The sequence below is a fragment of the Ictalurus furcatus genome, chromosome 10 (genome assembly GCF_023375685.1).
Source record: "Ictalurus furcatus strain D&B chromosome 10, Billie_1.0, whole genome shotgun sequence".
Lineage (NCBI taxonomy): Eukaryota > Metazoa > Chordata > Actinopteri > Siluriformes > Ictaluridae > Ictalurus > Ictalurus furcatus.
The window spans coordinates 792520-911300 of NC_071264.1; the positions used below are offsets into that span (position 1 = coordinate 792520).

The 118781-nt window shown below is 41.0% G+C and overlaps 5 protein-coding genes and 3 pseudogenes across 7 annotated transcripts; 3 read left to right on the top strand and 5 right to left on the bottom strand.

Annotated features, from left to right (window-relative positions):
• The first annotated feature begins 53300 nt into the window (after window positions 1–53300).
• Window positions 53301–63808, top strand: LOC128614061 (E3 ubiquitin-protein ligase UBR2-like). Of its 3 annotated transcripts, XR_008386980.1 has the most exons (11): window positions 56278–58211; window positions 58304–58443; window positions 59378–59458; window positions 59557–59729; window positions 60140–60345; window positions 60438–60531; window positions 61445–61536; window positions 62024–62126; window positions 62214–62283; window positions 62363–62511; window positions 62671–63808. XR_008386980.1 is itself a non-coding variant. In XM_053635348.1 (9 exons), the coding sequence occupies exons 2-9, from the start codon at window positions 55235–55237 to the stop codon at window positions 61620–61622; spliced, it is 942 nt and encodes a 313-aa protein (XP_053491323.1). In that variant the 5' UTR covers window positions 53301–53425; window positions 55101–55234; the 3' UTR covers window positions 61623–61756. The 3 variants fall into 3 exon arrangements, 2 of the variants coding, with proteins under 2 accessions (XP_053491323.1, XP_053491322.1); XM_053635348.1 differs by lacking the exons at window positions 62024–62126; window positions 62214–62283; window positions 62363–62511; window positions 62671–63808 and adding exons at window positions 53301–53425; window positions 55101–55255 and having other exon boundaries at window positions 58163–58211; window positions 61445–61756; XM_053635347.1 differs by lacking the exons at window positions 62024–62126; window positions 62214–62283; window positions 62363–62511; window positions 62671–63808 and having other exon boundaries at window positions 61445–61756.
• Window positions 62183–64531, top strand: LOC128613833 (general transcription factor II-I repeat domain-containing protein 2-like; annotated as a pseudogene).
• Window positions 64532–65956: 1425 nt separating this feature from the next.
• LOC128614085 (myotubularin-like) lies at window positions 65957–68087 on the bottom strand. Its single transcript, XM_053635380.1, has 2 exons — window positions 66362–68087; window positions 65957–66271 (listed from the first exon to the last, which is right to left on the bottom strand). The coding sequence occupies exons 1-2, from the start codon at window positions 66509–66511 to the stop codon at window positions 66167–66169; spliced, it is 255 nt and encodes an 84-aa protein (XP_053491355.1). The 5' UTR covers window positions 66512–68087; the 3' UTR covers window positions 65957–66166.
• A 26205-nt stretch (window positions 68088–94292) lies between these two features.
• On the top strand, window positions 94293–100507 carry LOC128614081 (general transcription factor II-I repeat domain-containing protein 2-like). The gene is made up of 3 exons (XM_053635372.1): window positions 94293–94344; window positions 99305–99596; window positions 100243–100507. The coding sequence occupies exons 2-3, from the start codon at window positions 99343–99345 to the stop codon at window positions 100313–100315; spliced, it is 327 nt and encodes a 108-aa protein (XP_053491347.1). The 5' UTR covers window positions 94293–94344; window positions 99305–99342; the 3' UTR covers window positions 100316–100507.
• On the bottom strand, window positions 95644–96168 carry LOC128614073 (histone H2A-like; annotated as a pseudogene).
• LOC128614067 (histone H1-like) lies at window positions 96462–97298 on the bottom strand (annotated as a pseudogene).
• Window positions 100508–100525: 18 nt separating the features above from the next.
• On the bottom strand, window positions 100526–100900 carry LOC128614079 (histone H2B-like). Its single transcript, XM_053635370.1, has one exon. It carries the CDS (start codon window positions 100898–100900, stop codon window positions 100526–100528), a length of 375 nt encoding a protein of 124 aa, XP_053491345.1.
• A 910-nt stretch (window positions 100901–101810) lies between these two features.
• LOC128614082 (histone H4) lies at window positions 101811–103048 on the bottom strand. The gene has a single exon (XM_053635375.1). It carries the CDS (start codon window positions 102252–102254, stop codon window positions 101943–101945), a length of 312 nt encoding a protein of 103 aa, XP_053491350.1. The 5' UTR covers window positions 102255–103048; the 3' UTR covers window positions 101811–101942.
• Between the last annotated feature and the right edge of the window lie 15733 nt (window positions 103049–118781).

Below are 118781 nucleotides of genomic sequence, written 5' to 3' on the forward strand. Positions count from 1 at the left end.
GGGAGGAAACCGGAGTACCCCGAGAAAACCCCTTGAAGCACGGGGAGAACATGCGAACTCCGCCCACACAGGGCGGAAGTGGGATTCGAACCCCCAACCCTGGAGGTGTGAGGCGAATGTCATGTGCAAGTGTTGCAAAATAATATCCTAAAATGGGCAAAACAACAGAACACAGAAAGATCTGACTTTAGCCGCTTGCTGCTTTTTAGAAGTCACATTTCCTTGCTGGAGTAGCTGCAGCACTTACGGTATTTTTATAAGAAATGGTTTAAAAATAGAGCAGCTCAGGGCGACGGTGCTGCCGACACGGCTGTGTTTCACCTCTGATCACACGTCAGTGTTAGTTAGCTGGACACCTGCCAATGCACACCTCATTTTCATTTCCATTCAATTACCTTCCTCTGCCATGTAGAGATGCACACACACACACACACATACACACAACACGAGGAGAGTCTTGAAGGGTGTGGGATTATGTAACCGCTGTCTTTTGATACTTTTTTGGTTTTTTTAACTTCAGCTGCGGCATAAAAAGGCTACAAATCTAAAAACGGCTTTATTTGTAGTGATTTTGTTTTACACTATTGTAAGTGGCAATTTATTACAATTTCATACATTCTTAATATGTATTATAATAAAATAAATGCCATGTACCGTGTATTTTGTGGACTACAAGATACAGTTTCTTGTACCTCTGCCAGGTAGTGTTGTGACGAAGCTACATAATTGCATAGTATAGTATAAATATATACACGTGTGTGGATATGAATCATATTACATAGATGCATATTTCTGACCTTCTATGTTTGTATTTTAAGCTATAAATACTATCCATGGCAAATAAATAAATAAATAAATAAAGACCCTAGCAGAAAATAGCATCATTATAGTAATTACATGGTTTTACAGTTAAACATTGGTGTGTAATGACTGCTTAGTAAGGATGGACAAATAGGATTTCTTGACAGAAAAATCTGCACCAGAACTTAATAATAATAGTAATAATAGTAAATAATAATAATACCTTCATGACAGTTTTATCTTGCCCTGCGTTTCAGATTCCTAGATATAAAGTTATATATAAATGGAGAGCTACAGCATGTGAAGGCTAAGCACTGGGTCTTCCACACGGTGTTGACCTGGTATTCTCATATGTGTTTTCTGAAGCGTACAGCTTAGCGCACGTTAGCCTGAGTGTTAGAGACAGATTTTACGAGGCATGCATGCAGGGCAGAGCTTGCTAAACCTACTGCTGTCACGCTTGGCCTGCATTTATTTCCATATCATAAGGATGAAGATAGCAAGCATTCCCTCCCTGGGTATTGCCTGTGTGTGTGTGTGTGTGTGTGTGTGTGTGTGTGTGTGACAGAGATAGTATGATAGTAATTCTGACAGTGACTTAAGCTGCCTGTCTCAGCTCTGCTGCTTCTGCTTATGAAATGATACACAATCCAGTGTGTAGGGAAGGGACACTTAAGGGCTAGACAGACAGAGAGAGTGAAAGAGAGAGAAAAGCTTTCCCTAGAACCTTTTTGCCAATTTCTTGTCTGTTCCACGCTTTGTGAATGACTACGAACCCTGGTGGTTATCCGGTTTCATAGACCCACGCGTAAATACCATTCTGTGTCTTCCATTCGCTTTGTTATTAGGACATGGTGAATACTCTACTCGATGGGGACGGTGATAAAGTCCATAGACACAAATGACGGGCCATTATCTGTAGTTATCATCATCTGCATCGCCCAGTGAGAGAGAAAAGGGAATCAGGAAGAGAGTTTGTGTCAATTCAAGTTGTGACAGAGCGCATCAAGTGCAAGTTGTAGGCCACAATGAGGAAACTCTGGTGATATGGGTGACACTGAAGGTCAGCATATATGTGTCTATTTGCACAGTAAAGGCTCTCAAGCTTTGGTTGGCCACTCTAGCAGTTGAAGTGGCGGGGGAGTACGTGGAGTCAGAGCAGGGGTTCAGTTAACCAATCTACATGTCATGAAAAGAATGAGGGGTCCATTGTGTGGAGGGAAAACCGACTCTAGCTCCAGAACAACAACATGGCATAGGCAGGGAAAACTACTCGACCACTCTAGCAGCATGTAACCAATGGCCTGATAAGTTGGCCGGATGGTGGGGGTTTGTGGAATACTCTGTGCAGCAACACTGAGGGAGAACCAGATCCAGCCCTGAGATGCACGTTAGCGGAACTGAGTTAATATAGCAGGTTCGGCAGTGAACAGAGATCACCAGAGCGAGTGAAAAACCACACAACCATGCTAACAGCTATCACAGAGCAAGTTTGTAGAGATAAGGGAACACAGTGTGACATTTTATTTACTTGGCTTGTGCTTGCAGTGTGTTGGGCAGATAGCAAAATGAATGAAACAAAGATCATGCCTTTGGAGCCTACTCAACACACACACACACACACACACACCCTGCTCATCATAAATTCTACAATTTGAAGCCGATCGATCGAGGTTTACATTAGTTAGTCTTCTTAGTTGTAAATTTATACATGCTCAGGAGCATGATTTTTTGAACTGATACCAAATTTCTTCTGTAAATGCTCAAATAAATCTGTCTGTATCCAGCATGACAAGTGAGGCCCATTGTCTGGTGACGTCTGAGAACCAGAAAGAAGTCTGATCTTACACCAGGGGGCCACACGTCCCCAGTACCCCTATAGCAAGACGCCGCTCTGTAGGCTTTAAGGGAGGTGTCCATTACTATCCAATGGGACATCGCTTAGTTAACGCTGGACTGTTAGGGCGGAACGGTATCCATCCCACTCGGGAAGGTGCTGATCTCATTTCTTGCAGCATAGTACATAGTCTAACAATCCAGAGCCAAGGCCAGGGAGCATACAAGTAGGCTACACCGACCGTCTGTTAGCTGCACTGAGTCGTCACCTAGGTTCCACAATCGAGACTGTGTCTGTTCCCAGAGCTAAACAATAATGTAGAAATATTCAGAAAGTTTGTTTCAGTGACCTAGTTAACATAAAATTTGATCATACTGAATGCACAGCCTTTGATCTGAAGATAGGATTGTTAAACAGAAAAATGGATTAAACCAAATGAATACACAGTACTAAATGATGCCTGTCTTCCTGGACAAAGTTATATACATCAGCCCTGTCTGACTGGGAGAAGAGATGTCGCACTCATCTATAATGATAATCTAGGCGTCACACACAAACCTAGTCATAAATTCAACTCTTTTGAAGTTCTTTATGACAGTGTAACATACATAGCCACAAAAAATAAGTCTACTGAGTTGATTCTGCTAATTATTATTTACAGAGCTCCAAGGGAAATTCCTTGGTGAATTTGCAGATTGAATCTCGAACCTGGTTGTTTCTCTAGACAAAGCATTAATTATTGGTGATATTAATAGTCATTTTGAGGACCCAGAAGACCCTCTGAGAACAACGGTTGGGTCCATTCTAGATTCAGTAGGGGTCAATCAGAATGTAATCGGACCCACTCATAATGTTGGTCACACTCTTGACCTGATACTAACATCCATCCATCCATCTTCTATACCACTTACTCCTTTTCAGGGTCACGGGGGAACCTGGAGCCTAACCCTGGGAGCATGGGGCACAAGGCGGGGTACACCCTGGACAGGGTGCCAATCCATCGCAGGCACAATCACATACACGGACACTTTATGTGTGACCATGACCATGCATGTCTTTGGACTGGGGGAGGAAACCAGAGTACCCGGAGAAAACCCCCGCAGCACGGGGAGACCATGCAAACTCCGCACACACATGGCCCTGGCAGGACTTGAACCCTGGAGGTGTGAGGCGAACATGCTAACCACTAAGCCACCGTGCACCCCTGATACTAACATACGGATTAAATAAAGAAAATATAGTCACACTTCCGCAGTCTGAAGCTATATCATCTTGTTTAAATTGCATATCGATCATAATATATGCACCTCACCATGCTACCGTGTAAAACGTACATTCTCGTCAGCTAGTGCACAGAGTTTTATCAATAACCTCCCAGAGATATCACTTATGATTGGATCACCGTCTGATCCCAAAGAACTTGATCAAGCGACTGAATGCTTAGAGTCAACATTCTGCTACATGCTAGATAAGGTAGCTCCAGTCAAATGAAAAATAATTCGAAAGAAAAAGCTAGCACCCTGGTATAACCATCACACACACCTTAAAACAGACCACTCGACAATTTAGAACGTAAATGGCGTCAAACCAAATAGTATTTCAAGGCAACAGTCCTCTCCTGGCTCAGGTCTTATTTGATTGATCGTTGTCAGTTTGTAGATGTAAATGGAAACTTCTCTATGCATACTGAGGTAAAGTTGGTGTTCCACAAGGTTCTGTTTTTCTTTATATATGCTACCTCCTAGTGAAATCTCGCATTGATTATAAAATACTATTATTAACTTATAAAGCACTAAACGGTCTCGCGCCACAATATCTAAGCGACCTTTTGGTTTTCTATGATCCGCCACACCTACTTAGATCAAAAGATGCAGGCTATTTGACGGTACCTCGAATAGCAAAGGCTACAGCAGGGGGAAGAGCTTTCGCTTATAGAGCCCCACAGTTATGGAACAGTCTTCCTATTAGTGTTCGGGGACTCAGACACAGTCTCAGTGTTTAAGTCAAGGCTTAAAACATATTTGTTTACTCAAGCCTACCCTGAATAGACTTTCTATTACGCTAATTCCGAGTCCCTAATAATCTTTTCTCCCCCTCTCTCCTTCTGCCGAGCCACACACGATTTTATGGAGATACTAGAGATCCTGATCCTTTCTGTTCTCCAGACCTGCCTGTTCCGTTTCGGATGTCCTGCCTCTGGATGGAGCTCTCATCTACTCCAATTCCAGATTGCTGGGACTACGGCTGCTTCTAAGGCCAAAACAGACTTCATATGAATCCATAATGAACTTTTTCACAATATATGTTGTTTACCCAGATGACGATGGGTTCCCATCTGAGTCTGGTTCCTCTCAAGGTTTTCTTCCTCTTAAAACATCCTTAGGGAGTTTTTCCTTGCCACCATCGCCACTCAGTGGCTTGCTCAGTTGGATAAATTCACACCTTTAATATCTGTATACCGTGTTGATATTTCTGTAAAGCTGCTTTGAGACAATGTCTATTGTAAAAAGCGCTATACAAATAAAACTGAATTGAAAAAAATTGAATTGAATTGAATGTCCCTGTACATTGCTGCATTCATCTTTCCCTCGATCCTGACTAGTCTCCCACTTCCTGCCGCTGAAAAACATCCCCACAGCATGATGCTGCCACCACCATGCTTCACTGTAGGGATGGTATTGGCCAGGTGATGACTGGTGCCTGGTTTCCTCCAGACATGACGCTTGCCATTCAGGCAGAAGAGTTCAATCTTTGTTTCTCATGGTCTGAGAGTCCTTCAGGTGCCTTTGGTAAACTCCAGGCGGGCTGTCATGTGCCTTTTACTGAGGAGTGGCTTCCGTCTGGCCACTCTACCATTCAGGCCTGATTGGTGGAGTGCTGCAGAGATGGTTGTTCTTTCTGGAAGGTTCTCCTCTCTCCACAGAGACACGCTGGAGCTCTGTCAGAGTGACCATCGGGTTTTTGGTTACCTCCCTGACTAAGGCCCTTCTCCCCCGATCGCTCAGTTTGGCCAGGCGGTCAGCTCTAGGAAGAGTCCTGCTGGTTCCAGACTTCTTCCATTTACGGATGATGCAGGCCACTGTGCTCACTGGGACCTTCAATGCTGCAGAAATGTTTCTGTACCCTTCCCCAGATCTGTGCCTCGATACAGTCCTGTCTCAGAGGTCTACAGACAATTCCTTGCACTTTATGGCTTGGTTTGTGCTCTGACATGCATTGTTAACTGTGGGACGTTATACAGACAGATGTGTGCCTTTCCAAATCATGTCCAATTCAACTGAATTTACCACAGGTGGACTCCAATCACGTTGTAGAAACATCTGAAGGATGATCAGTGGAAACAGGATGCACCTGAGCTCAATTTTGTCATGGCAAAGGCTGTGAATACTTATTGTACATGTGCTTTTTTTGTTTTTTATTTTTAATAAATTTGCAAAGATTTCAAACAAGTTCTTTCACGTTGTCATTATGGGGTTATTGTTTGTAGAATTTTGAGGAAAATAATGAATTGAATCCATTTTGGAATAAGACTGTAACATAACAAAATGTGGAAAAAGTGAAATGCTGTGAATACTTTCTGGATGCACTGTATATCACTACAATTACAATCACCACAGATGGAAACTGGATGGTGTGTGTGTGTGTGTGTGTGTGTGTGAGTATGTGAGTGTGGTGTGGTGTGTGTGGTGTGTGTGTACCTTAGTATCTCCAGTGTACAGTGGTGTGTGTGTGTGTGTGTGTGTGTGTGTGTGTGTGAGAGTGTGTGTGTGTACCTCCAGTATCTCCCAGTGTACAGTGTGAGTGGTGTGTGTGTGTGAGTGTGTGTGTGTGTGTACCTCAGTTTCTCCAGTGTACAGTGTGGATTCTCCAGTCCAGCAGAGAGCAGCTTCACTCCTGAATCCTGCAGGTTATTGTTACTCAGGTTCAGTTCTCTCAGTCTGGAGGAGTTTGATCTGAGAACTGAGGACAGAACTCTACAGCTTTCCTCTGTGAGAAAACACCAACTCAACCTGGGGGAGAAATGATGATATATCAGAACACTGATCACACACACACACACACATAGCCATAATACAGCTAAAGTTTCCCATGTAACAGAAATGTGAGTGCGTTTGTCTCACACACAGAAATCAGAGGATAGGACACCACATCCGCATTATTATTATTATTATTATTATTAATAATAATAATAATAATAATAATATAATAATAATAATAATAATATTATTATTATTATTATTATTATTATTATTATTATTATTATTATCAGTTACAATGATCCTTAAAGGACTGAAAACATTTTTGTTTGAAACAAATGCTTCATTATAATTGAAACATGAAGCCATTTTTAAATAAAAGTATTAAAAAGTCTCCTATTTGAAAATAAACAAAATAAATAAAATGAATAAGAAATACCCATTTGAACAAAAGATGAGATAAGAATAATACTTTTATTAATCCCAATGTGGAGAAATTTGGGAATTAGGAGGAAAAAGGAGCCAGGACCTGCTGTGGCTTTGTTTTGAAATATTTTGTTGGTGAAATAGAACAGAAAACAGACAATATTGATTGTAAAATGTACGTCAGGTAATATTATCTTATTGTTTACATGTTAGCATAGCATGTTAAATTAACTACTAATAAAAAATAACATCAGCTGTATGAGCTTTTAAATTAACATCCTATTATTATTATTAACATTTACTGTAGCTGCACAGCCAGACTGCTCCTGTACCTTTGAACACACACACTCACACAGTCACACACACACTCACTCACACACACACACACACACTCTCTCTCTCTCTCTCTCTCTCTCTCTCACACACACACACACACACACACACACCACCACACACATTCTTGTAATTATAACATTCTGGGGTCAGTAGTCCCACCCATGTATTGTGGGGACACCACTTTCCTGAGGTCCTACAGATGGTGAAAAAATCAGGCATGTATAATTTAAGCTGAGAACACATATCATCTCAAATTCTGGATTTAAAACACAAAATTTCTGTGCTTGGTTTTTTCACACCTAATGTGGACATAACAAGACCTCATCATTAATGGGGACCTAATTTTGCATACACAGCAAATTAGCTGGTTTTCATGTTGTAGTGGGGACATCACCTTATAGCTAATTTAATATACAGAAAATTAACTGGTTTCATGTTTGTTAGAGGGACATCACTAGATAGTTTAATCTGCATACACACATATCAGGTAGTTTATATTAACAACAATGGACTTGGTTTTAAAAAAAACAAAGTTGTCAGTTTAACTCTATAATATTTATTTATATACAAAATTACAAAATAAGTATGTCTAATTTAGAGGGCTGTCTGTAAAGCAGATATGATGTGTATTTTCTCTATTTGAAGGTTTAAGCTTCTCATGAAATTAAATTGAACAGTTGTTCTTAATTGTTTTATACTAAGGACTCTTAGCCTTATTTGTGAAATATGCAATCAGGAAAGTTTGGTTATCAAAAAGCTCTCTTACAAAAATTTCAATATCTGCACGTAATAAGATAACAGACTACATTTTTTTGGAGCTTTCTATTTCCGACAGAGGAACCCTTTGAGAAACCTAGGAACTTGTTAAGGAAGGTGTTACCAACGCTGTTATTAGTTTTGAGGCTATAATTCTAAGAAGCGTTTCATTTCAAAGTATACAATTTTTTGTGGGAATAGAAAGTAGAGGTGCTAGCTGTACTGAACCTCACTTATTTATCACAGGGCATGCATCACAAATTAACATTATCCCCAGTCATTTTGGCAAGTCAAAATGACAAAGAAAACTCATCCTTTTGATATTTTAGCTACATGAAGTATTGTTTATTTGGTCTGGATCTCTAATCAAGTGAAAAATTGTCAGTCAGTTGAAAAAACCTCTGTCTATTCAACATGTATAAAGACAACTTGAGTCTTGAGCTTCTTTACTGTAAAAGACAGTACAAATATTTGCCCATTAAAATGCACAACCACTAAGGCTCACATGTGCCATGAGGATGAACTTGGACTCATTTAAGTTTGACATAACACTTCTGCTTACTACATATAGCCAGCTCAAAGTTAAACATATTGAGAAAAATAAAGATACTAGCCAAACACAGACACACAACCAAATGTCATAAACAATTTTTTTCTTTATTCTATATCCACTTAACTGACTAAGCTAAAAAGTGACAGTAACATCTTAATAATATATGTTGAGTAGCTAATTTTGATTCCAGGCAGTCTAAAACATGTAAATGGGTAGCACACTGAAGCTTTTAATTGCCCAATAGGCTTACTCATGAACTTGACAGCCAACTGCATAAGGACCCACTGGAAGAAGGCGGCCAACCAATTTGATCTAATTCAATATAACGGTTGTAGGTAAAAGATTCTATGGATATTTTAAATGCCTGATTTGTTCCTGATTAGTTTATGATGAAGTAAATGCTGAGTGGTGTCATTACAAAGTAAAAATGCTAGAGGTGTAATGCTAACTTAATTATTAAAGCATTACTACAGATGTTATGATTGTACAGTATCTGTAATATAGATGTAAAGTGTTACTATCAAAAGTGTTATTTAATCTTTGTTTATATCTCTTTGTAAGCTACAGTGCAGTTATAGACATAGAATTGACACTTTGCCAGTCTCTATCTTTAAGATATAAAGACTCAAGATCTAATGCAGTTTTCACAGACCAACTTCCCTGGGACACGACATGACATGATGAAGGTCTTCATATGTCTCTCCACTGCATGGACCTCATTTCCTTCCCGAGCCTTCCTCTTTTTCAGAGTAGATGTTTTACCTAAATGTAAGAATAAACATTAGTTACATAGCAAACACACACCTTTACACCCAACAGAAATTATTGTCTGGCAACTTACAGACTGGAACTTACATTTCACGTCTCACGAATGAAAACTCTGACTGCAGTTTGTGCATATGTACCAAATAGTAACTAAGAGTACTCAGTTTTCTTGGAGAAGATGCAGTAGGGAACCTACTAAGTCCCAGGGGATGCTTATGTTGGAAATTATGGAGAGGTGTGATTGAAAGGCAGGATTAAAAGTGCCAGCAAACTAGCAAACTACACAATTCTGATATTTATGATCCAGAGAAGGTGTAGACTGTGATGGCTGCTGTTTCTCCTGGCCATTTCTCTCAGCAGTGTCCCCCTCCATAATCTGCATATTTAATAGACATTTGGAAAATCTAAAAGAGGAATATGCAACAGAAAGCAAATATGCTGTTCAATACAACAAAAACAATAATTATTTATTAATTAAGTTTATTATTTCAGGGTTAGAAATGGGATACTTTGGAAGACTTTGGGATAATTATGATGCATTCAGAACGAATTCACAGTAATAACACAGTTCAGGTTTAAATGACCTATGGGGACACTGTTCTAAATTCACATATCTATTCAGCTATCACAAGACTCCCTCACACACCTGAATAAAACATGCTTTGTGGGGACTCCGTATAGTAACTATTAACAGACAAGATTATGTAACAGAAAGCAAATATGCTGTTCAATACGACAGAAACAATAATTATTTTACTATAGGAATTAAGTTTATGATTTCAGGGTTAGATATGGGATACTTTGGAAGACTTTGGGATAATTACGGTGCATTCAGACACACACATGTTTTGTAGTTAATGCTTAAACGTGGCAGTAAAATACCTGAAGCAGATCAGATGAACAATAATGTCTAATTTTATTGTTAATGCACAAGCAAAAATTTGTTGTGCAACAAAAATGAATTGCAACACTGCCGGATAAGACAATGTTTATTTTTGAATAATTTTTAAATTGTGAAAACAGAGAGGGAGATACCCTGCATACCTTGCTACACCAAGGCCAGTCTCCTCCTCCGTAATTGTAGGTAATTTCATCACCTTCTTTAAAGTCTGTTAAAGCAAACAGACCAAGATGTGGGCTTCCATCCACTTCAGTCTTCTGCATTCTGCCATTTGGGTGTTTGTGGTCATCATTAACCAGCCTACCAAAAGATCCATCTTCTTTTTGCAGCATCAATACTTAATACACAACGAGAGAAAGAGAGAAGTATTCAGTGACCGAATATTCGACATCAAATTCTACAAATATGATAGCTCTGCACAGAATTTTTATTGTTAACGGTCAGATGTAAATGTTTAAGTGGACAAATACTTTACAACTGCAATTTTCAAGTACAATGAAAGTACACTTTGAAGAAAAACTATGCAGACATTGTCATTTTTTATGCAGGTTAATTCTATGGATCATTTAATTAGTGGTGCTTGAAAAGCACTACTATTGTTCTCTTGTTATTGTTCCCAATACTTATTATTATTATTATAATAAATTATTACTCTCCGGCCGGCGCTCAGAAGTATTGGGACCCCGCACGGCCAGCTCTCAAAAGTACTGGCGCCCTTGACAGTCGGCTCTAAAAAGTATTGGGGCACTACACGGCCGGCTCCAACAATGCTGGTGCCCCATCTGCCTGGCTCTCGAAAGTATTGGCGCCGTACGCTGTCGGCTCTCGAAAGTATTGGCACCTGTCCCTGTTTCGCCAACGCAAGCACCACTCACATTTTCTTCAGGAAATGTACCGTTCTAGTTATTATTCTTCTTCTTCTTCCACGTTTTTTTCGGCGCGTAACTAGTCCCGCGCCGTTTGTCGGAGATCGACGGTTGAGGTGTCAAATCGATCGGATTATTGAGCAGAGGTGTGCTATGACTTTTGGAAGCGATCGGAATGCCGGAAATCTCGCTACGGAAGCTCAAAATCAGAAAATTTCCCATAGACTTGCATTGAGTTTCGAAAGTATTGGCCCTCTAAGGAGAAAGCTCTAAAAAAATTCTCTCCGTACACGTTCGGCTCTAGAATGTATTGGCACACAATCTGTTAGGCTCTCAGAAGTATTGGCACACAATCTGGCTGGCTCTCAAAAGTATTGGCACCCCGCATGGCCAGCTCTAAAAAGTATTGGCGCACTACACGGCCGGCTCTAACAGTGCTGGTGCCATATCTGTCCGGCTCTCGAAAGTATTGGCACCCTACGCGGGCGGCTCTTGAATGTATTGGCGCCCTGTCCCGATTTCACCACGGCAAGCACCGCTCACATTTTCTTCAGGAAATGTACTGGTCTAGTTATAATTATTCTTCTTCCACCTTCGTGCCATTTTACCTCTAAAGAAAATGTTAATATATTGAGATTTTCAGTCCCTAGTGATGTTCTGAGTAAGAAAATAACCATATCCGTGCTTGCTAATAACTTTGCTGAGTGAGAACCTGTTCTACACACAGATCACAGCTCAGCTGCGGTGTTTAGAGACGTAGAATAAAAGGAACATGCTGTAGTTACAACATCGAAGCACATCACACCACCGCCCAGCGCTTTACAGATTAATAACAAACTAATAACTTGAACTAATGAGCTCGGCTCGGTCCAGACTACTGTCCACCCTGTCCTTTAATTACTATTAAGACTTATAATTATTTGGAAAACATGATAACTATCTGTCCTAACTTATTAATGTTTAGCTTATGCTAACAATCTAACCTTCTAACAGTCTCATTAGGCTTTTAACTTACCAGTCACTTTTTGTACACTTACATTTTCTGTTAATTTTAACTTGTAATCAAATATCAATATTAATGCCTAGTTGAACAAAACTTTAAAAATATTACCTCTTTGTTTTAAAGCTTTTTAATCCGCTAATAGGTAATAGAGCTAATGTGCATATGCAGATTAGCCACAGTCCTTTACTAAGTGGGTGGTACCATAATTTGCATAAATTAGACTTGCAGAGTGTGTGAAGTGGTTGGCCAAGCCCCTCCCCAATAAATACCGGTTCCAGACTAAAGGGGGCGACATAGACCAAACCGATCACACACACAGTTTGTCCAGATCATGCGTTATATGCCAAAGATAAAAATTTGTGAGGCATCTATTTACAGCCTCCTCAACACTTTTCAATGCATCACCCCTGTGAGGACGTGGATTTTTGTCCCCATAATGTTTTTGGTCCCCATGAGGTTGCTGTGTAAACATGATGATGTCCCCATGAAGTGACAATTACAAACTCTCTCTCACACACACAACACACACACACACTCTCACACACACACACACACTCTCTCACACATACACTCTCTCTCACACACACTCTCTCTCTCTCACACGCACACACACTCTCTCTCACACACACATACTCTCTCACTCTCTCACACTCACACACTCTCTCTCTCACATACACACCCCCTCTCACACACACATACTCTCTCACTCTCTCTCACACACACACACACACTCTCTCTCTCTTACACACACACACACACACATACACACACTGTCTCTCTCACACACACAGACACACTCTCTGTCTCACAGACACACTCTGTCTCTCACACAGACACACTCTCTCTCGCACAGACACTCTCTCACACAGACACACTATCTCTCTAACACACAGACATTCTCTCACACAGACACTCTCTCTGTCTCTCACACACAGACACTCTCTCTCTCTCGCACGGACACTCTCTCTCTCTCACAGACACATTCTCTCTCTCTCTCACTCGCACAGACACTCTCTCACACACACAGACACACTCTCTCTCACACACAGACACACTCTCTCTCACACACAAAGACACATTCTCTCTCTCTCTCACTCACAGACACACTCTCTCTCTCACACACACGTACACACTCACTCTCTCTCTCAAACACACACAGACACACTCACTCTCTCTCAAACACACAGACACACTCTCTCTCTCACACACACTCTCTCTCACAGACACACAGACACTCTCTCTCTCACACACAGACAGACACACTCTCACACAGACACACTCTCACTCTCTCACACAGACACTCTCTCACACAGACACTCTCTCTAACACACAGACATTCTCTCACACAGACACTCTCTCTGTCTCTCACACTCAGACACTCTCTCTCTCTCTCTCTCTCTGTCTCGTGTGCGCATGGACTGAGTCAGTGGGCGGAGTCGGAGCGGTAGTGAGTGAGTGTGTGCGGAGCGTGGCTGAGGCCGCTGCTCCAAAGTTCGCTTGTTCATTTTTCTATCTGTCTTTTCTTCAGAAATACGATTTCCTTTTAGGTCTTTGGTTTCTGAGGGAGTCTTAATTTATTCTTGTTTGTTGTGTGTGTGTGTGCGTGTGTGTGTGTGTATGTGTGTGTTGTGTGTGTGTGTTTCTCGTTGGCCTGGGGCGGCTGTTTCCGTGGTCGGGAGCATGGCTGCCCCAGGTACGGGGAAGTATGATTCCCTCACGCGGCGGCATGCTATAAAGTAGCCACTACCGCCAGCGTTGAGGAGGTTAGTCTGGCCGTGGGGAGAGTGTTGGACACGACAACATTCTGTCTGTGGCCCGGATGAATAGTGCCGTCGTGCTGTTTCTGAAAACGGTGGAGTTGGCAAACGAAATGGTGGACAGTGGAGTTGTGATTGATGGTGTGTTCCACTTAGTGCTTCCTTTATCAACCCCGTCTAAAAAAGTAATCCTGTCGAATGTTCCTCCTTTTATTAAGGACGAGGTTCTGTCACAAACTCTATCCCGCTATGGTAAACTGGTCTCTCAGATCAAGAAGATTGCGACTACAAGTAAATCCCCTTGTGTAAAACATGTCGTGTCTTTCAGACGGTTTGTGTACATGGTTCTGAAGGATAATAATGATCTGGATCTGACACTCAATGTAAAGGTGGAAGATTTTAATTATGTCATTTACGCTACTACTACTACAATGAAGTGTTTTGGGTGCGGTTTATCTGGTCATCTGGTGCGGGCCTGTCCGGAAAAAACGGGTAAATTCCGAAAATGATTGTAATGCTAACGAGGCCGCTGGTAACGAGGTTACTGCTGGAGAGGGTGTTGGGATGGATGGGGCCCACACACCGGGAGAGGGAGCAGCAGCACCTTCTCAGGTGGAGACACCTGAAGCTGGCCCCTCTCACCAGGGTGTCGGTGTTCAACCAGGTGAAGAAGAGAAGGCTGAGAGTGAGCCGGATTTAGGTGATAAGGATACACAGGACAGTACGGTGTCACTAGATAGTGTGGATTTGTCCCTTGTTGATGAAGTTGGGGATGAAAGCTCTCATATGGATACAGAAGAGAATGTGTTCAAGGTGCCCAGAGAAAGAGACGGAGAAATCGTCCTCATGCACAGGCTAAGAGGAAAGATGTCGCAGAGGAGCTGAATTCTGTGGAGGTAGAGAGCGAGAGCGAAGCCTCCGACTGTAGTATTACATGTAGTGTAAATCTAAGTGGCTTTTCGAGCCATGAATATAGCGTGGACGACATCAAGGCTTTTCTGAGAAAGACTAAACATGCTAGGAATGTGAGGATAGACGAGTTTTTTCCGGATGCGGAGCAGCTCATTAAAAAAACACGTGGGTTTATGGCAGAAGGGGGTTTCACTGATCAGGAGGGATACCGTTAAAGAAAATCCTTACAAAAGTCAATGTAACGTTGGACTATAATGATAGTGATAGTCAATCCTAGACATCATGTACGTAAATCTATTATTTTTCCTCATATTTATGAATGAGTTTCAAATCGCTTCGTTGAATTTAAATGGAGCAAGGGAAAGAAATAAAAGATTTTTGTTATTTGAAACGGTGAAGCAAAAGAAAATTGATGTAATCTTTGCTCAGGAAACCCACACAGACGCCAGTAATGCTGCTGACTGGGCCAGGGAGTTTAAAGGGTTATCCTTTTTAAGTCATAAGACATCTACCAGTGGGGGAGTAGCTATTTTATTTTCCCATAATTTTATCCCCTGTTCTTATCAAGTTGATGAGATCATAAAGGGTCGACTGTTAAAGGTTAGAGCTCAATATGAGAATAGGTGGGTTGTTTTTGTTTGTGTTTATGCCCCGACCACGGCCATTGAAAGAATGTTATTTTTCACGAAGCTTAGATGATGTCCTGAAGAATTGTGACTCTGAAGATTTTTTGATTCTAGGGGGGATTTCAATTGTACAGAGCTGGGTATAGACAGGAATCATGTAGAGCCCCATATGCCATCATGTAGAAGGTTAGTCGAGTTAATGAATTCCTGTGACCTTGAGGACATTTGGAGAAATTTTCACCACATGCAGAAACAGTATACCTGGGTGCACTCCTATAATAATATGCTCTCTATGGCCAGATTGGATAAATTTTATGGTTTTAAACAGCAGTTAAGTGCTTTTAGAAGTTGTGTAATTATACCAGTAGGATTTCAGACCATTGTATGGTTCTCTCCACTGTGTATTTAAGTAAACTCAAGCATAAGAGTGCGTATTGGCATTTTAACACCAGTCTATTGCAAGACAGTCATTTTAGGGATGTGTTTAAATACTTTTGGAGTGATTTTAGAACCACAAAGGTTTCTTTTAAATCAGTGCAGCAGTGATGGGATTTTGCCAAAACGCAAATTAAACAGCTGTGTCAACAGTATACCTCCAATGTCACGAGAGACACAACTCTACGCATGAAATCCTTGGAGGATGAAATAATGGCGCTTCAAGAGTTAATGAAAAACACAGGACGGCAGGTATGCATAGAAAATTTAAGAACAAAAAGAATTATTGACCAAATTGCTAGACGTTACCGCACAAGGAGCTCTGGTCAGGTCACGGTTTTCAGACTGTAGAGGTATGGATGCACCGTCAAAATTCTTTTTTAATTTGGAAAAAAAGAATGGTCAGAATAAGATGATACACGGCCTGTTTTCTGATGATGGGACACTTTTAGTGGACCATAGAGAAATTCGAAAGAGAGCAGTCGGTTTCTACAAGGAACTGTACAAGTGTGAAATCTCCGATGAGCAGGCCCATGATAACGTCTTCTTGAAGGATCTCCCTCAGGTGTCAGAGGAAACACATGCAGACCTCGGAGGGGCGTTGACCCTAGAGGAACTGCTACGAGCCCTCCAGGGTATGGAGAGTGGCAAGGCACCAGGGATCGATGGTCTACCGGCTGACTTTTATAAGTCTTTTTGGCCTGAAATGGGTGCAGACCTACTGGAGGTACTGGGTGACAGTTTAGTCACGGGGCGGCTGCCACTCAGTTGTTGCAGAGCAGTATTGACTCTGTTGCCCAAAAAAGGAGATCTACATGACATAAAATCATGAAGACCTGTTTCAGTTCTCTGTGTGGAATACCGACTGCTCTCTAAGGTTTTGGCAAACCGACTTAGTATAGTCATGGAAGAGGTGATCCATCCGGACCAGACCTACTGTGTGCTGGGTAGATTTATTCACGATAACGTTTCGTTCATCAGGGACGTCTAAGAGGTCGGAAGGATTTTTAATTTGGAATGTGGTTTGGTTTTAATTGACCAGGAAAAGGCTTTCGACAGGGTTGAGCATACCTACTTATGGAACGTTTTGACTGCTTTTGGTTTTAATTCGGATTTTATCGATAAAATAAGAGTTCTGTACCGTGACAGTGAAAGCATACTGAAGATTAATGGTGCCTTGTGTGCTCCTTTTAAAGTTCATAGGGGAATAAGACAAGGATGCCCGCTATCAGGCATGTTGTATTCCCTTGTGATTGAACCTCTTTTAGCAAAACTGAGAACAGAACTGCAAGGTATAAGAATTCCAAAGTGTGAGGGTGTTTTTAAACTATCAGCATATGCAGATGATGTGGCGATACTTGCTGGCAGCCAGAGGGATGTTGATATGATGTTGAAGATCACTGACGGTTTTAGAATTGTTTCTTCCGCCAAGGTAAACTGGGAGAAAAGCGTGGCGTTTTTAATCGGGAGATGGTTAAGTGGCGTCCCAAACCTCCCAGACCGCTTATTATGGTGTAGAGATGGTTTTAAGTATTTGGGGGTGTTTTTAGGAGATGAAGGGTTTATGGGGAAAAACTTCGAAGGGACTGTCGAGAAGGTAAAGGGTCGGTTGGAGAAGTGGAATTTTTTAGTTAAAAAAGTGTCCTTCAGGGGGCGTGTGCTTATAATTAACAACCTGGTAGCATCATCCCTCTGGCATAGGCTTGCATGCATCGATCCCCCAATACATGTTTTATCTAAAATCCAGTCAATTTTGGTTAATTTTTTTGGGACAATCTACACTGGGTTCCACAGAGTGTTCTGTTTCTACCCAAGGATGAGGGGGACATGGACTGGTGCACCTGCAGAGCAGGACTGCAGCCTTTCGGTTACAGTTTGTGCAAAGGCTGCTACGTGGACCTGTAAATGCAAACTGGAAGGCTGTAGCATGTGCCATTTTACGGACACTTGAAGGGCTGGATTTAAATAAACCTCTTTTCTGGATGGACCCGAAAAAGATGGACATCAGGAAACTTCCTGTTTTTTACCGTAATGTTTTTAAAGTGTGGGGACTTTTAACAGTGCAGAGAGTACAATGCTCAAGTTCTCTCCACTGGCTGCTGCAGGAGCCAATCATAAATGGTTCCATTTTAGATGTATCTCAGAGAAAGCCGTTTCCTGCGCTTACGGAGGGGTTCCGCAGGGCTGGAGTCGTCACTCTGGGTGACCTACTGACCTTAGCAGGACCAGAGTTTGGGAACGCGGTGGCAGTTGCTGGACACATAAAGATGAGGTCAGTCCGTGTAGTCACGCAGTTCCTTGTGGAATGGAGGTCCCTGTTGACTGAAGAGGTCTTGAAAATGCTGGAGGTATATTCCAGAGGGCTAATTAGTCCCAATGACCAAGTCTCGGCAAATGTACGTGAGTGATCAGGTGTTTTTTTTTAATCTGAAAAACTAAGTTTTGTGGGTCCCAAGTTACCTTCTGGGAAAGAACTGTACAGAATGTGTGTACTATCTCTAAATAAAAAGTTTCTGGACAAAAGAGTCGACACACCTTGGCGTTCTGCTCTACAAATAAAGGAACATGTAAAGCCACAATGGAGGGCTTTGTACAAGTCACCATTAACAAAAAAGTGTGGGGATTTGCAGTGGAGGATTTTACACGGTGCAGTGGCTGTTAATTCTTTTATTTGTGTTTTAAACCCTGATGTGAGTTATGAATGTCCTTTCTGTGCCGTGAGAGAATCTGTTTTTCAAATGTTTATGCACCGTGTAAGATTGAAGCCTCTTTTTACTGTTTTACAGAGACTGTTTGGCCATTTTAATGAGAGTTTTACAATCAAAACTTATTTTTGGTTTTAAATACTCTCAAAAAAAAAGGTTTAAGTGTCAGTTGATAAATTTTATCATAGGGCAGGCAAAGATGGCCATATATGTCAGCAGGAGAAACAAAATTGAGTCAAATTCAGGGGACAGTATTTTATTGGTTTTTGTGATTCTGTTAAAATCTAGGATATTAATCGATTTTAAGTTTTACCAAGAGATGAAAGACCTTGTATCATTTGAGAATATATGGTGTCTGGAAGGGGCATTATGTGTGGTTGCAGAAGAAAAAGTGAGATTTCATCAATTTTTAGAAGACTGTGTACATACTGGTTCAAACTTGTTTGCTTGTTTTATATTCTTTACTCCCTGTGGGTTTTAAAGGCAACTGGAAGGAGAATTATTTTAATTATCTATTTATTTATCTATTTATATATATATATGTGTGTATATATATTTATTTGACTTTTTGTCTTCTAGGGTCATTTGCAATGACTCTGTGGGACCGAAATAGGTCGGTGTAGCTTTTAAAAGCATGTAAAAAAAAGGCTTTTGAAATTCAAAATATTCTCTCAGACTCTCTCTCTCTCTCTCTGACACTCTCTCCCCCTCCCTCTCCCTCCCCCTCTCCTTCCCCCTCCCTCTCCTTCCCCCTCTCGTTCCCCCTCCCCCTCCCTCTCCCTCCCCCTCCCCCTCCCTCTCTCTGGTGTATGCTGGCAGTGGGTGTGGTTAGTGTGAGAGCTGCGTGTGTGAGAGCGTTTGTCTTTCCTTAGACTCTTTAATCTTTATTCCCATTTTCCCATTCTATTATTTCTCTCTTTTTGAGTGAGTGTTGCGAGTGAGCGTGGTGAAGTTTGTAAGTTTTCTGATCCTCTTTTTTTTCTTAAGGTGGGGGTTTATTTGTGTGTGTTTGGTGGAGTCGGCGGCTGCCGGCGTGGCCGGTCAGCATGGTGGCAGGTGAACAGTTTAACTTTCACAAACTGACTCGCCGACACGCCATTAAACTGTCTCCACCTGACGGAGCTCGGTGGAGGAGCGTTATTAAACTGTCTCCACCTGACGGAGCTCGGTGGAGGAGCGTTATTAAACTGTCTCCACCTGACAGAGCTCGGTGGAGGAGTGTTATTAAACTGTCTCCACCTGACGGAGCTCGGTGGAGGAGTGTTATTAAACTGTCTCCACCTGACGGGTGCTCAGTGGAGGAGTGTAGTTTAGCGGTCCGTGAGATTGTTGGTTATGAAAGTATTAAATCTGCGTCTAGAATGAACAGCGCTGTTGTGATTTTTCTAGACAATATGGATAAAGTAAATCAGCTACTTGTGAACGGAATAGTGATTAAAGGTTCTCATGTATCAGTTTTGTCCCTCGTAAATCCCGCTAAAAAGGTCATTATCTCGAACGTACCCCTGTTTCTAAAAAAAGAGCTTTTGGAAAAAGAGCTGGCGCGATACAGTAAACTAGTGTCTCTGATAAAGATGATTCCCATCAGTTGTAAATCTCCTCACCTCAAACACGTCGTGTCTTTCAGGAGACAGGTTCATATGATTCTTAAAAAGAGCGACGAAGAATTGAACTTGGTGTTTAAGTTTAAAATTGATGACTTTGACTATACCGTGCATGTAACGTCAGAAACGATGAAGTGTTTTGGGTGTGGCGCTGTAGGACACGTGATCCGCTCGTGCCCGGAGACAGCTGGTGAGAGCCGGCCAGCTGCTCACGCAGAGGAACCGCCACCCATTAGAGCCGAAAGCAGGGCCTCGGTACCGGACAAACCGCAGGGAAGCGTGCAGGCCTTGCAGGAGGAAACCCGAGACGATAGCGATCAGGAGAATGAGGTGACGTGGAACTTAGAGGGAGAACAGAAAGAACAGGGTGGTTTAGAAGTGGAGGTGAACGTTGGTCACACCGCAACTAGAGTAGCAGAGTCAGTGTTGGCTAATGAGGAGGATGTTTTCATGGACGCTGACCTCCCTAAATTCTCCACCAAGAGGAAAAACCCGGAAAATAAATCAAACACTGAAAAAATTGCAAAAGTGTCAAAGATTAAATCAATGGGCTGTTCATCTCAGTCAGAGGACGGTTTTACAAACACACAAGAGGGTGAAAGTGTAGAAAGTGATGTAGGTGGAGACTCACAGATGGAGGTGGAGGGTGCTTACCCTTCCACTGAAATTCAGTCGTTTTTAGACAGGACAAAAGGCATGCGTTTCGTTAAAGTTGAGGATTTTTTCCCAGATTTAAAATTGTTCCTTGATTCTGTTAAAATGTTATGAAAAACACGGAAAGCACCGACCAACCAACTTTTAGTGAACAAGACGGTTATCGTCTCAAAAAACTGATGACGAAAGTTAGAGAGAAAATAGTGAAAGATGGTTAAGTGTCTCACATTATGTTTCTCCCTATTTTGTATCAAGCTCACGTTTCTGTTTGAATGCAGCTTATCATTTGCTATGTGTGACATAAAGCTGGGATCCTTGAATATTAATGGTGCTAGAGAGGATGTGAAGAGAGTGTCCCTTTTCAGCCTGTTTAAGGCCAAGAAGCTAAATGTCATATTCTTACAAGAAACACATAGCACAGCTGATAATGAAACTGCATGGAAGAAGGAATGGGATGGGGAAATATTTCTCAGTCATAAGAGCAGTAACAGCGGTGGAGTTGGCATCGTGTTTTCTAGAGACTTTTTACCCATATCGTGTGTAACAGAGGAAATCATTGAGGGTCGTTTGTTAAGAATATAAGCTGTATTTGAAAAGTCAAATTGAATTTTATCAATGTATATGCTCCAACTGTAGGCACAGAAAGAGTGTTTTTTCTTAAACACTTTAAATACTGTAATTAGTAATTGTGGTGATGACGGATACATGTTCCTGGGTGGTGATTTTAACTGCACTGCAAACGCAGTGCTGGATAGAAACCACCCAGAGCCACATGGAGCCAGTAAGGGATGTCTGGTTAAATTAATCTATGCAAATGATCTATGTGATGTTTGGAGGCTCTTCCACAAAACTCAGCGTCAGTATACTTGGGCTCATGTAAAAGATAACTCTTTGTCTTTGGCAAGGCTTGATAGATTTTACTGCTTCGCACATCAAAGCAACATACTGAGAAGCTGTTCAATACACCCAGTTGGTATCTCAGACCATTCCCTTGTCCAAGTTTCCACCTTTGTTAAGGATGTGAAATGTAATAGCGCCTACTAGCATTTTAATGCGTCTCTGCAGTCTGATAATGTTTTGAAGGATTTTCTTGTGTATTTTGGTCTATGAAAGATTCGGAGAGTGAAATAGTGAAGCTGCAGGATTTGGCAGACTCCACTAGAAAAGGAGAACATTTCAAAATTCTCCAGAGGAAAAAATCAGCTCTATCTAACCTGTAGGGTTTCTCTGCCCAAGGTGCTCTGGTTCGCTCTCGTCATCAAAACGTCGTAAAAATGGATGCACCCTCTCACTTTTTCTTTGGCCTTGAACACAGGAATGGACAGAGGAAGCTCGTGCACACTCTGCGGTCCAGCACCGGGCAGCTGCTACAGGAGTCTGCGGAGATCCGTAAGTGCGAAGTTACTTTTTATGAAAAGCTTTTCAGGAAAGAGTTCCAAGAGAAACCAGAGGTGGCGCAGTCCTTTTATGAGGGATCAGGGTTAGGGTCTCCGAGGAGGTCAGTGCAGAGCTGGAAGCTCAAATCACTGCTGCTGAGCTACTTTCTGTGTCACAGAGCCTAGAAAGCGGTAAGGCACCTGGTATTGATGGTCTTCCTGTGGACTTTTATAAAGTGTTCTGGCCTGTGATCGGAAAAGATCTACTGCTTGTTCTCAGTGACAGTTTGAACAAGGGACAACTACCACTGAGCTGCAGGAGGGCAATCCTTACTCTTCTCCCTAAAAAAGGAGATTTACAGGAGATCAAAAACTGGCGACCAGTGGCTCTTCTCAGTACTGACTACAAACTTTTATCAAAGGTGTTGGCCATGAGGCTGAGAAACGTTATGGAGCATGTTGTTCATGTCGATCAGACTTATTGTATACCCAACAGGTTGATTTCTGATAACATCATCCTAATTCGCGATGTTTTGGACCTCTCCAAGTCATTGGGCTGTGAATTCTGCTTGATTTCTCTAGATCAGGAAAAGGCCTTTGACCGGGTTGAACATCAGTATTTGTGTTAAACGCTAGATGCGTTCGGGTTCAGCTCTGGTTTTATAAACATGGTGCGAGTCTTGTACAGTGACATTGAGAGTATTTTAAAGATCAACGGTGGTTTAAGCGCTCCATTTAAGGTTCAGAGAGGAGTCAGACAAGGCTGCTCATTATCTGGCATGCTGTACTCCTTGGCCATAGAGCCTCTCCTACACAGATTAAGACGGTCTCTTTCAGGTGTAAACCTTCCTGGATGTGAAACGGTTTTTAAATTATCTGCTTATGCCGATGATGTCGTTGTCATCAGCAAGAAACAAGAAGATATTGACACCCTTGTAGAAAACATTGAAGATTTTGGTGTAGTGTCCTCTGTAAAAATTAACTGGGAAAAAGTGAAGCCATAACAATCGGCAATGAGTTGAGCAAGAAACTGGTTTTACCTGCTGGGCTGAGTTGGAACAAATGTGGTTTTAAATATCTTGGTGTTTATCTTGGTGATGATACTTTTGTGAGAAAAAATTGGGACAATGTTTTAGAGAAGGTTGAAGGGCGTCTAAATAAATGGAAATGGATCTTACCACACATGTCTTTCAGGGGTCGCACACTTGTGATTAACAACTTGGTGTCATCTATGCGGTGGCACCGCTTAGCATGCGTAGACCCTCCAGCACAACTGCTGGCTAAAATACAAGCAGTATTGGTGGACTTTTTCTGGGACCGTTTGCATTGGGTCCTGCAGAGTGTACTTTTTCTACCCAAAGAGGAAGGAGGGCAGGGACTCCTTCATCTCGCCAGCAGGGGCGCTGCCTTCCGACTCCAGTTTATTCAGAGGCTCCTTGTTGGGCCCAGAGACCTTGTCTGGAGACCCTTGACCAGAACCATATTGACCCGAGGCCGGAATCTGGGTCTTGCTGAGTCTTTATGGCTGATGGACTTGAGTTCTCACAAACTTCACAATCTCCCAAAGTTCTACCAAGGACTGTTTACTGTGTGGGGGATGCTCCACAAACAATGAAGACCAGGCTGTGAGACCCTATCGTGGCTGCTGAAGGAACCAGTGGTGCATGGGACTCGTTTCAACGTGGAGCGTGTAGCAGGACCCTTTGTGATGCAGTTGTTCTGTTCAGCTGGGATTGTTACGCTAGGACATGTGGTCGAGCGATGTGGACCTGGTTTGATCAACGCTGCAGGCTTAGCCTCTCAAGTGAGAATTACTTCCACCAGGGTCTTAAGCCAACTGCTCAACACATGGAAGCGCAAACTCACAAAAACAAAACTGTCTCTGCTGAACAACTACTGTAACGGACACTGTCACCCAAATGCTGACGAACCCTTCCCTGAAGTGACTCTCCTTCCTGATTTTAAAGACTGTACAGGACAGCTGTTAGAGTCCAGAGAGACCTTCACAAACAGGTTGGAAGTCATGGGGGGAAAACTTATGTACTCTGTATATGTAAAAGTGTTGAACAAAAGCAAACTACGTGACAGGGTTGACACTCCTTGGAGAGCCCATTTAGGGCTCGACAGTGAAGTCAAACCTGCATGGAGAGTGCTATACAAACCACCGTTGACAAAAAGGGTTGGAGATTTACAGTGGAGAATTTTACACGGCATTGTTGCAGTGAATGCTTTTATTTCTGTGATTAACCCCAGTGTAAGAGATAACTGTCCTTTTTGTTTGCAGAGGGAAACGGTCTATCACTGAAAGATGATCCCTATCAGCTGTAAGTCTCCCCACCTCAAACACGTCGTGTCTTTCAGGAGACAGGTCCATATGATTCTTAAAAAGAGCGATGAAGAACTGAACTTGGTGTTTAAGTTTAAAATCAGTGACTTTGACTACACCGTGCATGTAACGTCAGAAACCATGAAGTGTTTTGGGTGTGGCGCTGTAGGACATGTGATCCGCTCGTGCCCGGAGAGAGCAGGTGAGAGCCGGCCAGCTGCTCACGCAGAGGACCCCCTGCCCGTTAGAGCCGAAAGCAGGGCCTCGGTACCGGACGAACCGCAGGGAAGCGTGCAGGCCTCGCAGGAGGAAACCCGAGACCATAGCGATCAGGAGAATGAGGTGACGGGGAACTCAGAGGGAGAACAGAACGAACAGGGTGGTTTAGACGTGGAGGTGAACGTTGGTCACACCGCAACCAGGGTGGCAGAGTCAGTGTTGGCTAGTGAGGAGGAGGTTCACATGAGCGCTGACCTCCCTAAATTATCCACCAAAAGGAAGAACCCAGAAAACAGATCAAACACTGAGAAAATTGCAAGAGTGTCAAAGATTAAATCAATGGGCTGTTCATCTCAGTCAGAGGATGGTTTTACAAACACACAGAAGGGTGGAAGTGTAGAAAGTGATGTAGGTGGAGACTCACAGATGGAGGTGGAGGGTGCTTACCCTTCCACTGAAATTCAGTTGTTTTTAGACAGTACAAAAGGCATGCGTTTCGTTAAAGTTGAGGATTTTTTCCCAGATTTAAAATTGTTCCTTGATTCTGTTAAAATGTTTATGAAGAACACGGAAAGCACCGATCAACCCACTTTTAGTGAACAAGACGGTTATCGTCTCAAAAAACTGATGACGAAAGTCAGAGAGAAAATGGTGAAAGATGGTTAAGTGTCTCACATTTCGTTTTCTCCCTATTTTGTCTCAGTCTCACGCTTCTGTTTGTTTGCAGCTTATCATTTGCCATGTGTGACATAAAGCTGGGATCCTTGAATATTAATGGTGCTAGAGAGGATGTGAAGAGAGTGTCCCTTTTCAGCTTGTTCAAGGCTAAGAAGCTAAATGTCATATTCTTACAAGAAACACATAGCACAGCTGATAACGAAACTGCATGGAAGAAGGAATGGGACGGGGAAACTTTCCTCAGTCATAAGAGCAGTAACAGCGGTGGGGTTGGGATCTTGTTTTCTGGAGATTTCTTACCCATCTCTTGTGTAACTGAGGAAATCATTGAGGGACGTTTGTTAAAGATACAAGCGGTATTCGAAAATGTCAAATTAAATTTTATCAATGTATATGCTCCAACCGTAGGCACAGAAAGGGTGGTCTTCTTAAACACTTTAAATACTGTTTTTAGTAATTGTGGTGACGACGGATACATGTTCCTGGGTGGTGATTTTAACTGCACTGCAAACGCAGTGCTGGATAGAAACCACCCAGAGCCACATGGAGCCAGTAAGGGATGTCTGGTTAAATTAATCGATGCGAATGATCTATGTGATGTTTGGAGGCTCTTCCACACCACTCAGCGTCAGTATACTTGGGCTCATGTGAAAGATAACTCTTTGTCTTTGGCAAGGCTTGATAGATTCTACTGCTTCGCACATCAGAGCAACATACTGAGAAGCTGCTCAATACACCCAGTCGGTGTCTCAGACCATTCCCTTGTCCAGGCTTACATCTCTATCAAGGATGTGAAATGTAATAGCGCCTACTGGCATTTTAACATGTCTCTGTTGTCTGACAATGCTTTTAAGGATATTTTTGTGTATTTTTGGAAAAGTTATACGAAAACTAAGTCTGAATACACTTCTCTACAACAGTGGTGGGACATAGGGAAGGGTAAGATCAAACAGCTGTGCATACAGTACACTCTCAATGTCACAAGAGATATGACGAGGGCCATGAAAAACTTGGAGAGTGAAATAGTGAGGCTGCAAGATCTGGCAAACCTCTCTAGAAAAGGAGAGCATTTAAAAATTCTCCAGAGGAAAAAATCAGCTCTATCTAACCTGTTGGGTTTCTCTGCCCAAGGTGCTCTGGTTCGATCTCGTCACCAAAACGTCGTAAAGATGGATGCACCCTCACGTTTTCTTTGGCCTTGAACACAGGAATGGACAGAGGAAGCTAATGCACTCTCTGCGGTCCAGCACCGGGCAGCTGCTACAGGAGTCTGCGGAGATCCGTAAATGTGCAGCCGCTTACTACGAAGAGCTTTTCAGGAAAGAGTTCCAGGAGAAACCAGAGGTGGCGCAGTCCTTTTATGAGGGTTTACCCAAGGTCTCAGAGGAGGTCAACGCAGACCTGGAGGCTGAAATCACTGCTGCTGAGCTACTTTCTGCGTTGCAGAGCCTAAAGCGCGGTAAGGCACCAGGTATTGATGGTCTTCCTGTGGACTTTTATAAAGCATTCTGGCCTGTGATCGGAGAGGATCTACTGCTTGTCCTCAGAGACAGTTTGAACAAGGGGCAACTACCATTGAGCTGCAGGAGGGCAATCCTTACTCTTCTCCCTAAAAAAGGAGATTTACAGGAGATCAGAAACTGGCGACCAGTGGCACTTCTCAGCGCTGACTACAAACTTCTATCAAAGGTGTTGGCCATGAGGCTGAGACAAGTTATGGAGCATGTTGTCCATGTCGATCAGACTTACTGCATACCCAACAGGTTGATATCTGATAACATCTTTCTAATTCGTGATGTTTTGAACCTCTCCAAGTCATTGGGCTGTGATTCCTGCTTGATTTCTCTAGATCAGGAAAAAGCCTTTGACAGAGTTGAACATCAATATTTATGGCAAACGCTAGATGCGTTCGGGTTCAGCTCTGGTTTTATAAACATGGTACGAGTCTTGTACAGTGACATTGAGAGTATTTTAAAGATCAACGGTGGTTTAAGTGCTCCTTTTAAGGTTCAGAGAGGAGTCAGACAAGGCTGCTCACTATCCGGCATGCTGTACTCCTTGGCCATAGAGCCTCTCCTAAACAGATTAAGACGGTCTCTTTCAGGTGTAACCCTTCCTGGATGTGAAACCGTTTTTAAATTATCTGCTTATGCTGACGATGTCGTTATCATCACCGAGAAACAAGAAGATATTGATACCCTTGTAGAAAGCATTAATGAGTTTGGTGTAGTGTCCTCTGCAAAAATTAACTGGGGAAAAAGTGAAGCGATAACATTGGGCGGTGAGCTGTGTAAGAAGCTGGTTTTACCTGCGGGGCTGAGGTGGAACAAATGCGGTTTCAAGTATCTTGGTGTTTATCTCGGTGATGATACTTTTGTGAGGAAAAATTGGGATAATGTTTTAGAGAAGGTGGAAGGGCGTCTAAATAAATGGAAATGGATCTTACCGCACATGTCTCTGAGGGGTCGCACACTTGTGATTAACAGTCTGGTGTCGTCTATGCTGTGGCACCGCTTAGCATGCGTAGACCCTCCAGCACATCTGCTGGCCAAAATACAAGCGGCATTGGTGGACTTTTTCTGGGACCGTTTGCATTGGGTCCCGCAAAGCGTACTTTTTCTACCCAAGGAGGAAGGAGGGCAGGGACTCATCCATCTCGCCAGCAGGGGCGCTGCCTTCCGACTCCAGTTTATTCAGAGGCTCCTTGTTGGGCCCAGAGACCTTGTCTGGAGACCCTTGGCCCGAACCATATTGACCCGAGGCCGGAATTTGGGTCTTGCTGAGTCTTTGTGGCTGATGGACCTGACTTCTCACAAACTTCAAAATCTTCCAAAGTTCTACCAAGGACTGTTTACTGTGTGGGGGATGCTCCACAAAAAGAGAAGACCAGGCGGTGAGACCCTAACATGGCTACTGAAGGAACCGGTGGTGCATGGGACTCGTTTCAACGTGGAGCGCGCAGCTGGACCCTTTGTGATGCAGTTGTTCATTTCAGCTGGGATTGTCACGCTAGGACATGTGGTCGAGCGATGTGGACCCGGTCTGATCAACGCTGCAGGTCTAGCCTCTCATGTAGGCATTACTTCCACCACGGTCTTAAGCAAACTGCTCAACACATGGAAGCGCGAACTCACAAAAACGGAACTGTCTCTGCTGAACAACTACTGTAACGGACACTGTCACCCAAATGCTGACAAACCCTTCCCTGAAGTGACTCTCCTTCCTGATTTTAAAGACTGTACAGGACAGCTGTTGGAGTCCAGAGAGACCGCCACAAATAGGTTGGAAGCCATGGGGGGAAAACTTATGTACTCTGTATTTGTAAAAGTGTTGAACAAAAGCAAACTACGTGACAGGGTTGACACTCCTTGGAGAGCCCATTTAGGGCTCGACAGTGAAGTCAAACCTGCATGGAGAGCGCTATACAAACCACCGTTGACAAAAAGGGTTGGAGATTTACAGTGGAGAATTTTACACGGTATTGTGGCAGTGAATGCTTTTATTTCTGTGATTAACCCCAGTGTAAGAGATAACTGTCCTTTTTGTTTGCAGAGGGAAACGGTCTATCACTGCTTTTCAGAGTGCACCAGACTACACACCTTGTTTCAGCTGTTACAACAAATGTTCACGATGTTTGGAGAAAAGTTTTCCAAGCAGCTGTTTATTTTTGGTTTTAGATACAGTCAGAAGGAGAGAAGGAAAGGTCAACTGTTTAACTTTGTACTAGGTCAGGCCAAAATGGCAATTTATCTTACCAGAAGAAACAAAGTTGAGGAGTCATCAGATTGTGATGCAAACACGTTTTTTGTCAGAATGGTAAAGGCCAGATTAAATCTCGATTTTGCTTTCTACAAAACCACAAATAATGTAGAGGAGTTCACACATATATGGTGTCTCAAAGATGTCTTATGTTCAGTAGTGGAGAATGCTCTTATTTTTGGGACTGTGTTGGACTAAAACATGTTTATGCTTTTGGGTATGTGTGTGTATGTGTATTTATACGCTCTGCATCAGAGCATCAAGCTGTACATAGTCCTGCTTTGATTGAATAAAGAGGTATTGAATCTCTCTCTCTCAGACACTCTCTCTCTCTCTCTCTCTCTCTCTCTCTCTCTCAGACACTCTCTCTCTCTCTCTCTCAGACACTCTCTCTCTCTCTCTCTCAGACACACTCTCTCTCTCTCTCTCTCTCTCTCTCAGACACTCTCTCTCTCTCTCTCTCAGACACTCTCTCTCTCTCTCTCAGACACTCTCTCTCTCTCAGACACACTCTCTCCCTCTCTCAGACACACTCTCTCCCTCTCTCAGACACTCTCTCTCCCTCTCAGACACTCTCTCTCCCTCTCTGACACTCTCTCTCTCAGACACTCTCTCTCTCAGACACACTCTCTCTCTCTCTCTCTCTCTCTCTCTCTCTCTGACACTCTCTCTCAGACACACTCTCTCTCTCTCTGACACTCTCTCTCTCTCTCTCTCTCTCTCTCTGGTGTATGCTGGGAGTGGGTGTGGTTAGCACGAGAGCTGCGTGTGTGAGGGCATTTGTCCTTCCTTGGACGCTTTATTCTTTAATCTACTTTCTCTATTATTTCTCTTTGTTGTGAGCGAGTGTGTGCGGTGAGGTTTGTAAGTTCTCTGATCCTTTTTTTTTCTTAAGGTGGGTTGTTTTGTGTGTGTGTGTGTGTGTGTGTGTGTTTGGTGGAGTCGGCGGCTGCCGGCATGGCCGGTCGGCATGGCGGCAGGTGAACAGTTTAACTTTCACAAACTGACTCGCCGACACGCCGTTAAACTGTCCCCACCTGACGGGTGCTCGGTGGAGGAGTGTTATTAAACTGCCTCCACCTGACGGAGCTCGGTGGAGGAGTGTTATTAAACTGTCTCCACCTGACGGGTGCTCGGTGGAGGAGTGTAGTCTAGCGGTCGGTGAGCTTGTCGGTTATGAAAGTATTAAAGCTGCGTCTAGAATGAAAGCGCGGTTGTGATTTTTCTAGACAATATGGATAAAGTAAACCAGCTACTTGTGAACGGAATAGTGATTAAAGGTTCCTACGTATCAGTTTTGTCCCTCGTAAACCCCGCTAAAAAGGTCATGATCTCAAACGTACCCCTGTTTCTAAAAAACGAGCTTTTGGAAAAAGAGCTGGAGCGATACGGTAAACTAGTGTCTCCGATAAAGATGATTCCCATCAGTTGTAAGTCTCCCCACCTCAAACACGTCGTGTCTTTCAGGAGACAGGTCCATATGATTCTTAAAAAGAGCGATGAAGAACTGAACTTGGTGTTTAAGTTTAAAATCAGTGACTTTGACTACACCGTGCATGTAACGTCAGAAACCATGAAGTGTTTTGGGTGTGGCGCTGTAGGACATGTGATCCGCTCGTGCCCGGAGAGAGCAGGTGAGAGCCGGCCAGCTGCTCACGCAGAGGACCCCCTGCCCGTTAGAGCCGAAAGCAGGGCCTCGGTACCGGACGAACCGCAGGGAAGCGTGCAGGCCTCACAGGAGGAAACCCGAGACCATAGCGATCAGGAGAATGAGGTGACGGGGAACTCAGAGGGAGAACAGAACGAACAGGGTGGTTTAGACGTGGAGGTGAACGTTGGTCACACCGCAACCAGGGTGGCAGAGTCAGTGTTGGCTAGTGAGGAGGAGGTTCACATGAGCGCTGACCTCCCTAAATTATCCACCAAAAGGAAGAACCCAGAAAACAGATCAAACACTGAGAAAATTGCAAGAGTGTCAAAGATTAAATCAATGGGCTGTTCATCTCAGTCAGAGGATGGTTTTACAAACGCACAAGAGGGTGAAAGTGTAGAAAGTGATGTAGGTGGAGACTCACAGATGGAGGTGGAGGGTGCTTACCCTTCCACTGAAATTCAGTCGTTTTTAGACAGGACAAAAGGCATGCGTTTCGTTAAAGTTGAGGATTTTTTCCCAGATTTAAAATTGTTCCTTGATTCTGTTAAAATGTTTATGAAAAACACGGAAAGCACTGATCAACCAACTTTTAGTGAACAAGACGGTTATCGTCTCAAAAAACTGATGACGAAAGTTAGAGAGAAAATAGTGAATGATGATTAAGTATCTCACATTTTGTTTCTCCCTATTTTGTATCAAGCTCATGTTTCTGTTTGAATGCAGCTGATCATTTGCTATGTGTGACATAAAGCTGGGATCCTTGAATATTAATGGTGCTAGAGAGGATGTGAAGAGAGCGTCCCTTTTCAGCTTGTTTAAGGCCAAGAAGCTAAATGTCATATTCTTACAAGAAACACATAGCACAGCTGATAATGAAACTGCATGGAAGAAGGAATGGGATGGGGAAATATTTCTCAGTCATAAGAGCAGTAACAGCGGTGGAGTTGGCATCTTGTTTTCTAGAGACTTTTTACCCATATCGTGTGTAACTGAAGAAATCATTGAGGGTCGTTTGTTAAGAATATAAGCTGTATTTGAAAAGTCAAATTAAATTTTATCAATGTATATGCTCCAACTGTAGGCACAGAAAGGGTGGTCTTCTTAAACACTTTAAATACTGTTATTAGTAATTGTGGTGACGACGGATACATGTTCCTGGGTGGTGATTTTAACTGCACTGCAAATGCAGTGCTGGATAGAAACCACCCAGAGCCACATGGAGCCAGTAAGGGATGTCTGGTTAAATTAATCTATGCAAATGATCTGTGTGATGTTTGGAGGCTCTTCCACACCACTCAGCGTCAGTATACTTGGGCTCATGTAAAAGATAACTCTTTGTCTTTGGCAAGGCTTGATAGATTTTACTGCTTCGCACATCAAAGCAACATACTGAGAAGCTGTTCAATACACCCAGTTGGTATCTCAGACCATTCCCTTGTCCAAGTCTCCATCTTTGTCAAGGATGTGAAATGCAGTGGCGCCTACTGGCATTTTAACGTGTCCCTGTTGTCTGATAATGTTTTAAAGGATGTTCTTATGTATTTTTGGAGAAGTTATACAAAAACGAAGTCTGAATACACTTCTCTACAACAGTGGTGGGACATAGGGAAGGGTAAGATAAAACAGCTGTGCATACAGTACACTCTCAATGTCACAAGGGACATGACGAGGTCTATGAAAGATTTGGAGAGTGGAATAGTGAAGCTGCAGGATTTGGCAAATTTTTCTAGAAAAGGAGAACATTTAAAAATTCTCCAGCAGAAAAAATCAGCTCTATCTAACCTGTTGGGTTTCTCTGCCCAAGGTGCTCTGGTTCGCTCTCGTCATCAAAACGTCGTAAAAATGGATGCACCCTCTCACTTTTTCTTTGGCCTTGAACGCAGGAATGGACAGAGGAAGGTAATGCACTCTCTGCGGTCCAGCACCGGGCAGCTGCTACAGGAGTCTGCGGAGATCCGTAAGTGTGCAGTTACTTTTTATGAGAAGCTTTTCAGGAAAGAGTTCCAAGAGAAACCAGAGGTGGCGCAGTCCATTTATGAGGGTTTACCCAAGGTCTCCAAGGAGGTCAATGCAGAGCTGGAAGCTCAAGTCACTGCTGCTGAGCTACTTTCTGCGTTGCAGAGTCTAGAGAGCGGTAAGGCACCCGGTATTGATGGTCTTCCCGTGGACTTTTATAAAGCATTCTGGCCTGTGATCGGAGAGGATCTACTGCTTCACAGGAATGGACAGAGGAAGCTAATGCACTCTCTGCGGTCCAGCACCGGGCAGCTGCTACAGGAGTCTGCGGAGATCCGTAAATGTGCAGCCGCTTACTACGAAGAGCTTTTCAGGAAAGAGTTCCAGGAGAAACCAGAGGTGGCGCAGTCCTTTTATGAGGGTTTACCCAAGGTCTCAGAGGAGGTCAACGCAGACCTGGAGGCTGAAATCACTGCTGCTGAGCTACTTTCTGCGTTGCAGAGCCTAAAGCGCGGTAAGGCACCAGGTATTGATGGTCTTCCTGTGGACTTTTATAAAGCATTCTGGCCTGTGATCGGAGAGGATCTACTGCTTGTCCTCAGAGACAGTTTGAACAAGGGGCAACTACCATTGAGCTGCAGGAGGGCAATCCTTACTCTTCTCCCTAAAAAAGGAGATTTACAGGAGATCAGAAACTGGCGACCAGTGGCACTTCTCAGCGCTGACTACAAACTTCTATCAAAGGTGTTGGCCATGAGGCTGAGACAAGTTATGGAGCATGTTGTCCATGTCGATCAGACTTACTGCATACCCAACAGGTTGATATCTGATAACATCTTTCTAATTCGCGATGTTTTGAACCTCTCCAAGTCATTGGGCTGTGATTCCTGCTTGATTTCTCTAGATCAGGAAAAGGCCTTTGACCGGGTTGAACATCAGTATTTGTGTTAAACGCTAGATGCGTTCGGGTTCAGCTCGGGTTTTATAAACATGGTACAAGTCTTGTACAGTGACATTGAGAGTATTTTAAAGATCAACGGTGGTTTAAGTGCTCCTTTTAAGGTTCAGAGAGGAGTCAGACAAGGCTGCTCACTATCCGGCATTCTGTACTCCTTGGCCATAGAGCCTCTCCTAAACAGATTAAGACGGTCTCTTTCAGGTGTAACCCTTCCTGGATGTGAAACCGTTTTTAAATTATCTGCTTATGCTGACGATGTCGTTATCATCACCGAGAAACAAGAAGATATTGATACCCCTGTAGAAAGCATTAATGAGTTTGGTGTAGTGTCCTCTGCAAAAATTAACTGGGGAAAAAGTGAAGCGATAACATTGGGCGATGAGTTGAGCAAGAAGCTGGTTTTACCTGCGGGGCTGAGGTGGAACAAATGCGGTTTCAAGTATCTTGGTGTTTATCTCGGTGATGATACTTTTGTGAGGAAAAATTGGGATAATGTTTTAGAGAAGGTGGAAGGGCATCTAAATAAATGGAAATGGATCTTACCGCACATGTCTCTGAGGGGTCGCACACTTGTGATTAACAGTCTGGTGTCGTCTATGCTGTGGCACCGCTTAGCATGCGTAGACCCTCCAGCACATCTGCTGGCCAAAATACAAGCGGCATTGGTGGACTTTTTCTGGGACCGTTTGCATTGGGTCCCGCAAAGCGTACTTTTTCTACCCAAGGAGGAAGGAGGGCAGGGACTCATCCATCTCGCCAGCAGGGGCGCTGCCTTCCGACTCCAGTTTATTCAGAGGCTCCTTGTTGGGCCCAGAGACCCTTGGCCAGGACCATATTGACCCGAGGCCGGAATTTGTGTCCTGCTGAGACTTTGTGGCTGATGGACTTGACTTCTCACAAACTTCACAATCTCCCAAAGTTCTACCAAGGACTGTTTACTGTGTGGGGGATGCTCCACAAACAGAGAAGACCAGGCTGTGAGACCCTATCGTGGCTGCTGAAGGAACCAGTGGTGCATGGGACTCGTTTCAACGTGGAGTGCGTAGCAGGACCCTTTGTGATGCAGTTGTTCTGTTCAGCTGGGATTGTCACGCTAGGACATGTGGTCGAGTGATGTGGACCTGGTTTGATCAACGCTGCAGGCTTAGCCTCTCAAGTGAGAGTTACTTCCACCAGGGTCTTAAGCCAACTGCTCAACACGTGGAAGTGCGAACTCACCAAAACGGAACTGTCTCTGCTAGACAACTACTGTAACAGACACTGACTAGGTTTACATGGACAGCAGTAATCTAATTATTGACCTTACTCTGAGTAAGATAATAATGTGATTAAGGTGTTTACATGCGTCGCTTTTAGAATACTACTCCTCATGTTCCCGTTTTACATGTTTTAGAACATAATTAGATTAACAGCCCGCATCATTACGTCACCGCACCACGCCGTCCGACGTCCCTCCAGAATTTCACGTATCAACATACAGTTCGTCTTCGTTATGGAACCGTATACAGTTTTGGCTGTTTTTATTTATTTTTTTTACGAACGCTTTAAGTGCAGTTAATTATTTGTCATGCTTACGTGCTAATACACAACTGCTTGAAGCGGTGGGTGTGTCCCAAATCGCATAGTTACGGTCTATATAGTAGCCGAGATACATGTATTTTTCCCCACTACAGGCCTGTAGTAGGAAAGTATGCAGTTTGGGACACAGCCGAACTCTCTTGTTCGCCATAAAACGTAAAACTGCCGTGCGTGATCGTGTCCTGTCGCAAAATGCGGTGAAAACTCACACGACGTTTATAGTGTGATTAAGGTGTGTACATGTCTGTAATGCACGTCCATAATACGATTAAAACAGGAGTACTCCATCTGTCTTAATTTGATTAGTGCTTAATTAGATTATGACCTTAATTAGATTAAGGTTGCTGTTTATATGGTAGTTTCTTAATCAAATTATGGTCTTAATTAGATTAAGAGTGGATTATTGTTGTCCATGTAAACGCAGTCACTGTCACCCAAATGCTGACGAACCCTTCCCTGAAGTGACCCTTTTTCCTGATTTTAAAGACTGTACAGGACAGCTGTTAGAGGCCAGAGGGACTCTCACAAACAGGTTGGAAGTCATGGGGGGAAATCTTATGTATTCTTTATTTGTAAAAGTGTTAAACAAAAGTAAACTAAGTGGTCGGGCTGATACTCCCTGGAGAGCTCATCTAGGTCTTGACAGTGAGGTCAGACCTGTGTGGAAAGCGCTATATAAACCACCGTTGACAAAAAGGGTTGGAGATTTACAGTGGAGAATTTTACACGGTATTGTGGCAGTAAATGCTTTTATTTCTGTTATTAATCCCAGTGTAAGAGATAACTGTCCTTTTTGTTAACAGTGGGAAACGGTCTATCACTGCTTTTCAGAGTGCAACAGACTATACACCTTGTTTCAGCTGTTACAACAAATGTTCACGATGTTTGGAGAAAAGTTTTCCAAGCAGTCATTTATTTTTGGTTTTAGATACAGTCAGAAGGAGAGAAGGAAATGTCAACTGTTTAACTTTGTACTAGGTCAAGCAAAAATGGCAATTTATCTTAGTAGAAGAAACAAAGTTGAAGAGTCATTAGATTGTGATGCAAACATGGTTTTTGTTAGAATGGTAAAGGCCAGAGTAAATATCCACTTTGCGTTCTACAGAACTACAAATAACGTAGAGGAGTTCATAAATATATGGTGTCTCAAAAATGTTTTATGTTCAGTAGTGGAGACTGTGTTGGGTTAAATCATGTTTATGTGTTTATATGTGTGTATGTGTATGTATATGTATGTATGTGTATATATATGTATATATGTATATTAGAGCATCAAGCTGTAAATAACCCTGTTTTGATTGAATAAAGAGGAATTGAATCTCCTCTCTCAGCCACTCTCTCTCTATCTCTGACATGCTCTCACTCTCTAGCTCTGACTCTCTCTCTCTCTCTCTCTCTATCTATCAGACACTCTCACCCGCTATCTCTCAGACACTCTCTCTCTCTATCAGACACTCTCTGTCTATCTATTAGACACTCTCTCACTCTCTATCTCTCAGACACTCTCTCTATCTCTCAGACACTCTCTCTCTCTCTCTATCTCTCTCTCTCTCTCAATCGCTTCCCACCAGTATAGAGTGTGAGACATCACAGCGATTACGCTATCAGAAGGAGGGACACGTTCAATCTCAGTCTTTAATTAGATCTCTGGCAACGAAGGGGTGTGTGTGTGTAAAACAATAACATGCATGATGTATATTATGATCAGATCGTATACATGATTATAAGCAGATTATTCCTCTAATCTTATAAGGGATTAAAAATGGAAACCGAGCTTCGGCACATCAGTAATAATAATAACAAGTGGTATGACGTGATCAGTGGATCAATGAGGCTCTCTCTGACTCACTCAGCATTTCGTCTTCTCTCCACACCGTCACGTGTCTTTCCTTTTCTCCCGTCCGTGGCTCCGAGACGTGCTGATGTTCAGGTCTGGCAGGATGTTCCATGATTGACACCTCCAGGGGAGTCAGGCTGATCGAGTACAAAGTGTTTATATGTGCTAAAGGAAAGAGATCTGGTGGAAAGTCAGAGTTATAGAGTTATAGTGCTGAGAAAAGTCTGTAAAGAAAAAACAAATGTGTTTTTATAAGGTTTTCATTTCTTTGATTCACCCTCGTATATAAATGCACTTGTTCTAATATGTTATCGTTCCTATAGTAGCTGATAATCAAGGATGGGGTTGTGTGATGCGTTACCATGACCACCTGTTATTGTTATGCGTGTGTACATAATACGGGAACGCTTTAAATGACCATTCCCATAACTTAACATTTTAAAAAATGGTATTATCTAATAACACCAAACCATAAATCTTAAACTTCCACGTAAATAAGCTATAAAAACTATCAACAAAGTCATTAAAAAGTTAGGACATGTTACACTAAATACAGCTGGGTTTCCTAATGTTTATACAATTCATTACTACAAATACATGACAGGAGCTAAACTGAAACTGGAACTGGAACACACCTCTGAGCCTCATTTATGAATTTTATTATAAATGAATTAATGTTAGATTTTTTTTTCTTAGATCATATCCATTATTCGTTATGAATTCATTTGAATAACATTTCATTATTTGGATTAATTGGAGAGGGGCGTGGTGGGTTAGTGGTTAGCATGTTGACCTCGCTTCTCTGGGGTTGGGGTCTGGGGTTCGAATCGAGATTTAGTGCCTCAGATTTAGTGCTTCAGTGCTGTGGTTTGTGATAAAAGCCTAGTTTATGGTTTCTGAGGCCCTCATTGTATCTGCATTATTATAACGTATTGCACTGGGGAGCTGTTTACCAAACAGTCAGTAAACCCTGCTGGACGGGACCCCCCCCCAAATCACTTTCTGTGCGAGGGTGGATTGAGTGTTCTCAGTCCCGTCTCGGGCTGAACCATCACTGCTCTACTAAAATTCTGTCATCAAGTCTGAACATTGGAACCCAGCTTCTTTTTTTTTCAAGAACACACTATATGGCCAAAAGTTTGTGGACACCTGACCGTCACACCCGTACATTATACGCTTGTTGAACATCCCCTTCCAGATGTATTTCCCCTTTGCTGTTACAATAGAGTCCACTCTTCTGGCCAGTAAAGTTCTTCTGCATCAACCTTAACACACTGTGTCTTCATGGAGCTGGGTTTGTGTACAGGGGCGTTGTGATGCTGGAACCGGTTTGGGTCTATTAGTTCCAGTGAAGGGAAATTGTAACGCTACAGCATACAGAGACGTTCTATACAGCTGTGTGATTTCAGCTGTGTGGCAACAGTTCAGGGAAGAAGCACATGTGGGTGTTATGGTCAGGCGTCCATATACTTTTGGTTACATGGTATATCATGTTTATGCTGTAATGAAGATTCAGTGAACTGCAGGCTGGTAACTGATTTCAGCACCAAGGACAGCACCAGCTGAGGCCTGAGTCACTATGAGAGCCTGCGCGAAACAAGTCTCTCTCTATTTCTTTATCTCTTTCTGTCTGTCTGTCTGACTGTCTTTCCATCTCTCTTGATCGGTCTCTGTCTCACTCTCTCAGTGTATGTGTGTCTCACTGTCATCTCTATCTCTATCTCTCACTTTCTGTCTGTTTGTCTGTCTGTCTGTCATTCTCTCTCACTTTCTGTCTGTCTGTTTTTCTCCCTCTCACTTTCTGTCTGTCTGTTTTTCTCCCTCTCTCTTTCTGTCTGACTGCCTTTCTGTCTGTATTGATCTGTTTCTGTCTTTCTTTCTTTCTCTCTCTTGCTCACTCTCTCTGTGTAAGTATGTCTGACTGTATTTGTCTCTGTCTCTTTCTCTCACTTTCTTTCTGTCTGTCATCTGTCTTTCTGTCTCTCTCTCGCTTGCTGTCTGTCTGTCTGACTGTCTTTCTGTCTCTCTTCATATGCCTCTCTCTCTCTCTCTCTCTCTCTCTCTCTCTCTCTCTGTGTGTGTATGTGTCTCACTGTCTTTGTCTCTATCTTTGTCTCTCACTTTCTGTGTCTGTCTGTCTGTCTCTCTTTCTCTCTGTCACTCTCACCTTTACTCTGTGTGTGTGTGTGTGTGTGTGTGTGTGTGTATGTGTGTGTGTGTGCACTCGCTCACTCTGTGTGCCAGATTTCCACTGTAACTCGATCAGCAGCTCCACTGCCGTCTCTCAGATCCAGTTACTGCACCCCATGGCCAGGTCCAGAAACTTCCAGAACCTTGTGTGTTTTTGAGAGAGAGAGAGAGAGAGATACTCAGTCATCTCAATCATATTGAAACAGAGTGTGTGTGTGTGTGTGTGTGTGTGTATGTAAGAGGAAGGCGAAGCTTATTGCTGATTGTCGGGAGGTGAGAGAGGACCATGAGAGAGCTGACTCTCCAGTACTGCTCCATATGTCTGTGGGAGAAGGTAAGAGAGAGATAGATAGGTTTATGGAGAGAGAGAGAGAGAGAGAGAGAGAGAGAGAGAGAGAGAGAGAGAGAGAGAATTGTATATGCATTCTGCATCAAACAGTATTGAGTGTTTTTTTGTCGTATTAGTGTTAAGAGAGAGAGAATATAAACGCTGCTGAAGGAACATCTGGTTTTTCCATAAGTGATGTTTCACAACATTAAATGTAATTATAAATGGATAAAGAGTACATTCATTAAAAAATAATTCGCCTGGTGTCACTGATATTTATCCAGATAACAAAATACTGTTGTTATTTTGTTCTAAACTGTTCAGCATGTACATGAACACATATTTGAGTTAAAAATATGATGGATAAATATGTGAAAAAGCGATTTGTGAGAGTGTGTGAGTTTGTGTGTGTGGACACTATTCATAAGTAGTTAATGAAAACGGCATCTTGTAAAACCATTTTGTTTAAACATGTCTGTCTCTCTGGGAAAAATGAGAAGCTTTTATTGTTTTTATTCACTTCCTGCTTCTTATATAGTGCGACTGTTTATTTTTCCAGGGCTGGGCCTCGCTTCATACCTGATACCTGATTCCCATCCGGTGCTGTTTTTTCAGAACCTGCTGCTGTGAGGACGCGCTCGCGCACGGTTTCCTCTTTTAGCTAGCACTAAGCTAATGTTTAGTTCATTAACGTTAAAGTCATTAACATTCATGTCAAATCTGTCAGGGTCTTCTCTCGTTGGTTTCGGTTACTTTGGGCTTGCTCTGTCTCCTCACCATTTTCCTACTCGTTTTGTAGGAATGACAGAAATTGACATTTTCATTCCTGGGGTCTCGTTTTTGAACCGTATCCCTGTAGAGAACATACAGCAGGATTGCTGCATCATTGTCAGTGACGTTCATAGATAGTTCGTAGACCTTTGGACACGCCCCGTGTCATGTGTAACGAGCAGTACGAAGAGCCCGTTGCTTGGTGTTTTAATGGGAGGTTGTTTAGCGTATACGGTGATTTGGAGGGCGTTTTTTATGCAAATGAGTGTCTCTGTGTGCAAGCGCATCAGTTTAATGTGTGGGATTTATCAGTGGGCGTGGTGTTCAGCTCCTCCTACACATGTGTGATAAAATCCATTTGCTTGGAGGGTCTTTTGCATAAATTTACAACTTTGATCGCACGCTTTGATAAACCCGGATTTGTTCTTGGATACAAGAATGAATCCAAAGCTCTCGTCTATCATGACAAATGAGATTTTATGGTTATTTTTTGTCATTTGTACTGTTAAAAATGTCATGGACCTATACATACAGAGAGGTTTCAGTGAAGTAGGTGTGGCCTCTCTGTCTGTCTCAGTGAAGTGGGTGTGGCCTCTCTGTCTGTCTCAGTGAAGTAGGTGTGGCATCTCTGTCTGTCTCAGTGAAGTGGGTGTGGCATCTCTGTCTGTCTCAGTGAAGTAGGTGTGGCATCTCTGTCTGTATCAGTGAAGTAGGTGTGGCCTTTCTGTCTGTATCAGTGATGTGGGTGTGGCCTCTCTGTCTGTCTCAGTGAAGTAGGTGTGGCCTCTCTGTCTGTCTCAGTGAAGTAGGTGTGGCATCTCGGTCTGTCTCAGTGAAGTGGGTGTGGCCTTTCTGTCTGTTTTAGTGAAGTAGGTGTGGCCTTTCTGTCTGTCTCAGTGAAGTAGGTGTGGCATCTCTGTCTGTCTCAGTGAAGTGGGTGTGGTGATGAGAGATGTAGCATGTTCATGTGAATCTGGCATCATACTACTGCAGTGCTTTGTGTGTGTGTGTGTGTGTGTGCGTGTGTGTATGTGTGTGTGGGTGGGTGTTTTTGAGCTATTGAAAATATCGAAAGCCAGTGTGTTAAATTTAGGATGTTGTCGGTAGTGAAGGAGGTGTGGCCTCTGTCTCTGTCCATCTCAATGAAGGAGGTGTGGCCTCTGTGTCTGTCCATCTCAGTGAAGGAGGTGTGGCCTCTGTGTCTGTCCATCTCAGTGAAGGAGGTGTGGCCTCTCTCGCTCTCTGTTTCAATTTCATTAAATTGAATGTAATTCGGAGTGATTCATTGGTGTGACACAACACAGTGTGCATTTGGTAAAACTTGAATTGAGTAAGTAAGTGATAATAACAGTAAAAATAAAAAGACAGACAGACAGACAGACCTATTGGTTTGTGCTCTTTTATTAATAAATTAGCATAACCCAATTTTTTATTGTTATTCCACAGAATTTCACTTCACACACACACACACACACACACACACACACACACACACGTGTGTGTGAGTGTGTGTGAATCTCTGAGTGTGAGTGTGTATGTGTGAGTGTGTGTGTCTGTGTGTGAGTGTGTCTGTGTGTGTGTGTGTGTGTGTATGTGAGAGTGTGTGTCTGTGTGTGTATGTGTGAGTTTGTGTGTGTATGTGTGTGTCTGTGTGTGTGTGTCTGTGTGTGTGCTTGTGTGAGAGTGTGCTTGTGTGAGTGTGTGTGTCTGTGTATGATTTAATTCTTGACCATCTCTTGCAGTGCTGTCATTTAATGATGTTCCCTTTTAAATAGCATTTATCAGTCCGCACACGATTTTGCAGAGTTCTTTATTAATTTATTTTTTTATTTATTTATTTTTTTTTTGGCTGTGGCTTTTTACAGAATTTGAGTTTTTTTGTGCTTTTCTTTGCAGAAATCTACTTGCATTGGTGAAATTGCGATTGCACGAAATTGTTTTGTACGGTCTTTCATAGTCATGTTTGTTTGTAAATGAGTCCCCTACAATTCCACTGTGTGTGTGTGTGTGCACATGTGTATTTTTCAGGAGAACGAGAAACTCGGACACAAGAGTACATCCTGACCATTGGTACTGCGTACACATCAACATACACACACGTCTCCATGCTGGACATCTCAGGAGATTTCACACACGGTACTAGGAATATCCCGGGACAGAGAAACGCACCTCCTAAGTGAGCGAGTTTAGCGTCAACCGGTGAAATTTGCTGTAACGTGAACACTTCGCCTCTGTAAGCTTCACTCTCCGTCAGGTTCACTGTAATTAGACATAAAATGTACATAATGTTTATTTTTCATACATTTAGGATTTCATGTTTTTTTTTTACTCTTTGAGGAACAGAAATGATCTTTTGAGGCAGCTTCTTCATCACTACCTGCTCCGTTTGATTAAAACATAACGACCGGTTTCAAAAAGTCACGATGTCTTCAGTTCATGTGATTTTACTGTTGAATTTAAACAGGAAATGTGAAATATTTTTTTCCTTTGTTTCCTCTACTGTCTTTTTGCTGTGATCTTGAACACAGTTGTAATTTTATTATTATTTTTTAATAAATAAATGATCATTCTATTCTTTCTCACTTTCCTTGTCCTAATTGTGTTGTATCTGTTAAATCTGTTTCATCTCTGGTCTTTCTGTCTGTATGAACACTTGTAGAAATGACATGTAGTCCATATTTTTAAATATTTTTATTCATGATTTTGAATTTAAATATAGATATTCTTTAATTCTGTATTTTGTCATTTAATCATCATTAGAAATCAGAAGATCAGATTAAAGCCACGGCTTCTTTACCTGCCGAAGCTGTAAAACTTTCAATAAACCAGTCAATAGATCAGCTGAATAAATGTAGATTTTTAATTTACTTATTAGATGTATTGATGGTGTTGATAGATTATTTGAAGATTTTTATTGATCTTGGACAGAATCATTCAGATAATTTTTTTTTTTTTTAAACAACTTGGTACATAGTTGATTAAGTAAATGTAGTGTAATGTACTGAGTCAAATATGAAAACTACAAATAAATAAAATCTATTTATATCTGTGTATAATTAAAAACCTCACTTAATACAAGAAATTCATATCCTAAATGTTGCAAGTGATTAATCTGATCATTTTATTCAGCTGTTTAATTATTACTTTCTAAATAATAAACAAATGAATGTTCTGGATTCATGAGGAATGTTTACATTTTGTGTCCAAACTCAAAAGTTTAAACAAAGTGTATATTTATGATAATAAAGCACAAAGAACGTGAAACCTCAACACGACTACAAACATCAATTAATTAAATATTAATTTTTTAAAAATAAATTGAACGAGTAAGATAAAGTATATTTTTAATTAAAATTTAATTAGAAAGGAGCACTTTTAAAGTGGATTTGATTTAAAATAATGATAAAGCTGTTTTTTTTATGTATTTGTATATATTATCCTCTACCGTGTTTAAGAAGAAGAGAATAATGAAGCTTTTTATAAAATAATATTTGGGTTTATTTTGTTTTATTTTCTCCTCACAGATTCAAATTTACGTCAACGTCCGTTACATTGGTGACGTCACCGCGAGCACGAGGAGCAGAAAGCGTTGTTAGTGGTAGTGTTAGTTCTGGTCCGTTTGGACCTAAACTAAAGTGAGTTTATTCGGTTCTGTGTAACCGAACCCGTTGTGTTCTGTGCTGTATCGTGTGTATGTGTGTAGTTAACGGTGTTAACACCTGTGTTTCAGGTGTATCAGTATGAAGCAGGCGATGACGGCGCACTGATTCACTCTCGGAGCTCGGTTCACTAATGACCGAATCACCGGGGAACCGACCAAAGATAACTCACACCCGCACAGAGAAGAAGAACAAGAGGAGAAGAAGTGAGAAATAACATTTTATAACTTTTTTTATTCACTCCTCTGGTTCAATATTAATGTTAATATTATACAAATATGCTAGCGGTGCTAGCTTTTGAGGAGGCAGTCCAGTCCACGCATGCGCAGTGTAATTAACGAGCAAGCTAATCGAAATGAGATTAGCAAAAAGGTCGATGTTATTTTTGATTCTATTTAAAACGATGAATTCACTCTGTCAATAACTGCCCCGTCTGAGAATATTACATGATTTACTTTTATAAGTGGACGTGGCTGAACGACATTTAGCTTCACTGGCTAATTAGAGCTCTTTTGCTAGTTTAATGGCTGAGTCATCCGGCTTCGCGCATGCGCAGTGTGGGTTTAGGCGCTATAGTCTTCTTTTGAATTATTATTATTATTATTATTATTATTATTATTGAGACCATTTGGGATGAATTTGGAGCATGTGGGGGGTTTGAGTGACCCCAGAATGACCTATAAATGTGCGACCAATCAGCTTCTGCTACACACTGACGTGAGATGGCTTAGTAGGGGTAAATTCCTGCAGAGATTTCGAGAGCTCTGTCCGGAGATGAGCGAGTTTCCTTTTGCTGTTAAACATGCAGAATACACCCAAGTCAATGATGATCAGTGGTTGCTGGACTTTTTTTTAACCAAGCATTTTTAACTGATCTGACCAACTTAATTTGGAGCTGCAAGGAAAAGACAAAAATTAAAGGCAGTTAATGCCTTTAAACAGAAAATGCAACTTCTGTTCTCAAAGCTGCAGCGCCATGTTTTTGGGAACTTCCAAAACCTCGCGTCAGATCTGGAGACGCAGCGGAAGGCTTGTGCGCAGTTTAACATTGCACGCTACACGGAGCAGATTGACAGCTGTCGGTCAGAGTTTGACAGACGCTTTCAAGACTTTGCTTTACTGGAGCCATTCGCCACATTGATGTGCTACCTGTTTAGGGACAGTGTTGAGGTTGATTCACTCGCATCGAAAATTGCAACGCTGTTTCACCTGAACTCGTCTGAAGTGGAGGATGAGATTTTGAAACTACAGACTGACATTCAGCTGAAGTCCAGGGCTCATGGACAGTTCTGGAACTTACTCACAGGGGAAAAGTACCCAAACATGAGGAAATGTGCCACCTCCTTGACTGCATTATTTGGCTCTACTTATTTATGTGAGTCAGCCTTTTCCCACATGAAGATCATTAAGTCCAAATACCGTTCCACAATGACTGATCATCATTTGGAGGCCTGCTTGAGGCTGGCTACCAGCAGCTACTGTCTGGACTATGCAACCCTGGCTGATTCTATTCAGTGCACGTCGTCAGAGTAAGGTAATGACCAAAAATGTACTGAATTGTAGCGTCCCATAAGGGTTCATTCAGTTATGCAAGGTACATGAACATATATTGTGTGTGTGTGTATGTGTGTGTGTGTGTGTGTAATATATATATATATATATATAAGTATACGCAGTGTAAATATAAATATGTTTCGCATTTTTAGTGTAGGTAGATCTGTTTGACTGGTCATGTTAAAAGTAGCTCGCAAGTCAAAAAAGTGTGGGCACCCCTGATATACAGTAAATATAAATATTAGTCATAATTCGCAGCCTTAGAAGCACAAGCATCCAAAGTAAAATTGCAAATGCAGAGTTTAAAATTTTCACCATGATGACAAAGTCCAAGAAGTGTAACTTACTCCTGCAGAAAATAAATAATAATTATTATTAAGTATCAGTGATGTTTCCGTTGTTCAGGTGGCGATTGCAGGCGCATTTTATCCGAACTGCTTCCTCCAGGGAACTGTGGACGAGGAGCTCGCCTCCAAGGAACTCTATGGAAACGACCCCAGGACCACCGTAGTGGTATTCAGTCAGCTTCCATTTAACTAGGGGATTAATATTATTATTAATAATATTTCTTTCTCTCCCTCCCTCTCTCTCTCTCAGGTGTGTAATCTCCCTCCATTTGCATTCCTCTACTATAAACAGCTCCAGTCTCTCTTCAGACACTGTGGTTAAATCAAATCCATCTCCTTTGACAGCTCCAGGTGTGTGTGTGTGTGTGTGTGTGTGTGTGTGTGTTTAATTGTGATTTTCTATAAATGTATATTGTGGGTCTGTGTGTATCAGGGCCTATGTAGAGTTCTACCGCTCGTCAATGAGAGGTTCTGGCGTTCTCCCAGAGGTCTCTCTGTCTTTCCTCCTCGCGCAGCAGAGACTTCCTCTCCATCTCAACGTTTAACCCGCTGGAGAGGTGGAGACTTGGGCAGGGGGGTAGTGTATCTCACACCTCAGATATACACGGTACACACACACACACACACACACACACACACACACACACACACTGCAGCGAGCATCATCAGATGAGTCATTCTTACATTTTAAGTGAGAGTAGTCATGTGACCACATCCCCTAGACAGTGTGATGTTTAGATGATGTTCTGTATATTAGTGCTGTTCTGTTACAGGTCTCTCTCTCTGTGTCTCTCTTACTCACTGTGTATGTGTGTGTCTCTCTCTCAGGGTGAATGTGGATTTTCAGAATCAGTCAGTGAGCCCTGTCGGGGTTCTGAGCAGCTCCATTGAGTTGGAGAATCTTCCGTCTAACCCTGTCTTTATCGTCAATATCACCGAGGTGTCTGTTCCGCCTCTTTCACTTTCAGTGCACAAATAAAAAAAGCAGTGGCTCCTGTGTGTGTGTGTGTGTGTGTGTGTGTGTGTGTGTGTGTGTGCGCGTGTGCGCACTAACAGGATTTTAATGTGTGTGTGTCTGTGTGTGTGTGTGTGTGTGTGCACTAACAGGATTTGTGTGTGTGTGTGTGTGTGTGTGTGTGTGTACAGGTGTTCTTTGTGGACTTTGGAAACACTTCCAAGGTGCCATGTAACTCTCTCTGGAACTTCCTGCTGACCGGCAAGCTCTGCCCTTTCAGGTATTGTCTCCATGGCAACAATTTAGGCTGTAAACATTAAACACTTAATCTCCAACAACACGTAGTTAATCCAAAATAGTGTGTACCAGAAGTGTATATACTGAAGGGAGTGTGTGTGCGTGTGTGTGTGTGTTTGTTCAGGCTCAGGAGTTCAGCGTGGCGTGTTTGGCATCATCGGCACAGTCAGTCAAGAAGTCAGTGTTACAGAGTAAAAGTCTTTTAATTCATTCAGTACAGCAATATCAAGAAACACAAACATCACAAGCTCATCACACAACTTGGTGACGTCTTCCACGTCCTTCATCTGAAAACACACAGACGAAATAGAAATCACACGCTGCAAGGACACAGCCAGGTTCTGTTTTACACACACCTGAGAGGAGATAAACCAGCTGAACTTTCTAATCTTACATTAAACATCCAACAAGCAGCTTTCGGGTCACAGTGACTACGTTTACATGGACAGCAGTAATCTAATTATTGACCTTACTCTGAGTAAGATAATAATGTGATTAAGGTGTTTACATGCGTCGCTTTTAGAATACTCCTGTCATGTTCCCGTTTTACATGTTTTAGAACATAATTAGATTAACAGCCCGCGTCATTACGTCACTGCGCCACGCCGTCCGACGTCCCTCCAGAATTTCACGTATCAACATGCAGTTCGTCTTCGTTATGGGACCGTATACAGTTTTGCATGTTTTTATTTAATTTTTTACGAACGCTTCAAGTGCAGTTAATTGTCATGCCATACATGCTAATACACAACTGCTTGAAGCCGTGGGCTGCGTCCCAAATCGCGTAGTTACCGTCTATATAGTAGCCGAGATACATGTATTTTTCCCCACTACAGGCCTGTAGTAGGAAAGTATGCGATTTGGGACACAGCCGAACTCTCTTGTTCGCCGTAAATCTGCCGTGTGTGATCGTGTCCTGTCGCAAAATGCGGTGAAAACTCTCACACGACGTTCATAGTGTGATTAAGGTGTCTGTAATACATGTCTGTAATACACGTCCATAATGCGACTAAAACAGGAGTACTCCACCTGTCTTAATTAGATTATTGCTTACTTCGATTATGACCCTAATTAGATTAAGGTAAAAAGTTGCTGTTTACATGGTAGTTTCTTAATTAGAGTATGGTCTTAATCGGATCAAGAGTGGATTATTGTTGTCCATGTAAACGCAGCTAGTGAGAGATTAATGACAAGTTCCTGTAACGCTTCTTCTGCTTTAAACTCAAACCTGAGGGTTACGACGCCATCTCAAACTAAAACAACTTCTATTTACAAAGCTACAGTGCAGAAGAGTTACTCTGACCGGGGCAGGGGCTGGTAAGGTGTGAAAGCAGCTTGAAGTATTTCAGTGTAGTACATTCTGCTCAAGAGTCACTTTGGCTCCCTCCGCTCTAATCTTGGCCAGCTGCTGGATCTGCTGGAGCATTCAGCGCAGCTAAGCGTGCTTGAGTTAGTTGTCTTACTGTTTGTGCTGCGCTGCACGTTAAACACAGTCAGTCAAACAGGTGCGTAATGAATGCGAGAGAGAGACAGAGAATAAGAGTGAATAAGTTCAGACGTTACCCTAACAAAACAGTGGTGTTATTGAGGAGTTGCTTGTTCGGGTCCTGCGCAGGTGGTTCTTGCGGAGGCGGTCCTTGCGCACGGGATCTGTATCTGGACCGACGTCCGGACATGGTCCAATTAATTTTTTTTTGCACAAAACTATAAGTGAACACAAAAGTATATCTATGAATATATATACACTAAAATAACAACAATGAATGCAAACTTGTCCCAATTTGTGAAGGTCAAACATAAGCACGCACCACACAGCGCTGACTGCCTCGTGCAGTGACGGTTAGCGCTTTTTCTTGTTAACAAAAACGTGTCGATTAAATAGTTTTGTTTTTTTTTTTTGCATAAAGAAGAGTTAAGCTCGTCTTGGGAATACATTAAGAAGATTGAATACAAATTTTGTGTGTCTTAAGACAAAAAAAAAAACGTTATGTGGAACCGTCATGCTAAGCATGGTGGGGGGCAAAAAAAATGAGGCGTTTACGACCAAAAGGGTTTTTCTTTATGTAATTCATAGAATTTCCATACTCAAAGCACTTTTAATTCTTTTTTCATGTACAAAACTTGTTGAACAACTCGATTATTATAATTTAGATAAGGCTAATTATCTGACTAAAACCGGCTGGCATTTGCTCGTTACTTATTACAAACTATTTAACTAGCATTAGTTTAAAAACAAGAACACAATTCTAAACAGAACTATAAAAATAAATATAAAATTTTGCTTAAACATCCTTACTGTGACTGTATACTCCTGAGGAAAGCGCAGTTTGAAAAAACCTCCCTCGCGCTGTATCAACCCGCGCACACGTTTATTTTAAAATGTAAATTATATATATTATTTCATTTTATATGGACTGATATTTAAAAAACAAAAGTCAAATAAAAGTACAATAAAAATTTTCAACATAAGACACGGTACTATTTTCAGTGGAAGAATACTAGTTCAGTTTGGGTAGTGAGATGAACATCGGCGCTACATTTTCCTCTTTGACAATTAGAAGATGGCATGAGTTTCAATTCAAAATGGCATCTGTCCTCCAGATGGCGCTCAAACACAGACAAATACAGTAACCTACAGACGTTTAAAAGCTGATAGTTTCCTAAAACTCCCTTGTGGGGAGGAAAGACTGGTAATTACACCGTTTTTTAGTTATTACGAATGTTATACGACTTAAAATTAGTAACTTTTCCTGGTTTAAAAGGCTGTATTCTACTGGAGAAAATCTAAATGGAGCAACGGAATTTTAAAATGATTGTCAACTTAACAACTTGTGTTCATAATTATGGTAAATAACACTTAAATTCCTTTTAAATAATGTGAAATAAAAGTGTGTGTGTGTGTGTGTGTTGAGCTATCCTGTTTGACATTAATCTTGGTTCGCTATTTCCTTAGAAAGCTGTTAGCCTTTTTCCTAATATGGATCATTTGTGTGTTAGTCTACTTTTAATTAGGACTCCTTATTGTTTAAGATATTTAAAAATAAATATTTTATGCTGTTTATTTATCAATTAACCAACAGTATCCTATTGCTATTATTTTAATTCAGTTAACAGTTACCATGAGCAGAGAGCTTACATTTAACTGTTCATGACCTCCTGATTTAAAGCTTAAACAAGAAAAGATTGGTATCTGGACCGGTTTCAGCTGTAAAAATCCTGATCGGAGCATCAGTAATGAACACCATTAAACTAAAGCGCTTTGCATCTGACGGGTAAATGAACTCACCCAATCACATCCTATATGAGATTATTCAGATATCTACACAATACACATAGAGCGGTTCGAGAACTGACTCCAGACCAGAACCATGACAGTGGAAATGTCTAATAGTGCAGCTTTAAATATATTTAAGAGGAGCAGACTTCAAACACTGAACATTGAGGTTTATTGTATTTGTTTACAAGGTAAACAGGTTAACGGTTGTTTTTTGCATACAGTCTGTAAAATGAACTGAAAATATTAGATTTAGTTTATCAGAAGGTAACTTAATGTGTCATGGCTCACACTATGTTCCTAAATTCTGTCATAATTGACCAGCTCAAGTTTTCTCATGCCTACTTATATTTACTTATATTGTGGCACATTAATGTTACCATCTCTAAGATAAAAAAAAAAAGAAAAGAAAAAATGTTTAAGAAACAAAAAAAACCCTAAACTTCAACTGTGCTCCTAAATTTTTGTAATTAGGAGTGCTCCTAAAAGAAATTGTCTTGCGTCTCTCCTCCTGTAAACACTGTTAAAGATTTGTAAATGATCAGGAATGTAGCACAACATGGAGGTGAAAGCAGCGGTCTGTTCATTTAAATGTGAAAGTGCAATAAAAATATGTTGTCCCTAAAATCAATCAATAATCGAGATCTCAATATTGATCAAAATAATTGTGATTATCATTTTGGCCATAATCGTGCAGCCTACCTGCATTATTAGATAAAAATCTTAAAAATTCATGTGACATGGACGTTAAAGTCATTTGCTTATGTCATGTTTCATGTAGGTTATTTTTGCAGGAATGATGCCGTTTGTCAAGTCATGTCGGATTTCCCATGTTAAATCATAGCACTTCTTCTCTGTCGGCACCACATACGTGTTTGGGACGTATTTTCTCAGAGGCTTTGGCTGTAAATAATTAAATTACACACACAAAACATCATTTTTATAAAAATGCATGCGATTAAAAAAAATAATAATTCCTTCATACAAATATGAATCATCTGGATGTAACTTACAGGCGGAGGCTAGTATGCAAATTTTTCGTGAAGATTGAAAAAACAAGTGTATTAATCACATGATACTCTAAGAAACAAAAAGAGTAACGGTACCTGGTGGACGAGTGTAGCTTTTTACGTTTCTCTCCAGGGAAATGAAACCTCCCCCACTCCTTCTGGTAGAAGAAATACCTGAGTGAGAGGAAAAGGACTTTTTAAAGATATGACCAATATATGGTCAAAACACTTACAGACATGAGCATATTGGTGGCGTTTGTCCAAAAAGCTTACCTTCCAACACGATCTGTTTTTTCAATTCACTTTTGTTTGGACGATCGTAGCGCTTCTTCTCTGTTGGCAACACACCTCTTTAGGATGTATTTTCTTGGAGGCTTTGGCTGTAAATAATTAAATTACACACACAACGTAATTTTTTTTATAAAATACATGCGATTTTAAAAAAATCCTTATATAGGATTTCCCCCAGTATAATCTCAAAAGTTGATGATTTCCATCATGAGATCGTGTTTGTTCTTCACGAACAGTACAATGTCTCTAAAGTACAGGGAAAATACGTTTTCTATTTAAAGTAATTATTTAAACAGAGTGAATTTGGAAGTGTCATGCTTAAAAACAAGCTTTTTTATTTATTTTATTATTATTATTATTATTAATGAAAGGCAAAGCTGTTTTAAGAACATAATCCTAAAATCCACTAAAAAGTGGGCAAAGTGGAGTGTACTCTGAATGTTTTTTTTGGGACAGAAATGTATGGTACAGTTATAGTATATCGCCTCACTGAGCAGTCTAGTGCTGTCTGAAACCTCTCCCTAGATCTTTTCACATTATCAATAGGTGATGTGTGTATGCTATAAGGCTGGTCTGTTTCATCTCCTTTAACTAGAATGACTATTGTCTCATGGCCTGTAGGGGGGTTGTGGAATATATCCTTACAATTACAGGGGTCTCTGGCTAGAAGAAGCACTTTTCAGCCCTCAAAATGTCATGGAAACAATCTTTCCAGCCTAAGTTAAAATAAAACTTCAGAGACAGAGGGTTTGTAGATGCCAAAAAATTATCAAACTTTATTGAAACAATAAAGTGATTCACTCTGCAGAAACTCTAAAATATACAAACACACACAAGCCCCTTTTATACCTTTCTTCACAGTGAACTCATCTTAGGTGGGATTTTACCTTTTCTCATTAAAAACAGACCAGTCTTCTTTGCACAATTAATTATTCATGTCTATATGATATCTTAGATTTGTGGAGCATGCGCAGTTAGTTGCTTTTTAGAAAGGTTTTTATAAGGACAATTTTTTTTTTTTATCCAAAAAAAAGTAAAATACTTTTACTGGTTTGTTATATGCACCGTTAACTATAAAATCTGGAAAACAAGGTGTAAATTGATTAATAATCAGTGTCATATCCCCGCTGAGAGGGTCTTTATACAGATTGTGAGTGAATTACAAAGACGAAAGAAAAACAACAGAGGAAAAAAAAAACATCCATGGACTTTAATAATAATAAACAGTTATAATGCACACCTTCCAGCCAATCAGGATCCAGTATTCACACTGACCATGGTATAAGTGTAATTAATGCTTAAGATTCATAATGACCTTACGATATGTGTTGCTTTATTCCAAAGCTGCAGTTCATAGAAACCTCCTCACGGCTAAAGCTGCAGCGATGGAGGTTGAGGGGACCATGAAGAGGTGGCTCCAGCTGGCATCAGATCGAGAGTGTGGGCGCAAGAGCAGACTTTTGATAAAGGAGGGTATTTACAGTGTTTTAACTGGTGTGTTTTTTGCGCTATTTATTAATTTGTTAAAATGTTCATATTATAGTCTATTTTTAATTGTTTATAAAAGTCCTTGCTGTTTTTAAGTGGCTGAATTAGTGTGTGCGCGTGCGTTTGTGTGTATGTGTGCGTGTTGGTAGCTGGGTGGGTATATAGTTGTGGTCGGAAGTTGACATACCCCTTGCAGGAAAAAGAGACCCTGTGTAATCTGTTTAAACGACTTTTACGCATGTTTTGCAGAGAGATCATTTTCACCTTGCTGTTTGGGTCTCTGTCCCACACTGTTACAATGCAGTATTGAGAGAGCGCGAGGGAGATCGATTTTCTATCAGAAACAGTAACTATATAAAATGGACGTCAACACACACCACTCTGTGAGGTCACTTCTCGCTCTCAACAGAGTAGTTGTGATTGTTTAGTGTTTACGACAGGGCCAAAACATTCAAGGCCATGGTGTATTTTGACTGTTCCTGTAGCATAATCTCACCAAACTGTGTGTACATGAGTCCACAGACACTGAGTCTATTCACAGTTCCATGCTGTATAGATGTTCTGCTCATCCTCACTGTACCGTAAAGGTCAGAACCTCACATCTGTAACCTTGTAGCTTTCCTTAATAAACACGACTGCAACCAAGCTTGTGTATCACTACTATTTTTAGATCTCCGCCTCTCAAAAGTATTGGCGCCCTACGCGTCCGGCTCTCAAATCTATTGGCGCCCTACGCGTCCGGCTCTCAAATCTATTGGCGCCCTACGCGGCCGGCTCTCAAATCTATCGGTGCCCTAGGCGTCCGGCTCTCAAATCTATCGGTGCCCTAGGTGTCCGGCTCTCAAATCTATTGCCGCCCTACGCGGCCAGCTCTCAAATGTATTGGTGCCCTACGCGTCCGGCTCTCAAAACTATTGGTGCCCTTAGCGTTGGCTCTCAAAAGTATTGGCGCCCGATCCAAATTTTGCCACAGCAAGCACCACTCACATTTTCTTCAGGAAATGTCCCTTAAAATAATAAAAAGTCTCTCACTAGGCTGTGTGTCGAGATAAACGTAAAAACATCTTGAGCTTGTGTTCACCACAGACCTTATTTCCGGCATTTAACCCAAAACCCCATTGACGGAAGTGCTAATACGCTGACTCGTTTCTGGGTTTCACGACTCATTCCTGCAGCACTCTGTAAGACGGGCTGCTGTTATCAAACCATCGAAGTAGGATGAGCGGCTTTGGTAATGATTCTTTAAATGAACCGATTCAGAATCCTCTTCTTGAATCGTTTGAGTCGTTCTCACTCGGTCAGGGTTGCACGTGTGGGTTGCTTTTCCTGCACGTGTAATCAGCACGTGTTCACAGACCGTAAATCCCGACCCCATGGTAGACACTCGACAGAAATTTCATACTAAAGTAAGTATTTTATTTTTTCTGGGTCTAAACAGAGCAGAAGTATTGCTAATGTGTTCTACAGATTCTGTTGGACTGGTGAACTGTGTGGATTTGTATATTTAACCCAGTTTAATATGGCCTGCTTTGTTCAGTCAGAGACAAGTAAATCTGTTCTAATGTTCATTTATTTTCCATAGATAAAACAAATGTTTGCTTACACATGAATATGTACTTTATGCCTTCAGAATGGTGGAGATTTGTCTCTTGACTATTTTAAATTTGGTTCTCTTCAACAGGTTGTGTTTGAGTTGTGCAGGCTTGTCACCTGACTTAAAGAAGGCTTTCTTTGAAGGGCTTGATCAGCACCTCCCACGGCTCCTGCAATTGTACAACACCGAGAGGCAGTGAAATACCCGAAATCCAACATGTGATGACCCTCATTGATCAAGAGGTAAGTCTAATGAACTTTAGTTTGTTCTGCTCCAGAAATGAGCCGATATCCAGCAGAACAGCACTGATAGTTGTGTAATAGACGTGCACAGTAGAGCTGTCATGATTAATAAATAAACTTATAAATGTGATTACTTGATGAACGTAGACAAAACTCTATACATGTGAAATGTTTTGTTGAAGTTCAGATGAATCTCTGATGTACAGAATCTTCAACAGAGTTCTGCAGAAAGATTTTGAATGCCTGTCATTCACCAGAACAAATTTTCAGTTGAACAGTCTGTCTAAAAGAAAAAATCTAAACACACAATATAAAATTCCTGCAGTGTGAATCAAGCCTTTGTATTGCTTTTAGCAAACATGTCTGGTACTCTCGGTTCAATGTACACAATTTACCCCATTTAAGTGCATTTTGGAAAATGTTCCACAAGCCCTTAAAGTGTGAATATTCACTGTATGCCAAATAAGTAATCAAAGAATGGAATGGATTTTTTTTTCTTCTCTAATGGACCATTAATCACAATTATAAAAGATGATGCATCAGGTACAAAGTATCAGGCCCCCCCCCCTTTTTCCCCCCCCCAAAATAGGTGCATGACTTCTGCTACACCATTTCCACTGTGTGTGTGTGTGTGTGTGTGTGTGTGTGTGTGTGTGCTACAAATCACTTTGAGGTAAAAATATTTTAAGGAAGCCACTTTCACCTTCCTACAACAATCGGTGATTGGTCTGAGGTGAAGCTTCTTGTCATGTTACTGTGGTCATGGATCACATTGTGGGGATCTCTGTAATGTAACCGTTTCTGTAATTATCCTTACTTGCCTTTGCTCTTTTGTGCTTCTGTGTCTTCTGTTGGTGCTTTATACTGCTTTTTAGGGCCCGAGCACCGCTGCTGCGAAGCCCTATTGGATCTGCTCCTTTTTTTTAAATTATTATTAATTTTTTCATGCATTCGTGTGGTTTTTAAGTGCCTAAACATACCCGAAAACTCACGAAACTTGGCAAACGCACCAGCACCGGTGAAAATTTAAGTTACATAGGGCATGGTCGAGGAGCTCCATAGCACCCCCGAATGCAGGCGATGGTCAGGATGAAGTTGCTCCGATGTGCACGTGATGTACCATAGTCATTGCTCTCAAAGTTCATCAAGGTTTACATGGTTGTATCTGACTCCACCCAACAGGAAGTTGGTCATGTTGGATGAAATGTTGGATTTTCAAAGTTTCCCATGGTGTTTTGAGAGACTTAACATGGCTGAAAATCCATGAAACTTTGCAAATGCATTTGTCTTACGACATTAATTGATGTGATGTTGCATTTTATCATAGTTGTGCCTCATAGGCTCCATAGCACCCCCTATGTTTTAAATGCGCATTTGACATCATTGGAATGCTCAAACTATTATTTCACACACTTGTTAAAGTATGGCAAAATTATGTTTATTTGGTCATTTAACTTAGGTGTGGCAAAATGGCTCGATAGCGCCACCTACAAAATTTCACCAATGTGCACCTCGCACTACGTTTCACCTTCATGTACGAAATTTGGTAAACATGTGTAAGATGCCAATATGTACCAAAAGGTCTCTTGAACCCATACCCTAAACTCAACAGGAAGTCAGCATTTTGATTTTTCTCTTAATTTTTTCCTCCGTTTTTTGCCATTTCCAGGCCTTGTACTTTAACGTACTCCTCCTAGAGCTTTCATCAGTTCGGCATCACATTCGGTCAGTCTCATCTAAAGGCATTGACGATGCTAAATTGCGAAGCTTTTGAATTTTTGCTGCTCGCCATGGGCGTGGCGCTCTCACAAATTTAGAAGTTTCACCATGAAAAAGGAAGTTGTTATAACTCAAACATAGAATGTCCAATCTAGGGATGTCACGATACCAAAAATCTAGTAGTCGGTACTGATACCAGCAAAAATACTCGATACCACTTTGTGTATAAATAAATAATACTTTTAACTCCTTTATTTAAACACTTGAGTATTATAAAAAACAATAGTGGCAACAGTCACATAATATATAAAAAAAAGCAATTACAAAATAGATATATAATAAATATGTAGGCATAAAATGTTTTTTCTTTGAGATGTTCTGAAATGAGGTCTGGTTTCGGTGTATAGTTTGGGGATCTCTGTATACATGAAGTAATTTCTGCCTGGTATCTGGGGTTGAACCGCTGAAGCAGAGAGAGAGGGGGTAGGTGGAGCAATCTCATTTTAGCCCAGAACCTTTAGCTTGCTTTTGCCAGGAGGTTCAGACTTGGCTTTCAACAAGATAAAGAGCCAAGCATACTTCCAAATGAACACACAAATGGTTCAAGAAACTCAAAATCAGTGTTTTACAATGAGCTTAAAATGTCCTCCATGGTGGCATGGACCAGGACCCCTCGGTCTGCAGCATTACAGGAAGATTTCAGGTTAGACATCATGGGAAGAGTCTCGGTGCTGTTATTGTCTCTGGGGCAGACATCAGTTAACATTGTGACCCCTTCCCTGGAGAGAACAGCATTACAATTCTGAAAACAGTTTTTGTAAATAATAATTCACTACTTAAAGCATGTACCCGAGCTCCTGCTACGCAGTAACTAAAACTGTCTGCAACTCACGTGTCACTTCATTCTTTAGTTCCTTCTCTTAAGTGTAGAGCCTCTGTCAGATTGTGTGATTGATAAAGAAAAGCACATAAATGACAAAATACCAGTTTGAGTGCCTAGTGGTCTAATTAGGAAATGCTCTTTGGAAGCTCAATATATGCACTTATCCATTTGCATTTTGATTCGGCTGTTAGTGCTGAGGATGTCCTTAAGGTGATGTGCTGCTTTTGGCAGGTTTAGTAATTCTCTTTAGTCACATGAGCACTAATGGTTTTTCTAAATTTTTATGTTGTTTATTTTGGATACAGGCAGAGGAAGCTCAGCGAAAGCTTAAGAGACAGAATGGAGAGGACCCAGGTAAGCTATTTCTTCAGTGATTGTAGTCATATCTGAAAATGATTGGTCAGTTGAATGCAGATTGCTGAAGTGTGAGTGTCTGTGTGTCGTAGCCCTGCCTCCATTCTGCCCACTGTTTGCCAGCTTGGGAAACATTCTGCAGTGTGACGTGCTGCTTGGCATGCTGGGAGCTGTGCTGCAGTGGGCTATGGAGCCCAGTGGAGGACACTGGTCTGAGTCCATGCTGCAGAGGGTAAATGTTTGGATGTTTTGTTAAAATGACATGATAGTGTCGTAAATTCAACAAAATGAAGCCCCCGGCAACACTCCAAGCATCCTGGCTCTGTTAGAGACCTTGCAGTGCGCGCCTCACTTGGAAGTGCACAGAGACATGATTCGCTGAATCCTTAAAGTAAAATTACATCTTGATTATGTTTGCAATTTGCCTTACTCTCTCTATGCGTGCACCTAATTTGTCCACCAGGTGGCAGCCTAGCATGTTTTACAATTCGCTCACTGAAGGTAGGCGCAACATACAAAAGATGAGCGTTTTTACCATGAAGTTTAAAGCAGTGCTGCATCATCAAGACCTGTTTGAAATCCAAGCAGTGCAACACTGCTGAAGGTGGCGTGGCCGGTAGGCAAAGCAGCACCTCTCACCACGGTGAAGCACAAATGCTTCACTGTCACAAAGCGGTTTTGCTGCTGATCATCTGTAGGTGGCCCTAGGGGTGTTTTGATGTGGCTTATTGTGCGTATTACTTAAAAGCTGTATGTCAACATGAATATTTAAATGACATGTAAGGATTGCTTACTACACAAACTGAATTTCCATGCACTGTGATGTGTGCATTTTATTTTCCATATAGTGAAAACTGTCAGGACACCTGCACCAGGCAGAACATGTACATATAAAGGCCATGGTGTAGGCCAAGGCTAATGATGTATTGTAGTATGTACTTTGAAGAGAAACAGGCCAATTAAATGTTAGTAAAATTGTAATGCATCTTCAGTATTTAATGGTATGGTGTGCGTGTGTATATACTTTTTAGTGCACAAATGTGTTCTATTGAACATCTGCTTAGTTTTGCAAGCCTTTGATTGTGTGTGCATGTAGTTCTAACTGCACTGCTGTATCGTTTTCTTGTAAAAGTATTTTCCTAAATTATGTATCTTTTTCTACACAGATGGTGGTTAGCATTAAAACGATGCGTGAGTGCACAGCTGCTGCACCTCCCTGTGAAGGAACAGGGCACTGTCACAAGGAGGTCCGACTTTGAGCAACTTTCTATTCCACAGACATATTAACCATTACCCTTTAAAGTGTTGAAGAGCTTAAATCTACGTGTGTGTGTGTGTGTTGCAGACTGTGTGTGACAAAGACAAAGCAGGGAGAAAAAAGAAAGCTGAACTGTGCTGGAAAAAGACCATGGCTCAAACATTAGAGAGCCAGAGTCATTTTATCAATAAGTACATAGATCTGCTCACGCAGGATTCAGAGGATCTGGACGCCTCAGCCTCTACATCAGCAGAGCATAGGTACCTAAGCATGCTCGTAGTGACGCAGTGTTCTTAATAAGTCAACTTGTATTGTATTCTCAATATCCAGTCAGTACATTTATGTCAGTAAATGCATGCATCAACACTTCCTTGACTTTGCTGAGCAGTTGTCTGTTCTTTGTCCTAAAAGTTATTGCATATAATGGTGGCCTTCACATAACATAAGTAAATTCCCATCCTTAAACTCTTTATCTTGCATATTCATTTAGAGCATTTTCTGTTGGGGTAAATGAGTAGAGAGGATCCTAGGCCATTTTTAGCAATTTCCTGGTGATTAAAAAAGATGAACCCGTTTATTCAACATTGATTATTTTAACAAATTCAGAGGGACCTTAACATAAAATTAAGGTTATAGTGTACTTGTAACCATCCGTCTCTGCTTGGTACAGCCCCAGTTCATGTGACAGTGCTCTGGTGTGTGTGGGACCTCGTCGTTGGCGTGCCAGAGGAGGAGAGAGGAGGCAGGTGGAGATGTGTATCCTGTGTCACGAAGCGCAGGAGATCCTACCTGATGGCACCGCCATGGTGCTCGCTGCCTTTGTCCAACGCTCTACGGTCATGTCCAAGAACCGCAAAAGACCCCCTCACAATCCAGGTAAGGTTATGGTTTACAGTGTGCAAGTCAAGTAATTGAATAGGTTTGAGTAGCCAGTGTGCTTATTTCTGGAGGATACATGTGTGTTCCAGAGAGCTATGATCCCCTCTTCATGCACCCTGACCTGTCCTTTGGTACCCATACCGGCAGCTGTGGCCACATCATGCACTCTCACTGCTGGCAGAGGTGAGGAGTTGGGCAAAATGTTACTTCTAGACAGCCTTCTACTTAATCCCAAATAAAAAGTTTTGCTGCTTTCAAATGTTTGTGGATATAGGCAATAGAATCAGCAGCTAACAGTAAATAGTTTGTCTAGAAAATATGACCTCTATATGAGCAATCACAATAAATTAGCTAATATTAATCAATCAGTCTGGATTTTTTGTGACTGAAAAGTAAAAAATCTAATCTGTGATGTACAGGAAAGTCTTCATGGATGTGTGGTGATCGATGAGATGTAGATCCAAATTGGATGTGTTTGGCTTAAATATGCGATCTGCAGATATATATATTTTTTGACCCAATACGGTGAGCTGATCATCGACACAAAGCATGAAACAAAGCTTGCTATGTGCACTTGACTATTTTTCACTGTCTTGGATCAAGCTAGTGTTACTTTCATAGTCTGTAAACTTATTGCGCCTCATGGGGAAGCAAAGAACGTTAACCTGATCTGACCTTAGGAGTAAGTGCAGTGAGTATCAAAAGCTAAAGAAATCAGGTGATGGAACTTGTTACGCTTGGTAATCAGCAATGCTCGGTTGTTGAGGACGTCAGATTCCGCCATGTGCTGTGTGCTTCCCAATCAAAAATACTTTTCATATGTTCCCGTTCTTCAATGGAGGGGAGTGCTGTCCAACAGTTTACACTCCTGAAGAATGTTACCTCGGATAGCTTTACAAGCAGTATATGGTGTTCCCACGTCAATCCTACATCCATGTCAAGCTTAACAGCTCAGTGGATCAGTTTGCTTGTCACTGCTTAATAGATCTGACCAGTTCGGTCATGTCTGTGATTGCATGGTACATATAAAGCTCATGGAAATTTGACAGGTTGTCAAATAATGGTCTCTTAATCTTCGAGTTATTTTCTCTTACAGATACTTTGAGACACTCCAGAGTCAGGATGCGCAGTGGCTGCATGAGCAAACCAGTTACGATGTAGAGAATGGGGAGTACTTGTGTCCACTCTGTAAGTGTCGCAGTAACACCGTCATTCCTCTCCTGACCCTCACTGAGACCACCTGCAGGTACTCACATACAAACTTGTGGTTGTGATTATTCTAAGTGGAGTTGCTCTGAATCCGGACCGCTTAATATTTTAACCATTGCATTGGCGAATTAGTTGTAGTGGTTCTGTAACTAATGCAAACTTGCCTATGAAATGCCATGGAAGGGTACAGAATGACACTGTAACAGTGCATACCCCATTCCATTATTCCTCTTATTTATTTATATATATTTTATACCAAGGGAATTGATGATATCTTTAGCTGAATTGCATGTCTTGCCATGTTGAGATCAGAGTATAGAATTTCTGCTTATGTAAGATGGCTAATCCACTGCCGTTGCATGATATTTAGTCACACTGACTCAGTTTATTACAGTAAATTTGCCAGTTGTCCCATTGAGTTTGACATTTTCTCTGGTTAAATAGTAAAATGCATGCATGTTTGTAGTTACAGCAATAGTGAGCAGCCAGGTCTGGCTCATTGGCTGAATACAACGTATATAAGCAGATCAGAGCCTTGCACTCTGCTCATAAGAGAGCCAAGCCAACAAGTGAGTCTCATCATATATAGTGCGTGTGCTCCTTATTTGTGTGTGTATGCGTGCACATGCAGTCATATTGTGGTGTTTGTCTTTTAGATGCTGGTGAGACAGAGACTGTGGAGGACTCTCCTCCTCCTGAGAGTTTCAGGCTGGACCACACACCAGTGTAAGCATACCCACTGTTTCCTTTCACAACTGCGTCTCTGACCGTGTCTTTAACACTGACCTGTGATGTGTTTTGATAGCAACCCTTATTCAAGCTCCATAAGGGAGATGCTGATGACATTTGGGACCGCAACTTATAAAGTTGGCCTTAAGGTGCACCCTAATGAGCAGGACCCCTGTGTGCCTATCATGTGCTGGGGCAGCTGTTCTTACACCATCCAGTCTATAGGTCAGTCTGCACCCATTTCTTACAGACTAAGAATTCATGTATAAGATTTACAGTATTCACTGACCTGTGTTAAGGGGTAGTTAGTAAAAATGTTGTTCTTTTTGGTAAAGAACATTATGATATGCATTTGTTGTTTTTCTGTGCTTGTATTTTGTACAGAGAGATTATTGGTAGATGAGGAGAAGCCTTTGTTTGGAAGTTTACCCTGTAGACAGGTATGACAACCCAACTTATTGTCATATCTCAGCCCAGCCAGGACTCGGTTTCCCGAGAAGCAACACCCACTTCTAACATGGCCGCTGAGGACTACACTTCCCACACACGCATGCGCTCACCTCCCCGGAGTTCTGATCTCACACACCTGCAGCCAATCACCTTGTCCACTCACCACGGATACAGAGACACTTTGAGAAGTAAACGTTCAGCAGACTAGTTTCTCTGTCGTTCTCCAAGCGTTACCTACTGTGTTTATTCGATAAGTGACTTTGACCTTTGCTTACGTCCCCGACCACGATTTCTGTCTTGCCCCGTTTGTTTTGTTTGCATGATCGCCTGACCCTCGCTTGCTTCTTGACTACGGACTGATATTTTAGTTATCAAACACTGTCTGACAAGGACTAATAAAACAGTGCTAATAACAAGTGCTAAGGTGCACTCCTAAACGCACACACACCCCTTATACTCTGAATGCAAGCATTAGTTTAAATTCACTGATATAGTGGCAGGATAAAAAGATTTATTAAAAGCATGAACATGTGAATAATTATTAGTGACATGAGGCTACATTTAGCTGACAGGACACGGGCTGAATGGCGATGCATGGTGGTCCATTAAGAGGTAGTTTATAACACAGGTATTTGATAATGATACTAACACGTTGCACTCTATCTCTTAAATTACACGGAGCGTAACGGTAGCTGGTTTCACGACCACAATGCAGCTGCCTCAAACAAATATAATAGTCAAATAGGCAAAGGAAATTTTGAAAAAATCAGTTCATCACACAGGACACAGGGCTGTGACTTGCCGTGTGGAACTAATTGACGAGGATAGCGCCAGCGAATTAAACAAAAAGGCCGAGTCTTTTAAGTTATATTCACTAGCACTGGATGAAAGTAACGACATAAGACACTGCTCAGCTCCTAATTTTATCCGAGGGATTAACGACAGTTTTGAGATAACGGAGGAGTTTTTGACCATGGAGTCCCTGAAAGGAAAAACGCGGGGAGAGGACTTGTATAACCAGGTGTCTCATGTCATCGAGAGAATGAAGATACCTTGCCAATGTCACCACGGAAGGATCGGCAAATTTAACTGGAAAAAACACTGGGCTGTTGAAAAGAATCCAGGACAAAGTGAAGGAGGAAAACCCTGAGCAGGATGTTATTTTCCTTCACTGCATCATTCATCAGGAATCTCTGTGTAAGTCTATATTGCAGCTTAATCATGTCGTGAATCCGGTCGTAAAACTTGTTAACTTTATATGAGCAAGGGGACTTCAGCATCGTCAGTTTCTTACGTTTCTGGAGGAAACTGATGCGGATCACCAGGACTCCTCTACCACTCTCGGGTCCGCTGGTTAAGTTTGGGCAAAGTGTTTCAACGAGTGTGGGAGCTCAAAGAGGAAATTATCGCATTTTTGGAGTTAATGGGGAAATCCGACGAATTTCCTGAGCTAAGCGACAACAACTGGCTTTGTGACTTTGCGTTTGCTGTGGACATATTTTCACACACGAATGAGCTGAACGTCAAGCTACAGGGGAAAGATCAGTTTGTGCACGACATGTACACAAATGTTAGAGCCTTCAAATCCAAGCTGACTTTATTCTCCAGTCAAATTTCAAACAAATCTCTCTCTCATTCCCCCACACTAGCCATGCAGAAAGAGGCGTCCCGAAACGTGAAGAAATACAGATCACTGGGCGACCTGCACAGAGAATTCTGCTGTCGGTTCAGCTGGTGTCCTGTCCCCTGTCACAAGACCCTGAAACAGCACCACAGGAGCTGCAATTGGACCTGATCGATCTTCAGTCTGACTCCGTCTTAAAGGAGAAGTTCAACTCTCTTAAAGTGAATGACTATTATGCTTCACTTAATGAAGAGACGTTTCCAAACCTCCGGAGGACGGCACAGAAGATGCTGACATGGTTTGGCTCGACCTACGTATGTGAGCAGACATTCAGCGTCATGAACATCAACAAAGCCCCTCACAGATCCAGGTTAACTGACCAACACCTCGGATCTTTCCTGAGAATTGCCACAACAAAACTAACTCCAGAGTTTGATGCACTGGCAAAAAAGGGAGATCAACAACACTGTTCCCACTGAAACTGGACGTGAGTTTCTCTACTGTGTTCTCAAATTAATGCATTTGGAAAACAATTGGTACAATGAGCCTTGCATATTCATGCTTTGGTACCTGTTAAAGGCCAAATCCTTTCATGTAATGGCTTTTACATGTCATTTATATTAGTTCACACAAACACTCCATCCGTCTGTTCCTGGCCCGGCCCCTCTGTCAAATTTTAGAACCCATCGTGGCCTGCGAGTGTCGTGAATAAAATCAGCCTTTTAGCCTAGGTCAAAAACTTCAGAGACAGAGAGTTTAGTAGATGTCAAAAAGTAAATAAACTTTATTGAAAATCAATAAAGTGTGACAGTCTGCAGAGTGTCTGAATTATGCATACACAAACATGTCTTTATATACCTATCTCCACAGCATAGTCTCTGTAGGTGCGGTTTTGCTTTTCCTCGTTGAAAATAGACCAATCTTCTTTTGCCACAATTAAATATTCATGTCTATGCGCTATCTTAAATTTGTGGAACATGTGCAGTTAGTTGTTTTTCTTGAAAAGGTTTCATGAGGACAAGGTTTCTTTTACAAAAAAGGTTTGTGTGTCTTGACCTTGACTCCCTTCTTAGGCCTCAATGAGCATCTGTCTGTCTCTATCGGTTGTCCCCGCTGATATCTACCTCCTTTCCCGAGGCCCTCTCCTAACTCCCTAATTTGTATCTGCCTCAAAGTTATTTACTCACGCATGCGAATATCTACTGCCAATTTTTATTGCTGTGGAGACAGGAGACAGCTAATACAGAAGAACAGTTGTTGTGCACTGAAACACAGAGTTCATTCAACTCAAATCCACACAGAATATAACCTGATCAAACATTGTTCTATGGATTTAGATTATGCTTCTAACTGTTGATTATACATATAGATTATGTTTTTTAACCAATAACATGGGGCATAGCCAATACAACAATTTGGAATGTCCTGGAAAAGGGAGTTAGTTCTCATTATGATCTCTTATTTTATAACATTAAAATAAAACAATAGTTCCCTCACAAACCTCTCTTCCCCCCCCCCCCCCCAAAACTCTTGAAATTAAGAAGACTTGCAATGTTACTGAGAAACTGGAAAGTGAAATGTCCTTTAAGTAACATGTTTATAATATGTTTACGATTAAGCTTAGACTATGTATTGCGTACACCATACTAGACCCTGTCAATGAGCTGTTACTATAGAAACACGAACATCACTATAAAGCTGTAATTTCCCTTGCAGCTGGAATCAGAATCTTGCTGTTACAGAAATGTCGCCAACACCTTCTGACCAATTAGATTGGAGAATTCAACAGTGTTGTGGTGTAAAGCATCAGTAGCTGACCTGTCTCATCATCTGCCACACACAGTCGATGAACTGCACAAAGAGAGGGGATCGTTCCGAGTTGGCGTGATTCTCATCTCCAAGGCCGACACGCTGAGAAACACAGAGAGAGAGAAAGATGGGGTTAAATATACATGCGTTCACACGCCCACACACAACCACGCCCTCACTGCTCATACGCACCGAGGCCAGCTTGTGTCCGAAGCTGATCCACTCCTTCTCGATCAGTACCTGGAAGCCCCTGAGTGTGCGGTAGTGCGAGTCCAGCATCAGCATGGCCAGAGAGGTGAGCTGAGCCGTACCGTCCCAGCCGTCACTGCAGCGCACCACCATCGAGCTCTTACTACATTCAACCTTATCTGCTATACCATTATATACGCACTGCACCTGCTAATAACAGCTACACACACACACACACACACACACACACACACACAGTCAGGTCAAACAACCATCACTTCACTGACTGAGTAAAACACAACACACAAGGGTTCACAAACAAGGTATCACAAATAGTTGTCTAGAACAACATGTAGACATTAATGAATTAAATAAGTACTTAACAATTAAAATGTAATAATTATTCGCAATGTATGTTCAGGGCATAATATCTAACTACAAAACAAAACAGATGCTCTGCGTTCTTATGTTCTTCTGTTTCCTGTTTTGTGAAATGTCTTCGATTAGGAGAGGAGCTGTTTAAATAAGGCTAGACATTGCTGCTCTCTACATGCATACCTGTTCAAACAATTACTGAGTAATAAGTATATCAATGCTTAGTTATGCAGTTATCCAATCAGCCAATCATGTGACAGCAGCACAATGCATACAATGCTCACATCAAACATCAGAATGGGGGGAAATGTGATCTCTGTGGTTTGGTTTGATGTGTTGTGCATGCTGAGATGCTTTTCTGCTAACCACGCTTATAAAGAGTGATTATATGAGTTACTACAGTATATCCTTCCTGGCAGCTCTGACCAATCTGGTCACTTTCCTCTGATCTCTCTTATCAACAAGATGTTTCCACCCACAGAACTGTCTCTCACTCAGTGTTTTTATGGGTTTTTCCTGACACCATGCTGTGTAAAATTCTAGAGACTACTGTGTGAAATTCCCAGCAGTTTCTGAAATACTTGAACCAGCCCATCTGGCTCCAACAACTATGCTATGGTTAAAGTCACTGACATCACATTCCTTCCCCATTCTGATGTTTGATGTGAACTTTAACTGAAACTCTTGACCTGTATTTGCATGATTTTATGCATTGTGCTGCTGCCACATGATTAGCTGATAACTGTATAAATGAGCAGGTGTTCCTATTTAAGTGCACGGTGAGTGGATGTTGTGACTTTTATGTGTTTTGTAACTGATTTTTATATTAAATTATGGTGAATGATCTGTATTTTACACTTTATTACCCCATACAGAAGCAAAACAGATTCTATAAGGCGGCAGAGTGCCAGTGAAGTTCTTCTGTGGTGGGGTAGACCACCTCCTTCAGCTTGCACAGAGACTCCCGCATCACATGGATGTTGGGAATCTCCAGGAAATTCAGTTCCGCATTGGGATAGAAAATTTCGCTCTCATAGCCACCATCTTTAGCCTGGAGGGGAAAAGAGAGGAGAGAAGAGAATGTGATGCTCGAATAAACTCACCACTACAACATGTCACATTACTATACATAAATCCCGTGCTAACTCTATACATGCACAAACCCCAAAACAGCTGATATTTGTTAATCCCTAATTATTTTATTGCTGGGTTTGTTGGGCTACTCGTTGGTGGTATGAGGCTTGAATCAACTGAGATAATGACATCAATGCATCATCACCTCATGTTATCATTGTAGCCCTTCTTACAGATACAGTCACATGTTTTCAGTATGTCTTTCTTACACTGCAGTGGATAAGGTGCCACTTTTTGTTTTTCAGATGGAGGTTCGGACATCTGTGAGTCATTAGAACGTAAATGGCGTCAAACCAAACTGGTGATATTTCAAACAGCATGGAAGGAGAGCCTACTGAAATATAGGAAATCTCTTGGCAATGCTAGAAAAATCTATTTCTCCACCTTAATAGGAGACAACAAAAACAATTCTAGATTCCTTTTCAACACAGTAGCAAAATTAACTAGGAATAAAACCACTACAGAGAGAAACACTCAATCATTACATAGCAGTGAAGATCTCATGAAATTTTTCATCGATAAGGTTGAAAATATTAGACGTGAAATACAGGCCATTAAATTAAAACCGGACAGTACTGTAACAAACCCATTACATGACAATGTAGCAATATCAGATCAATGTTTAGAGTATTTTGCTTCGCTTAGAGAGACCGAACTAGCTACATTAATCTCTTCAGCCAATTCATCAACTTGCATACTAGATCCCGTACCTACATGTTTGTTTAAACAGATTTGTCCAGGAGTAATTGAACCACTTCTAAATATAATCAATTCTTCCCTAAGCACTGGCTATGTACCTAAATCACTTAAATTAGCAGTTATTAAACCCCTGATTAAAAAACCTGACCTTGACCCGTCTCAATTGTCCAGCTATAGACCAATATCAAATCTCCCCTTCATCTCTAAGATTTTAGAAAAGGTTGTAGCAAAGCAGTTATGCTCGTACTTAGATAGGAATAACATTCATGAAATGTATGAGTCAGGGTTTAGATCTCATCATAGCACAGAGACAGCATTAGTTAAAGTAGTAAATGACCTTCTACTGACCTACGATCAGGGTTGTATCTCTCTGCTTGTGTTACTCGACCTTAGTGCAGCTTTTGATACTATAGATCACACTATTCTCCTTGATAGATTAGAAAATGTTGTTGGTATTAAGGGAACAGTCCTCTCCTGGCTCAGGTCTTATCTGACCGATCGTTATCAGTTCGTAGATGTAAATGGTGAATTCTCCATGCGTACTGAGGTTACTTTTGGAGTTCCACAGGGTTCTGTTTTAGGCCCACTGCTCTTTACTTTATATATGCTACCCCTAGGTCAAATTATTCGTAAACATGGAATTATCTTCCACTGTTATGCTGATGATACACAGTTGTATGTTTCAGCGAAGCCAGAGGACAGACAGAAGCTTAGTAAAGCTGAGGATTGTGTAAAGGACATTAGACATTGGATGTTAACTAACTTCCTTCTACTTAATTCTGATAAAACAGAAATACTTTTATTAGCCCCACGTGTAGCTAGAAGTAATCTTTCTGATCACATGGTTACTCTGGATGGTCTTTCTGTTTCATCATGTGCAGCAGTTAAAGACCTTGGAGTGATTATTGACTCCAGCCTATCATTTGATGCTCATGTAGATAATATTACTAGGATAGCCTTCTTTCATCTCAGAAATATTTCTAAAATAAGTAACATATTGTCACTACATGATGCGGAAATACTAGTTCATGCATTCGTCACCTCTAGATTACTGTAATGCCTTACTGTCTGGATGTTCCAGTAGGCATATAAATAAGCTCCAGTTAGTCCAGAATGCAGCTGCTAGAGTCCTAACTAGAACTAGAAGGTACGACCATATCACACCGATATTATCAATACTGCATTGGCTCCCAGTAAAATCTCGCATTAACTATAAAATACTTTTATTAACCTATAAAGCACTAAATGGTCTCGCGCCACAATATCTAAGCGACCTTTTGGTTTTATATAATCCGCCACGCCTACTTAGATCAAAAGATGCAGGCTATTTGACGGTACCTCGAATAGTGAAGGCTACAGCAGGGGGAAGAGCTTTCTCTTATAGAGCCCCATAGTTATGGAACAGTCTTCCTATTAGTGTTCGGGACTCAGACACAGTCTCAGTGTTTAAGTCTAGGCTTAAAACGTATTTGTTTACTCAAGCCTACCCTGACTAGATTCTGTTCTACTACTTCGCAGTCATAATAATCTTTTTTCTCCCTCTCTCCTTTCGCCGAGCCCCACATGAATTTATGGAGATACTAGAGATCCAGATCCTTTCTGCCTCTGGATGGAGCTCAAATCTTCTCTAATTCCAGACTGCTGGGACTACGGCTGCTCCTAAGGCCATACAGACTTCATATAAATCCATAATGAACTTTTTCACACTATCTGTTGTTACCCAGATGAGGATGGGTTCCCTTCTGAGTCGGGTTTCTCTCAAGGTTTCTTCCTCTTAAAACATCTTAGGGAGTTTTTCCTTGCCACCATCGCCACTCAGTGGCTTGCTCAGTTGGGATAAATTCGCACCTTTAATATCTGTATACCATGTTGATATTTCTGTAAAGCTGCTTTGAGACAATGTCTATTGTAAAAAGCGCTATACAAATAAATAAATAAAATTGAATTGAATTCTGTGAGGATGGGAGTTCACATGTAGATGGTGAGTAGTGTTTTTATTTTGTGAGTGCTTTTAATGAAGGCTCATTGCATAGTGGGGTTTTGGTAGTCAGATTTCACTGTTAGCACTTCAGTACACATGCACTACGTTTACATGGACAGCAGTAATCTAATTATTGACCTTATTCTGAATAAGATAACACTGTGATTAAGGTGTTTACATGAGTCGCTTTTAGAATACTCCTCTCATGTACCCGTTTTACATGTTATAGATCATAGATGGATTAACGGCACACGTCATTACGTCACCGCGCCACGCCGTCCGACGTCCCTCCAGAATTTCACGTATCAACATACAGTTGGTCTTCGTTATGGTACCGTATACAGTTTGGGGTGTTTTTATCTTAAATTTTTACGAAAGCTTCAAGTGCAGTTAATTATTTGTCATGCTGTACGTGCAAATAGACGACTGCTTGAAGCCACTAGCTAGATAGCTACTAACCCGTGTAACCTCGCTTGTCATTTCTTTTCCCACATATAGCCCTCTTTTTTTAATCTTCCCATATTAGTGAAAACAAAGTATTTTTATTGGTCTAGCCTAATGAAGTTCCTCAGCTGTAGGTGTTTTAATCAGCGGAAATAGTGACACATCTCTGCTGAAATCCATCACAGAAATTCTAATGGATTCCACTACAAATACCATTACAAACCTTAAAAACCATTACCAAATTTCAAAGGTGTTCTATTGGTCCTTAATGGTACCCCCTAGACATAACATGCCACCAATAAACGGCAGCAAATTACCATTAGAGGTCCTAAGGGACCATTATAGATTCCATTAAAACCAATGCAATTCCCATTAAAACCATTACCAAATTCTATAAGGGTTTCTGTTGTCAAAACAAAGCATTTTTTATCAGTCTAGATTTCCAGACAAAAAGCTGCCACTTGAGTGCATACAATTTCCTTGTGGATGGTGCTCTAGCATTTAACATGGTCTCAGTTGTGAGAATAGAATCTATGAGTTGGGGCCCCTCAGGGGCCAGACCCACAGTTTCCATAGTTCTGGCCAAGGGTAATAAATCAGCCCTCCGGCTTGAGACAGTAGATCCACTCTAAGAGCTCAAATGGGGCACCTGACAGACCTTCCAGGACCACAGAAAGGTCCCAGGAAGGTATGCGCGGCCTGCAGATCGGCCTCAGCCGCCTGACACAACGCATGAACCTCGAAGTTAGAAGATGTTGCCCCACAGAGGCTCCATCAACAGGGGCATGACTGGCCAAAATGGTGGCCACATAAACCCTGATTGTAGAAGGAGCCAACCCGCTGAGAAACGTTATTGTAAGAACTCCAGGACTGTAGCTATTGTGCATTTCACTGGGTCTAGCTGAAGTTCCTCACACCACAAGACAAAAAGCTGCCACTTGAGTGTATGGAAAATATCTATGAAGTGCAAACAATATGTGTAACTGACATTTGGATATATTAATGAAGTGAATTCATTATGTAACCAACATTTAGAATTATTACTCGAGCATTATCGTATAATCAATATTGGTTAAAAAAAAACATCATCTATATGTATAATCAACAGTTAGAAGCATAATCTAAATCCATAGAACAATGTTTGATCAGGTTCTATTCTGAGTGGATTTGAGTTGAATGAACTCTGTGTTTCAGTGCACAACAATTGTTCTTCTGTATTAGCTGGCTCCTGTCTCCACAGCAATAAAAATTGGCAGTAGATATCCGCTTGCGTGAGTAAATAACTTTGAGGCAGATACAAATTAGGGAGTTAGGAGAGGGCCTCGGGAAAGGAGGTAGATATCAGCGGGGACAACCAATAGAGACAGACAGATGCTCATTGAGGCCTAAGAAGGGAGTCAAGGTCAAGACACACAAGCCTGTGTGAAACCTTTTTTGTAAAAAGAAACCTTGTCCTCATGAAACCTTTTCAAGAAAAACAACTAACTGCGCATGCTCCACAAATTTAAGATAACGAATAGACATGAATATTTAATTGTGGCAAAAGAAGATTGGTCTATTTCAACGAGGAAAAGCAAAACCCCACCTACAGAGACTATGCTGTGGAGATAGGTATATAAAGACATGTTTGTGTATGCATAATTCAGACACTCTGCAGACTGTCACACTTTATTGATTTTCAATAAAGTTTATTTACTTTTTGACATCTACTAAACTCTCTGTCTCTGAAGTTTTTGACCTAGGCTAAAAGGTTGATTTTATTCACGACACTCGCAGGCCACAATGGGTTCTCAAATTTGACAGAGGGGCCGGGCCAGGAACAGATGGATGGAGTGTTTGTGTGAACTAATATAAATGACATGTAAAAGCCATTACATGAAAGGATTTGGCCTTTAACAGGTAGCAAAGCATGAATATGCAAGGCTCACTGTACCAATTGTTTTCCAAATGCATTAATTTGATAACACAGTAGAGAAACTTGCGTCCAGTTTCAGTGGGAACAGTGTTGTTGATCTCCCTTTTTTGCCAGTGCATCAAACTCTGGAGTTAGTTTTGTTGTGGCAATTCTCAGGAGAGATCCGAGGTGTTGGTCAGTTAACCTGGATCTGTGAGGGGCTTTGTTGATGTTCATGACGCTGAATGTCTGCTCACATATGTAGGTCGAGCCAAACCATGTCAGCATCTTCTGTGCCGTCCTCCGGAGGTTTGGAAACGTCTCTTCATTAAGTGAAGCATAAAAGTCATTCAGTTTAAGAGAGTTGAACTTCTCCTTTAAGACGGAGTCAGACTGAAGATCGATCAGGTCCAATTGCAGCTCCTGTGGTGCTGTTTCAGGGTCTTGTGACGGCGGACAGGACACCAGCTGAACCGACGGCAGAATTCTCTGTGCAGGTCGCCTAGTGATCTGTATTTCTTCACGTTTTGGGACGCCTCGTTCTGCATGGCCAGTGTGGGGAATGAGAGAGAGATTTGTTTGAAATTTGACTGGAGAATAAAGTCAGTTTGGATTTGAAGGCTCTAACATTTGTGTACATGTCATGCACAAACTGATCTTTCCCCTGTAGCTTGACGTTCAGCTCATTCATGTGTGAAAATATGTCCACAGCAAACGCAAAGTCACAAAGCCAGTTGTTGTCGCTTAACTCACGAAATTCGTCGGATTTCCCCATTAACTCCAAAAATGCGATAATTTCCTCTTTGAGCTCCCACACTCGTTGAAACACTTTGCCCAAACTTAACCAGCGTATAAAGTTAACAAGTTTTACGACCGGATTCACGACATGATTAAGCTGCAATATAGACTTACACAGAGATTCCTGATGAATGATGCAGTGAAGGAAAATAACATCCTGCTCAGGGTTTTCCTCCTTCACTTTGTCCTGGATTCTTTTCAACAGCCCAGTGTTTTTTCCAGTTAAATTTGGCGATCCATCCGTGGTGACATTGGCAAGTTTACTCCAAGCTATCTTCATTCTCTCGATGACAGCAGACACCTGGTTATACAAGTCCTCTCCCCGAGTTTTTCCTTTCAGGGACTCCATGGTCAAAAACTCCTCCGTTATCTCAAAACTGTCGTTAATCCCTCGGATAAAATTAGGAGCTGAGCAGTGTCTTTTATGTCGTTACTTTCATCCAGTGCTAGTGAATATAACTTAAAGGACTCCGCCTTTTTGTTTAATTCGCTGGCGATATCTTCGTCAATTAGTTCCACACGGCGAGTCACAGTCCTGTGTGATGAACTGATTTTTTCAAAATTGCCTTTGCTCTCTGGACACAGGAGACCTGCTGTCTCTACCATGCATTCTTTCAAAAACTCGCCTTCGGAGAAAGGCTTGCTAGCCTTTGGTAATTTGAATGCCAGCAAAAAACTTGCCTTGGTACTTGACTCTTGAATCGCAGTTTGTCGCTGAAAATTTTTTTGTTGAGTCTGTAAATTAGCCGTCAACCTCTGAGCCGTAGCCGCCCGTTCTTGCGTTGACTGCTTGCTAGCGTAGTTGGCATGCTTCGTGGAAAAGTGACGGCTGATATTGTATTCTTTGAAAACCGCAACAGTTTCTTGGCATATCAGGCATACAACCGTTGATAGGACTTCAGTGGAAAAATATTTTGTTGTCCACTCCTTATTAAACACTCGGCACTCACTGTCCACTTTTCTTTTCTTTGGTCCACTCATTTTTACAGAAGGGCTCAAAGGGCAAAGCGAAAAAGTGAAGTAGAGAGTAAACACCACACTGAGGTTTAATAATATAATTTGGACAAGTTCGGATTAAAGCCGGATTAAAAAGCACAACGGGCCGTATATGGCCCTCAGGCCGTAGTTTGCCCATGCCTGTCTAAACATACATGCATCGACAGCTCCGTGTCAATAACACGATTTCCTACCACAAAAACGTGAGCGACTGCAAGCAAATAAGCAACCTACTTATACTGCAAGCAAATATGACTCATTTGATCTACAGCTACTGTGCGGCTAGAAAGTTTAACGTTTACAGTTTTCTGTATTTCTCCATATATTTGACATGAAACCTGATCAGATCTTCATCCAAGTCCTTAAATTTGGTAAAAGAGAACCCGGTTAACAACAGATGCAAAAAACCAGTAGTTTTTACAGTTATTTATTAAGCAAAAATGATCCAGCGTTAAATATCTTTGTAGGAAAAGGTATGTGAAGTCTAGGAGTACGAGTTCATTTAAATGGGGCTGATTGAAGTCAGGCGTTTCAATCAAGGGAATGGCAATTAGGCCCGCCCATGTTTCAAGAACATTAACTTGGGTCTTCACCATCAAAGTCTGGTCTTCACCACACAGGTTTATGGAAGTTTGCCCTGCCTCGATCAAAGGACATTCCTGAGGACCTCAGAAAAAGAGAGTTGTCAATGCTCACCGGCTTGGAAAGGGTTACAGAGCCATTTCTAAAGAGTTTGGCTTCCACCAATCCACTGTGAGGTAAATGACATACAGATGGAGGAAATTCAGCACCACTGTTACTCTCCCAAGGAGTGGGCGTCCAGCAAAAAGACCACTCCAAGGGTGTGGTGAATAATATCACAGTAAGTCATAAAGAACCCCAGGGTAACATCTGAGAACCTACAGGCCACTACTTTCCATAAAAGAACACTGCTGCCTGTCTGAAGTTTGCTCAAATCCATGTGGAAATGCCAGGAGCCTATTGGAAGAATGCTCTGTGGACAGATGAGTCCAGAATAGAACTTCTTGCTTTAATTGAAAATCATTGTTTGATGCAAACTGAAAATAGCATCCCAACATAAGAACTTCATCCCAACCGTGAAGCATGGGGGTGGCAGCATTATGGTTTGGGGCTGCTTTGGGTCCGAACCAGCTTGCCATTATTGATGGACCTATGAATCCTAGATTGTACCAGGAGAATGTCAGGGTATCTGTCTGTGAACTCAAGCTTAACTGTAAGTGGGCCTTGCAGCAGAGACAACGACCTTAAGCACACAAGTACATCTACAGAGAAATGGTTAAAGCCGAAGAAATTGAACATTTTGGAATGGCCAAGTCAGACCTTAACCCAATAGAAATGTTGTGAAAGGACCTAAAAAGAGCAGTTCATGCAAAGAAGCCTGCCAGCATCATTGAGTTGAAGCAGGAGAAGTGAGCCAAAATTCCTCAAACCCATTGTGCAGGATTGATTGAGTCATCGGAAATGTTTGCTTCAAGTTATTGCTGCTCGAAGGTCTCACACCAGTTACTGAAATCAAAAGTTTACATACTTTTTTCAGCAAAGGTGTTTAATGTTGGGTAATTGTGCTCAGTGAATAAATGTGAAAACTATAATGCATCTGTTTAATTGGGTTCTCTTTATCTAGTTTTAGGGCTTGGATGGAAGTTCTGTTCACATTTCAGGTCAAATGAATTTAATTGTATACTTGTTTGTATTCTTTTTTGATTTTGGCTATAAAATCGTTATATTTTTATCTGTCATATATTTTCTGGATTGTTCTGGTAAAGTCTTGAAATTGCTGCTCCTGAAATCAAAACTGGTGTTTCGAGATGTTTTTGTATCTGTTATGGCCTCCAATACCATAGTTTAAAAAAAAAAGAATTTAAAAAGTCACTTCTGGGGAAAAATGATACAATTTTAATGCTTCAACATGCACTAGACTTGTGTTCGTCCAATTAAATGCTCTCTAGAATGTGTAGGAATGTGTGGGTCTTGAGGCGGGTCTTGCTCAACAGTAACAGCTCATTAGCATCAATGTTCTTCAGAGCTGGGCGTATCCCAAACACTGTTAGCTGTTGTGTAACACTTCAACATGCCACCACTCTTATTTCCTGTTTCAAAAAGAAATACGTCGTCATACAGAATCAAATCGCAGCTCTCAAAGTTGTTTTGTGGGGACTGTAAAGTAAAAAAATGAGCGCATTGTTCATCTTCCTTTAAAGTTGCAATAGTTTTATTTATTTATTTATTTTTCACTTGTACAAATAACCTGGGAGATATGTAAAACATGATAAAAATAATGGATTAAGTTGTGGCCTTAGCAAAAGTGCATCAAGTCACTTAGAAAACCTGTTTAAAAAAACAGACTTCTGGTCTGGAAAGTTTGTTTGTGTTTGGATGTGCCTCCTGTCAATCATTTTAGAGACACTCTATGGGCAACCATAGGTCCTGGGCTGGAGCTTTGTGAACATGAGCGGGAAACATTCAAATGTCAAAGTTACTATTCCATCAGCTCTGCATGACGTGACATCAATTAAATGTGCTAGAGCTCTGCTTCTCTGCACTTCTCCTTACAGTTTAGTCATTATGATGTAGTTCAACGCTACAAAAGGTTTGAGCAAACAGTAATGCCTTTCCTCAAACTGGGTTGCCTTGCAGAATGTTGTCAAGTTGCCTGGTAACTTGTAGATTAGATATCCGTGCAGTTAAAAGGACGTTAAACGGTTTTGTCCCTGTGAGCCTTTACTCTTTCACTTTTGACTCCAGCATGAGCCAGTCTAGTGTTTCTGACAACAGCTGAGTACCAGTAACAAGTAACAATAGTCTTTACAACACTGACACTGCAAATCTGCAGTTTGACCAAGCATGTGGCCTGAACGGCTGCGAGTTCAAATACTGTTTGTTTCCCGAAGATCCATAATCACTAATATCCCTCCAGCTATGTGCTAAATGTTCATCACCTGTCAGTTACTTTGAAACAAAAAGTTTCTGCTGAATATATGGTTTGTACGGTATGTAAGATGTACCTTTTTATAAGTCTTGGAGTTATTAACCCACAAAAGAAGGAACCGATTCTCAAGAGCTGAAACAAGTCGTTAGTAATTCCAGACTTACTTCCTGTACTAACCTACGTAGGTTTGTAATAAAAATCCCTGGATCTGGTCTTCATCGGCTGCTCGGGAACAGACTGAGCTGAAACTCGTTATGGTAGTGGGCGTTTCCTTTTCGACACGCTGACAGCGGTAGACCAATCACAACAGACTGGGACACCTGACCAATCAGAGCAGCGTATGCTCTCTGAAAGGAGGAGTTTAGAGTGAATCTTTTAGAATGGATCATTTAACGAGTCGTTTTTGACACTGGGTGGAAAAAAGGTAATGTTGCAATTTAAATTATGAGCACATTAAACCCTCACCCTTTTTTTTTATTTTATTTTTTTACCTTGAATGCATATAAATCTATTGTACGAGACCTTTAAAACAAAATTAGCCATGTTTCAAAGCCATGATGGGTTCGCTTTAATTTTCTATAAGATCAACTCATACAGTAATGATGACTTGAAGGGAATTGCAGGTTTATATTCACAGGCTCATAAAAAGTATGATGTATTGTTCTTTAATTATTGTACGGCTGCAACTAACGATTATTTTGATAATTGATTAATCGGACGATTATTTTTTTCTGATTAATCTGACTTTTTTTTAAAAAACTAAACTTTTTTTTCAATTAGATTTTGTTCATTATAATAAAATAAACCCCCAATACCCTCAGGGTATTTGTGCGTGGACTTTTAAAAAAAAAATACAAAAGGCACATACAGTTTTACTAATATAATCTTTCATTTTTACATTTAAACCTTTCAAACGTTGGTCATTTGTCTACAGTTTGTCCAGTTTTAAGCAGCAAAACTTTAAATAATACCCAAAATATAAATAATCAAAAACAAAGCTAAAAATTTAGTTTTAGTGCATGGGGGATTTCTCCTCCGAACAAATTCACTCATGGAGAGCTGTTTCTTTCTGAAATAATTAAATAAATAAAAAAACAGCAATTGAGTATGCAAGAAGCAATTTATATGTAAATTAATATTTTCATTGTTTATAATGATAATTGCTGATGGCAACCATGATTAATATAAGAAATCTAAATAATATATAATTAATACAATTTTTGTTAAATTTCTTTTACACAGACATGCTGTACTTCAGATGTGACAATATAAACCAAAAATATCTCAAATATATAATTCATTCTGTTATTGTATATAACATAGTAGAGCCGCAGTAGATGGCATTTGAAAAACAGATCAAAGTTAACTGTAGCAGACACACAGAGAAACGCAGCAAGCTAACAGGCTTGTTTAAAAGGACAGGAACAATTATACACTAACACATAAGCATTCGATGAAAACCACTACAGTGACTAAAAAATCTTTTACTGCTGCTGTTATCACCTGCCTTTAGATTTACTGCTTGACTTTGTTCACACCGTGTTTAATTTAACCTGTTTCTGTGGTAGCGCTATTTTAATCCATCAATATGCTGCACAACCTGATGCTCGAGACAAAATACATCTAGTGTGACTGTCCCGAAGTTAGTAAACAAAGCTTTTTACACAATAGCATGGAATTAAACTAGACTATACCATTTCACATCTTCATATAATGTGGATATACTCAGGTTTTTGCTTACCGTGCTGATGTTCCACCTTCGTCCGTGACACCAACGTGTTTTCGTTTCATGTGCTCGTGCGTCACTGTGGTACTCCCGTGTCACACAAACTCCACTTTGAAGAACATGCACGTTACCATCTTCTTTGCTGCATTTAATGTAAAATGCTCCCATGCCTTAGATGACTTGGGACGCACACTTTTTTTTACCGCCGGGTTATCTGTTTTGCACCTGTGTTTTCATGAAAGCGACGTCATACGTAAACGCCACCCGTGACGTCAGCAGACCAACTAATCGATAATGACGATTTTCGTAATTGATTATTATCGATTAGTTGTTGAAGCCGTAAATTATTGTAATCGTAATCACTCAGTACATCGTCTATTTGCACGTATAGCATGACAAATAATTAACCGTGAAGCGTTCATCCATCCATCCATCTTCTATACTTCTTATCCTCTTCAGGGTCACAGGGAACCTGGAGCCTATCCCAGGGAGCATCGGGCACAAGGAGGGGTACACCCTGGACAGGGTGCCAGTCCATTACAGGGCACAATCACACACACACTCACACACCCATTTATACACTACGGACACTTTAGACACGCCAATCAGCCTACCATGCATGTGTTTGGACTGGGGGAGGAAACCGGAGTACCCGGAGGAAACCCCCGCAGCACGGGGAGAACATGCAAACTCCACACACACAGAGCCACGGTGGTAATCGTACGCCTGACCCTGGAGGTGTGAGGTGAACGTGCTAACCACTAAGCCACAGTGCAATCAAAAAATTTTTTTGAAGCGTTCGTAAAAATTTTAAATAAAATCACCCAAAACTGTATACGGTACCGTCTTCATTATTGAAGATGAACTGTATGTCGATACGTGAAATTCTGGAGGGACGTCGGACGGCGTGGTGCGGGGAATGTAATGACGTGTGCTGTTAATCGAACTATGTTCTATAGCAGGGGTGCACAATACGTCGATCGTGATCTACCGGTCGATCGCAAAGGTAGTGTGGGTAGATCGCATGACGTTAAAAAAAATCACTTCAGCCCATCATCCGTCCTCGGTATAAAATGTGTCACTTGATTGACATACAGGGCAGCCAGTCATCGCCGCACATGCACATACAACGGCGCTAAGTGCTGCAAAACTCTAGCAAGCTTGCGAGTTGCCCAGTTAACCTCCAGTTTATTTCTTTTGAACTTGAGAAAGGGTTTAAAAATGAGTAAAGAAGCTGGACCAAGTAAGAAGCCTAAAACTTACCATTTCCATATGGAGTGGGAGGAGGACTTTTTTTCACTATGTCATTTTCGAAGTGCGTTTGCCTCATCTGCCAGTCTACCATCGCTATACCTAAGAAAGGGAAATACCTCCAAAAAGCGAGCTGAGAAGGAGAAAGGTGAAAGAACTAAAATCCCAGTGGTCCGGACAGCAGTCATTTTTCTCACAGCTAACTACAAAAGCGAAGGCAGCCACCGAAGCGTCATCCCGGGTGAGTCACCTCATCGTTAAGAACAAGAAGTCCTTCCGAGATGGAGAGATGGTGAAAGAGGCGTTTGTTGAAGCAGCTGACTCGCTGTTCCGAGACTTTAAAAACAAATCAGAAATACTGTTTTCGATCAAAGCTCTCCAGCTATCAAGAACCACAATTACGCGGCGCAGGGAGGTCATGGCCGAGGATTTGACCCAGCAACTTTGGAAGGACATCGCAGATTGCGAGTGTTTCTCACTGCAGTTGGACGAGTCTACAGACGTGAGTGACACAGCCCAGATGTGCATTTTTATTCGGATGGTGTTTACCGATATGACTGCGAAAGAGGAGCTGTTAACTGTACTGCCCATGAGAGAACATACACGAGGAGAAGACATATTTCAGTCTTGCAAAAACTTTATCGAGAAAACCCAGCTCCCATTGTGCAAATTGGTGTCCATCACCACAGACGGAGCTCCCGCCATGGTTGGTCGCTTGAATGGATTTATTGCCAAGTGCAGGGAGGACGATGATTTTCCGGACTTCCTCAGTTACCACTGCATAATACACCAACAAGCGTTATGCTCAAAAATGCTAAACATGAAGAGATAATGGATGTGGCAACGAAGATCGCCTGTTCTATTCGCCCCAGATCTCTTCAAAGACGGCTATTCCGCGCGCATCTGGAGAAGGCTGACTGCGACCACTCTGACTTGTTATTACACACTGACGTGAGGTGGCTTAGTCGAGGTAAATTCCTGCAACGATTTCGAGAGCTCTGTCCGGAGATAAAGGAGTTTTTCCGTGTAGCTAAACATGCAGAGTACAACCAACTAAATGACGATCAGTGGCTGCTAGATTTGGCATTTTTAACCGATCTGACCAACATGTTGAATGACCTTAATCTAGAGCTGCAAGGAAAAGAAAATACCGTGATCAATATGATCAGCTCAATTAATGCATCCAAACGAAAAATGCAACATCTCTCCTCAAAGCTGCAGGGCCATAATTTGGCAAACTTCCAGAACCTCGTGTCAGAGCTGGAGACGCAAGGGAAGTCATGTGTGCAGCTTGACAGTGCACGCTACATAGAGCAGATTGACATTTGTCTGTCAGAGTTTGACAAACGCTTTCAAGACTTTGCTTTAATCGAGCCAATCGCTACATTCATGTGCGATCCATTTCGGGAAGATGCTGAAGTTGTTTCACTCGCATCAAAAATTGCAACACTGTTTCACCTGAACTCTTCTGGAGTGGAGGATGAGATTTTGACACCACAAGCCAACATTGAGCTGAAGTCCAGAGCTCATGGACAGTTCTGTAACTTATTCACAGAGGAAAAGTACCCCAACATGAGGAAATGTGCCACCTCCTCGACTGCATTATTCGGCTCCACTTATTTATGTGAGTCAGCTTTTTCACACGTGAAGATCATACCGTTCCACCATGACTGATGATCATTTGGAAGTTTGCTTGAGGCTGGCTATCAGCAACTACTGTCTGGACCATGCATCCCTGACTGATTCCATTCAGTGCAAGTCATCAGAGTAAGGTAGGCTAATGACAAAAATGTACACAGTTGTATTGTGCAATATGGGTTCATGCAGTTATTCAAGGTACACCAGCATACATTGTACACATAAAGAATTGTCAATGTATTTATAAATAAATATATGTCTTGCATTTTTATAGTAGGTAGATCAAATTGACTTAGTCATTAGATAAGTAGCTCGCCTGCTGAAAAAGTGTGTGCACCCCTGTTCTAGTGTGTGGATTTTAGAAAGGTAATATCATCTTAAATGGAACACTAGCGCTTTTTACTAACCGGAAAGTATAAGCCGCTTCTTAGTCGACGGCGCATGATGTCATACGGACATAATGCGACGCCGCTAGCTTTAGCCTAATACCCAGAGTCACCGACACTGACTTTCTTCAGCTTACTGTTTATCAACGTTACCTTTTATTCCCAACATGACCTCAGTCTCCATCAGTCAGAGCCGAAATCGTCACGAGACTGAGGAAGAAAGTCCTCTAAGGCAGGGGGGCATTTTATATTAAACACCGCGGAGATCAAACAGTGCTGCACGAGCACAAACTTATGTTTATATCCAGAATACTCCACTGTGTGTAAGGGGCAGGGGAAACTGGTGCACGCTGCTTAAAAGGTTTAGATTAAATTAAGTTTATTGTCATTATATGTTGTATCAGCGCGCTTACAGTGTAACTTCTGTCATTTATTATAATGGAAGTGACGTGTTAGTAACGAGGCCGCGTTGCTCCATACAGTAAGATCTGTAATGTTTAATTAAAACATTATGAATAAAAGTAAACACAAGTAAAATAATGTCTAAAGGCAGTGAGGAACAGAAACCACAAGGTGCAGTGAAAGTGAGTTTTTATTATTCATTTAGGACTGTGGTTTAATTCAGTGCTTTTTGTGCATCCATAAAAAATAATTCATAAATACTTATATTATTTGTTTATTATGTTTTATTTATTTTATTAAATATTTAAATGTATGCATGTGTAATTATTTATATATATATATATATATATATATATATATATATATATATATGTATGTATATATATATATATTTATTTACTTTAGTTTATATTATATATGTTATTTATTTTATTAAATATTTAAATTTATTATATATTTTATTTATTTATTTATTTTAGTTTATATTATGTATGTTTTATTTATAATACATATTTATAATGAAATTCTTTTCAGTCTTATATAATTGGACTAACAGTTTAGTTTTAGTCTGAAGTTTATATTTGTAACACTCAGTTTGTGGATATTATTTTAAATAAACTACAAAAGGGGTACTGAAAGTTTGGCTCCGCATCCGATTAATCCGAAAAAATAACTACTAATTGATTATGAAAATAATCGTTAGTTGCAGCCCTACTTTATATGTTTATACAATTCAGATACTAGCCATACAAAGATGACCTTGCTCTGGGGGCCAATGTTTATCTGTTAGTAAGTCCTGTCATAGAAATAAACTCATCACTGGGACCGTTCCCAACAACACTGCGGGTCCGGGGCTAGACCCTTAAGCTGGAAAGATTATTGTGTGGAAGACCTAATGATCAATCACACCAATCACATCATTGCAGCAGAAAGAGTGCATGACGCACACACTTTCACCCAAATTTGGTATTTAGCTGATCGTGGTGACGGGACTAAGTGCCTAAGGCGACGTGATTTCTTTAGATCCCACATGAGCCCATGAAGTTCTCTAGTAGACTATTGCTGCAGATTGGACGACAATTAGTAGTTAAAAGCCCGTATGCCAGGATATTGGCCAAAGACAAAATAGTAAAAAGCACATTTTGACTATTTAATTTATGCAATGGTGAAAAAAATTGCAAAATAAATGGAAAAAAACGTGTTCGGTTTGGCCTTCGGCCAAGTTTTTCATCATATTCGGTTTTGGCTTCGGCCAAGGATTTTCATTTCGGTGCATCCCTACTAATGACCAAACGCTGATGTTGACAAAGACTGATTACGATCCCTATGATGACCAACCTGACTTGTATCTTAAACCTGACTGGGAATCAGATTCTGCCAGTGACACTAACTATGACGACCCATTGACCTCCATTTCACACCTATTGTAAATTTTCCTTTGACCAGGACGATTCTCATTTCACCCTGAAATGAGCTTGCTTGACGACAGGATACTTTATATCAGCAAAAACAGCCTTAGCGCCTTCATTATGTCTGTTTCCTGATGAATTCAGTTGAACCGTGAAAGGAGTCTGAAGTTCTGATGTATTTACAGCATTGTAATTTCTCTGTTAATTTTAGTTATATTTTATAATGATAAAAGGGGGAATGTGAGGGAAATTATTCATTTCTACTTTGTAATAAGTTTGTTCTTGTTCTGTTTCATTCTCATGTGAGGATAACGACTCAGAAGGCCATGTGATGTCACTGAGATCAGTACAGAATGTTTATCTGCTTACAGAGACACAAACATGTTCTTCTGTTCTAGGCTCGTCTAAACATCTTCTAAGATCCTGAAACAAAGCCTGTTTGAACTGCCTCAAACTGCTTCTTATCGGTACACAGAATGATGTCATGCTCTGAGTTTCATATATATAGTAGTGGTTTAGTACAAGCACTTCAGAGCGCTCTCATTAAGAGCGCTCTATTCTATTCTGCTTTATTCTATCCTGTATTAACCATCTTTCTGTAATAAACCTTTTTACCTTCAGAGGACGAGTCTGCGAATGTTGTCTAATTTCCACGATAGGTCAGAGGTCACATCAAGTACTCGGCGCAAACCTGTTAAATCTGTTAAGCGTTTATTTTAGAAACAAGCTTTTATACACATAATCAGAAGCTGTGTAACTATGAAACAGTGTGACTTCCTGTTACACAACCATCACAGATGTGTGTGTGTGTGAGTGTGTGTGCGTGTGTGTGTGTGCGTGTGCGTGTGTCTGTGTGTGTGTGTGTAAAATCTCAGTGTGTCTCATCGGTGAGGAGGTCGGACCTCTTTCTCCTGGCTCCTCCCTCTGATCCGTCCTTCTCTGGGCTTCTGGGTCCGGGACTCGAACACACACACATTCCGAGTTTTAAATGAAAGTTTTTAAGTTTAATTGAAATCACAACGCATTCGTATTGTCTGCATTTTACACTCACTCAGGAACGTCAGCACAATTCCACATCATTTCACAAAATACACTGACAAATCTAAAGAAATTATTTTTATTTTATTTATTTTTTTAAATACACTCCGACTTCTTCCCCCTTACATCTTGTCCAAAGTCGAATGCCTCTCAGTTGACATTTTATGCAATATATGCACTTGTCACAGGTGTAATCAGTGTTTTTACTATAAATAATTCAGTGAAACAATGCTGTGATCAGTTTTTGGGTCAAAAAAACCCAAAAAGCACCGAATTAAACTATAGTCCTAAATTAATAATATATATTCTGGTGTGTGTGTGTGTGTGTGTGTGTGTGTGTGTGTGTGTGTTGGGTTCTTTTCTGTTTTGTACAAACAGTTGTGTAATGTTTTACTGTGAAGTTTATATTTGTTACACTCAGTCTGTGGACTTTATTTTAAATAAACAAAAACAAATGGTACTGAAAGTTCGCTCCACCCCATCCGATTAATCAAAAAAATTATTGGCCAACTAATTGATTATGAAAATAATCGTTAGTTGCATCCCTAATAATAATAATAATAATAATAATAATAATAATAATACTGTTAAACAGTTCAGAAGCTCCGTGTATTGTCCTTGATACGTGAAAACTAGACAATGCACAGTAATAACACTGATGAGCTTATTATTATTATTATTATTATTATTCTACGAGAAATAAGCTCATAGCAACACTGATGAAATACACATACAGTACAAAAAAACCACACACACAAATAGAGAATGTGTTTAGCATTTTTTACATCTGCACATAATTTAGTCTGCACATAGTTTAGCAGCTGTTTTAGAATTAAAAATGTCATGTATAAATCTTTATTGGTCACATATTCAATAGAGCACAGTGAAATTGTTTTCTTCACATACCCCAACATGTCAGGAAGCTGGGGTCAGAGCACAGGGTCATGATATGGTGACCTGACCTTCTGATCAGTAAACCAGAGCCTTAACCACTAAGCCACCTCTGCCCCAGTGGTGAAAGAGACATGAATTTTCATAGCATCTAATACTTCTTACCCCACTATTTGCTAAGTACTACAAATATAGACTTCTAAACACCGCCCTTAAAAGCTTAATAACAGAATACTGCAATTTTTGGGAAATTGCCGTTCCCGAGTTTGGCCACACGAGGGCAGTCATGTTCCATCCAGCACGACACACGACGCCGCCTAAAACAGAAGGTAGGTTGTAGGTATTTTACTATTACTACTACTACTTCTAATAATGACCTCAATCGAAGTAATTAAATACGTAATGAAAATTGTCTATATAGCTGACCTCATTTTTCTACACAGTGAGTTAAAGGTGCACAACTATCAGAATCCCAGTTCATAATTGTATTTGATTGGCCAAGTAGATTAAAGTGTGCGAGGAATCCGACTCTTTTTGAGCTTATTGGACATTACACAATGCTGTAACTATCCCATTGGCACTACTTAATTGCTCATAGTTTATTTGACGAATGCAACTGCTGCGACATATTTTGCCAATCTTAAGCTCAGCTGTCATTCTGGAGGCACAGTTTTGGTTGATGCATGACATTTAGGTTCAAACACAGTGCGTACATTGACTGTAACACAGATAGTGAAAATGGAAATGGGAAAAGAGAAGGCCAGTGATTAGACAGTGCGAAGGCTGACTTTGTTTTCCTACTTGTGTGTGATGTGTGTTATGTTAGTTTCTCTTGCACAACTGTCGAAGTGCATATGCTTTCCTTGTGAGTGACACTTTTTAAGAATGAGATGAGGGTTTGAGACAATGTAGCTAATTTCGACCTTCGAGAGTCCATTATATCGTGCATTTGCGAGAGCTGATAAAGCAAGGCCTGAGCGCTGCTCTCCCACGAATGTTCAGGCTTTTGGGTAATTCTAGCAGTCTGCTAAATGCAGAGATGAGTAAATCTCAACAGGGTTGTAGCACGGTTTCTCGGGGTTGTATAATCTGAGCAATGCAAAATGGGGCTTTAGCAGCACAAAGTTATTCGTATTAAGATTGTAGCAACAGGAAGTAACTGAAAATGGTATTCTAGTAGCATGTAGAAATTCGAACTAAGGTTCTAGAAGCACATAAAAATTCTAAATACTTTTGTAGTAGCATGTAGTCATTCAAAACAGTGTTCCAGCAGCACAAAGTCATTCAAAAGAATGTTCTAGCAGCATGGAATACAACACACACACACACACACAAGGCAATAACGGAGCTGGGATAAAGGGCATTAGGGTGACTGTGCTCATTAGGGTCAGGGAGGAATCGGACCGAGCTAAAGAGGAGGATGGGCTGGCTGGTGCTAACTAGGCGCACCTGTTTGGCCCGGGACTACAAGAGCAGAGCGCCGCGCCGCGTACGAGGAGCGCCAGCCCGAGTGGCGAAGCCCGGACGCTGGCAAAGACAGAGGGAGTCTTCTGACCTACACCTATAATCACATTTTCTTGTTGGACATGCTTTCTCCCCTACAACTAACAATGTCTTACTCTTGTCTTTGCTGCTCTGTTCAGCTCTTCCTACTTTCCTACTGACTGTTTCCCACCCACCTAGTCAACTTTTATTCAGCATTTGTTCTTTTTATCTAGACTTTAAATTTATTTACTCTTCACCATCTATTCATATACTTTCAGTTTGAATGAAAGTGAGCACATGTGATTTCTAGCATGCTAGCCGTGTTAATGAATGATAGCTACCATGCAAAGTTTGCTCCAGTCGAAGAATAGCTTGTTTCTCTATGAATGTGACTGTTGTGTAAACTTCTCCTTTGAAACTGCTTTATCCTCTTTACTCTGAAGCTAAAATTTAGTCTATATGATTAATGTGTGGGATTTTAGCTTGTTCTTATGAAATGGGGGTTTGACTCCTGCACTTATGTTGCTTTTTTCTAAAGCCTACAAACATTTGCAGTATCTGCCACAAGCTCTCCCATTTTCTCCAAACTACTGAATTTGTGATGCAACAAACTTTTTTTGGACAAACAGTTTTGAGCCTTTGCTTTTATTTCTTTTAACTATATGCTTTGAGAACTAATAATTTTCCCCCAATATCTGATTTTAACTATTGTGCTGATAGGTCATTAAGGCTTGAACCTTATGAAAACTTCATTAAGACTGATTTGCTAGCCTAAGCTCAATCGGTTTTGTCCGATCTAATCCACAAACTGAGCAGGAGTCACACCCGACTCCACCTGTTTAATCGGTCGATCTTGACTTTCAATAGACTCGGGTGTGGCTTCTGCTTGGTCAGAATGAAAACCTGCACCTGAGTTCTGAGTCCTGAGTTCCTGAATACTAGATGTTCATACTAAATTACTACAGTCTTTCACTTATCCCAGTATTTTTAGATAGTTTATTAGGGGACAGTGCATTTTCCCAGATGTTTTTTCCCCAGCAAGTTCTTTAGTGTCATGTTTTGCATTCCAATTCACATCTCTAGCTCAGTTCTCTCCTCCTGATATCTTTTGCAGTCTAACAGAATGTGTTTTACCGTCTCTTGTGTATTGCAGTGTGTGCAGAGTCCAGTGGGGTGTTTTCCTATTCTGTGTAACGTTAGATTTAAGCCAGCATGAACTATTCTAAGACACATAATTATCATCTCTTCCTTTGGGTTCCTGCTTTGCCTCATACATATGTCCCGGTATTCCTGCCGTATTTTATGTGTCCCTTTATAATGGTTTTAACATCTGCTCTACTTAATGGTACTTGTATATCAACTGTTTCATGCTTTATCAATCTTTTTGCCAGTACATCCACAGTTTCATTTTCTTCCACCCCTACATGTGCAGGAACCCAAAAGAAGGAAACATTCAGCTCCCTACCATGGAGTATGAGGAGCAGATAAAATATTTGTTAACCAATGTCTTGTCTACATGATGTTTTCCCAGACTGTATATTTGATAGTGCAGATAGACTGTCAGAAGCTATAGCGACATCTTTAGTTCTGATTATTTTTTTCCGACCGCTGCAGTGACAATAGGACTCCTGATAGTTCTACGGTGTACTGATAAATGATCGGTCGCTCATTTTTTGACTGCTACTTCACGAGGAATGAACAAAGCCACACCGGTGTGGCCAGTCTTGAGCCATCTGTATATGCAAGTCATTTATCCTGATAATGGTCCATATATTTTTGAAGTATTATCCACTGTGGTGCTATTTTAGATTCCTCTTTTAATATTTGTTGTAATCTTGTATCTACAGATGGTTTTATGAATTTCCAGGGTGGTACAGTTCACCTCAATGGGGCTTTCTTGTAGCTGGCTGAGGCCTGCATTTTGTGCCTTTACATTTCTTACCCATCCCAAACTCTTAAAGAAGTTAGTCCTATAAAACTCTGAGCATTCTTGGGGTACACCCTGCTATGCCCTCATAGATTTATCCAATATAAATCACAGCATCTCTCCTGTCTCGACCTGTAACGCAGTCACTGGTGATGATTTAAATGCTCTAGTACAGATCCAGAGTTCTTGCGCCTGTTCCACGTCAAGCTTTTTAAGATTTTTAAGATACATTAGGCGACCGTAATCAAAGACAACTCTTGTAAGAGCCTGATAGATATTTATGAGCGATGCCCTACTTGCTCCCCGGTCTCAGAACATTATTCATCTTTTTACATTTGTTCTGAATTTTATCAATATGCTGACACCAGGTAACTTCTCATCAAAAAGCTCTCCTAAAAATCTCACAGCCTTGACCTGTTCAAGATCTTGCCTGTACAGTTTCAGTGGTGCTGTTTTATGACGTTTAGAAAAACATATACCTTGTGATTTTGAAATTGATAGTTTAAAACCCTATTCATTTGCCCACTGTTCTACTTTCCCTATTGCTTGTTGCATTTTCTTTCTTACATATTCTATATCCCGACCCCTAACCTCGTCAGCTGCATAAAGCGACTTACCTATATTTTTCTCCGACCTGATCAAATGTCTTTAATCATAATATTAAACAGTATTGGGCTACATACACTGCCTTGTGGGGTAAAATTTTCCACTGCATACCTATTTGAGTACTCTGCACCTACTCTAACTTCTATTGGCCTTCTGTTCAGGAAGTCTAATACCCAATTATATATATATCTTTCCGTTTATTCCTAATTCGTCAATTTTAATAAGAAGTCCATCCTTCCCAAGGGTATCGTACATCTTTTCGACATTGAAAAATACAGAGATGACACTTTCTTTGTTAGTTCGAGCTTTCCTAACTTCTGGCTCTAGGCATAAAATGGATTCTACCATTCTCCCCCTCCCTTTACGAAATCCTGACTGATACGGTGAGAGAAGAACTTTACTTTCTATATAGTGATCTAATCTATCTGTTTATCATCCTCTCTGTAGTTTTCCCTGTGACGTTAACACTGTGGTCTGTAACTTGACGGATCTGACTGTATTTGCCGGGTTTGAGTATTGGAACCGTTTCCGTGTTAGTGGCATTTTTCCTGTATTCCATACCATATTGAACAGTCTTAATAATACATCAAGCGTGATGTCTCTCATGTGGCCTAACATGCTATAGCATGTACTGTACTTCCCTGATGTCGTTTGCCGTGCATTTGATATAACTCTTTTGAACTCAAATAGAGTAAATGGCAAGTCCTTCTTTCTACTATCCCTGGATTTTGGGCAAGTGTCTGATCTCTACACTGCTTGGCTGTTGAGGATAGGTTTTCAGTACTGTGGAGCTTCACAAAGGTTTTTACCAAAAGTTCTGTTTTTTTCTGCATTGCTGATTGCATTTTTATTGTTGCTATTTAACACTGGTATTTACACACTGTTTCTTATTCCACTCATTTTCCTAATTGTTCTCCATATGTCCGATAGCTGGGTTTCTCTTCCAATTTTACTACAGAATTGTCTCCAATATACACGTTTGGCTGATCTGATTGTTTTCTTACCTACTGCTTGCGCCATTTTATAGTTAATCAAAGTTTCCAGTGTACGGTGAGCTTCGAGTTTCCTAAAAGCTTTATTTCTCTTTTTAATTGCTACAGTACAGCTCTCATCCCACCGTGGCACGCTCTTTCTTCGTTTACTTCCTATCTTTTTTGGCATTGTTTCTTCATCTGGTCGTATAATGGCCGTGGTCACTTTTCCGTTCGTTTCTTCGACATCTGTTATATCCTTATTCGCTAATCCCACACGTTTCATTTCGCTCTACGTTTGGAACATCTGCTGGTCGGCTTTCTCTAACTTCCACCTTGGCGTTCTCGCTACCTACTGTCGAATGGTCTAAACCCTCCCGGGTGTTGATTCCTGCAATTTCAGTTGACGTTATTGTCAGATCGATAGCGCTTTCTGCATTATGTGAACTACAATACCACGTGTCCTTCCCGTCATTAACACATACCAAATTTTTATCGTGTATAAATTCCTCGATCACTGATTCATTTATATCTGTATTCTTACTCCCCTGTATTGTGCTGTGTGTGTGTGTGTGTGTTAAAATCCCCACACCGTACTAATTTCCCTCACGTCAACCCACATACTGCATTTGGTGTATCGGTGCTCTGTCTATTACGGGGATTGTAAAAGTTGAATATCGTTATACTGTCTTTTCCTGTCCGTATTTTGACTACCACAGATTCGTGTTCTTTCCCTTTATTGATTAGATTATATCTCACATCATTTCTTACAAAAGTTGCTACCCCTCCACCTTTACCCTTTTCCCAATCATTTCTGATTGTACACAGCAAATTTTAAAGTGTTATTTTTACACTCACAGTGTTAAAATTAACACTTATCAAGAGTTTATATAGGTCCACACTAAATAGAGTTCAATTTACACTTTCAGTATTGTTTTTTTTTCTACACTCTCATAGTGTTGAACAAGCACTGTAAGTGTTCACTGTTAGCACCATTGGTGTAGTTTTTTTTACTCCTCACAGGCTCCATTTACACTAAGAAAGTGTTGATCTACAGTAAATGTGTCAATAGCTCAACCTAATGGAGTTATTTTCAACACTAGTGTAATTAAATGTGATCTACACCCTGTCTGCCTAAAAATGCAGACCCTTTAAAATGTGTGTACTCGTCAATAAAAGAACAGCTAACACATCAGTTGCTGTATAAGGTTGAACTTTTATTTTCAACACAGTATCTTAGATGTTAACCAAACCAGCATGAATTGAGGTGCAATATATTCACCTCATAGTGAATATATTCATCTGACCCATTTGGACCCCTGTAGATCAAAAGGCATGTAGAACTTCAAACTCCGGGCTTTTACAAGTTCACCCAAGTCACATACTGTCGGCTACAGCCACGCTGAGCACATAATAACTTAACTTAACTTAAATAACTTCAAGTTCACCCAAGTCACATATATGTACTTTAAATGCATGGTGATGCTCTGAGAAATGTTCTGTGAAAAGTTTGTCCACAAAAACTGTCGGCTACAGCCACGCTGCGCACATAATAACTTAAACTTTAACGAAGGATAGAAACTGTGCGTGACTCTCGTGGCTTTGGCATGCAGACTTTGACAACAGAAACACTAACATTTAACCTAGTTCAAAAGCTTTGCACGCAATTCCTTTACTCTGGGAGACTCACTGGTAATACCAACATCAATGTTTGTAGATCGTAGTCTGCAGGAAGGTAAAGATGTTGACAAGGGCTTCCTCCATATGACAGGTTGAACACATAGTGGACTTTGAAGAGTTCATCTATCGCACTCAAGGAGCTGGTTTCCTGTGCAAGGGATGAGGTGCTTATCCACTACCACGTAGAATTTGTCAGTCCTGCCCTTGATCCTTCCTAATGCCAGTAGAGACGGCTGGAGGCCCTCCCTGGCACTGAGATGGCCTTCAATACTGGTGGATGACTAGAAAAAAAACCCAGCAACGATAAAAACTAGATTAAAAATACAAAATACACCAATTACGATGTGCAAATGACGAAATCCCTGAATGTGGTCCTTGACACATTCAGACATTGTGATGAAAAATGTGCTATAATCATAACTAGGAAACACAACAAACCTTAATTCAATATGTGCCAAAATAACGCCAGTTCGTATCATTCTTTATGTATTACTGCAACAGGACAACTTCATCAAAGGAATATTTCAACCAAAAAAGAAAGTTCTTATGTGACTTTCTTTCTTCATCTGAACACAAAGAATTTTCAAAAGGAAATTCGAGTTCTGTAAGTCAATAGAATGCACATGAATGGGTGCCATCTTTTTGAGAGTCCAAAATGTACATTTAGACAGTGTCACAGTAATAAAAGAACAGTTATTCAAGAGCTCACAAGCTGTACACTCACTAACTTTACACTGTAGCAAAGTGGTCATTTCTTCAGTGTTGTCACATGAAAAGGTATAATCAAATATTTCCAAAAATGCGAGGGGGTTGTACTCACTTTTGTGAGATACTGTATATATATATATATTATATATATATATATATATATATATATATATATATATATATATATATATATTATATATAATGTGTGTGTATGAGAGAGAGAAATATAGAAGTATGTTTCTACTAAAACGTCTTCTAACTCGTTTTAAACAAAACACATTAAATAATATTAGTTACAGTGCACATACATTATATATATATATAATATATATATATATATATATATATATATAGACACAGAGAGAGAGAGAGAATATCCCAAAAATAGGGAAGAAGATTCAAAGATAAGGGTCATGTCTACAATTATTAAATTACAAAACAATTATCATGGACGGGACAAAAGGGATGATGGATGAAATGTATGTATGATGTAATAGCTCTTGCCCAGAAATCCGCTTCTAGAAAACTGCCGTTCCCGAGTTTGGACACACGGGGGCAGTCAAGCTCCATCCAGCACAACGCCGCCCGAAACAGAAGGTAGGTTTGGGCTATTTTACAGACACAGTTCATTACTGTGCATTGTATTGTTCGGACATAACCACAATTAACGGCTCATCTATAAAAACAAACATTATGTAACATACTCCAAGGACTATATTTATCATGAAAATGCAAATAAATAACCAACCTTTTTCTAATGTCGATAGTATTATTATTATGTTCCTTCTCCCTCTGCTACCACGTTCTAATACTTAAACTGCCCAAGAAAGAAAGTTTGCTGTTTTCTGAGACGATGAAGTTGGCTCTTAAAAGAGCCTTTGTGGGTGTTAGACGAGATGTGGTTTAAGCGCGTTCTCGCGAATACGGCGGGCCAGCTGAAATAATCCTTGGGCATGATAGTTCACTCTCTTGGCGTGGATAGCGCACAGGTTGGTGTCCTCGAACAGACCGACCAGGTATGCCTCGCTCGCCCTCCCTGCAGGGCCATGACGGCCGAGCTCTGGAAACGCAAGTCGGTCTTTGAAGTCCTGAGCGATTTCTCTCACCAGGCGCTGGAAGGGCAGCTTGCGATGAGCAGCTCAGTAGACTTCTGATAACGGCGGATCTCCCTCAGAGCCACGGTGCCAGGCCTGTAACGGTGAGGCTTCTTCACGCCGCCGGTAGCCGGCGCGCTCTTGCGGGCAGCCTTAGTGGCGAGCTGCTTCCTTGGGCCTTTGCCACGGTGGATTTACGGGCGGTCTGCTTGGTTCTTGCCATAGTGTCGAGCTCTGTACTTCACGGATAGAAAAACAGAATAAACGGCGCGCTCGAACGCGGCCTTTTTAAGCCATAACGCCGCCCTGCGCTGATTGGGCGTCTCGAACGCGCTCGTCTGCTATTCGATAGAATGTTTTACGTCACCTTTGACTATTGGACCGTCTTCTCTGCCACCGTTCGAAACACAAGACGCCCGCCACAATTCTATTCTATTGGCGCTCTCTCTAACACAAATGCTTTGTTCATTAGGAACACACACAACGCCGTCACAAACCATTTTCACTCCTCAGACTTCATTTAACCAGCACGCTAACTGCTATTGTTCTGTATAGTCATTATTTAAATATGGTATCAAATCATGACTACAAAATTACCAAGTCCTTTTTTATTTATAAATATGCTGTCTTAGAAGTGCACTTTCACCCCTTAGATTTCATTTAAGCAACAGGCTAACTACCACTATTATTATTATTATTACTTACTTTACGTTAATTACATAATTATAGTAAAGTATAACGCTTCTGTTTTCATTTCAAACGTGCTGACTTTCTAGTGCACACTTTCAGTAGAAAACGGGTGTAAAATTGCACTTTTGAAGCAGAGATGGTGGCTCTTAAAAGAGCCTTTGGGTACTGACAAAGCAGCAGTGGACGAGTTTACTTGGTCTTAACGGCCTTCTCGGTCTTTTTAGGCAGAAGCACAGCCTGAATGTTTGGCAGCACACCACCCTGAGCGATGGTCACTCCGCGAGCAGTTTGTTCAGCTCCTCGTCGTTACGCACGGCGAGCTGCAAGTGGCGGGGAATGATACGGGTCTTCTTGTTGTCACGGGCGGCGTTACCGGCCAACTCCAGGATCTCAGCGGTCAGATACTCCAACACTGCGGCCAGGTAGACCGGAGCGCCGGCACCGACGCGCTCGGCATAGTTGCCTTTACGCAGAAGCCTGTGCACACGTCCCACGGGGAACTGAAGTCCAGCCCTGGATGAACGAGTCTTGGCCTTAGCTCTAGCCTTTCCGCCGGTTTTTCCTCTGCCACTCATCTTGATGCTCAGATCTGTTCTAACAACAACTCCGAAATGAACGTTACACCCCGAGCTCTCCGTGATATAGACAAAACGGCACTCTCTTATTCGCTAAGAACGCAGTGGCACATTAGCCAATCACAAACAGGCCGTCGAATTCCAGCGTCACCCCTCCCACCCTGTTTTGTGCGTGTGTGTGAATGTGAGAGAGAGAGCGAGCGCGCGAATGAAAACAGACAGAAGGGAATATTCATACAAAAGCACGAAGTAACAACTACATACTGAATTTATTTATTCTTATCATTAACATTGATTTATTATGTATCAATATGTTATCCTACATATTCTGTGATCGTTTTGGAGATCAGGAATGACGTTAAGGAATCACGATCAGGATTCTATTCTACTGTACTAAATCAGTATCAGCTTGTGGTTATGTATACATATGTAGCAGATATGTGTATCCATACTATTGTATGTTTCTAACGTGTACTGCTTTGATTCCATAAAGCTTGACTGAACATGAATTGTCGCTCTTTAAAGGAAAATATGGGTGGCTCTTAAAAGAGCCGTTTAAGGAACAAAAGCATGAAAGACACAAACGTCTTTACTTCTTTTTGGGTGCTGCCTTCTTCTCGCTTTGTCGCTTTAGGCTTTGCGGTCTTGGGCTTGACAGCTTTCGCTTTCTTGGGGCTCTTGGCTGCCTTTTTAGGGGTCGCGGGCTTTTTCGCCTCTTTCGGGCTCTTGGTGGCTTTCTTTGCGGCGGCTGTAGGCTTCTTCGCCTTCTTAGGAGACTTTTTGCCGCGGCGGCGGGTTTCTTGGCTGCTACCTTCTTGGGCTTCTTAGTAGCGGCGGGCTTTTTCGCTTTGGGCGCGGCTTTCTTCACGGGCTTCTTGGCTTCGGTCTGCTTCTTGTTCAGCTTGAAAGAGCCAGACGCGCCGGTCCCTTTGGTCTGCACCAGAGTGCCTTTAGTCACGAGACCCTTAACGGCGATCTTGACGCGAGAGTTGTTCTTCTCCACATCATATCCGCCGGCAGCCAGCGCTTTCTTCAGAGCAGCGAGAGACACGCCACTCCTCTCCTTAGACGAGGAAACGGCTTTGACGATCAGCTCGCCGATGCTAGGGCCGGCTTTTTTTGTTCTCGAAGCTGCTTTCTTCTTGGGCGCTTTGGCCGGCGCGGCGGCGGGAGCGGGTGCGATTTCTGCCATCTCTCTTTGAACTAACGTAGAATACACGAGTCGTACGCTGTACGTTAGTGTGTAACACAGGATCTCCCTCCCCGCGCGGCCGGGGGGCTGGTCTTAAAAACAGATATGAGAGCGTTGTAGACTCAACTCGGGCGCCGCTGAATGAATGCACGGACGCGGCGCGCGCTCAGATGTGTTTTTCTCATGGCATTTCTCGGTGAAAATCCCACTCGCAAGACGAGATTCAACACGTTGAAGCACACGCTGAGCGAGGACGGGCTTTCTCGTTTCTCCCGTGGCCCGGCCCGCCGGCTAGAGAGCAACAGTCTCGCGCAGCGCACATGAAAAGGCGCGGCGCGCGTTGTACTCAAGCCGGCGGGCTGCGCATTTGGTGCGATGTGGTGTGTAAAACGGGCGAAAAGCAGGCACGGCCGTCGTGTCGTGCGTTCTGCCGAGTTAGAAGAGGAGCCTTGTGAACGAGCCTGATGTCTTTGCAGCTTGTGTCGAGTGGTGTGTGTAGTATCGGAAGCAGAGCGCGTTGGGGGCCGTGTAAAGCACAGCGCGCGTGACTATAGGCTCCGCTATAGCCTTGTGTGTGTGTGTGTGTGTTTCCATGCTGCTAGAACATTCTTTTCAATGTCTATGTGCTACTAGAACATTCTTTGAATGACTTTGTACTAATGTCACATTAGTTCGAATGACTAGGTGCTACTGTGACATTAGTTCAAATGACTACGTGCTACTGCAACAGTTAGAACAGAGATGCCCAAACTACGGCCTGTTGGCCAAAGTTGGCCCGTGGTGACTTGATTTGGCCCGCCATGCCATATGTGAGAACTGGGGAAGGGGAAATTTAATTGATGCTGATCTTCATTTCTAATTTAACATTTTTTTATTTTATTTTTGAGCTACAAAATGTAAATTGAAATTAAATGTAGAGAATAAGAATTAGAATTTTATTTAATGTACATGCATACTTCAAGGCCAGCATGCATTGCGACAGTCAACAAACAGGTAATAATGGAGAGATCCAGGCACTGGCACACAGACAAGAGGAAATTTTAAAAAGATTTGGCAAGTTGACTTTTTATTTACTGAAATCAATTCAAAGGCAGTGTGTCTAGTTTGCAAGCAGTCAGTTGCTGTTTTGAAAGAGTACAAAATCCGTCATTATGAAACAAAACGTTCTTCAGCTTTCTCAAAGGACAGCGGCGAGGCATGAAAAGACAGAAGGCTAACGAGCTGCTTGCTAAACTTCGATCTGAGCAGAGCGCGCTGCTACATCCTTCATCAGCTCAAGAAAGTGCCACACGGGCCAGCTATCAGATTTCCTGTATTTTACATCAAGAACAGCTATGTGCCCAATCCATCGGGCTTGTGGATGTGATGCGTGACGTCGTCAAAATTGTGAATGATATACGCTCCAAGGCGCTCTCTCTCACCTGCAGTTCAAGGTACTGTTGGATGAGATGGATGTGCTATATGGTGATGTGTTGTACCACCAGGAGGTTAGATGGCTGAACAGAAGAAAAGTTCTCAGGAGATTTTTTGATCTGCGTGATGAGATCAGAGCTTTTCAGGAAAGCAAGATTGGTAGTATTCAAGTGCCCATGGATAAGAAATGGTTTTCTGACCTGGCTTTCCTGGTGGACGTCACAGAGCTGCTCAATGTTTTAAATGTTCAGCTCCAGGGAAAAGACCAGATTATCACCCAGCATTTTTATCACGTCAGAGCCTTCAAACAAAAACTACTGCTGCTCAGAAGACATCTCTCAGCAGCTAATATTCACCATAGTTTTATGTGCAGTTATTGTTATTATTAATACTTATATTTAGTTAACATTTATATCCAGTGGTGTCAGCTTTGGGTTTTTTTGTTAATCAAGCTGATAAATTTTGTGTCAAAGTTCTCTTAAATGATCATGATTTAATTTCCTTGTTTTGTCAGTTATTTATTCTATTTTCCTCCCTCTCTCTTCTTTCACTCCCCATCTCACACTGTTCCTCTCTCTCATCTCCACATCCAGGAAATGTAGCCCATTTTCCCTGTTTTAGAGAGGCAGGCATGATGAAAGAGAAGGTACCTGAGTATGATGCTGTTCTCAGCAACCTTTTCCAGGAGTTTGACAGTCGCTTTGAGGACTTCAGACACAATGCTTCTGACTTTGAGTGGTTTGTTCAACCCTTCACCATCAGTGTGGACACAGTCAGTGATGATCTACAGATGGAACCAATTGAGCTTCAGTGTGATTCAGAACTCAAACACAAGTTCAGGTCCCTTCCCTTGACAGATTTCTACAAACGTGTCCCCACAAACAGGTACAAGTGATGCTGTCTCTGTTTGGCAGTACCTACCACTGTGAACAGACTTTCAGTCTGATGAACTTAAACAAGTGTAAACTGAGATGCAAACTAACTGACTCTCACCACCATAATATCCTGACTTTGACAGTAAGTCCACTGCATCCCAATTTGGAAAAATGTTTGAAAAATAAGGACCAGCTTCATGTGTCTCATTAGAGGTCACTGATATTGCAGGCATGTGGCTGTATTGCTTATACCTTGAATAGTTGTATTAGGTATTGAACATGTATTATAAATGGGATTGGTTCTATGTTTTAATTATACTATAAGTTTCATTGAACTATAGAACTCTGAAAATAAAACTGCATTAGTGAAGCAGATACAGACTAACATTTTCTATTAATTTATTTATTTCTAAATATTACGAAATGATAAATGAGAACCATGGCAACTTTAATTTTAATATAATACAGTTTGGTATAATGCAACATTTAGTTTTGGCCCACAGCCCTCAATCAAGTTTGATTTTTGGCCCTTCACAGGAAAAAGTTTGGGCACCCCTGATTTAGAATTTAGAAAAACCATTTTCAACTACTTCCTGTTGCTACAATCTTAATACGAATAACTTTGTGCTGCTAAAGTCCCATTATGCATTGCTCAGATTATACAACCCCGAGAAACCGTGCTACAACCCTGTTGAGATTTACTCATCTCTGCATTTAGCAGACTGCTAGAATTACCCAAAAGCCTGAACATCCGCGGGAGTGCAGCGCTTCAGAAGTCCCCCTCCCCCTCACACACACACACACACACACACACACACACACACACACACACACACACAGCGTGAGAGGAAAAGCGAAAAAGAGGAGCTTGCTCTTTGTATGAAAAGTGGGTGGCTCTTAAAAGAGCCGTTGGGTTGATGAAGACGGCGGTAACGCGCTTTACTTGGAGCTGGTATACTTGGTGACGGCCTTTGTACCCTCGGACACGGCGTGCTTGGCCAGCTCGCCGGGAAGCAACAGGCGCACGGCGGTCTGGATCTCCCTGGAGGTGATGGTGGAGCGCTTGTTGTAGTGAGCCAGACGAGAAGACTCACCCGCGATGCGCTCAAAAATATCATTCACGAAGGAGTTCATGATGCCCATGGCCTTGGATGAGATGCCGGTGTCAGGGTGCACCTGCTTCAGGACCTTGTATACGTAGATGGCGTAGCTCTCCTTCCTGGACTTTCTGCGCTTCTTGCCTCCTTTGCCGGCCGTCTTGGTCACGGCTTTCTTTGATCCCTTCTTGGGCGCGGTCTTAGATGGATCTGGCATAACGCTGCTTCTCGAATAAACGAACAGAGAATGACTGGCGCCCGCCTCGCGCCCGCTCTATTTACAGACCCACATGCTAATGACGTCCAGACAAGACACCTTTTTTTGATTGGCCAAAATTCGATATCTCCTCCTGCATGGCACCTCCTACTGCTCCTCCCTCCTCCGCTACGCATTGTTTCCCTTCCCGCCGTTGTACTTTCGGTGCAACGTGCACTATGAAAAAACAATTGGCTTGAAAAAATTTATATATATATATATATATATATATATATATATATAGAGAGAGAGAGAGAGAGAGAGAGAGAGAGAAAGAGAAAGAAATGCGGAAGTAAGTTTCTACTAAAACCGTCTTGTAACTCATTTTAAACACGTTATAATATTTAATACTGTGCATATAAATGTATAAAAAAAATAAAGTGTGCAAAAAAACAAAAATAAGTTGTCTCTTTTTATGTACACAGATAGAAGTTCTTATCTATCACTTTTACTACTTGTGTAGAGCGTTTGATACCTTATGCTCGACAAAAGAAAAAAAAAACTTTGACCCCCCCCCCTTCGCTCTCTCTCTCTTATATTATATATGCATGTATGCGTGTGTATGAGAGAGAAATATAGAAGTTTCTACTAAAATCATCTAAATTGTTTTAATCAAACAAGTTACAATATTTAATACTACACATACATATATATATATATACATATACATATATATATACATATACATATACATATATACATATATATACATATACATATATACATATATATACATATACATACACATATACATACATACATACATATATATATATATATATATATATATATATAGAGAGAGAGAGAGAGAGAGAGAGAGAGTGAGGTTATTACAAAAAAAATACAAATAGATCTACCACTTATGCTACTTCTGTACAGCGTTTGATGCCTTATGCCTCACGAAAGAAAAAGCCTTTTTTTCCACACGGAACAGCTCTTTTTCTAGACCTGTGGGTGGCTCTTAAAAGAGCCGTTGTATTCGCGTCGTTCGGTGTTAGAGCGTTTAACCACCGAAGCCGTACAGAGTGCGTCCCTGGCGTTTCAGAGCGTACACCACATCCATGGCGGTCACAGTCTTTCTCTTGGCATGCTCGGTGTAGGTGACGGCGTCGCGGATCACGTTCTCCAAGAACACCTTCAGTACACCACGAGTCTCTTCATAGATCAGACCAGAAATACGCTTTACACCACCACGGCGAGCCAGACGGCGAATAGCCGGCTTGGTGATCCCTTGGATATTATCGCGAAGCACCTTGCGGTGACGCTTAGCGCCTCCTTTGCCGAGTCCCTTACCACCCTTGCCTCTGCCAGACATAACGCTGCTCTCAAAGTCAAGCCGCTCAATGAAAGTTCTCGCGCAGCGCCCACCTATTTATCCACACTCGACAGGACCTAGTTGAGAACAGGCGAGGAGGCGGGCCTAACGCCAACGGTCACACAGTAGCTCTCTTTTTCTAAAACAAACACTAGGCACTGCTTTTCACCTGCTAACGTCTTCTTCTTCCCCATTCTCTCTCTCTCTCTCTCTCTAAAAACACACACAGATACAAAACATTATTAGTATTATCAGTACTAATGTTTTGGTTCCATTAGTAGTAGTAGTAGTTGTACAACACAATAGTCAGGAACTTTGGGTAAAACATACATAGTAAAGCATACAGCCAAAACACTCATCAGAGTAAGGAGGTTAGAAAAAGCCGTCTGTGTTTGTACAACATTGACATTACTGTTTCAAACACAAGACGTTCCTTTTGAGCACGTCCTTGGACTCAAGGCCCGTATATACTACAGTCCTACGTCCACTGCAACTACATGTCGCACATAGCAGCACAAGCCTTTATTAGTAGGCCCAGCATTCAGAGGATCAGCACCAGTGTCTGTTCACTTTGAAGCAGCCCACATTCTACCACACAAGTATTTCACTAACTTACAAGCACCACAGAAAGGAATGCAAACACAACTCTCAGGCCTTGCTTTATCAGCTCTCGCAAATGCACGATATAATGGACTCTCGAAGGTCGAAATTAGCTACATTGTCTCAAACCCTCATCTCATTCTTAAAAAGTGTCACTCACAAGGAAAGCATATGCACTTCGACAGTTGTGCAAGAGAAACTAACATAACACACATCACACACAAGTAGGAATACAAAGTCAGCCTTCGCACTGTCTAATCACTGGCCTTCTCTTTTCCCATTTCCATTTTCACTATCTGTGTTACAGTCAATGTACGCACTGTGTTTGAACCTAAATGTCATGCATCAACCAAAACTGCGCCTCCAGAATGACAGCTGAGTTTAAGATTGGCAAAATATGTCGCAGCAGTTGCATTCATCAAATAAACTATGAGCAGTTAAGTAGTTCCAATGAGATAATTACAGCAATGTGTACTGTCCAATAAGCTCAAAAAGAGTTGGATTCCTCGCACACTTTAATCTACTTGGCCAATCAAACACAATTATGAACTGGGATTCTGATAGTTGTGCACCTTTAACTCACTGTGTAGAAAAATGAGGTCAGCTATATATACAACAATTTTCATTACGTATTTAATTACTTCGATTTAGGTCATTATTAGAAGTAGTAGTAGTAGTAGTAAAACACCTACAACCTACCTTCTGTTTTAGGCGGCGTCGTGTGTTGTGCTGGATGGAACATGACTGCCCTCGTGTGGCCAAACTCGGGAACGGCAATTTCCCAAAAATTGCAGTATTCTGTTATTAAGCTTTTAATGGCGGTGTTTAGAAGTCTATATTTGTAGTACTTAGCAAATAGTGGGGTAAGAAGTATTAGATGCTATGAAAATTCATGTCTCTCTCACCACTGGGGCAGAGGTGGCTTAGTGGTTAAGGCTCTGGTTTACTGATCAGAAGGTCAGGTCACCATATCATGACCCTGTGCTCTGACCCCAGCTTCCTGACATGTTGGGGTATGTGAAGAAAACAATTTCACTGTGCTCTACTGCATATGTGACCAATAAAGACTCATTATGTAGACTTATACATAACATTTTTAATTCTAAAACAGCTGCTAAACTAAATTATGTACAGATGTAAAAAATGCTAAACACATTCTCTATTTGTGTGTGTGTTTTTTTTGTACGGTATGTGTATTTCATCAGTGTTGCTATGAGCTTATTTCTTGTAGAATAATAATAATAATAACGCAGCTCATCAGTGTTATTACTGTGCATTGTCTAGTTTTCACGTATCAAGGACAATACACAGAGCTTCTGAACTGTTTAACAGCATTATTATTATTATTATTATTATTATTATTATTATTATTATTATTATTATTATTATTATTATTAGGGCTGCAACTAACGATTATTTTCATAATCGATAGTTGGCCAATTATTTTTTTGATTAATCGGATGGGGTGGAGCGAACTATCAGTACCATTTGTTTTTGTTTATTTAAAATAAAGTCCACAAACTGAGTGTAACAAATATAAACTTCACAGTATAACATTACACAACTGTTTGTACAAAACAGAAAAGAACCCAACACACACACACACACACACACACACACACACACACACACACACACACACACACACCAGAATATATATTATTAACTTAGGACTATAGTTTAATTCGGGCTTTTTGTTTTTTTTTGACCCAAAAACTGATCACAGCATTGTTTCACTGAATTATTTATAGTAAAAACACTGATTACACCTGTGACAAGTGCATATATTGCATAAAATGTCAACTGAGAGGCATTCGATTTTGGACAAAATGTAAGGGGGAAGAAGTCGGAGTGTATTTAAAAAAATAAATAAAATAAAAATAATTTCTTTAGATTTGTCAGTGTATTTTGTGAAATGATGTGGAAATGTGCTGACGTTCCTGAGTGAGTGTAAAATGCAGACAATACGAATGCGTTGTGATTTCATTTAAACTTAAAAACTTTCATTTAAAACTCGGAATGTGTGTGTGTTCGAGTCCCGGACCCAGAAGCCCAGAGAAGGACGGGTCAGAGGGAGGAGCCAGGAGAAAGAGGTCCGACCTCCTCACCGATGAGACACACTGAGATTTTACACACACACACAAACACACACACACACACACACACACACACACACATCTGTGATGGTTGTGTAACAGGAAGTCACACTGTTTCATAGTTACACAGCTTCTGATTATGTGTATAAAAGCTTGTTTCTAAAATAAACGCTTAACAGATTTAACAGGTTTGCGCCGAGTACTTGATGTGACCTCTGACCTGTCGTGGAAATTAGACAACACTCGCAGACTCGTCCTCTGAAGGTAAAAAGGTTTATTACAGAAAGATGGTTAATACAGGATAGAATAAAGCAGAATAGAATAGAGCGCTCTTAATGAGAGCGCTCTGAAGCGCTTGTACTAAACCACTACTATATATATGAAACTCAGAGCATGACATCATTCTGTGTACCGATAAGAAGCAGTTTGAGGCAGTTCAAACAGGCTTTGTTTCAGGATCTTAGAAGATGTTTAGACGAGTCTAGAACAGAAGAACATGTTTGTGTCTCTGTAAGCAGATAAACATTCTGTACTGATCTCAGTGACATCACATGGCCTTCTGAGTCGTTATCCTCACATGAGAATGAAACAGAACAAGAACAAACTTATTACAAAGTAGAAATGAATAATTTCCCTCACATTCCCCCTTTTATCATTATAAAATATGATAACTAAAATTAACAGAGAAATTACAATGCTGTAAATACATCAGAACTCCAGAATCCTTTCACGGTTCAACTGAATTCATCATGAAACAGACATAATGAAGGCGCTAAGGCTGTTTTTGCTGATATAAAGTATCCTGTCGTCAAGCAAGCTCATTTCAGGGTGAAATGAGAATCGTCCTGGTCAAAGGAAAATTTACAATAGGTGTGAAATGGAGGTCAATGGGTCGTCATAGTTAGTGTCACTGGCAGAATCTGATTCCCAGTCAGGTTTAAGATACAAGTCAGGTTGGTCATCATAGGGATCGTAATCAGTCTTTGTCAACATCAGCGTTTGGTCATTAGTAGGGATGCACCGAAATGAAAATTCTTGGCCGAAGCCAAAACCGAATATGATGAAAAACTTGGCCGAAGGCCAAACCGAACACGTTTTTTCCATTAATTTTGCCATTTTTTTCACCATTGCATAAATTAAATAGTCAAAATGTGCTTTTTACTATTTTGTCTTTGGCCAATATCCTGGCATACGGGCTTTTAACTACTAATTGTCATCCAATCTGCAGCAATAGTCTACTAGAGAACTTCATGGGCTCATGTGAGATCTAAAGAAATCACGTCGCCTTAGGCACTTAGTCCCGTCACCACAATCAGCTAAATACCAAATTTGGGTGAAAGTGTGTGCGTCATGCACTCTTTCTGCTGCAACGATGTGATTGGCGTAATTCATCATTAGGTCTTCCACACAATAATCTTTCCAGCTTAAGGGTCTACCCCCGGACCCGCAGTGTTGTTGGGAACGGTCCCAGTGATGAGTTTATTTCTATGACAGGACTTACTAACAGATAAACATTGGCCCCCAGAGCAAGGTCATCTTTGTATGGCTAGTATCTGAATTGTATAAACATATAAAGTAGGGCTGCAACTAACGATTATTTTCATAATCAATTAGTAGTTATTTTTTCGGATTAATCGGATGCGGAGCCAAACTTTCAGTACCCCTTTTGTAGTTTATTTAAAATAATATCCACAAACTGAGTGTTACAAATATAAACTTCAGACTAAAACTAAACTGTTAGTCCAATTATATAAGACTGAAAAGAATTTCATTATAAATATGTATTATAAATAAAACATACATAATATAAACTAAAATAAATAAATAAATAAAATATATAATAAATTTAAATATTTAATAAAATAAATAACATTTATAATATAAACTAAAGTAAATAAATAATTATATATATATATATATATATAAATAAATAATTACACATACATACATTTAAATATTTAATAAAATAAATAAAACATAATAAACAAATAATATAAGTATTTATGAATTATTTTTTATGGATGCACAAAAAGCACTGAATTAAACCACAGTCCTAAATGAATAATAAAAACTCACTTTCACTGCACCTTGTGGTTTCTGTTCCTCACTGCCTTTAGACATTATTTTACTTGTGTTTACTTTTATTCATAATGTTTTAATTAAACATTACAGATCTTACTGTATGGAGCAACGCGGCCTCGTTACTAACACGTCACTTCCATTATAATAAATGACAGAAGTTACACTGTAAGCGCGCTGATACAACATATAATGACAATAAACTTAAATTAAACTAAACCTTTTAAGCAGCGTGCACCAGTTTCCCCTGCCCCTTACACACAGTGGAGTATTCTGGATATAAACATAAGTTTGTGCTCGTGCAGCACTGTTTGATCTCCGCGGTGTTTAATATAAAATGCCCCCCTGCCTTAGAGGACTTTCTTCCTCAGTCTCGTGACGATTTCGGCTCTGTCTGATGGAGACTGAGGTCATGTTGGGAATAAAAGGTAACGTTGATAAACAGTAAGCTGAAGAAAGTCAGTGTCGGTGACTCTGGGTATTAGGCTAAAGCTAGCGGCGTCGCATTATGTCCTTATGACATCATGCGCCGTCGACTAAGAAGCGGCTTATACTTTCCGGTTAGTAAAAACCGCTAGTGTTCCATTTGAGATGATATTACCTTTCTAAAATCCACACACTAGAACAGGGGTGCACACACTTTTTCAGCAGGCGAGCTACTTATCTAATGACTAAGTCAATTTGATCTACCTACTATAAAAATGCAAGACATATATTTATTTATAAATACATTGACAATTCTTTATGTGTACAATGTATGCTGGTGTACCTTGAATAACTGCATGAACCCATATTGCACAATACAACTGTGTACATTTTTGTCATTAGCCTACCTTACTCTGATGACTTGCACTGAATGGAATCAGTCAGGGATGCATAGTCCAGACAGTAGTTGCTGATAGCCAGCCTCAAGCAAACTTCCAAATGATCATCAGTCATGGTGGAACGGTATTTGGACTTAATGATCTTCACGTGTGAAAAAGCTGACTCACATAAATAAGTGGAGCCGAATAATGCAGTCAAGTTGCTGGCACATTTCCTCATGTTGGGGTACTTTTCCTCTGTGAGTAAGTTCCAGAACTGTCCATGAGCTCTGGACTTCAGCTGAATGTCGGCTTGTGGTGTCAAAATCTCATCCTCCACTCCAGAAGAGTTCAGGTGAAACAGTGTTGCAATTTTTGATACGAGTGAAACAACTTCAGCATCTTCCCGAAATGGATCGCACATGAATGTAGCGATTGGCTCGATTAGAGCAAAGTCTTGAAAGCGTTTGTCAAACTCTGACAGACAAATGTCAATCTGCTCTATGTAGCGTGCACTGTCAAGCTGCACACATGACTTCCCTTGCATCTCCAGCTCTGACACGAGGTTCTGGAAGTTTGCCAGATTATGGCCCTGCAGCTTTGAGGAGAGATGTTGCATTTTTCGTTTGAATGCATTAATTGAGCTGATCATATTGATCATGGTATTTTCTTTTCCTTGCAGCTCTAGATTAAGGTCATTCAACATGTTGGTCAGATCGGTTAAAAATGCCAAATCTAGCAGCCACTGATCGTCATTATTTGGTTGTACTCTGCATGTTTAGCTACACGGAAAAACTCCTTTATCTCCGGACAGAGCTCTCGAAATCGTTGCAGGAATTTACCTCGACTAAGCCACCTCACGTCAGTGTGTAATAACAAGTCAGAGTGGTCGCAGTCAGCCTTCTCCAGATGCGCACGGAATAGCCGTCTTTGAAGAGATCTGGCGCGAATAGAACAGGCGATCTTCGTTGCCACATCCATTATCTCTTTCATGTTTAGCATTTTTGAGCATAACGCTTGTTGGTGTATTATGCAGTGGTAACTGAGGAAGTCCGGAAAATCATCGTCCTCCCTGCACTTGGCAATAAATCCATTCAAGCGACCAACCATGGCGGGAGCTCCGTCTGTGGTGATGGACACCAATTTGCACAATGGGAGCTGGGTTTTCTCGATAAAGTTTTTGCAAGACTGAAATATGTCTTCTCCTCGTGTATGTTCTCTCATGGGCAGTACAGTTAACAGCTCCTCTTTCGCAGTCATATCGGTAAACACCATTCCGAATAAAAATGCACATCTGGGCTGTGTCACTCACGTCTGTAGACTCGTCCAACTGCAGTGAGAAACACTCGCAATCTGCGATGTCCTTCCAAAGTTGCTGGGTCAAATCCTCGGCCATGACTTCACTGCGCCGCGTAATTGTGGTTCTTGATAGCTGGAGAGCTTTGATCGAAAACAGTATTTCTGATTTGTTTTTAAAGTCTCGGAACAGCGAGTCAGCTGCTTCAACAAACGCCTCTTTTACCATCTCTCCATCTCGGAAGGACTTCTTGTTCTTAACGATGAGGTGACTCACCCGGGATGACGCTTCGGTGGCTGCCTTCGCTTTTGTAGTTAGCTGTGAGAAAAATGACTGCTGTCCGGACCACTGGGATTTTAGTTCTTTCACCTTTCTCCTTCTCAGCTCGCTTTTTGGAGGAAAGTCGGTGTGGTAGTTTTTATGAAGGGTCTGAAAATGGCGCTCCACATTCCCTTTCTTAGGTATAGCGATGGTAGACTGGCAGATGAGGCAAACGCACTTCGAAAATGACATAGTGAAAAAAGTCCTTCTCCCACTCCATATGGAAATGGTAAGTTTTAGGCTTCTTACTTGGTCCAGCTTCTTTACTCATTTTTAAACCCTTTCTCAAGTTCAAAAGAAATAAATTGGCTAACTGGGCAACTCGCAAGCTTGCTAGAGTTTTGCAGCACTTAGCGCCGTTGTATGTGCATGTGCGGCGATGACTGGCTGCCCTGTATGTCAATCAAGTGACAAATTTTATAGCGAGGACGGATGATAGGCTGAAGTGATTTTTTTTAACGTCATGCAATCTACCCACACTACCTTCGCGATCGACCGGTAGATCACGATCGATGTATTTTGCACCCCTGCTATAGAACATAGTTCGATTAACAGCACACATCATTACATCCCCCGCGCCACGCCGTCCGATGTCCCTCCAGAATTTCATGTATCGACATACAGTTCGTCTTCATTATGGTATCGTATACAGTTTTGGGTGATTTTATTTAAAAAAATTTTCGAACGCTTCAAAAAATTTTTTTTGATTGCACGGTGGCTTAGTGGTTATCACGTTCACCTCACACCTCCAGGGTCAGGGGTTCGATTCCCACCGTGGCCCTGTGTGTGCAGAGTTTGCATGTTCTCCCTGTGCTGCGGGGGTTTCCTCCGGGTACTCCGGTTTCCTCCCCCAGTCCAAACACATGCATGGTAGGCTGATTGCGTGTCTAAAGCATCCGTAGTGTATGAATGAGTGTGTGAGTGTGTGTGTGATTGTGCCCTGTAATGGATTGGCACCCTGTCCAGGGTGTACCCCGCCTTGTGCCCGATGCTCCCTGGGATAGGCTCCAGGTTCCCCGTGACCCTGAAGAGGATAAGAAGTATAGAAGATGGATGGCTGGACGAACGCTTCAAGGTTAATTATTTGTCATGCTATACATGCAAATAGACGATGTACTGAGTGATTACGATTACAATAATTTACGGCTGCAACAACTAATCGATAATAATCAATTATGAAAAGCGTCGGCAATGAATGTCATTATCGATTAGTTGGTCTGCTGACGTCACGGGTGGCGTTTACGTATGACGTCGCTTTCATGAAAACACAGGTGCAAAACAGATAACCCGGCGGTAAAAAAAAGTGTGCGTCCCAAGTCATCTAAGGCATGGGAGCATTTTACATTAAATGCAGCAAAGAAGATGGTAACGTGCATGTTCTTCAAAGTGGAGTTTGTGTGACACGGGAGTACCACAGTGATGCACGAGCACATGAAACGAAAACACGTTGGTGTCATGGACGAAGGTGGAACATCAGCACGGTAAGCAAAAACCTGAGTATATCCACATTATATGAAGATGTGAAATGGTATAGTCTAGTTTAATTCCATGCTATTGTGTAAAAAGCTTTGTTTACTAACTTCGGGACAGTCACACTAGATGTATTTTGTCTCGAGCATCAGGTTGTGCAGCATATTGATGGATTAAAATAGCGCTACCACAGAAACAGGTTAAATTAAACACGGTGTGAACAAAGTCAAGCAGTAAATCTAAAGGCAGGTGATGATAGCAGCAGTAAAAAAATTTTTAGTCACTGTAGTGGTTTTCATCGAATGCTTATGCGTTAGTGTATAATTGTTCCTGTCCTTTTAAACAAGCCTGTTAGCTTGCTGCGTTTCTCTGTGTGTCTGCTACAGTTAACTTTGATCTGTTTTTCAAATGCCATCTACTGCGGCTCTACTATGTTATATACATCAACAGAATGAATTATATATTTGAGATATTTTTGGTTTATATTGTCACATCTGAAGTACAGCATGTCTGTGTAAAAGAAATTTAACAAAAATTGTATTAATTATATATTATTTAGATTTCTTATATTAATCATGGTTGTCATCAGCAATTAACATTATAAACAATGAAAATATTAATTTACATATAAATTGCTTTTTGCATACTCAATTGCTGTTTTTTATTTATTTATTTATTTCAGAAAGAAACAGCTCTCCATGAGTGAATTTGTTCGGAGGAGAAATCCCCCATGCACTAAAACTAAATTTTTACCTTTGTTTTTGATTATTTATATTTTGGGTATTATTTAAAGTTTTGCTGCTTAAAACTGGACAAACTGTAGACAAATGACCAGTGTTTGAAAGGTTTAAAATTAAAGATTATATTAGTAAAACTGTATGTGCCTTTTGCATTTTTTTTTTAAAAGTCCACACACAAATACCCTGAGGGTATTGGGGGTTTATTTTATTATAATGAACAAAATCTAATTGAAAAAAAAGTTTAGTTTTTTTAAAAAAAAGGCAGATTAATCAGAAAAAAATAATCGTCCGATTAATCAATTATCAAAATAATCATTAGTTGCAGCCGTACAATAATTAAAGAACAATACATCATACTTTTTATGAGCCTGTGAATATAAACCTGCAATTCCCTTCAAGTCATCATTACTGTATGAGTTGATCTTATAGAAAATTAAAGCGCACCCATTATGGCTTTGAAACGTGCCTAATTTTGTTTTAAAGGTCTCGTACAATAGATTTATATGCATTCAAGGTAAAAAAAAAAAAAAATAGGCTGAGGTTTTAATGTGCTCATAATTTAAATTGCAACATTACCTTTTTTCAACACAGCGTCAAAAACGACTCATTAAATGATCCAGTCTAAAAGATTCACTCTAAACTCCTCCTTTCAGAGAGCATACGCTGCTCTGACTGGCCAGGTGTCCCAGTCTGTTGTGATTGGTCTACCGCTGTCAGCGTGTCGAAAAGGAAACGCCCACTACCATAATGAGTTTCAGCTCAGTCTGTTCCCGAGCAGCCGATGAAGACCAGATCCAGGGATTTTTATTACAAACCTACGTAGGTTAGTACAGGAAGTAAGTCTGGAATTACTAACGACTCGTTTCAGCTCTTGAGAATCGGTTCCTTCTTTTGTGGGTTAATAACTCCGTTTGTTGTTCGCTTTGATTTTTGAAACTTTTAAACATAATAGGTGCACTTTAAAATAAAAAAAAGAATCAAGACTTATAAAAAGGTACATCTTACATACTGTACAAACCATATATTCAGCAGAAACTTTTTGTTTCAAAGTAACTGACAAGTGATGAACATTTAGCACATAGCTGGAGGGATATTAGTGATTATGGATCTTCGGGAACCAAACAGGATTTGAACTCGCAGCCGTTCAGGCCACATGCTTGGTCAAACTGCAGATTTGCAGTGTCAGTGTTGTGAAGACTATTGTTACTTGTTACTGGTACTCAGCTGTTGTCAGAAACACTAGACCGGCTCATGCTGGAGTCAAAATTGAAAGAGTAAAGGCTCACAGGGACAAAACCGTTTAGCGTCCTTTTAACTGCACGGATATCTAATCTACAAGTTACCAGGCAACTTGACAACATTCTGCAAGGCAACCCAGTTTGAGGAAAGGCATTACTGTTTGCTCAAACCTTTTGTAGCGTTGAACTACATCATAATGACTAAACTGTAAGGAGAAGTGCAGAGAAGCAGAGCTCTAGCACATTTAATTGATGTCACGGCATGCAGAGCTGATGGAACAGTAACTTTGACATTTGAATGTTTCCCGCTCATGTTCACAAAGCTCCAGCCCAGGATCTATGGTTGCCCATAGAGTGTCTCTAAAATGATTGACAGGAGGCACATCCAAACACAAACAAGCTTTCCAGCCAGAAGTCCGTTTTTTTAAAACAGGTTTTCTAAGTGACTTGATGCACTTTTGCTAAGGCCACAACTTAATCCATTATATTAATCATGTTTTACATATCTCCCAGGTTATTTGTACAAGTGAAAAATAAATAAATAAATAAAACTATTGCAACTTTAAAGGAAGATGAACAATGCGCTCATTTTTTTACTTTACAGTCCCCACAAAACAACTTTGAGAGCTGCGATTTGATTCTGTATGACGACGTATTTCTTTTTGAAACAGGAAATAAGAGTGGTGGCATGTTGAAGTGTTACACAACAGCTAACAGTGTTTGGGATACGCCCAGCTCTGAAGAACATTGATGCTAATGAGCTGTTACTGTTGAGCAAGACCCGCCTCAAGACCCACACATTCCTACACATTCTAGAGAGCATTTAATTGGACGAACACAAGTCTAGTGCATGTTGAAGCATTAAAATTGTATCATTTTTCCCCAGTAGTGACTTTTTAAATTATTTTTTTTAACTATGGTATTGGAGGCCATAACAGATACAAAAACATCTCGAAACACCAGTTTTGATTTCAGGAGCAGCAATTTAAAGACTTTACCAGAACAATCCAGAAAATATATGAAAGATTAAAATATAAAGATTTGATAGCCAAAATCAAAAAAGAATACAAACAAGTATACAATTAAATTCATTTGACCTGAAATATGAACAGAACTTCCATCCAAGCCCTAAAACTAGATAAAGAGAACCCAATTAAACAAATGCATTATAGTTTTCACATTTATTCACTGAGCACAATTACCCAACATTAAACACCTTTGCTGAAAAAAGTATGTAAACTTTTGATTTCATTAACCGGTGTGAGACCTTCGAGCAGCAATAACTTGAAGCAAACATTTCCGATGACTCAATCAATCCTGCACAATGGGTTTGAGGAATTTTGGCTCACTCCTCCTGCTTCAACTCAATGATGCTGGCAGGCTTCTTTGCATGAACTGCTCTTTTTAGGTCCTTCCACAACATTTCTATTGGGTTAAGGTCTGACTTGGCCATTCCAAAATGTTCAATTTCTTCTGCTTTAACCATTTCTCTGTAGATGTACTTGTGTGCTTAAGGTCGTTGTCTCTGCTGCAAGGCCCACTTACAGTTAAGCTTGAGTTCACAGACAGATACCCTGACATTCTCCTGGTACAATCTAGGATTCATAGGTCCATCAATAATGGCAAGCTGGTTCGGACCCAAAGCAGCCTCAAACCATAATGCTGCCACCCCCATGCTTCACGGTTGGGATGAAGTTCTTATGTTGGGATGCTATTTTCAGTTTGCATCAAACAATGATTTTCAATTAAAGCAAGAAGTTCTGTTCTGGACTCATCTGTCCACAGAGCATTCTTCCAATAGGCCCCTGGCATTTCCACATGGATTTGAGCAAACTTCAGACAGGCAGCAGTGTTCTTTTATGGAAAGTAGTGGCCTGTAGGTTCTCAGATGTTACCCTGGGGTTCTTTATGACTTACTGTGATATTATTCACCACACCCTTGGAGTGATCTTTTTTGCTGGAAGCCCACTCCTTGGGAGAGTAACAGTGGTGCTGAATTTCCTGCATCTGTATGTCATTTACCTCACAGTGGATTGGTGGAAGCCAAACTCTTTAGAAATGGCTCTGTAACCCTTTCCAAGCCGGTGAGCATTGACAACTCTCTTTTGCTGAGGTCCTCAGGAATCTCCTTTGATCGAGGCAGGGCACACTTCCATAAACCTGTGTGGTGAAGACCCAAGTTAATGTTCTTGAAACATGGGCGGGCCTAATTGCCATTCCCTTGATTGAAACGCCTGACTTCAATCAGCCCCATTTAAATGAACTCGTACTCCTAGACTTCACATACCTTTTCCTACAAAGATATTTAACGCTGGATCATTTTTGCTTAATAAATAATTGTAAAAACTAATGTTTTTTTTTTTTTTGCATCTGCTGTTAACCGGGTTCTCTTTTACCTAGTTTAAGGACTTGGATGAAGATCTGATCAGGTTTCAGGTCAAATGTATGGAGAAATACAGAAAACTGTAAACGTTAAACTTTCTAGCTGCACAGTAGCTGTAGATCAAATGAGTCATATTTGCTTGCAGTATAAGTAGGTTGCTTATTTGCTTGCAGTCGCTCACGTTTTTGTGGTAGGAAATCGTGTTATTGACACGGAGCTGTCGATGCATGTATGTTTAGACCAGGCATGGGCAAACTACGGCCTGATGGCCATATACGGCCCGTTGGGCTTTTTAATCCGGCTTTAATCGGAACTTGTCCAAATTATATTATTAAACCTCAGTGTGGTGTATTACTCTCTACTTCACTTTTTCGCTTTGCCCTTTGAGCCCTTCTGTAAAAATGAGTGGACCAAAGAAAAGAAAAGTGGACAGTGAGTGCCGAGTGTTTAATAAGGAGTGGACAACAAAATATTTTTCCACTGAAGTCCGATCAACGGTTGTATGCCTGATATGCCAAGAAACTGTTGCGGTTTTCAAAGAATACAATATCAGCCGTCACTTTTCCACGAAGCATGCCAACTACGCTAGCAAGCAGTCAACGCAAGAACGGGCGGCTACGGCTCAGAGGTTGACGGATAATTTACAGACTCAGCAAAAAAATTTTCAGCGACAAACTGCGATTCAAGAGTCAAGTACCAAGGCAAGTTTTTTGCTGGCATTCAAATTAGCAAAGGCTAGCAAGCCTTTCTCCAAAGGCGAGTTTTTGAAAGAATGCATGGTAGAGACAGCAGGTCTCCTGTGTCCGGAGAGCAAAGGCAATTTTGAAAAAATCAGTTCATCACACAGGACTGTGACTCGCCGTGTGGAACTAATTGACGAAGATATCGCCAGCGAATTAAACAAAAAGGCGGAGTCCTTTAAGTTATATTCACTAGCACTAGATGAAAGTAACGACATAAAAGACACTGCTCAGCTCCTAATTTTATCCGAGGGATTAACGACAGTTTTGAGATAACGGAGGAGTTTTTGACCATGGAGTCCCTGAAAGTAAAAACGCGGGGAGAGGACTTGTATAACCAGGTGTCTGCTGTCATCGAGAGAATGAAGATACCTTGGAGTAAACTTGCCAATGTCACCACGGATGGATCGCCAAATTTAACTGGAAAAAACATTGGGCTGTTGAAAAGAATCCAGGACAAAGTGAAGGAGGAAAACCCTGAGCAGGATGTTATTTTCCTTCACTGCATCATTCATCAGGAATCTCTGTGTAAGTCTATATTGCAGCTTAATCATGTCGTGAATCCAGTCGTAAAACTTGTTAACTTATACGAGCAAAGGGACTTCAGCATCGTCAGTTTCTTACGTTCCTGGAGGAAACTGATGCGGATCACCAGGACTCCTCTACCACTCTCGGGTCCGCTGGTTAAGTTTGGCCAAAGTGTTTCAACGAGTGTGGTAGCACAAAGAGTAAATTATCGCATTTTTGGAGTTAATGGGGAAATCCTACGAATTTTGTGAGCTAAGCGACAACAACTGGCTTTGTGACTTTGCGTTTGCTGTGGACATATTTTCACACATGAACGAGCTGAACATCAAGCTACAGGGGAAAGATCAGTTTGTGCACGACATGTACACAAATGTTAGAGCCTTCAAATCCAAGCTGACTTTGTTCTCCAGTTAAATTTCAAACAAATCTCTCTCTCATTTCCCCACACTAGCCATGCAGAAAGAGACGTCCCGAAACGTGAAGAAATACAGCAAATCACTGGGCGACCTGCACAGAGAATTCTGCCGTCGGTTCAGCTGGTGTCCTGTCCCCTGTCACGAGACCCTGAAACAGCACCACAGGAGCTACAATTGGAACTGATCGATCTTCAGTCTGACTCCGTCTTAAAGGAGAAGTTCAACTCTCTTAAACTGAATGACTATTATGCTTCACTTAATGAAGAGACGTTTCCAAACCTCCGGAGGACGGCACAGAAAATGCTGACATGGTTTGGCTCGACCTACGTATGTGAGCAGACATTCAGCGTCATGAACATCAACAAAGCCCCTCACAGATCCAGGTTAACTGACCAACACCTCAGATCTATCCTGAGAATTGCCACAACAAAACTAACTCCAGAGTTTGATGCACTGGCAAAAAAGGGAGATCAACAACACTGTTCCCACTGAAACTGGACGTGAGTTTCTCTACTGTGTTATCAAATTAATGCATTTGGAAAACAATTGGTACAACGAGCCTTGCATATTCATGCTTTGCTACCTGTTAAAGGCCAAATCCTTTCATGTAATGGCTTTTACATGTCATTTATATTAGTTCACACAAACACTCCAGCCGTCTGTTCCTGGCCCGGCCCCTCTGTCAAATTTTAGAACCCATTGTAGCCTGCGAGTGTCGTGAATAAAATTAGCCTTTTAGCCTAGGTCAAAAACTTCAGAGACAGAGAGTTTAGTAGATGTCAAAAAGTGAATAAACTTTATTGAAAATCAATAAAGTGTGACAGTCTGCAGAGTGTCTGAATTATGCATACACAAACATGTCTTTATATACCTATCTCCACAGCATAGTCTCTGTAGGTGGGGATTTGCTTTTCCTCGTTGAAAATAGACCAATCTTCTTTTGCCACAATTAAATATTCATGTCTGTGCGTTATCTTAAATTTGTGGAACATGCGCAGTTAGTTGTTTTTCTTGAAAAGGTTTCATGAGGACAAGGTTTCTTTTACAAAAAAAAGGTTTCTTTTACACACAGGCTTGTGTGTCTTGACCTTGACTCCCTTCTTAGGCCTCAATGAGCATCTGTCTGTCTCTATTGGTTGTCTGTATTCCTGAAATTAGCAGCTGATATTATTTCATCTCCTTTAACTTATCTTTTTAATCTTTCATTAGACACTGGTGTTATACCAGAAATTTGTGAATTGGCTTTTGTTGTTCCTTTATTAAAAGAGGGAAATCCCACTATATTAGACAATTACAGTCCAATTCCAAAGCTTTGTGTCCTATCAAAATTTTTAGAAATCCTTATCAGTGAACCATTGACATGTTATCAGATTGCAAAAAAATCTTTTCTAGTAACTAAAGTTTCATAAGAAACATCACCACAACAGTGGTTTTGAAAGTCTTAAACAATATTGCGTAATCTCTAGATAAAGGTGATTACTGCACTTCCCTTTTTATCGATTTATTAAAGGCTTGACACAGTGGATCATGAAATATTGCTGCAGAGATTAAATAATGTTGGTCTATCAAATCATTTAAAAATTATTGAAGTAATCTCTAATTCTCTAATCAAAGGAATAATTCCTCTCATAAAGGGGTCTTCTACTCTCATGTTTAGTTAATCTGTCAAAGAGTTCTAGTCTGTTGTCTGCAAAAATACAACCCCAAATGGCAAAGATTCATTCTTCTCCCTTCCTGAATTCCTTTCTTAATATCCTTCTGGTGAATGAAAAAACAAAATCCTTTAGTCTAGGACTATTTGTGATGTACACTAATC

Coding starts and splice junctions, on each gene's coding strand:
- LOC128614061 (XM_053635347.1), top strand. CDS start 58,112: ATGAGCACTAATGGTTTTTCTAAATTTTTATGTTGTTTATTTTGGATA. Junction 58,444..59,377: donor CTGAGTCCATGCTGCAGAGG/GTAAATGTTTGG, acceptor TTTTCTACACAG/ATGGTGGTTAGCATTAAAAC. Junction 60,346..60,437: donor AAGACCCCCTCACAATCCAG/GTAAGGTTATGG, acceptor TGTGTGTTCCAG/AGAGCTATGATCCCCTCTTC.
- LOC128614085 (XM_053635380.1), bottom strand. CDS start 66,511: ATGGTGGTGCGCTGCAGTGACGGCTGGGACGGTACGGCTCAGCTCACC. Junction 66,272..66,361: donor TCGGACACAAGCTGGCCTCG/GTGCGTATGAGC, acceptor TGTGTTTCTCAG/CGTGTCGGCCTTGGAGATGA.
- LOC128614081 (XM_053635372.1), top strand. CDS start 99,343: ATGATGAAAGAGAAGGTACCTGAGTATGATGCTGTTCTCAGCAACCTT. Junction 99,597..100,242: donor AAACGTGTCCCCACAAACAG/GTACAAGTGATG, acceptor TGCATTGCTCAG/ATTATACAACCCCGAGAAAC.
- LOC128614079 (XM_053635370.1), bottom strand. CDS start 100,900: ATGCCAGATCCATCTAAGACCGCGCCCAAGAAGGGATCAAAGAAAGCC.
- LOC128614082 (XM_053635375.1), bottom strand. CDS start 102,254: ATGTCTGGCAGAGGCAAGGGTGGTAAGGGACTCGGCAAAGGAGGCGCT.